The sequence below is a fragment of the Poecile atricapillus genome, chromosome 6 (assembly GCF_030490865.1).
Source record: "Poecile atricapillus isolate bPoeAtr1 chromosome 6, bPoeAtr1.hap1, whole genome shotgun sequence".
Taxonomy (NCBI): Eukaryota; Metazoa; Chordata; class Aves; order Passeriformes; family Paridae; genus Poecile; species Poecile atricapillus.
In genome coordinates, this window is record NC_081254.1 from 33,163,087 (window position 1) to 33,306,844 (window position 143,758).

Genomic DNA, 143,758 nt, shown 5'->3' on the forward strand with positions numbered 1-143,758 from the left:
AGCTTGTATTTATACAGATGATTATTACTCTTGAATTTTTTCTCTTGCCAGGCATTTCATTCATTTCAGGTAATTTATTCAGCTTGCCACATAACCTCATAATGGAATTCTGATACACAGTGAGCTTTCTGACCCTTCTAGCCTGATGAGTTTACTAAGTACACTTGTTATTCCATTATTTGGGCCATTGGCAAAGGTACAGGATAGCACCAAACTAGAGTGTGAACCATTAGTAACCATTCTCCAGGAGAAAATTCCCAAATGTTAGGACTGTGGAGGTGCTAGAAGTGGACCATATTTCCTTAGGTAGTTATAGGGAAATCACAAGGAACAGGATCAAAGGTCATATTAAGTGCAGACACAACTATTGCCCAGGACTGCTAGACTGTCATAAGAAGAAAGGATGTTGATTTAATCTCATGTTTATCATCTTAACTGTTCATACTTTGTTGTCTTGCAAGTACTTGAAAGTACATACTTTGAAATTTTTATTTTTCTGTTCTTTCTTTTAATTTAAAAAAAGGGTCTGACTGATCTAAAACTCTGTGACTCTTCCTACTTTCCCTTTGTTAAGGTCAGGATAGTGGCACAGATTCCTCAATATATAGGAACTTCTAACCACCCAGTGGTTTCACAGACATTGGAAGACAATAGGAAATTAGAAACCCAGATACTTTTCCTACTTTCTGGGGCCTCATCCTCTGTCAGTGCTCAAAGATCAGCACTTACTTCTCCAAGCTGATCATGTCTGCACCTGGCCCTACCAGACTGATGACCTAGTGTAACTCCTGCAACAACAACACATGCTTGTAATTTTCCCTTCAGTAATTACTCAGGGACAGTTCTATTTCCTCCTACATCCTATATGGTGTAATGGTGTATATGGCCTTAATAAATGAAAGAGTGCCTTGCAATTCTTTGTGTGTCTCTTCCCTCAGAGAGACAATTGACCATTTATATGCAGTTTGCAGAATATTGTAAAATTTAATTTGGGAATGCCTTTGACCTTATCTCAGAAACATCAGGTAAAACTGAATCATTTGTATAGCTCCATATTAAAGTGTTACAGCCCTCTGATTTATCATACATCGCCATAGAGCCAAGGTAAAAGCCTATTACAGAAATGCAGTATATAAATTCTTCAGATAGATAGATGTTGTAATATAATTAAAATATCAAAGTGAAAAGCACATTGCCAAATGTTTCATGTGGTTCTTATTCCACTTTGCTCCACTCCAATCTTGCTCCTCACTGGCAGTCCCTCCCCACAAATGCAGAACCTGACTGACTCCAACAAAAATACAGAACTTCCCTGATTTGTTTGAGGTATTTGAGGTACATAAATTCTATTTTATTATTACCATAAAAGATAAACCTTGCTTTCATTTATCTGCATATAAATATGAATGTAAACTGTTGCCATGGTAGTTTAAAACATTTTACACATATCAGTATAGTCAGCCTATAACACTTTTGCATAGTAGGGAACAAATGTTACCTTTAGTCATAAATGTAAAAGTGTGGTGCAAAGAACCTGCTATGTGTTCAAGGACAAGGACTCACACTTTCTGATTTCCAATCCTCTTTTTCAGTCTCATATCTATCTTCTCTCGCTAGGTTTGACAATGACCTACATAGCATTGCACAAGAAAAGCAAAGCCAGCAATAAACACTTTTAGCCTGTATATAGCAATGATCATCTCTCCCAGTCACTCAAGTATAGAACATATAATCTCACAGGAAAATAAAGTTCTTTTAATCTTCTGGTTTAGCCCTTTGAGAGTCATAAGAATTCTAATTACCGGCACAGTACTTAACTGAGCATCAAGAGTTTGAGGATTGCAAGATCCATACAGGACATTTTTATCCACATGCCACAGATGAAGGGAAAGCTGATAAATTATTTTTTGACCTAAATTGTTGCCTGGAAGCTAGAGACTGTTCTTAGGAGGAGAGGTTGAGTGTCACACATCCCTACTCCTCTTAAACACCGAGGTGCATCTGCAGTGTAAATACAGCATTATGTAGAGGATGTGGTTTTGTAAATATGAGTTCTCTTGGAGACCTGTGGGTGTGTGTCAGTGAGGTTTTTTATGGCTTCAAATTTCTGCCAGAGTAATTTCACTTACAGTGTTAAAAACAATCACCACATCTGTGTGTTGGTAATCTGCCTGGGATACAGCAAGGCTTTCAGTTCCAGCTCTTACTGTTCCACCTCATGACATTTGGGAAAGGTGATGGTCCCTGGAAAAGCTCCTTTGGATGACGCTCTCTGAGGCTCATCCCAGGGCTCTGCTCTTCTGTATGTGAGCACATGAATTGGGTTCCTTAAGAGTTACAACAGAAAACGGGAGATGTACTTCAGAACTGCCTCTGACAAACTCCAGCTGCTAAGGGGTCTGTAGGACAAAACTAGATCTAATCTTAAATAAAGCCCCTGGAGTGTGCATAGTTCAGAAGCTGGATCCTCAGTACCAGCTGTTTAGTTCTCCAAATCCTTTCCAATTCCATGGTGCTGCTTCCTAACGTAGGCATGAACATATCCGTACCATAGACATGATCTGATTCTGCTCAGCGTGAGCCCGGCACTGTCTGAGTGACACTAAGGTAAGTCCTGGCCCCACAAAATTAAGCTCCTTCTGCTCAGTAAGGCCAGGTAAGTTTGTTCTAACTTCAGTTACTGTGATTCAGAGTCCAGTTTCATAAATGCTATTTAATAGGTTATTGTGCATCTACAAATCCAGTTGACAATATGCTGCACAAATGCTTGTGGCTATCCAGTGCAGGCATGGGACAGGAATAGAAACACACAGCTGGGAAGGAGGAAAGGATTATTTAAGCTGGCTTTAGCAGCATTCAGTATTGTTGCTGAATGTCACAGCGTGTCAGACCTTACTCTGCAAAGCTCCCTCTGGAACAACTTCTGGGGTGAAGAAAGGAGAGTTTGACCCCAAGTTAATTTGTTGCACACGCTTTTGCTGCAGCTGTACAAGTACATCTGCTATTTTTAAAGCATATTATTCTCAGTATAGAGAATGGAGTCCACTAGAGTGATATAATATAAATATTTAGTGTTAAAACTTTATTAATTGAATGGAGTACTAAAGTATGTTTTTCATCACCACTCGGAAATGGTTAAGTCCTGGAATGCTGAGACCACTGGTGTCCAAGTCGATGAAAAATGCCTCATCATCTTATGTTCATCCCTTAAACATCTCATTCTGTTATTGACCTTGCCTTTTGTAATGGTTCTGAATCCCGAGATTCTGAGCAGGCATTGCTGGCTCTGCACAGCACCTCCCACAGTGGGGGTCCTTATCCAGAACTGGAGCTCCTGGGCATGACACGAATGTCAACAATGCATAAGAATTCATAAATATTGTATAAATAATGAGTGCCAGGAGAACAGGGAGCAAGAGGAATGTGATTCTACTTCCCCCCTCCCCACTTTTCCTGCATTTATTTCCATCACATATGACTGACAGATTTTTGCACTGAATAGCTAATACAGTTCCTTTTCCTAGGGCAGCCAAACCCAGGGAAAAGTGACAAAAAGACATGTATAACACTTCAGCGCTTGGCAACTACTGCTGTTCTTCAGGTGTCATTTGATGCTTGGCCTCCACAGTTTTCACAGCACATAAAGTCAGTTATGCAAAAATGGAAGATATCTATTTTGTTACTTTTGCTCTTTTACTGTCTAATTGACTGATACATCTTGAGGAAAAAGACATTCAGTGGACACCAGTAATGTTACAGAGATTATGATGTTTTTTGTTTCTATGATATTAAAAAATATATATAAAAAAAAAACCTAGGGAAATTAAAGCAACTTCCAAGAAAGCTAATTGCAAAATTAATTCAAATTGGCTAAATGGTATCAGAAAAAAAATCTTTTTCTAAAAGACTTATTAAATTACAGTGATCCTGAAATTTTACTTTTTATCCTTTCTAAAGGCAGAATTTTTTGTATTTGTAATGTGAGCTATTTTGCTCTTTACAAAAACCCCAGCCCAAATTAAAAGTAAAGAAAGAGAGAGAAGTTCTTCCAAAGGGTAATAAAACCATTAACTTTTTCAGACTGAGGAAAAGCAAGTAGAATCCATTTTAAATGTGATGCAAATTTTATTACAATGGCCTTGAAGAACAGCCTGCTGTTTACTTTGGAGAAATTATTAATTAAATATGGCCTTGGTATAGTATAAACCATATTTTAACTGAGAAAGGCAGCCCAACAACACAGTAAGAAATCTTCTTATGTGCACCAGCTTGGTACTCTGTAAAGTGCAATTTGCAATTCCAGAATAAAAGAATCGTAGGCAGTCAAAACATACTCATTTATTTTAGAAAATGGTCCCATTGATTTGCTCTTAACAGCCAGTGCAAGAGAGGGAAATCAATACCTTGTCCATAAGCCCTAGTGTATACTGCAGATATTAACCACAAACACATTGCTTTGAAGAGAAAAGGTTGTTCTATTCCTAGTGCTCACTGAAATGGAAAGATGCCCATTGCAAGTAAGAGGCTTTCATGGGGAAGGAGGAAATACCAGAGTTCCTCTTCCTTTAGAGATAACTACAGCTGCCACAAAAAGTTGCTTCAGTGAAAAGATAAAAATAAATTCAGGCAAAAATTCTTATGCAGAACTGCTCCCTGGTTTTTGAGAGTTTTCATTTTCTTGCCAAAAAGCTAATGTTCATGCCAGTAGTTTTGCATTTTTCTGTTATAAAATACAACACACAACTTTTTCTTTTTTCCTTTTTTTTTTTTTTTTTTTTTTTCAGTAGTACATTTATAGGCACTTCAGAAAATGTTCTAGTCCCAAACAAATCTCTTTTATCTGCTATTCTGCCTGTCAGGAGACCCTCTTGTGTTACTCTTGTTCTGAGGAGGTTCCTTCTCAAAGCAGTCTCTTAATGCACAACAGACCCTCTCTAAAACGCACACAAAAGTCTTCTCAAAAACATATTTCAGTAGAGGAAAGTAACCTCCCTAAGAGGAGCTACCTAAGCTCCAAGGCAAAAATGAAGCATGTGGAAGGTGTAAGTGGGTAGGGAATGCCAAGGAGGAATACAGAGGTGTTTCATCTACACACAAATGAAAATAGAAATGACAAAGCACAGTTGGATTAAAAACTGACAAGGAGTATGAAGAGTAACAAGAAAGGCTTCTGCAGTTGCTTTGGCATCCAAAAAGATGACCCTAGAGTTTTCCACTGTTTCTCTGGAAGCTGTCAGGAGCATTGAAGCCAAACAAACAAACAAAAAATTGTTTCATGACTTTTTAATGACTGACATTTAGAAATAAAGTTCCTCACACTGTCTACAGTGCCATTTCCAAATCCGGTACCCTTCATCTCAGGAAGAGTGGTGTATTTGTCCAACCTATCCAGCCAACTGCACTTCCAAGTGTGGAGTGTTACTAAATCACATCCCTTTCCGTTAATCAACATTTAAACTTGAATTCAAGCTGCTGGCAATCAGGTAATACTGAGAGAGTGCATGACTAATTGTCAGCCTACGCATTTCCTTACCATTAGCTAGTGACAATGAATTGCAAAAATGCAAAATTAATCTTTCAATTTTTTTGCTCTATGCCAACTAAAGCTGACAGGCTCATAAAAACAGCACCCAGCTGTGAATCTATGGAAAACACACTGAATGCAAACAGAAAACTACCCACGGGGAGGAAAAAAACCTCTAATCAAAGCGTGAAAAAGGGCAAAACAAAAGTCTGTCCTTGAAATCCCTGCAAGCATTTTAATGGTGACCCTATGCATTGTGCTACAACACTGAACTATTTGGGAAACGCAAGCAGAATAGAGATGATACTGCAAGTGAGAAATATTTAGTGAATGATGGTGCAGACTAAAGACATGGGAGCAAAAATAATGTTTTGACCCACTGAGAAGTTCAGTTCCTAGTCCCAAACCACAAAAGTTCTGAAGTATACACTTATCTTAAAAGATGTTAATGCTCAATTAAACCTATTTAAATTATACATCTAAAGTCATGCCTGCACTTGGATGCTTTTCTAGACTGGCTACTCAGTACCTCCCAAAATCAATCAAGCTCTTCCCTGGCTCTTGAATGTTCACATTTAATAATGTGATTTCTCATTTCTTAATGTCCTTTAGTCATTTAGTGTTTTGTAGCATCACTAATACATATCAATGGAGAAAAATGAGAGAAATCTTTTCAAAGAACGGTTTGAAAGTAGTGTTTTTCTCCTACTGTCGGTGGTTTAACAATAATTGGTAAATCTTTTAATTTGCGAATCGAAGCAGCCAGCAGCCCTTCACTGGGACGCCAGGTGCCCACCAGAGCTGCTCCATCACTCCCCTGCTCGTGTGCAGGACAGGATCAGCTTTTTGTCTGTATCCATCTCTTCCTCAATTTCACAGGGAGTGGGACTTCAGCTTCTGTAATTAAACAAAAGCCTGTGGACAAGCCGTCAGAAAGGCTGGGACGGCTCTGTAGCAGTGACAAATTTGCAGGTACATTTTCCAGTGTTGCCTGCAGAGGAGACAGAGGGAATAATTTTCCCTTTCATCAGGAGGTGCCGCCTTCTGGATAAATATTTAAAATAACGATAAGCCCTGTGCTACGGTCCTGCGATTTCCTTTCACCACGAGTTACACCGTGTATCACCTTCTGAGGGGAGCGAAACTGAGGGGAGAGGGGATCAGGAGATCCGGGCTGAGGGGAGCCGGGCTGAGGGGAGAGGGTATGAAGGGAAAGGGGCTGAGAGGAGCGGGAATGAAGGGAAAGGGGCTGAGGGGAGCCCGGCTGCGGGGAGAGGGAATGAAGGGAAAGGGGCTGAGGGGAGCCCGGCTGAGGGGAAGGGGCTGAGGGGAATGTGCTGAACGACCTCAGGAGGAAGCCCCGCCCCTCGCAGTCCCCGCCTCCACCCTTGACCCCGCCCCCTCAGGCCCCGCCCCCCGCGCTGCTCCTTTAAGCTCGCTCGGGGCGGGGCCGGGCGCTGTCACGTGCGGCGGCGGGAGCGGAACCCGAGCTCGCGCCCGCTCGCGCTCGGGCTCCGGGGCAGCGCCCGCGTGCGCGCCCCCGCGCGCGGCTGCTCGCGAGCGCGCGCTCCCCGTGCCGGCCATTCCCCCTTCCGCCCCGGGGCCGCGCGCGGCGGCGGGAGCGGCGGGAGCGCCCCTTCCTCCCCTGCCTCCCTCCCTTCGTCCCTCTCTCCCGGTGGCTCCCGGCGTGCGAGCATGGAGCTGTTCCAAGCCAAGGACCACTACATCCTGCAGAGCGGGGAGCGGGCGCTGTGGTGCAGCCGGAGGGACGGCAGCCTGCAGCTGCGAGCCGGTGAGACCCCCGCGGCCGCGCCCGCCGCCTGCGCGGGGAAGGGCGGGCTGGGTCTCACCCGAGCGCCGGGGGCGGGCGGGGGGCGGCGGCGGCGGGGCCGGGCGCGGTGTCCCCGGCGGTACCGCGGCGGTTCGGTAGCGCTGCCCATCGGCCCGCAGCTGGCGGCACCGACCCCGGCTCTCCCGGGCCGCGGGAGGTCACGCGTGTCCCGGTGTCCCGGCTGGCTCGCCGCTCGCCCTCCCCGTGCGCTTGTTTCCCCGCAAATCCAGCAGCGCTGCCCCCCAGCCGGGGTGACACGGATAGGTGCCGGTGTCCGAAGGCACGGGGTCATCCCCGGGGAGCATCGCTGGGGAGAAGGGCCGTGGGGGGCTGGTGTCAGCCTTACATAAGGGATGCTCCCGGTGCACGGGCATTGCGTCTTTGGGCAGATGTGTCCCGAGGTCGCCCCTTCCAGGAGAAATTGAACAGGTGGCTACACACTGAGTAGGGACTGTGATCTGTAAGGTCCAGTCCAAGCCTTTGACGTGCTGTGATTCTGTGGCTTCTAAAGTGCTTCTAAATTTTTTCAGTGATTACAGGCTGTGTGAGTTACAATTACACAGAGCTCCACTGTGTGTTAATATAAGGCTAAAGGGAAGGCAATGCGAACAAAAATTGAGATGGACTTGTGTAAAAGAGAATTTTGAAACAATGGTAATTATCCTATCCCGCCTAGGAGGTTACTCAGTGAAGGTGTCTATAGAATAAAATACCACCCGTGGAAATGATCTTGCTTTGTGTAATATAGGCTCCCTGCCCATGGTAGGGGGTTGGAACGAGATAATCTTTCAGGTCCCTTCAAAGCCAAACCATTCAATGAGTTTTTATTATTCTTTTGTGATTCTAATACATAGCTTTAATGTAAAGGACCGTGCTGACCTTGCTTATATGCTAAAGAAACTCTAAATAGCTGGGTGTTTTACCAAACATGTGGCAGGCTGCACAGATGTTACTTAGAGCTTTCTAAAACTGGGATCTGTGTTGTGCCAAAGAAGGTGGCTAAACATGTATATGACCAGGTTGGTTATCTGAGTACAGTAGACTTCGTGAGCTTCTGTGAAAGGCTAGACAAACTTTAAACATGAATACCATTGTTATCTGTGTTTTTCTAAAGAACTATTTTTCATACTGCACTTTCTTGTGTTATATTTTCATCCTAGAGTTGTGTCTTCTCAGCTCAATTTGTTTGCGTCTCTTAGATAAAATTGCAATCTGTGTCAAGTCAGCATGACTAATTCTTGTCCATCAACTCTACTGATCCAGCAATACTTTGATTTGCAAGTGATCAAAATAATTGTTGTTAAGCTAGCAGACAGTACTGCTAGTCAGTGAAATGTGTGCTTTCACAGGGGGAAAACCCCTCAGGTTTAGGTTTCTGATGGTTACAGACATCTGCATGGGCTAAAAGCTCTTCCTTCACCAACCGTAATTAAATCACAAACTAGTGATCTAAAGTTCTGGAGGCTAGTATTTGATAACTAACTTTTAAAGGCATCAGTGCCTTGCTTTCACGCAGCCATTGCTGTGTTTTATTTTTCCTTGGTGTCCCTTAACCTTCTGGAAGCTTTTCCAGTGCCCAGCAGTTTGTCTGCCTGTTGTTCCAGCAGCATTTTGTCCTTCGCCTGCCTCTGCATTTTCAGGCAGTTTCCATGTGATCCCTATTGTGTGTGACCTGCAGATTAACGAAAGGTAATGTGATATTCAAGTCCCCTGGCCTGCTTGAAACTCTCAATTGTTAGGAATGCTTTCCCATTTCCATGTGTTTGCAGCTTTGTTTTTCCAGCCCTGTCTGTGGATCATCTTCTTGACAGTGGACTCCAGGTCTGTGGAATGAAGTACCTTAGTAGGTTGAAAGTAAGCTCAAGAAACACACAGTTCTCTCACAGGAAGTGTTTTTTGGATCAATAGCTTTTTCTTGTATTAAGACAAAACTGCATATCCTCAAGTTTGCAATTTTATTACATTTGGCCATTTATTACTGAGGCCACTGTCCGGAAATGAGTAAATGGATTTCTGCGTGATGAGTCACTGCTGTGTTAAAAGAAACAACAAAGTCATAACTTGTGTTCATTGACATGTTTAATAATCTGTCAAAAGAGTGTGGTCTAGCTTTGTGTCTGTGCTTGGTTTTGGAGGCCTTGGTTTTAAAAATTTTGTCTCAGAGGCTCCTCTGAATTAATCTTTGCACATTCATGGGTTGAAGTAGATAATACTGATAAACTTTGCAAATCATTACTTGATAGGGTAGGTCCAAATCTAAAGAGCTGATGCTAAGCTTTAAAGTACTCTGCTCCCTCAACTATTAAGGCATGTTCAGAAATTTGCTAATGTTGAGAGCTGTGTTTCTGACCTCTTTGAATCATTGAGATAACAGCTTGAATTTAAACAAAAAGGCAAATAATCTTGGTAAATATTTGCCATAAGCAAAGTCTGAGGTTGGCCCTCATTTGAAGGATGTCAGCCTGTGTTTACAAGATGTTTCTGGATTTTTTTTATTCTCTAAAGTGAAAGCACTAATGAGTCACCTGCAGGAAATCCATGAATCACTGTGGCATCATACATTTATTTTTTTTAAAAGAATTTGGCCGTCAAGAGTGTACTTTTTTCAGTGTAGTGAAAAAACATGTGCTGTTCAACGTGCCTTAAATGCCTTACATCAGGTCTTGGTCAGGATTTTACTGTTGGATTACTCTGTTTATGCTCTGTGTGGCTGCTTCTGACTGGTAGTTCTACACAGATTACAAATAATCTTTTATTGATGATGTTTGTCTAAATTATGTGTTTATATTTACATATGTATACATATATATGTATGTGTGTGTAAAGGATAAAAAGTGTTGAAGACACTGAATTCTTCTCACCTTGTTTTTAGCAGTGGAAGAAGGAATGAGACTGTTATGGTGTGAAGGCTTCTATTATCATTGTGCTGACCTTGATAATACATCAGGCAGTAATGTCAAATAAAATTTGGAACAATTTCTACTAGAACTATTTATTGTAATTATGCTGATTCCCACCGCTCTGGAGGAAAAAAACTACCAAATATTTTGAGGGGTGCACAGATTGGAACTGTAAACTAGAGGCAGATGAGCGTTTGTTTGTTTCAGACAAACACTTTAGGAATTTATTGTTACAGTATTCATTTTCATCTGTTGGAACTGGTTGTGAGTCAGCAACTAAAGCAATGCACTTTAAATACTTCTAGTGAGGGATGTGTTACCAAACAGTATTTTCAGAGAAGCAGGGGACATATTTCAGGTTAAGTGTCTTAGTCTGATAGTGTGAAATCATCTCTGAATCACAAATCATAAGACCATCTAATATTCCAGCTGTGTGTGCTTGCCTTACTCCTCAAAGACCTTGCAGGAGTCATGTAGAAATGACTTGTCAGAATTCCTGAGCTGTTTTTCATGGCTGTAGCCTGGAGGAGGAAGAGCAGTTCCTTTGCAGGAAGTCTGGAAGTGCTCAGGTGAAGGCTTTGAGCTAATGAATGCTGTAAGGAGTGATGCCACTGCTACCAAAACATGTATTGCTAAGTCTAAGCCCACAGAGCAATCCTAGACATGGCTCTGAGGGGTGACAGCCTGAGTGTGAAGTCATGCTCCTGGATTATTTCATACAAAATTGCCCTACTGAATTTCAGTAGTATGTCTCAGAATCTGCCTAGCTATTCTGGGAAATGAATTCCACAGGAGGCTGGAACTTTAGAAAAAATTATCTCCGTATTTCCAGTTACTTCATAAGGAACCTCAAGCTGTTTTTTGACACCTTTTTAGCTGCAGTGGGTACTGCACTCTTTCTCACCCTTGCTTGCTCATTCTGTTCCCTCTTTTCCCTCCTCTTTCTTGGTTGTCAGCACCACGTACTTGTGGCGTATGTGACAAACCAGATGTCAGAACTGATCTGCAACCCAGCAAGAACGTAGGCTGAAAAAGTCTTCAGCACTTGGGTCCCTGTTGCTGCTTTTTCCTTCCTGTGGAAGAGAACAGAGGGGACCAGGAGAGTGGGCTGGTCTGCTCTATATCCTTAATCTGATTAAATATTGCATACATTAGTCACTGTTGTAGCTTCTGACTCTGACGTGAGATGTTATATATTTATCAGGGAGAAATTATGTTCTACTTTTTATAAGTAAGATCTACTTTGTAATTCCATCCATGGTTCTTTTTACAGAGCATAGTAAACCTAAAACTGAGACTTAAGTGGGTTGGTAGTGTGTTAAAGCCTAGCCTGGTGAGAATTAAATAAACCTTGATGTGAGGTGTTTCTTTACTTTCCTGTTGAGTCTTAGCAGGTGATGAATTGAATATGACAAGGGTGTTCCTCTCTCTTTTATTTTTTTTCTCCTTCTATGAAGAGGTCTGAAAATGCCAAGCTTGCCCCAACTCAGATGTGTCTTGGAATTCCTGTCCATGCCAAAGTGGCCTGAGCTTTTAAATATATGAGAAACTCCTAATGCTTCATATCTTGATATTCTGGTGTTGCTAGGTATTTTTTTGGTTTTTTTTTTGCTTTCCCCCAGAATTAGAATGAATCTAATTCAAGTGGATTTCTGTGGCTTGTATTTTGCTGGCAGAGGTGACTCATCTTTGATCTCACAAATTAGTATTAACTAAATATTGAATAGGAAATTGCAGACTAACTGCAGCTAAAATATTTAGAGCAGTAGACACTGATTTCAATTAAGAAAAGTCTGCAACCAAGGGCTTGTGTTTTTTTCATCTGAGAACACTGCTCTTCTTGTTAGGTTGTTTCACAGTTTATGGTGTGGGTAATATTTCAGCTGTATGTGTAAGGAAGCATTAAAACTTTTGTGATTTCAAGTTTGAAATTCTGAACTGCAGGACAAGGCAGCCACTTGTTTGATATGCTGCATGTGTTCTTTCAAAACAACTGTTGTAGATTGATTGGAATGGGATAGGAAATAAAGTATGGGAGTGGATTATCAAGAAGAGGACAAATTATTGGTTGTATATTTAGAGGAAGAATTTGGAAATAATACAGAAACTGTTTTTTATTATAGCTTGGCTTTAGTAAACAGGAATATTGATACTTAATTGTCAGTTGTATTTTCTTGCTCCAAACCTTTTCCCCAATAAAAACTGGGAGAGGACCTTTTTCCTGACAAGCTGAACCCAAATGAATGAAATAGCACTTGAACACTGAGGTTTTCCTTTTAAGGCAGAAATCTTACTTGAATAGAGCCCTGGGGCAGTGTTTGCTGAGTCTCTGAAAAACTGAAAGCAAGGCCCTTGAACATGCTTTGAACTGGAAAACAGAATTCTGAGCCAAATTTAATGACCTTGCCCAAGAGGTAGATGCAAGATGTAAATGGCAAATATGCTAGTCTGTCATTAATTGTTGTCTTTCAGTTTTTTTCCTTGTCTGTTTCTCAGTTAAGGAAAACCAGCAACTTTTGCACATGGGTGATGGTTAAGTTTTTCCCTATATTTCCATGCCTTCCAGTAACATTTAAATAATATGTTGCTTGCTGCTTGTTATCTGAGTAGTCAAATTGTCCCCATAAGTTAAAAATAAAAAAATAAAAAAAAAAAAAAAAAAAGGAGGGATGGGGGGGAGTGGCTTGAAATCCTGTCTCTTCCTGAAACACATGCCAAATTTTTGAGTAGAACTCCCTTAGTGTTAGAAATGGTTGTTCCCAATCCATAACTCTTCCTGTGCTTTGAGACTGATCAGTTGGACAATCAGAGAGATGTTAATTATGGCATCAGAAGAACCAGGTGACAGTGAGGGAAAACTTTACCTTGCTTAGACTTGGCTCACACTAATTCTCTCATGGCTCTTAAGAAGCATTAGCATAAGTCAGCTTGGTGATTAGTAAAACAAACTAATTTCCATAATTGTGAAACCTTTCTGCTCAGTTAATGTTTATATTTTAATTTTTTTGAGGATAGAATAGATTTCTTGTGTTCTGCTTTTGGTATAGCTGTAGCTGAGCAAACTTTTAATAGAGAATCTTCAGAATGAGTGAACATAGTGTTTAAGCTGTCAGTTTTGTAAGTAGGTTTGAATAAAATCTTTCTCCTGCCTGATTGATAGCTTCCTTCTTGCAGAGTAAATAGGATTAAAAAAAAAATGCAGACAACCTACTGCTTTCTTAGCTTTAAGGGTATATCCTCAAACAACTTGAGCTTTGTTGAAATACCAGCTAAGAATGGGAATGAATGTGTGTTGGTGTGGAATAATATTAATTAGTGCAGAGTTGTTGCTTTTGGAAGAATAAAAGATATTTTTTCCTTTTCTGTTTTACTTCTGAGAAAATGTGTTTGCTAACAGAGTTAGCAATGTGATGAATAAAGGGAAGCTCTAAAGTTGGGGGAAAAAAAAGAAGCCAAACCAACCAAGCAAAAAACCAACCCTCTGAGCTTCAGTGGCTTGGCACTTATTTGCATTTTAAGAGTCCCTGCTGGGTGGTTTTCTGAATGGTATTTACAGGTTTGTGGAAGGGATGTGAGGAGTTGATTCTTGTTTCAAATGGTTGAAATGCACATAGCAATTTGTTGGATTTATTTAGCCACCTACATCTGTGGTGTCTAAAGTGGGCTGCACACACCTTATGGGTGCTCAAGGCAGTCCATTTGGCATGTTGGAAGAAAATATTTTGTACCATTAATAAAGATAAATGCTGTTTTACAAGAGTGTTTATTCATCTGTTAAAAACCTCTTGTCTTTTGTACGTTTTATAATACATGCAATATAAATTATTTACGTGTTCTACTGGACTAATAAATAAATATATATGTTTGGGATATGTGCTAATTTTGTTTTTCTTGGTGTGGTGTTTGATGACAAAGTTTGGAGGCCACTGATGCGCAGGGTCAGACTCTGTTTGGAGCAAACACTGGTAACAGCAGTTGGTTTCCACTTCTAGTACAGAGCTTCCTTGTGCAATTCCATGTAACATTGGACACTCTCCAGACAACTGAACATTTCCCGTATGTTTTCCAGTTTCCCAAGCAATGCCTGGTGACTCAAGGGGTTTTCTGACTGCACCAGAATACAAAGAAGTATTTCTTTATCAAGATGAGTAGTAGGGATTCATTTTTGTTAGGTGCTTTCTCTGGGACTTGCATCCTGCTTTGGCAGCAGCACTAAAAATATCTATTATTGTATTTTCCCATCCTCACTGCTTTAAATCTGTCACTAAATTGTACTTGGCCTGTTTGTTTTCATCTCTTTTAATGCTGAGATATTGAAGGGAAGTATCCCAATAAAGCAGGTGTTTAGCTAAAGGAATAACCTGTTTAAAGTTTAGAGGAGAACATGCAAGTAAATAAAAGTTAACACTTCACAACAATTAAGAGCTTGTAATACTGAATATCTTAATGTTCCATCTTTCTGCAAGTAGTTTAAACACCGTTTTAGAAATCTATGTTGAAAGGAAAACTTAAGTAGCCTAAGTTTTATTTGCATCAGTAGTATTTTATTTCTTCCAAGAGAAAGAAGTGCAACTTTCTGTTCTTAAATCTTCCCAGTTAATTTGTGATCTTTTAATCCTGGCTAAAATTCCAGAACACTATTCAAAGGTGAACTGGAACTTGGAAGCAGACTTTCTTTTGAAAAGCCACAGGAAGTCATAAAGGTCAAGTAATGCTAATAATAAAGACTCGCAGTTGTTTTTGATCTAAAGCAGACACAATTTAAAGAAAAAAACCCTTGAAATCTATTTTAAAAATAGTATTGAAGCTTCTTCCTGAAAATTATCACTTCTGGTGTTAAAATTTGCATTAGCAGAGCTGCGTGAGTCATTCTGCTTTTATTTTTTTTATATCAATATCTATGGCTTGTGTTGAATGGTGAAAATGATGGAGAGTTGATGCTCTGTCAGACTCACCTCCAGCCATTCTATGTTGAGCAAGTGGTTTGTTTTCTTATCACAGTTTGTGCCTGACCTTGGATTAACTCAGCTGGTGGTAGAAAGAGCCAGAGAGCAGTTTCGGGTTTTGATGCTCTTCCAAGTTGCTTTGGTATCACCTTTATCAGGGTTATGTTTGTGTAAACACAAAGAATTAAAGAGACTTTATCTGGTGTTGCACGGCTCTGCATCGCTGCTGGTGAGCTCTGAGGGTGGTGGTGGAAGTCAATCACATCAAAGCTGGTTTTGTTCTGAATTTGTGACAGAAGTTCTGTTGTGCTGCAACTGAATGCTGATACAATCATTGTGAATGGTAAATGCATCGCAGTGGTCATTAATCTCTGACAGGAATCAGCAAAAAACCCCAACATTTGTTTCAGTAGCTTGAATTTATTTAGTAGGGTAAGGGAAGGAATGAGCAATTTGGTACTTCAGGATGGAAGCTTGGTGAGCAGGTGTATACATCAGTGTTAAGGCCTGTCAAACACTGGCAGTTCTCTCAAATTCAGACACATTGAGGACAGCAGAGAATTCCTCAGGTCAGGGGAAATCTTCCCTGGGACTCATCTCACTGCTCACAGTGATTCTGGACACAGCTTCTGACTCTCTGCAGTGACTCTTTTGACACTGCTCTTTTATTATCAGCACAATACTATAAGAAGTCTGTTTCAACATCATTGTGTTGCAGTTTAAAGTTGATATATCTTTATTCCTGTCTCTCTGAGGTTCAAAAGAGGACCAGTATGACATTTATAGGAAGTCAAGTTTGTGTGGGGAAGCAAGAGTAACTATTGATAAATTTTATTGCACATTATATCTCAGAACATTGTTTTGTCTGTAAGGGAAGTCCAGTTTCCTTTGATAGAGCCTTATGGTGGTTAATTTTACTGATAGGCATTTCTTTAAAAACAGAAAAATGAATCAAGCTTGTCATGAGTTCTTTCAGCATTCAGCAGTCAGAAATGTGGCCAGGTCTCCTGTATGCTATCTGAAAACTTCTAACTGAGGATTTTCAGTTTTGTTTTTTATGGTTATTTTCTTTTTATGACTTTAAAAGGATGTGGATACCTTCTGTAGCATGTATCACTGTCTACCATCTTAGACTGCCTCTTAAATTCTGTAAAATATAATACAGTTAAATACTTACATCCTGCAGCCTTGCAGTTAACATTCTTGGATCTCTGAATCTTTGCTTATGTAATGATTTTAAATATAGAATGGTTATAATTTTCAGAGATACAAGATAGTGACTGGAGATTGCTGCTGCCAGTTTTCCCAAATGGCTGCAAGGGAACAGTCTTGATCAATTTTAGTGTTAGACAAAAGTTGGAGACAGATTCTTCCTATACAGAGTAAATAAGTGTGCACTCAGCATGAAAGCCCATTTTTGGAGATGGGTGGGGAAATTATATTTAAACCTTTATTTTGTTTGGTTCATCCATTATTATTATTTCCAGAATGCACTCATCAGGAACAAGAGGTTCATATTGGTATTTGCTGCAGTGATATTTATCCAGCATGATTGGGTGTTGGCTCTGAGCTATGGTTGTCACACAGAATACTGAATTGTAACCAATAAAAAAGTTCTAATCAGGTTGGAACCAGATATGTTTTATTTAGTTAAAAAAGCTGTTTCTCTGCTGTCATACATACTTTCCTATAGAAAGTTCTCTAGAAATAGTGTAAGAAAAACAAATTTGGTGATGCTGTCACCAAAAGGAAGTCAGTGTGATTCCACAATTGGTGGGTTTTTGCAGCCTACAAGCATTTCTCCTGTAAGGCTTCTTTGCATCTAGGTTTTCTTGGACACTGAAAAAAACCATGGTAATCCCCTTACATATTGCTAAATAGGTCCTTTTTTTCTCCTATGTCCTGCCTTCCCATGGAAAATTTTTTTCAAGCAGTCAGCCTTTACCATTAGTAGTTTGATAATCACACTTATCTAAGAGCCAGTGCTGCCCAGCTGGTGGATCCCTATTTGCTGTCGTTAAACTCTGAAAGTGGAATATACATTTGGTTCTGAATACATTTTCTTCCTCTCCAAAGCTTGTCTGTACTTAAAGTTTTAGAGCCATTTCTCATTGTGTCTCTGCTGCTGGGGTAGTAGGATTCCTGTAGAAGGCCTGGGTTGTCTGGTGCTGCCTCTGTCAGAGGCACCCACAAGGGTAATAGAACATCTATTTAAGATCCACTTGCCTCTGCAGTCCCTAACACCCGTTTTCTTATGTCCTGTTACAGGCAGGTCTAAAATGTTGTTTCCTTATTCTTCTAATTAAAACAAAATCTTGTTTTTTTGGTTTTTAATCCCTTGTAAACTCCTAGAGGAAAGCTGTGGATAGCAAGTGAGGTTTTCTTGCTAATATCTTGTTACAGCTGGAAATCAGAGTTTTAGAAAGACAGAATGTCTTCTAGATTACTAGGCTTATGGTAAACCTTCACTGATTTGGTTTTTAAATTCCTCATGTGCCTGGCTTTGTTTGCTGCTCAGTATCTCTGGCTGGCTTTTAGCTATCATGGTGGAAATATGAATTTAAAGCTGATTACAAAGATAGCAATGAGTAGATGAAGTGTGAGACAATGCAGCTCCAGAAGAGACTCCGGGTGAAGGCAAAGCTGGGATTGTGTGGGTGAGCTGGGGAAGAAGGTGGAAGGTTTGGGAGTGAGGAAGGCTCCTGCATTCCTCTTTGCTGATAGTGCACATTTCCCACTCAGCACAGAGATACTCCTGTGTGTTGTTTGGAGTGAAACTGAGCTCAGGCTGTTCTAGAACTTGTTTTGTATGAGCACAAATCTGTCAGGGGGATACAAGGTGTGCCCAGATACTTCAGCAGAGATCGAGGGCACATCAAACCATTCATTCTGTCATACCCACCATCACTGATTTCCTGATGCTCAGCTGTGTTAGTCTCCTTAAGAAGTTCATTTTATTCTGGCACGATTCACACGAGGTTCTGTGCAGCTCAAGTCACTGTCTGGAGAAAGGAAGAAGCAGGAATTTGGTCCATTGTGGTTACACACATTAATTGCAGCCCTGCATGCTGCTGCAAGCATTGCTTTAAATTCTGCTACTGTGGGCTTTTAGTTCTTGCTTGTTTGTGTCCAGGCACCTGTGATCCATCCCATTTAATGAGTTCATTCCAGATCTACCCTGACTGCAGCCGTTTCTATTGTAGCTCTTGGAAATGCTTGTATTTAATGAGGAAATTAGCTGAATCTAGTACTATTAAATGTTATGCTGGAAGCTGGGAAAGCAGTGTGTGTTCTTGGAATATCAAGGCCTCAATTACAAATGTTTCAAGGAGGATTCAGTGTTTTAAAAAGAGTGTGTAAAAAATAAAAATATAATCATACCATCAGTTGTCACCTTCAGATCTCAGATTTACAAGAAGAAACAAAGGTATTGTAGATGAAGTGTTTATGTAGATGATTTGTACTCTTTTGTGAGTTTGTTCTTTCAAATGTTCATCTACTTACACCAATAGCTAAGATACTCAGTTTTTCTGGATGTTAAAACTGGAGAAGCTCTTTTACCTTGGAACAACTGTGTTTTGGTAAATAACACACAAGTTTGTCCTTCAAGATATAGAAAAACATTTTCTCCTTTGAGCTTTTTCCCTCCTGCACAGATACTTGCTTTTAAATATTTGTTTTCACTTATAAGATTTGAATTAGGAATTTCATTCTTTCCCCCACTCTCAAATCCTTGAACAGATACTGCACCATAGTTAGAAACTCATTTTCTTCCTGCTTTCTCTTTTACTTCCTATGAGGTTCACTGGAACTTGTTAAGAGTAGGAGAACTAGAAACATAAACTTTAACTTTGTGTGCTGTGATATTCCATGTACTTGTGGAGGGTGTTTGAACAAAAGAGGAAGTGTCTGTGTGTGCATGTTTATAGAAAGAGGATGTGAAAGTAATAGTAATTGCATACAAATGGGAGGGAGCTGGGGGTGAAAGTCAACATCTGCTGGGTTTTGAAGCTGTGTTGCTAACTCAGTGACCTCTATTCAGTTTCACTACAGCCATGTAAAATTTTGCTTATGTTAAAAATACCAGTGGATATGAGAAGAATTAATCCTCCATTAAATTCAGTTGCTGCTGCCTAAAGCTACTTTTTCCCTCTCAAAAATCTGGAAAATATCTGTGGTGGGGCTTTATGTTGGAAAAGTAGTAATTTTTTCATAGCTACTTGGTAGCAAGCAAAAATGGACATGTGTGTCACCTTATTGCTGAAATTATTATACATTTTCTACTCTCTAGGGTGGGGAAGGTGAAGAGGGTGACTATCACTGGGTCCTGTCCTGTTTGGTTTACTGTTTAAAAACAGGAGCTTTGTTCTTTTCTGCAGCCACTGATCTTCTTTTGGCTTGGAATCCCATTTGTCTGGGCCTGGTAGAGGGAGTCATTGGTAAAGTCCAGCTTCATACAGGTATGTGCTTTTTTCTCTTCTGATGGGTTTTTTATTTGTTTGCTGTGAAGCTCTGTGATATTGCAAATAATGCTGCATGGCTCCAATGGAATGATGTAGTGTTCCTTGCTGTGGAGGAGCACTCCCCAAATGGACTTGTCCAGGTGATTATTTTGTAGCTGCACATGCAAATTCTCTCTGCTCTCCAGTGTATGTATTGTGATTTGGCACTGTCTTGTAAAAATAGAGAGCTGCATTCACAAATAGTAGAAAGTTGTATTTGATGTTCTATCTGAATCTCAGTGTGAGATTTATAAAATTCTGAAACCTTTTGGAGTAATCCTTTCAAGGAGATTCCTGTTGTTCTCCTGTGGTGCAGTGCAAAAACTAATAAAGGAAGCTTTCATGAAAGTAGAAGGCCTGAATTCTCAATGCTATATGAAAACTTGAAAGAACAATTGCTGCCTTGGTAGAGTAATATTTGAAAGCAAAAGGAACACTTAAGCTTGCTAGCAGTTAAATGACAGAGCTATAAAATCCAAGCAGGTGTAGAATTCATTGTTATTTTAATGATAAGCTTGTCTCTAAGTGATAGTAGTAATGTTTTCCTGTAAAATAAACTCAGTACTCCTTTTACTTTATCAGCTGAGACTTCCTGTAGCCAAAAGAAGTATTTATTTTGATATATACCAGCTTTGTCCAGGAAGATTCCTCTGCCAATAGAGCTCTGTCTATTTACTGGCAGTAGGAAAGGTAGCCATAAACCCTTGCTGGGTGCCATTCTTTTTGTGAGTGCCTACACCCTGCATTTAAAGTACTGCCTGGCAATATGATCAATACAGGTAAAGTTTCAAGTGTGTTCCAGGAGGGTGGGATGGATTAAGTGCTGAAATGGATCAGATGTTTGTGGTCCCTTGAATAGAAACAGATTGCTCAGGGTGGCAATAATGGGAGAACAGGGGCTGGGACACCCTGGCATTAGAGTAGGGCAGATAAATCCTAGGAATTATTGTGGCTCTGTAGGTACTGTGACCCTTGGTCCTTTTTTTGGGAGTAATAGTTCAGAGCCCACCTCTCCATGAAGTTCATGGTCATGCCCTTCTTTTAGTTGCATCACTTCATCTTCTTTGAATTCACCTGATATTTTTGTCTGTGCTCATTCTCCAGATTTATTCAGCCACCCTTTTTCAGATCTGGTGATATGAAGTGGTTCAGACTCTGCCATCTCACTTTCTCTTCTCTTCTCTTCATCCAGGCTGTCTGTGCTGGTCAGCATGTGCTGTCCGTGATGAATGATGGCTAAACTCCAGTAATGACCTTTTTCTGCTGTGGGAAAATGCTCAGTGACTGGTTTTGACACATGTTTTTTGTGCTTGTGTGGGGTGTGGTGTTTTGTTTTAAAACCAGGCCCTTGAGTACACAGAAGCCTTCCCTCCCTTCTCCCTGGGGAGTCTTCTTCTAAAAGCCTTTGAAAGGGGAGACCTCAAATGCTTTCTGGAAGGTTTTTTAGTGTGTTGTGGCAACTGAAGATCTTTGCATGTGTGTTTATTGTGAGCTGCTTCCTCTGCTTATGAAATCCGAGTTGAAACTTTCCCCAGAGTGTGACACTTCAACAGGTGTCAGCTTGCTCTTGTCAGGTAAATTAAGATTATCAGGTAATAAGCCTGATATCTCTTCTTTCCATGTGTCCTATAGAGCTACTGAATCAATTAAGCTCATCCAGGCATTCCACTCAGTTGATGCTTAGGTCACTGGAAGTGTTTCCTTTTGTCTCTGCCTTGTTCAGATGACACCATCACAAACTGTTCATCCTTTCTTTTTATTGTAGATATTCTGGTATTTAGTGATGCAACTATCCTATAAATGGGGTTTTGTTTTCTACTATTAAATGTCTGAAGAAGGATAGCCTCCAGCTATTTATCCTTACTTTTCTTTTGAGAACTCCTTGGATTTGCTGTCATTTCCTGATGAGTGTCATCCATCAGGCTTGGGCTGACTGAGGTGTCTTACATAGGTCTCCTCAAACCTGCAATTTTCACTTGATCCTTGATTCACTTGAACTCCTACTTGATCATATTCAAACGTAGCTTGATGTTATCCTCAGGTTGAATCATCTAGCAGTCTGTAACAGTAACCTGTCTTCATTACTTATTCTTGTATCAATCTTTGTCACCTGGAAACTTTATCAGCAGAAGTTGTATAAATATTTAACATTGCTGGACCATTCTGTCCAGGCTCAGCAGGAGAACTGTGCTGCAGGAGCTGGGTGAAATGCCTGACCTGCAGCAGGAGGACTTGCTGCTCTGATTTCTTCTCCCCTGCCCCTGGGGTATGAGAATCAGAGAACTTAATTTGAAGCTCATTTGGTGAATTCATCCTGCACAGAGCCTTGTTACCAGCTATTGTTGAAAAGAGATTTTTAAAATCTTTAGCACACACAAGTGCTGGAAACTTCAAATGCTTTTTTAAGTATTAGAGTTGCTACCAGGGTGCTCTAGAGCTATCACAAAGCCTGTATGCACTCAAATGTCTTGGACATAGATCCTCTCATATGTTCTTGAAAGATTTGCTTATTGCAAGAATTCTGGAATTGTCTAAGATGACCTTGAAATGTCCCCATAATCAGTCATGGACTGTCTGTAATTTAGCATTGGAATGCCTTTGCCAATGAGCTGTAACTAGGGATGGGTTTTAATTTACTCTTAATCTTGCTGGTTTTATTGCTTGCCTCATGCAGGAGAATTTGTAGGAAGGCTGCTGTGACAGGGAAGCCATCTCATAGAAACCAGCTAGCCAATATTACATGGCTTATTTTTTAATTCTTCAAGGAATTTTTGACATGAGGGGGCCATTTGCACCTCTGAACATAACTGTACACTCACATTTAAGATTCAAATCTATTTAAAGCAATATTTTGTTCTTCCCCAAAGTGAATTTTCTTAAACATGCAAATACTTTATTCTTTTGTGTGTGGGGAACTCAAACCCAAACAATAGAACGTTGATTGACTATCAGAATGTAAGAATATAATTGCTTACCATTTTCTGGCCCATCCCAAAACAACTTGTGAGAAAATGCAGAGTAACAATGGAAGTAAAAGGAAAGGGGGTTTAGGTATCATGGGTATGTTACTATGAGAGATGATTGCACATTTTCTTGGTAAGATGCACAGTTAAGATTCTCTTTGCATAATCTTCTCATATAGAAACAAACACATCTCTTGCATAAAGTATCTCCTTTACAGAATTTAATTTTGTTGTCCAGTATATCTGACTATAACCAAAGCTGGATTTCTTAACCAGTTCCAGCAACTGCCACTTAACACAATCATTTCTACCATGGGTTCTTCTGTTTCTTGGTCAAAGCACACTCCTGTGCCCTGGTTTCATTTGAAGTGTTCTTCCAGTGCTGGTTAATTAAGACCCAGCTTAAATACTGCTGGCAAGATTCCACACACTCTGTAAACAGGAGGGAAATGGAAGGAAGGTCTTCCTTCCTTACCCCCAGCTTTTTTTTTTGTTAGCATGCCTCTGAATCTTGATAGAAACTACAGGCTGTTCAGCATCTGAAGTCTCTTCATTGAGATATAACTGAATTTCATACAGTCAACAACCCAAAGCATTCTTTTTGCATGCAGCCAACTTTCAAATTATTCAAGTAACAAAAAGTATGAAATCGGTAGCGTAGAATTTCTTGGCTAAAATCAAAATACTTGCAGAAAGCAGCATTTGTGCAGTTTACATGTACAGTTTATGAAAAGTTACTGCTAAAGCATTTGGGGGAAAGTAAATGCTAGATTGTTGGGGAAGTGTTAGAGAAAAACAGCAGTGTTGTGCTGACAGTGTTGAAACAACAAAGGAGTAAATTTCCATTTTAGTGAGGAATGAGAGGTAAAAGCTTCCTTTGGATGCAGTACTTCAGACTAGTTGTTGCCATCTGCTCTGCCATAGTTCATAAAACACTAAAAATGAACATTATATCCTGAGAGATGACTTGAAACATGCACTTTTCTGGAGTGGCATCCAGCTGTCCTGTTCTGCAGTGCACACCATGCCTCACGTGTTGAGCAGGCAATAACTAATCTGTGGAACTGCTTTTCTCCTTCTGACTGCAGAAGCAAGTTCTCTATATTTAGGGATTCAGTTATTTAGATATTGCTGGCTATTATAATATGCTGCTTTTATGGCTATTGTTGGAGCTTTTACTTCAGGGCATACTTTATCTGCATAATTACTTCCTGACTGTTTTCTTTTGATCTGCTGGGCAATTCCTGTTTTCTTTCAATGTTCTGTGGCTCTGGCTATAATACAAAGAGTTTTGCAATGTACACCAAGATGACATTTCAGTGCATTTTCAAAAATGACAAAAGGATACTCAACTCACTTGTCTGTATTAAGCTCTTAAGTTCCTGTTTCCAGCTACCAGGATTTGTTAATAAAGTTAGGGGGAAGACTGGGCAGAGATTTTTCCTTTTCCAGATTTTTACTATGTCGTATCTGTTCAGAAATACCTTTACCATATCCTAATCTCCAATAGAACCCTACTGATTAATTCACTGAAGCTCTAGATGGTCACCTTTCTTAGAAGAGTGTCTGTTTTGTTGTTTGACATACAGTGGTGATCTCCTAGGAGTAAATTTTGTGGCTAACCTTCTGCATGTGGTATTCCCAGCAGGAATATCTGCCCTCATGTGAGAGCTTGGATTGCTCTGGCTTTTCCGAGACTGCTGGCTTTGCCTACTAGAAATCAGCATAGAAAGGGCAGACCTTTTCAGATGAACTGATAGGCATCTTTATGTCTTGCTGGCGGGTTTGGCAGCATTTCAATTTCTCCTTTGCAAAAGGATTTTTTTAACCTGTTTGTCAGTCTTCTCATTGTTACATAAAATGTCATTTTTCTCAGTTTCCTTTTCCCCATGGCTGCTAGATGGGATGCTGGGGGCAAAGGCAGGTGGTCTCCAAGGCACGTTCCCTGCAAAGAAGAGCTGCTCCAGCACCTGCTGCTCAGTGAGGATCACTAAATGGCACTTGCTGTCACTCTCCTCTCCTGATTTGGTATCCTTTGACCAGTTTTAGGAGATTGTGCTTGTCTGACAGCTTGGAGTAACCTGCTCCAGCCTCAGGGCTGACTCTTCTCCATCAGGGTGACACCTTGAGATCCCCCCTGACCTGAGGTGTCTCTGATCCTGCAGAGATTAGGATCTGCTGCAGTGTCCAGGACAGCACAGGACTCCTTTTACAGGACCATGTATATCAAAGAAGCGGTGCATGTCTTCATTCCCCATCCCCTCCTGCCTCTTTGGGAGGCACCCTCTGGCTCTCACAGCATGTCTGTAGTTATGGGGATCTGAAGTTTTTAAAGGCTACTTAATACCCAACATAAACATATCTCTTTTTTTAAAGGCAGTAATGCAGAATCAAAGGCAGGAGTGGAGTGTCACAGCACACAGTTGTCTGTTGGCAGTGACTATTCCTGTTTAGATGAAAGAAACTGCTGGGGTTTTCTGTGTTTTTTCTTAAGCATTCAGAGGATAAAATACTGTTTAGAATTTACTGAGCAAGGAGAAAGGAGTTTGTATTTGCTATAGAGCTGCTGAATAGACTTTTCAAAGGCTGTGTATCATATTCAGAGGCACAATACTTGACACATTCTGCCATCACAAGTGTGGGAACATATTTAAATCTATCACAGCAGGCTTTTTGTTGTTATATCACCTTTTCAGTTGAACTCAGCTGGCTGCTTCTTAGGTGGGAGAAGTAGTGAGTGTGCATGTTTGTCTCTAGGACTTTCTCTGCCTTTTCCATCTCCCTTAACAGAGCTTTTGCTTTTGACCCCTAAAAGTTTCTCGTGCAACTCCTGCTCTAGCCAAGGGATTGACATCTGGGAATGTCCAGGCACTCTTCAGCAGTCAGTGGGAATGTTTGCTCTGTTTCCCTGCCTCTTTAAAGTGTGGGTGCTACAGCTGCAAGTGCTGTAGGCTGGATGTGTGCATGGAATGCACCTGCCACCAATATCTGCATTAATTTTTATCTCACAAATTTCTCCACCACGTTACGCTCTTCAGGAATGATGCCATGAGCCCCTAAACACGTGTAAACTGCTTTATGGTGCAGTCCATGTTTGCTCATCAGGTTCCTTCTCTCATCAATCTTGTGATCAGGTGTTACCTGTGTCTGTCTTGTTTGCTGTTTGGTAATGACAGGAGGTACAGAGGGAAATTCTTAATTTGCTGTCTGAGCTCCAGCTGTTCTCAAATTCTGCTGCCATCAATGGGAATCTATCATCCTAGAGATTGTTAATTGCTATAGGTGAAGCAGGGTTAACTTTAATGTGAAATAGTTAATCTCCTCATGCTATTACACATTGAATAAATATTTTAAAGGGTTTTTTTTCTTAGTTTTGTTTTATTTTATTGCAATGCATAATAACAAAACACAACAATAACAAATCATTCACTGGATTCTTCTAGTCAAATGGTTTCTGGCACACTAATCAAAATAAATTCCTGACAAGACAAATAAAAGCATCTACTGATCTTTTTTTTCCCCAGATTTACCATGGTGGCTGCTTTTAATTCGTCAGAAAGCGTTGATTGGCAAACTTCCAGGAGATCACGAGGTTTGCAAAATAACAAAGATTGCGGTGATTCCACTTTCTGAGACAGAACCTCAGGATCTGGAACTGGAGGTATGGCCATCCCAAGGAACTCTGACTGTCCCCCTCCTGCTTAGTGGAATAAAAGTCAAATGCCTCTTACCTCTTTTTCCTGGTATAAGCAGACATCTTAAATATTTTATATTTTTTTAAATATTGATTTTTGATAAAAAGTATTTTTTAAACAGAAATCACAAGTTTTGCTGGGGAGGGAAGTTGCAACAAAATAATACCTAAATTTCATAAAGATCACTGGGAATACCACACAAGAATAAGGTTTACTGAATCAGGAGAAATTATATTTTTAATGGATTCTCTTGCTTTCATCCCATTTTGGAATCTTAATTCTATAATTTGTCTTGAAGGGACATCCTTACTTAAAATGTTGTGATTTTTTTTTTTCCCCCAAAAGAGAATGGATAAAGGAAGAAAAGTGAAAATTAATGGTGCTAATTTAATTTGGGTGGGAAGCTGGGGTAGGTCTGGGTACTCAAGTCATGTCAAATTGAGGCAGATATTCTCATAATCACAGGAGAAAATGCTTTTCATAGAAGAGTGAGAATTAGGCTGTAGGTGGAAACCTGCATGTTCCCCCTCTATTTCAGTGTTTCCCTTAGGTTTGTGGACATCAAAATCTTGCTTTTGTAGACTTTCAGTTTTCTTTGAAGTTTTTAAAGAATATTTAAATGTTGGCTTTAATTCAATGTCATTATTTTAGCTTTGTAAAAAGCACCATTTTGGGATAAACAAGCCAGAGAAGATAACACAGTCCCCAGATGACACAAAATTCCTGCTGAAGACTCTTACTCAAATTAAATCTAATGTGTCTGCTCCAAATAAAAAGAAGGTAAAGTTTTCTGCTGTTTCCTTTCTTGCTCTAAAATGTTGAGTTTATAATTCAAAGGTTTTTGATGGATGATCAAATGGAACACAAAGGCCTTAAAAAAATGCAGAACGTGGAACTATTGTCTTTGCCCAGTTTAATTTTTTGATTATTTAGCTGCGGCTCTTCTGTGATTTTTTTTCATTTCATAATTACATAATTTTGGCAGAATTGCTAATAGAGTTGTTTTTTACCAGGATTAGCTTCTAGTGAGGTTCTAAACTTCTAGAAATTGCTTTGCATAAGTGTATCCCTTATCATTTAGAATTGGACACAAAATTTGGTGTCTGGCTCCTCAGAGAATTCCATACAATCTCATCTAACTGCTTTTAACACAATAATGGCTTGGATTAGGGAGTCAAAACAATATTTATTAAAATTAGAATTATGTTTCTGTGGCTGCTGTCTCTTGTGTTTATCTCTGCTGGGAGTTTTAAGGTCCTGCTCATCACTGGGGGAGTGTTTGTCCTCCAAGGTTAGAGATGGAAAATATGTCTGGAGTCTTTTTTGCTCCCAGAGGAAGACATGAGAGCCATTTTTTTCTTTCTTGCAGATTAGAGAAAGCAAAGAGAAAGAGAGACTGGAGAAGAGATTATTGGAGGAGTTGTTCAAAATGTTCATGGATTCAGACTCCTTTTACTACAGCCTGAGCTATGACCTGACAAATTCTGTGCAGAGGCAAAGCGCGTGTGAGAAAACCAACCTACCCCTGTGGCGAAAAGTGAGTGCTTTGTGTTTGTTTCTTCCACCTGAGGCACGAGCTGTCCAATAATGGTCATGGTCCAAACCTGGCTGGCCACATTTTACAGCAGCTGAACACCTTGTCCTGTAACCAGCTCAGGTGCAAGGAAACAAAAGCCTGCAGCAGCATGACCCGAAGTGTTTTGTTGAAAGCACTGACCTGTCTGTACAGGTGTCATGAGTAAACTGATGGACACTGCAATCCTCCCCACAGATACTGCCAAACCTGCCTGGTAAAACTACAAAAACTGCCCTTTTGTCTTCTAAACAGGTGGATGACAGATTCTTTTGGAACAAGCACATGATTGAAGATCTCATCAGCATTGATGTGAGTCTTATTTCTAACGTGTATTACGAGAACCATTCTTTAGTTCTTTTGAGTTGAAATGTTTGCTTAAGGCCTCGTAGGTGTTTGGTTACAAACCTGCTTGGCAGACAGGTCAGGATCAGGGCTGTGCCTTGTGTAGCTGAGCAGCTGGCACTGCCTTCCTCCCCCAGCCAACCTCCCAGCCAGCCTGTGGTCATTGCTGAGGAGTGAATCTCAGCTGAATTAAAACATTTATTATAGTAAAGCAATGTAGAGCCACTTGGTGTGATACATTTGTGTTGGTTTCTGAAGGTAAATTTGAGTTGTATTTTTATGTGAAATGGATTATCCCTGAACAGAGCTGAACTTGATAGTAAGGAGGAGCCAGAAAAGAAATAACCTCTGAATTCCAAAGTTTCCCTGAGATAAGATTTTATCCTCTGTAGTGGAGGATAGTGTTTTGTCTCCTTGAGCACAGTAGCTGATCTGTGTAGAAACAGTTGTTCTGAACATCTGTTCAGAGGAAATAAAACATTTTCCTGGCTAATAAACACATAAAGAAGCAGCAACTCTTTGTTAAATATATGACCTTCCACTATTTTAAATTAACCTTGTAGATCAAGGACTAAGCTGTTAACTTCTGTATGCCAGTTTAGGCCAAGTCTAATTTTCTTTAGGGTTGACAGGAGGCATCTTACCTTATGCCCTGCTCCTCTTCCATTGATAATGATACATAAACAAATGGTTATGGAGTCACAGCAGGGTAAACCTATGTCCTTTGTGAAAAGTTGTGTGTAATCCAGGAGTTTAATGAGTTGTATTTTCCATGTTATAAGATATAAATTGATAACCTTGACTTAGTGGGGAATTCGGTTCTTGGTTTTGTTTAAGAAATCAATGTTTTAGAGTGCTGAGCCATGAACCAGTTGTGTTCATGTTGTATTGTGTTGTAGCCCATATGAAGTTTCATACTGTTATATATTGCTGAAAACAGGCTAACATCTACCTTCCTGTACAAATGTGATACAGTATGTGTCCACACAGAGGTTTTAAAACTGCTTTAAAGCAGAAACTAGATCCAAAAATTGCCTTCTTTCTTCCTCCTGATTTAAATGCCCCGTCACTGATGGAGGAAAAATGCTGGTATCTCTTTCAGAAATAAGGATATTACAAAATTTAAAGCATGCAAAGCATGTGAAGCAACAGTTTTATAAACATGAGGAATGGCAGAAATAATTGTAGGTAATGTTGGACCAACAGGGAAGTAAATGTTTATTGTATCCTTCAGAATGCTGAAGTGGACTTCTGGATTATCCCCATCATTCAAGGATTTGTGCAAATTGAAGAACTTGTAGTAAACTACAATGAATCTTCTGATGATGACAAGAGCAGTCCTGAAACCCCTCCTCAGGAATCATCTTGTGTAGATGACGTTCACCCGGCGTTCCTGGTGGCGCTGATCTCGCGCCGCAGTCGGCACAGAGCTGGTAGGGAAACGCACTTGGAGCTGCTGGGCTTGTTCTGAGCGCTGCACAGGGATGGGGAAACTGGAGAGTGCTGAGCTGCCCAGCAGATGGCCAGCCCCTGGCACAGTCTGCCCTGCAGCCTTCCCTGCTGGGAGGAGGGAGAGGAGAGGCTGCAGTGCCTTCAATGCTGTACAGCTGTCACCTGGGGAGCTTCACTGCCTGCTCAGGAGTGCATCCTTGGAGGTCGCATTCCTGAGGCAGAGTTCTGTTTTTGCACAGATCCCCCTGATTAGGACCTTGCTTATAGCTCTGTGCTGATGTATTTCAGTAGGCTTGGATGGGAGTTAGATTTTCAGAGGCCTTTGGGGGCTTTGGCAACAGCTGAAGAGGCTTGAAAAGCCACGTGTGTGCATGCCTGTGTCCCAGGAGATGTTTATTAGGGGCAAGGTGTGAAATGTGACCATGCTTTGGTCTTGTACCTTATTTGACTTAGAGTAGCAAGAAACAGAAATTATTCCCTGCCCTTAGGATCTCAGAAAGATGGAATCACTTTATAGCTTAATAAATCCTGTTCAATTCCAGGCTTTTCAGTATATCTGATTTTTATGAAGACACTCTCCAACATCCCCTACTCCTTTCTTACACCATTGGGTTTTTAACATGTCAAAAAACCCAGAAAATAACCTGTAGAGCTTACCCTGCTATAGGACTGTGCCTTTGTACCACAGCTCACTTGGATGCATTTAATTCAGTTCTGAGGAAAATGGTTTGTCAGAACAACTTGGAGTAAATATTTGAGGGTTTCAGAGTAGTACCTAGTTTGCAATCTGCCATTTCCATACTAAATTGTTACACAGATACAGCAACTGAATTCTAGAAGGAAAATTTCTTATTGATTCCTTCTTAGTATTAATATCACTTTGCTCATCTGATTTTTAGTCCAGAGCATAAACTGTATAGAATTTTTTCCCTGTCTGATGAAAGGCTGCTGTGACAATTTCTCTATTAAGGCCCCTATTATAGGTATTTTACATTCCTTTCTCTTCCCGTCTCTGCAAGGTTCAGCTCAAAACTTTGGTTCAGTGCTACTTCAGGACTTGGAACTGAATCTCCATGACCTTGGATATTTTTCCAACTCTCTTACTCCTTCCCTGTCCTTTGCTACCGTCCGCATCCTTTCTGAAATAATGATGTACTCTCCTTTGAGGCAAGGATATGCAAACACATTTCTGTTTAATGAGCAGTTCAGAGCTGGGTAGGCATAAAACTGTAGTCAGAGGAGCATTATCTCTTCTTAATGTGCAGAATTAGTTATACAAGTTAGAACAAGGAGGGGGAGGCTTTTGTTTTGTGGAACAAACAAATCCTCTTGGGCTGCTTGGGATCACTGTGGAGCCTCTCAGTAAAAGTGGCCTTCAGGTTCATGGAAAATACTGAGCTCTAAAGTAAAACTTTGTGCTAAATGTGACAGAACAGGAAGAAATGAGTCTTTTTAGATGCACCAGAGGTGTTTCTGATTTTAAACTGCCCTGTCCTGTCAGCTTATGTTCTGCTGCTCATCAGTAAATAAACTTTATCCATATAGCCAAAATAACTTTAGAGGAATAAACTAGGATAGGAGTGACTTCTACTGTTGATGATGGATTTGGGCTAGAACTGTTGGCTTGGGTTAGCATGGTCAAAAAGAGCAACAGAAATTATTTATGTTTAAGGCAAATACTTTGATATGACTTGACCATTCTCATTCCCCCTAGGAATGCGGTATAAGCGGAGAGGTGTTGATAAAAATGGAAATGTAGCAAACTATGTTGAGACAGAGCAACTGATCCATGTCCATAATCACACCCTTTCCTACATCCAAACACGAGGCTCTGTGCCTGTTTTCTGGAGCCAAGTTGGATACAGGTATAACCCACGGCCCCGGCTGGACAAGAGTAAGTATTTGGGTGAAAAACCTAAAAATCAGGGTCCCCTGGAAGTCTTCTTTTGGAAGAGATGTTAATATGGATGTGGTGCATATGTAGAAGGATGAAGCAGACTTATTAAAAGTTAAATTTTTGTCCCATCTCCTCTGCACAAAAAGCAAAATGCAGCAAAATTCAAGAACATGTTTGCTTTACACTAGACTATAACAGCAATGTTGAAGCTGAGCAAATTAATGAATGACTTTTTAAAGTAATTTTGTACAATGTATTGTTATCTTTAAGCTAAGGTATCTTGGTTTTTTTTTAGAGTACAAATTTGGGCATGATTTAATACATCAAACAGGACTTACTGCTGAACAGGCTGTTTCTGTCTAACACTGCTCTGCCTTGTAGGTGAAAATGAAACCGTGTCCTGTTTTCGTGCACACTTTGAAGAACAGCTGAAAAATTACAAAAAGCAGGTGAGTGCTACATGACAGCAGTAATCTCATGAAAATGCAGAGGCTGAAGGTTAATGTTTTTAGGTTGTTTTTCTTGGTGATGTGTTATGGATTTTTTCAGAAGCTTGTTGATAATTAGCAGGTTGGTGGATAAATAGCATTTTACTTTAGGTTTTTTGAATATCCTTGTAAGTAACTAGTAAAACCTAGGAATAACTCATGGAAATATGTAAACCCTATTTCTGGTTACCTGTCCCATGCATTCAGGGCTTCTCTCTATTTAAATTTGTGTAGGCAGGGAACTGTTGGAGCTTATTTGTCTTGAGTACAATTTATCAAAGATTGTAACTTCAGCAAGATTGCTACAAATCTTTAACTGTTGAGCAATTTGTTATTGCATGGTGTAAATCTAAGCAAGTTGTAGGAGATGATGAGTGTTAAATAATTAAACTTTTGAACAGGTTATTATTAACTTGGTGGATCAGACAGGCAGAGAGAAGATTATTGGAGATGCTTACCTTAAACAAGTTCTTCTCTACAACAATGCAAATCTGACTTATGTTTCATTTGACTTCCATGAGCACTGGTAAGAAACCTTTTAAAAATGTCACTTTGCATCTTTTTTAATTGGCATGAAAGGCAAGTATAAAGGAGGAGAAAACACATTATTATTTCTACTTCTGCATGAAACACTGTTCTTTTAAATAAGAATAGAGTTTTTAAACTAAAGCACTATAAAACTTAAAGTTCGGGTAACCAAGCACTGCTGTTTGTGATGTTGTGTCCCTGACCTGTTGAATTTGCATTTACTTATTGGGCAAAGCTTAATTGTGACACATTTTAAGAGTTTCCTTAAACATGCCATGAATGTAAAGCTGTGGCTGACCTGCTTTTTCAAGCTATGTAGCATTTTGCTTTTAATTCTCTACTTTGTTTTCTCTTGCTTGTTTCTATAAAAAACATGATGGGTTTCTCCAGGACCCTGATGCTGTTATTTCAATATAAAATACACGGATTTTATCTTAATCTGGTGTGAGTAGTTGCTGTTTCCATGACTGCCCTCTGATGCTGCCATGCTCTAGAGCAGTGCTCACATGCCCAAGCATGTCATCTGTCACAGGCATGAATTTCTCCTGCTCCCCTCAAGCAGGCTGCATCAGTGTGGGGTCTAAACTGGTTTAATCTTCACTTCCAAACTTAATCTAGGGATTGCAGCTGGCCTGGGAGAGCATTACTGGCTGACTATGGCATTAGTAGATATTGTCAGTGGGGGATGGTGGGAAGAGAAACCCCTCTCAGAACAGTGTTATTGGCCTTTGAGAGTTCTCTAGGACTGTTGGCACCCTGGATTGATTTGATAATTAATCTTCTGTTTAGAGGAATTTTCGTTTTCCTTCGTTCACTTTTCTCCTACAAACAGCTGTAGTGACCTGGACTGTTTCTGCAGTGTGAGCAGGAGTGAATTGAGAGCAATCCTGAAAAATAACCCACTGGGGTAGGGGAGGAGGAGGTGATGTGTCTATAGGTGGTTTTCTCTGTACAATCACTGGCAAAGCAGGACTCACCATGCCAGTTCCAAATCTACAGTAGTTATTTTCTTGAGGCTAAAATGAGAACAGAATGATGCACATGCCTGAATAGCTGCACACTTATTTTTCCTAATGGAAGCAGCATTAAAAAATGCAGAGTCTTGAGAATTTAGTGATCTTTTAACCTCTTGCCTTGGATTTGGATGTTGAACTGTACTGCAAAATAGTTCTGAATATTGGCTCCTGTTTAAAGTTCCCTGTAGGAAAGAGTGCTTGTCTCTCTCATTTAACCAAAGCACCATCTTTGTTAACATTACAAATAAGATAAAGTCGTTAAGTAAAGTCACTTCTCTAGTTCCAACAAACTTTTGTGAAATTCTGTGTTTCAGCCGAGGAATGAAGTTTGAAAATGTTCAAACACTGACTGATGCCATTCATGATATTATTCTTGACATGAAGTGGTGCTGGTAGGTACTTAACTGTTTTTAGTAGGGAACATTAGTAGAGGAAAACATTAACAAATAATAGAGATTCAGAGGTCTTAATTTTCTCCAAACCAGTATGTGTTATATTTCTCTTCTGGTGTCCAGCTTGTTTGTCAGTTTTTGTCTTCTGAAGTGTTGCTGTTCCACCCACGTAACAGCAGAAATTCTCAGGTGTGGTTTGCTGCATCTCACACTTTTAGGGTCACTCATATTTAATGTGAAACACTCTGTGTTTGACCCACAAACCCTAGAACAGCAGCCTTACTGTTGACAGCAAGCAGACATGTTTGACCTTTAGTTTGAACTGATTAAAGTTCATACATTTGGGTAACAAGTGTGGCTGCAGCCTCAGTCAATTGCTCTATATTGTTCTGTATTGCTGTCATTATCATTGGCTTCTCTGTTCTTGAAATTAAATGCCTCTGCCCTTGAAAGCTTGCATTATGTATGCATGAGTTGAATTCAGCATCTGATTGCATCTCAAGTTTGTGGCCTCGGTAGGATTTATGTCTGATATCCAGCCTAGATTAAAGGGGAGGATAAGTTGGAACAAGATGAGTTAATTCACTGTGGGGTGTGGCTGAGATGTGAGCACAACCCTAAACAGTGCTCCACGTGTAAAATGTTCTACTGTTTATAGATGCTGATGAATTACATTGGGTTTTATGTGTCTCAGTGTGCTTTTCTTCTCTTCCTGTTGAAAGGGTTGACCAAGCTGGGGTGATCTGTAAGCAGGAGGGAATTTTCCGTGTTAACTGCATGGACTGCCTGGATCGGACCAACGTTGTGCAGGCTGCTATTGCCAGAGTGGTCATGGAGCAGCAGGCACGTGAAAACCAGGGGCTCTGTCAAGTACTGAGTGCCTCACACCTTAATTGTTGTTCTCAGAGAAATCTGTGTGTTTGAGAAATGCTAAACTGACCTCTGTGAAAAAATCTTTGCAAAATACTTGAAGAGCCACAAAGCTGAGAAGAATAATATATACAAAAGCAAAACTTGATTTCATTATAGAACAGTGATGCCTCCTTTGGTCGTCCTTCAGAAAGGACTGACTGTCCACAACTTTGAGAGGGTTGTTGTTTTTGGATGTAGTAATTTCAGTTTAGGTTATGTAGGAATACAGAGTTTAGAAAGTAGACACTTTCCCTCCCAAGTCCCTCACTGAAATTATGTTAAAGGACTAAAATCTAACAAGTTGGATGCTATTTTAGGTGCTTTGAAGTGAAAGTCTGTGATACAGCAAGTAGGGAGATTAATTGTCCCTTCTGTGTGTAGAGGAATAATTAATTAATGAAGTAAATAGCCCTGATGGCTGTGGCTGTTGTGCTGTGGAGTAGTTCTCCCTGTAGAGAGGAGGGATTTCCAAGCAGACTGAGAGTACTTTCCTTTAGTTTTCCTCTTTGCTCTGGCCCTCACTTGCTTTCTGGAAGCTCAGTGGTGACTCTCCCCTTGTGAAGACTCCACTGACACAGCACTGCTACCGACCTAATGCAGACTTAATGTCCTGTAACTGAAACATCAAAGCCCCAGATTTGCTCGTTTTGGGTGAGATGAGCAAACCTGATTATGTTAAAGTGAAGGAGAAAGGATGAAGTGGGTCCTTCATTAGGGTGGAGACTGAATGGATCTGGCCATTGTACCTGGCAGTTCTTTGTGATCTGTTACAGCTCCTGATGTAGCAGTACTGAGGACAAGGGGAGGGAACAGCAATCCTTATTACACAGTCATTATTTTAGAATAGGAGTTCTATCTAGGGGGACTCTTGAGTTCCAAGGCAATTCTTTCAAAAAGAAGAGTGTTACAGATTGTTGTGGAGAGGCTTCACTAATCATTGCTGAAGAGTGAGCTTGTGATGTGCTGCATCATTCTCATCCTGGAGCTGAAGTACTTGGGAATCAATTCTTGGCTGAGAAATGCCCTGAGCATTGCAGGGTCAGTGGCATGGAGTGAAGGGCTGAGGGTTACATGCACCTCCTGCTTCTCTTCCTTGGAACCACTGGACCTGCTTTCCCTCATATGGAAACTTGACAGGGCTTTCAAAGTTAATAAGCAGCCTTGTGTTAATTTTCATCTAACTTGAAAAGACTGCTTGAGCATTTGGTTTCAGTTGTAAATTGAAGTTTTCCTTTCATTTCTTCCAAGTTATCCCTATTATTTAGTGACTGCACTGCACTGCATGTGCTGCTCTACTCATTCAGTGTGTGTACAATGCCTGACCCAAGGCTTATCTGGGGAAAACCGAAGGACTGGGTGTTCTAAGAGGGAGATATCTTACTCTAGTATCAGTGACAAACAGTAACTGTCCAAAATGTGCAGGCACTAATAATAAACCAACATAAAAAGTTATTTTTGTTTTCAAACCCTTGAGGTCACGACTGCCTTTGCAATAGAAGACATATTAACTTGTTTTTTTTTAAATTGTGATGTCTGGTTTTTTGATGGTTGTCTATTGAAGAATTTCCTGTACCTTGAGAATCTACAGTGACTTGTTTTCCTTCAGCTAATTTTTTTGATGATTGACTTAACATCCATAATTAATGCTACTGCTGCCTCCAATGATATGATGTTTAGCAATAAACCACCAATTCATTAATTTAACCTGACAAATCAGCACAATGGCTTCCTTTCCCCCATCATACAAAATCTAACAATTAGACACTTGGCAAGCATTTCCATTTACTTTACCAAGCTCTGATATTGAGAATGACTTTTACTTTGGGCACTGAATTAATCCATGTGTCAAATTCCAGCTCAAAAAACTGGGTGTGATGCCACCAGAGCAGCCTCTGCCAGTGAAATGCAACAGGATCTACCAGATCATGTGGGCCAACAACGGCGATGCCATCAGCCGGCAGTACGCGGGCACGGCAGCCCTGAAGGTAAGGGGGAGAGCCTGGTGTTACAGGGCTCGTGTGCACTGGAAAACCCTGGGATATTTAGGATTTCACCAAATGTCCTGTGTGCTTTTGTTCTGGAGAGATGAGGCTTTGCAAGGGAAGGATGTTCAGTGTTGCACTCTGAATTGAATTTGAATTGAAGAGCTGAGTGCTCCCTGCATTCTGTTCTCTTCATGCCTGGGGACAAAGCACAGCAGAGCCAAGAGTTTGAGAGATATATTCATTATTACATCCATTTATATTTTATCATGGTTATAGTACTTCTAAGCAGTTACAATACTTAAAAAATACACTAAAGTTCTGGAGATTGAGCCATGTAGGAAGTAGAGTGGTATTAATTAGCTGTATTTTCTAAAGACTCTTCTTAATTAGTTGTAATGCACTCTTGTCTGCCAAGATCAAGGATGAAACTCCTTGCTCTGTACTTCTACTGCTTTGAAAAGTCACAGAATTTGAGTTGTTTGCTGTCTGTAACTGGTGGAACAAATTTTAGTAGTATTTGCATTTGGCATAAGAAAAATCATTATGGTGGAAACACTTAATACTTAAATCTGTCTTTAAATATCTCTACTGAGCTTTGATTAGTTGATTGCATTAATATTTAAATATATATATAAAATAGCCTGACATTCTTGTTTTCATTGAGTATATTGCTCTTTAAATCTGAAGTGCAGACCTCAGTTTACAGATCTAAATTTTCAGGTCTTCTGCTGGAGGATTTCTCCATTCACTGTTGGGGTTCATGAATTTAATGAATTAATTATTTTTAATTGTGGTATTTCTTTTCATTTGAAACTGAAACACACTTGAAATATTCTTCATAGGAGTTGATGTGGCTTTTAGAAATGTTCTGTGCCAGTGTTCAGAGTGTCTCTGAAAATAGAATTCTCTAATGAAAAGTGTAACTACCGGAACAGCTTTTTATTCAAATTCTAAGCCTTCCATGGCCTAGAAAGTTTCTTTTGTTTCTGAGGTTGTGAGGATATGTGCTGCTTTCCCCCAGTATGTTATGTTTGTCTTGTTTTGGTAGCAAAAGCAATGAGATGAAAACCATTTCAAGCTTCAGTCTTTTCCAGTAGTGTTCCTTTTACATTAAAGGCCAAAAAATAAAGGGAATTTTTCTTTTGGAGGTATTGAAGCATCACAGTGATTGATGTACTGAAAGTCCTGCTTCAATGTTAGCTGGCTTATGTGCCCAGATTTGTTTTCTGTTGGAATTTCCTACTGAAACTGTAAGCCTGTCAAAAGCACAGGATTCTCTGCAGAGTCAATGCCAGCAAATGCTCTTTTAAAAAAAATCAGTATTTTCAACTTCTATATGAAATAGTTCCTTGAAGATAATTCCTGAGTTAGAGCCATCTATTCAGTTCTGAGTTTCAAAGTGCCAAATCCTTTGAGCTGAGCCTGCTGCTCCAAAGTTTGATGTGTGCATGATTTGGGTGTTGTGTGTGACAGGGTGACTTCACAAGGACTGGTGAAAGAAAGCTGGCAGGGGTGATGAAGGATGGAGTGAACTCTGCAAACAGATACTACCTGAATCGTTTCAGGGATGCTTACAGGCAAGCAGTCATAGGTAAGAGCACAATTTCAACCAAGCTGAGCTGTGGTATTTAGAAAAGATTATTAAATCATATTGGTTTCATCTTTCTGACTGATTTTTTTTTTTTCCTGCTGCTTAAAAGCACCATGAGTGGTTACATGTCTGTACTGGACATTTTAAGGAACAGTCACTTGGAAATTTAAGCAACATTCAATTCAGAGGGATTGCATGCAGTATGACTCATTGGAGAGTTTGCCCCAACTTCATTTTAGCATTAAATGCCTTGTAACATTTCTTCCCTTATTTTTTTTTTTTTTTTAAGAGAAAGTTAAATTTATGTAGTGTCTCTTAAAATCATGAGGAATTCTTGTTTTTCACTGAAAGTAGGGTTATACCTTCCAAGTTTTCAGTTACAGGCAACATTCTCTTCAGAAAGAGTACCAAGAGCATCATTGAGATGCAACATTTGGAAGGAATTTCCAAACTCTTGCAATGTATCACTTTTAACTGTTTCTTGCTTGATATTTTCTGGGGTTTATTTAGATTTGATGCAGGGTATCCCTGTGACAGAGGACCTGTACTCCATATTTACAAAAGAGAAGGAGCACGAAGCCCTGCACAAGGAGAACCTGAGGAGCCACCAGGAATTGATCAGTCAGCTGCTGCAGAGCTACATGAAACTGCTCTTGCCAGATGATGAAAAATTCCATGGAGGTTGGGCACTCATTGACTGTGATCCAAGGTTTGTTGAACAAAGTTAATCAGCTGCTGCTCTGACACCTCTGTTAATTACTGCTGATGTTAAAAGGTTTTGATAGCTGATGTGTGAACAGAAAGCAAGTGGACAATTCTGTAGAAGGACAAGAGTGCCTGAAGGGTTTGAATACTTGTAGTTTGAAAGGGAAAGGTCCTCTAAACATGTGCTTTTCCCAAAGTGCCATAAAAATGGTGCATGCTGGAGTTACCTTTGAGACATCATCTGGAAATGGATGCATTTGGTTAATACTGCCAAAATATGGTAGGAACCATGAAGAGAACTTGGAGAACTATGGGTGGTTAAACGGGAGTGCTTGAGGAGTTGCTGTTCCTTCCTGCTTTACAGGGAGAGTGTAACTTGACTGATCAGATTGAATCCTTGGGGAATGAGTCAGCAGTTGGACAGTCTGGATCTTTGTTCATGGAAAGTAATGGGCATAAACCCTGAACTTCATTCCTTATCAAGTTCAGAGTTCAGGAGCTTGCAAGAGAAAAATAGTGCTTAGATCTCCTGCAGGTTAAACTTCAGCATCTAAAAATAGCAGAGCAGGTTGTTATGATAGCTATTCAGGGCACAGACTCATCGCCCTCACTGAGTCTGAGGTATTTTTCCATTTCTCTGGTGGTATTTTTAATAGTTTGTGGGCTTTCTATTTATTTTTGGACCTTTTGCTGACGTATTTGAGCTGTTAGGTAACTTCAGGTTTGAGAGAGAATGTTGCTTACAAGGATCCATTTGGTAACACACAGTGATTGAAACTTCTTGTACTTGTGTTCAGCATTTGAAGAGTGTCCCCAGAACACAATGGGCATGGGTAACAGCTCTGCAAATAAAACCTTCTCCCCTGTATTTATTTTTCTTCCCTTCAGTCTCATCGATGCCACTCATAGGGATGTGGATGTGCTGCTTTTACTTTCAAATTCTGCATACTATGTGGCCTAGTAAGTTACCACTTTCCCTTACTATGTGTAGTTTATTTTAGTAGCTTTGCTTTAGATTAGTAGGAAGCACTAAATTCCGTTTCTTTTTTCTAGTTACGATGATGAAATCGACAAAGTGAATCAGTACCAAAGGTTAAGTCTAGAAGCTCTGGAAAAAATAGAAATAGGTAAGGAAACAGTCACTGTGTCTTTTTTTGAATGCTCTTAACAATGGCTTGAGCACTTATCAAAGCTCCCTACAAATGTATTGGAGCAGCAGTCCTTGAAGTGTGGCACATACCCTGGGCAGCCCACCTAGAAATGGCTGATGCCAGGCTCTTCCTACTGCTGGAAATGGAAGCTTTGATCATGAGAAGGGTTCTAAAATTTTCCCTCTTTCAAATTCCTAAAAGAACCATGGAGTCATCCAAACAGATTTCATTATTTATCAAATGGCAGTAACAATTTTGTCAACTTCTGTAATGAGTCATGGGTTTGTGCATTCAGTACTCTCCTCCTTTGATCCAGACACAGCAACTGGCTCGGAATTGTACTTTAGATCCGTTTCATAGCTTTGTAAAACTTCTCTCTCAAGGGCTGATAACAATCATGCTATTACAAAAGCACCTTGTTATGCTAATTTAACTTATTTGCTATAGGATGTAATATCTGCAGGCTAAATCCAGCATTTTCTTCTAGAAGCATCAAAGATGGGATATGTTTGAATCATGAAAAAGGTGATGCAGTTGGAGAGAAGGGAGTGTGTGTGGCCTCCTGATGGAGTTTAACCCTCCATTACACAACACACAGTGATTTCATCAACTCCTGGCTGTAACTTTCACTGTGTCTGTGCAGTTTCTAAGAGTTCAGGGGAAAGGTCTCCCTCACTTGTGTATTGAGGAGATTTGTATCCTGAGGTACAGAACAGAGTGAAACATCTACAGCCACACCTCATTTAATGTTCTAGATTATGCAGTGCACGGAAGAGTTGAAGTAAATTTCATTTACATCCTCTTGATAAAAATATTAGCTTTGCCTTTAATCCTTCCAGGAGCATTCCCTAAAAAACCCACAGGATGTAAGAAGTGTAAAACTTTTTTTTTTTTCCCTTCTATTTTGAAAGGGTGATCTGCAATAAACCACCAGGCTGGATTGTAATAGACATACAGAGAGTCTAATTGCTTTTTGTAAGTTATTGATTGTTTAGTTAATGTGAAAATCTTTATTTAAAGTGTCTGTCCTGCTCTAATGAAAACATGAAGCCTTTTAGGCTTAAAAAACCTGTCAGCACTTACATACCCTTAGGTGCAGGCTCTGCAGTGTTTCTGTATCTCTTCCAGTGTTTGTAAAGATTTCTAAAGATTTCTGCTGGTTTCTCTTTCAGGACCTGAGCCTACTCTCTTTGGCAAACCCAAGTTCTCTTGCATGAGGCTGCATTACAAATACAAAGAAATGAGTGGATATTTTCACACTCTCAGGGCTGTGGTTCGCAGCCCAGAAGAAGATGGAAAAGGTTTGTATCCTATGTAAAAATTTTAGACATAGAAGTGTATTCAGGGTATCAGTGTTTCTCTGAAAAATACTTGCTCCATTGCTCTTAAAATTTATCCTTCTTCAGGAATCACTCCAATAAGATCTAGTTCTGTGAAGTGGGAAAGCAATTTGAAAAAAACACTCAGCTGTTACTGTTTTAATAGAAAGAAAAATAAGTTTCAGATACAGCCTTAAAGCAAAACATCTTTCTAGAACTAGAGTAATTTCCCTGTTCCTTTACTGCTCCCAAAACTTAGAAAATGAAGTTAAAATTAGCTCCTAAAGAGGTAAAGAAATTGATTTCTTTAGTGAAATCAATGTCTGGAAAAGTTCTTGCTTGTTGTTTAACTAGATTAAATGGACACTAACAAGGGAAAAAATATCACTTCATACCTAGAGCACTGAGTTTTGTCAACAAGGATTAGAATAAATAAAATTGCTTCTCTTCCCCCAAATGAGGCAGTGTGGCAGTTTTGCTTAATGCTGAGTATTTAGGGCTGAAGGAGACTTTATTCTTCAGGTTTGTTTTGTAGGCTTTAAATCAGAATTGCAGCTTGTAGGACACAAGCTGCCCTGTGGGATGAAAGAAAAAAAAAAAAGCAGTAAAACCAAACAAACTTCATTATGTTAAAATTAGACCTGTTTCTTTGTAGATTGTGGAATATGGGTTTATAAGGGTGTTTTTAAGGGTCTGACCAGGCTGCTGCTTGGATTTCAGACACTCTTCAGTGCATTGCAGAAATGCTGAGAATCACAAAACAAGCAATGGGAATGGATGTGCCCATTATTGAGAAGAAGCTGGAGAGGTGAGTACCTAAATGATGTGAATGTTCTGTATCCCACCTTCCCTGCTCTCAACTCAGCTGTTTCCCCCAGCTAAGCAGAAAGTGTAGCAAAAAAACCCTTGGTTTTTTTTACAGGTATTGCAGACTGAGTATTTGGTAAAACTGGCTACTGAGTACAGCATACACAAAGTCAGGGTTAAAAAAAATGGAGAATTCCAATCCTTTTTCATCAAGTACTAAAGTGCCTGTGGAAACTGCCTGTTCCCCTTGTTTGGCCACTGTTCTGTATCACCCTTCCTTTGTTTTTGTTGGTTTGAGCTTCATTAGCCTATATGGGTACAATATTATTATGTAAAAAAAAGGATTAAATTTATTATTTATATAAGGAAAGGGTAACTTAGGAACTAAAATGTCCATCTCTGTTACGGAGATAGACTGGAACACAGTGAATACTTGGTGCTTTGATTGTACATTTAAGATCTTTTTTCCTCTTTTAGGAGGAGCAGCAAACCTCACGAAGACATCATTGGCATTCGGTCTCAGAACAGAGGGTCCCTGGCCCAAGGCAAGAATTATTTACTGAGCAAGTTCTCCTCCCTCAATCAAAAGGTGAAACAAACCAAATCCAATGTAAACATCAGCAACCTGCGGAAGCTGGGCAACTTTGCCAAACCTGAAGTGAAAGTCAATTTTTTAAAGCCAAATTTGAAAGTGAACCTTTGGAAGTCAGACAGCAGCCTTGAAACTCTGGAGAACCCAGGGGTAGATCCAAAAGCCCCCAGTGACTCTGACACAGAGGGCTCAGACAACGACTCGTTCCACTCCGACGACTTCCTGACCAATTCCAAATCGGATGAGGACGCGCAGCTGACGGATTCCCTGGAGAACATCGGCCCCACGGACTACGTGCTGCCCAGCTGCGGCATCATCGCCTCGGCCCCGCGCCTGGGCAGCCGCTCGCAGTCCATCAGCAGCACGGACATGAGCATCAGCATTCCCGTGCCGGCCGAGGGCCAGGACTGCCCGGCCGGCCGCTCCGACTGCGAGGACGTTGCCATGCCTTCCGCCGACAGCGCCGAGCTGGAGCTCGCCAAGCCCGTGGATGTGTACTGCCAGCGCTTCGTGCAGGATGCCCGCAGCAAGGGCTGCGATGTCGCGGAGCCTGAGGCTGCTTCCCAAGAGCCCCGTCACACGCTGACCCAAACCAGCAGGAGCGCGGCCAAGGAGGCAGAACCTAAGGCTGAAGCTGTTGCAGACATTCCTTCCAGGCCATCGAAGCTGGACGTTCAGTCTTCTGAGCCAAATCCTCAGCTCTTGGCTGTCGGTGGGCCTGACTTCAGTAAATCCCACAGAAGCCCGGGATCTGTGTCTGGGAACCACGAGCCAGGACTCCACACCACTCCTTCCCCCGCCGACGGCAGCAGCAGCAGGGCCGTGTCTCCCTTCGCTAAAATCCGCAGCTCCATGGTCCAGGTTGCCAACATCACCCAGGCAGGATTGACTCAAGGGATTAATTTTGCTGTGGCAAAGGTCCAAAAGAGCCCTGCAGAACCAGAAGCTTTAAATGAAATCAAACAAAAAGAACTGAGAGAAATGTTTACGCAATGCCAGACACGAATAATTCAGATCTAGTTGCTCATTTGGGAAGTGTTCTTCCAGCTGTGGCTTCTAATAAAATAACACGATGACATCAGGACTACTGTGGCATGAACTGCTACTGGATACTGGCAATGATAACTGGTAACTTGTTTACAAGCAATGGGAGATGCAAATGAATTTGGTTCTGACCAAGCTTCAGAATTCCCTCAGGCAGGTGAGATGGAATCTGTAAAAACCATATTTAAACAGGTAGCTTAGACACTGGGATTCAATAAGCATGCTGTCTATCTTAGATGTGTTGCACAGTTATTTTTTTGAGACTAATTTTGTAGCTCTTCTGAATTCTGTAGAAAGTATTTATACTCAAAAGATGATACTGCACTTCTCTGACCTTACTTACCTTGCACTACACCAGCAAAATAAAGTACCGGTAAATTACATTTTATTTATTTTTGGACTAGTATTTTTACTTGTTTTCATTGAAGTTCTAGATGCAGCTCTCTATGAATTGTGCCTCTACAATGGGAACCGATGTGTTTTTCTTGAATTTAAGTATGTTAACCAGAAAGTAAGATTTCTTTTTCTTTCCAGAAATCCTGGGACACTTTCATTATAGATAAAGCTTAAAGACCCAATCTGAAATACCCACAATCCTGCAGTGCAGATTTCTTCTGTAGATTGTTTTTTTCCTCACTTGTTTTGAGGTGAGGGGAAATGAAGCAAATGTCTTGAATTGTCTTGCCCATGTTAAAGCAATTCCTTTTTTTTTTTTTTTAATTCCAAACTCTGCCAATTTGCTCTAATTTTTTTGTCTCTGTAAAGCAAGACGAGCCAGATACATGCCCATCAGACACTGTGTCCCTCTGTGCTAGGATTCTCTTTAAGTGTGAAAAATGATGCAAAATCCCAACTAACATCTGAAGCAGAAGGCCAGTGCACTGCTTTGTAAGATCAGGGTTGCATTACAGCATAGCTTTCAGCATCTACTCAAAACCAAATTCGTGACCAACTCCAGCTTTGCACCTCGCAGGGTAAAGCATCGGCTCATGCTGGGAACTGGATAAAAAATCCCCTTCTCTCTGTGTGTCAAAGTCTTTAATACATCTGTTAAATACTCCTTCCCAGGAATGCCTTGCCATGCCATTCTAGTCTAGGACATTGTCCAGAAGCTGCTGTGAAGCAGGACCTTCCTGTGCTGTGGTTTGTGACTGTAACCACCCTGACAGACCCAGTGCCTCTGTCCTCGTCCCTGTACTGTAGATAGGCTGCACGTGGTGTCCCCACAACGTCCTGTCCTGGGCTAGGGTAGCTCTGTGTCTTAAGACTTGTACTGTGTCTGAAAACATTTAGCACCTGAAACTTTGATAAACAAATTTGGTTTATTTATTTTATTAAAGTGATGTGGGTTTGGGTTGTTTTTTTTTGAGTGTCTACACTTGTGGCTATATTTAAAATTAAACTACTGCTGTATTTTAATGTGAGCAATATACATGAGATATTTTAATAAAAAAAGTGGAATCAAAAGATGAGTTTGTTATGTGATGTTGAGAGATGTGGGACTGCAGGGCTCTGGGGGTTTCTTCTTTCATAGTTACAGACACGATGCCCTGGTAGTCAAAGGCCACAGCCATTAATTCAGTTCTTTATCCTCTAAGAATGGTGCTGCTTTTCTGGGCAACTTGTGCCTCACCACCTTCACAGGGAAGAATTTCTTCATATATTATCTAAATCTACCCTCTGTTAGTTTGAAGTCATCACCCTTGTCCTGTCCCTCTCCAGCTCAATGTCCTTCCAGCTTGGGAATTGTCCCATTCCTGGCTATGAACTATTGGAGATGGCAATGTGCACAAACCCATCCCCTGAGGCAATCTTAGAACCCAGCTCTGCATTGCAGCCCAGCTGCCTTTTGAAGAAACTTAATTTCCTTCCTCATTTGTTCAGTTGCTTCACTTCACAGTAATGCAGCACAAGTCAGATTAAACCATGAATATTCATTTTTAGTGTTCAAAAAAAAAAAAAAAACAAACCAAACAAATAAGCTCTAAGTGATTTGAAACAGCACCAAACTTGGCTCAAGTTTAGGATACACAAAAAATGTTTCTCATAATAAGTACTCATTATTAGTGTGAATAGACAAAATACCCAGATTGGCTGTACCACAAAACCCCTCATGTTTAGAACAGGAAAATGCCATAAAAGGGGGGGGGTTCTTGTCCCTGTGATTTCAATCAGCAGAAAGCACTAAGTAAAAGGGGTCTGAGCTTAATGAAAACTTGTCAGGAGCCTTTTACATTGTTCTGAACAGGATTAATTAAAGCAAAGTGTGGAAGTGGCTCCATCACAGGTTCCTGCAAGCTGTTCTCACACCGCCAGCCTCCCTGAATTGCTCCCAGCATTTCACTCTTTAAGCCACCCTTGGTAAACCAGTCCTACATGTCCAATTAGGGGCAGCATGTCCTCTGGGGACCAGCTCAAACTGCACAGCAGGAATCAGAGATGGAGAGACCATTCTTAATGCTTCAATGACATTATCCAAACCATTTGAACACCCTGCAGTACTGCCACAGTAGAAAGTAAAGATGGTTTGTATGAGCACAGGAGTATCACCCATTGTCTAGTGAATGTGGGGTTTTTTAAGAAGCTGTACCAGGATAAAGCTCATTGGAGAAATTTGAGAAGCCATGGTCTGCTCCAAGCACAAGGTAAATAAATTTCATCACAAGGATGCTGCTGCTGCTCTGAGTGTGCTGTGCCTCAGCTCACACAACAGCAGAGTCAAGTCAGCACCTCCTCCAGCTGCAGCTGCTGAGAGCTCTGATCCTCACATTTCAGCCAAGGAGATATTAGAGCCCAAACGTACTCCAGACCAGAGCCTACCACTGCTCTCTATGAAGGGCTCTGGCTTACATTTTTTTATTATTAAAGGAAGTAAGTTTACACAAGCTCAGTATTAAAGTTTAATATCAAACAATTTGCTCAATGTTACCAATTTTCAATTACAAAACAGGGTCCAAAAAAATTCCATAAAATATGTTTAAGTGGCTGAACAGAGTTAAGCGTGTTCAGACTGCAAGGGTGAATATCCATAACTTTTTGGTATAAATTATCTACAAAAACTGGTATAAACAATATTCCAATCTTAGTATGGGTTCCACCTAGGATTAGAGACATTTTCAGAGTGACATCCAGCAGGTGTTAAAGTTCATTGCCATTGACACATTGCTGCTGCTGCAGCCTGGCCTTCCGCAGTGCCTCGAGTTGCTTTGCTCTCAGCCACCTCTCCCTCGACAGCGTCGTCTGCCCCGCACTGAGCGACAGGAACCTGGGGGAGCACAAAGAGCCCGTCAGGAACATCTCCTTCAGCTACTGAGGAACCAGCACAGCTCAAACCCAGCTGTCTTTCACTATCTGGGGAATTAGAAAGCACAGGATGAAAGGGAGGGAATACTTTGCCTAAGAGGAACAAGGCAGAGGAGATTCTATCTGGCTGATCTAGCACAACTCAATTCAGCAGCAGACCAAGTGCTGGCTCAGTTTGCAGCTTGCTGGGAAGTTCTGAGTGGTGACAAGAGCACCACACCCACCTGGCCACGAGCAGCATTTTGTGCAGGTCATCGGCAGTGACGCTCTCAGGGTTGTTCTTGCGCATTTCCACAAAGTCTTCTTCTACTGCCTAGAACACAGCATGGAATTATGGAGCAAAACAGATCTCCTCCGGGATACAAGCTTTTGAGGAGCTGAACACTGTAACAACCTTTAAATTTCAATGTTTCAACTCACTGCTGTCCAGAAGTGAGCCTGAGCAAAGCCAGACTACTTCTCATCTTTGAAAAGAACCCATTTTCAAAATGAGTGCTAGAAAGCAGGTTACATGTGCTGTTCCTTATCTGGAATAAATTCAGTATATACTCTACAAATCCTCAAAGGCGCAGTCAGGATGTGAAAATGCTTCTGTTTGGGTTTTGTTAAAGGACAATCACTGACAGGGAAAGCACAGTAACTGTCTACTAAGGTGCTTTCTATCCAAACACACCATTGAAAACATACTAGGGAAGCATCCATACCTTGGTCACCTCATCAGATATGCTGTAGTCCAGCAGCCGCAATAAACTCAGGTAAATTCGGAATTTGTTCAGCACAGAGGGCAGCACTGCAGTGAGGAGGCTGCTCATGTACTCTTCCATGTTTGGGGGAATTATCTGTGGTTGTAAGTGGACTTGGCAATCTGACTGAAAGAGAAAATTACATTTCATCTCCTTCCACATCCCACTGTTTTCTATTCCAAGACTAATTTACTCTCAAAAGCAGCAGAATTAAGAACCAGAACTAAGGTAAGACAATTCTTGAAACATTCCCCAGCTCACGTTTTGAGCAGTTCCTGATTCAAGCAGGACAGCAAAGGCTCAGCAGCCAAAGCTGGAGTGTCAGAGAGCAGATGTTTGCAAGCTCAGACTGCTGCAGAGGCAATGCCACATCTGTGCCCATCAGCTCAGAACCCACCATGCCAGAGGGAGGCTTTGAGAGTGGCACATGTCTGCAGCTTTACCCAGCCCTGTGTCCTTCACCTCCTCACCACCCCTGTTCAGAAAGGAGGGAAGCTCCATCTCTGTGTTTTCCCATGAACAGGTTTCCAGCCACGAGGGAGAAGGCAGCAGCTGCTGCCAGTGTCACACCCTCCCTGGTCACAAGACACATTTCCTGTCCCCACTTGTCCCTGCAGGGCCTGCTCTGAGCAGCAGCTGCCAGCCCCATTTCCCAGCAGAACCTGGAAGCCCTCCTCATACCGGCAGGAGCGAGCGGCCCTCGGAGGTGATCAGAACATTAATGTTGCATGGGAATTCCATCTGGTGGTAATTGAAGTCATAATCCACCTTCTGCCAAGTGATCAGGTTACCCAGTGCTGTCACATTATGGACACCTGCAGAGCAAGAACAAATTCCCTGACCACTGGACCGAAACAAATGCCAGCCCTGATTTTTGTTTCCCATCTGTCTTTAAGGAGCAGCCAGCAGAAGGATTCCTGCAATCATCCTGTTCCTTCTTGTGTTTGAGGTGTCTTCCAGACAGAGACAACCACTTCTCAATGGGAATTAAGAATTCTTGACTTCAGGCCTAAACTCTGCCTGGCTTAATACATTAGTAAATGAGGTTATAGCTCATGCTTTCATTGGCCCTACAAAGCCAGGTACCTATTTACAGAGAAAATCCAAAAAAGAAATCTCTCCTCAAAAGCAGAAAAACACTGCCAATTTAATTTTGCCAAATTTTTTATAGTACTCACTTGCCTAACCTGGAATTAAGTTATTTAAAATATAAAATGTTAAAATGGAAAAATTAACTGTTTGACTCTTGGAATTCTCTCCTTGAAATACCAACATGTACCTGACAAATTTAATCTCTCTTCAGCAGTTACTGCATTAAATGACAAAACTACTGTTATGATTTTACCTTTAAATACTTAGCAATAAATCAGTATATTGTAAATAAAGGCAAAGTTAGCAAATAAAGGCTAATTTAATATTAGGGTAGACTTCTGGGACATTTTTCCATTTGAAATTTCTAAGATGTAGCTTCCAAGAGTTCCAAACCAGCTACAACATCTGAAGACACCCTGCTCTAGGATTAAATTTTGTTCCCAATGTTGCTGTAAAAATGAAAAATTTTTACTTCTTTACTCTAAATTCAGTAGAAAACAATATCATATCAGCAAAAATTAAATATAATTAACAAGCCTTTTTTATCTACAACTTTTAATACCTAAAATATTATTTTTTCACTACATGCTGAGGATTTTTAGACATTACAAGCATTTCAGAAAACCTATAAACCAGCAGAGCACGAGTTCTCTCTAAGTGGGAGTTTATAATATTTTAACTATTTTTTTGGAAACAGACAATGCAGAGCTTGTTACTAGTTTTATTATTTCCTTTAGCAAAATTTTGTAGCTTTACTAAAGCTGAGTAACAAAAAATACTGAAAACTCAAAAGCAACCGAATAATTATCAACTTTGAAGAGCAGTAATTAAAACAAAAACAAAGCAGGCTTTCTTAAGACAGCATTTTTATTTTAAAATTACTTTTATTTAAAAATCACTTGCAGTGATTCCCTGTTGTTGTTTCACAGAATCTCCTGAGTTGGAAGGGACTCACAAGAATCACTGGGCTCCAACTCCTGGCCCTGCACAGGACAGCCCCAGGACTCACCAAGGACACCTGTACTGTGCATTTTTCAGGTACTGAGCTTTTAATATGCAACTCAGCTCTTTTATGTGAGTTATAATTAAATTAATTTCTAAAGTTCTGCTGAAAGCATGCTACACAGTGCTACATCAGCTTGTAAGATAGAATTCCCACTATTTTTAACACAGTAATAGCAATCTTTCTCCAGATTTTAGCTGTGTTCTCAGGGATGGTTTCCAGATATACGGCACAAGTATAGAGCATAAGGCATCAGCGTATGCTTTTCCCACTTTGTGCACTATCACAGGAAACTGAAAGGCCACTCTAATGAATCAGAGTTATTTTGGTAATAAAGAATTCTCCCAATTTGCCTTAAGTTGGCTGAGAAGGCTGCAGGAAGCTGCAGTGAAATAGGATGTAGAAACCACAAACAGTTTTGTAATAGACTCCTTATCAGTGAGACACGATTATCACCACTGTCTTAAAACACAGCAGCTTTTAACCTGCCAAATGAGATTATAGACACCAAAAGCCGTGTACCTGCTGTGTCCAGCTGTCCCTGCTCCAGCTGGGTCTCATCTATGAGCAGGGAGGTGTTGCTGGCCAGCTGCAGCAGCCCACTGACCAGGCGATTGGCCGTGTAGTCCTTGTGTGGGATGAAGCGCGAGTGGTTCATGCTCTCGATGCTCATCCGGAGGTGGTAGGACTGCAACGAGAAACAGACCATCAGCACCTGTCCTGTCCTCCAGCTTCCCCAGGGAATGCTGCTTCCTGCAGCTAGAGCTGGGCTGGGAACCTGCACAGTAAAACAAAACTTGGCACTGCAATGCTTTATCCCTAATATGCAAATGCTGTATGCTTAAAATTTCCCAAAGGAAAATATTGCTGTTAGGAATTCCTATCACCTATTCTACACATCTAGGGTGAGCTCAATAATAAATGATTCATTGCAGCAATACTGCTAGTGTGACCCCAAATTGAATTACTGTGGCTTTTCTGCAGAGCAGTATCCACAAACTTGAGTAAACCCTAATGACACCATAATTAAATGACCCAAATGTCTAAACATACCAATCCAGAAAGACCAGACAAAGTGTGCAGCACCTGCTTGTCAGTTCAATACCTCTGAGGAGAGGCTTTCATTTCATATTCATCCTAGACAATGAGGTACACAGACTTCTACACACAGGCCAGCCACATCTCTATCGTTAGCATTTCATCAGCCTGCCTTGACCTGGCTGGATCAGTGAGCCATGTCCCCCCAGAGCCTGCCCAGTGCAATGCTTACTGCTGGCACCAGCTGCTGGATGAGGCGGTACAGGTGCTCCGCGAAGGCGCTGTTCCGGGGACAGCCGCTCAGGTTCACGGTGAATTTTCCCAGAGGAAGCACATCCCGTCTGGCATAACTGCACCAAAACCAGCACAGGTTAGGCAAACATCTGGGTAACACTGGATACAGGTGTCATTCAGCTTGAGCATGGTGTGGTGGCTCTGACAGCCAGCAGGATTTCAGAATACACACACTGAAATCGGCCAGCTCCTCTTCCTTTCTTCTGCAGTGCCCAAGGAGCTGAGCTCGGCTGGAGCTGCTCCTCAAGGCTTTGCAGCACCACACAAAAGCAGTAATTTACAGTGCTTGGCATCCTGCAATGGCCTTTCAGACATTCTGTTCTCCTTGTACTCTCTTGTTACTCAGTAAACACACTTCATTCTTGTCCTTTCTGGTGCCCAATCTCAACTTCCCTCCTTATCACACTTGCTCATCTCCTTTACCTGCCCTCAGCTTTCCTCTCCCTCTTCTCACTGTGTATCTTCTCCCCATTCTTGACAACTCTCAATTTTTTTGTGATACCAGCTAAGAGAGAAAATACATTCTAGTCTAAGTGTTGGAACATTCACAGTCCCCCTGAAAAGAATGAAAACAATCATTTTGATTTTGAAGACTAAAATTACTAACATTAAATTTGGGCCTGGTAACTATAGTGTCTGAAGTTTCACTTAAAATTTTAATGAGTCAAAGGATGCTGCTCTTTCACCCAGAAACAGAAATTTATTCTTATGTTGATTTAAACTATCACATGCTAAACAGGTCACTTGAACTTACCATTGAACGGGTTTACATTTAATTAAACAAATTCCCAGAATGTAATTTTCAGTATCTTGCAGTAACTAAGCAATGACTCCTGCAGTCAGGGAATGCTGTCTTTGGGAAGTCAGTGCCATGTCATACTCATTAGAAGAAGCCAGAGGCAGAAAGATGTTTGCATGCCTCTGTTTAAGTGTCTTGGAGATTCTGTCAGCTCTCAAGGCAGCACTGAAAAGATACACTGCCATAAAGCTGGTCTTTTATTAATATTTACTATTATTTCAGACACTGAAATCTGCCTTTGTGTGTATTGTGACACGACAACTCTACCTGGACAAAGTATTAATGAAATAACCATTATTTAAGCTATTTCTGCCATTTATTTGCAGACTGGTGAAGAGCCCCATAAAAAGAGATTACTTTTAAATGGTAAATACACAAATTGTCAGCACACATGTAAATACTTACACTGTAGAAATGAGATGCAATATCAGGTATTCAGCAGCCAAACTGTCTCCCAAGAGGGCATGGGTGAGGAACCCCAGCAACTCTGCTCTTACTGGTGACAGCTCAGACATGAAATTAGAAACAACTGGCAAAAGAGCAGAAAACAAGTGTCAGAAAATGTTCTTGTTTCTCACCCTCTTCCCTCTATATAAATTTGACTTTCTGTCACAGTTTGATGAAGAAAAATGTTTATTCCAAAGCAGTCTAGGAAAAATAAATTAATGTTCATTGTTTTTTCCAACTGGCTTTAGATAACCTGAATCACTCAACACTTCCTTGGAAATGATTTTTAAAAAAATTAGATATTGTGTAATGCATTTGCAGCAGACAATAAAGCATAGAGCCAAATTTCTAAAATCCATAGCTGCTCCATTTGATATTAAAGGCAGAAAAAAGCCTTTTACATATTGCTCAGAACAAGCAATACAAGGCACTCAAGGAAGAAAGTTATAAATATCAGGTCTGTGAGCCATAAGTCAATGAAAAAAATAACAGTCAAACAAGGAATAGCACAGTTGCTTAAAAGCAGAATTGCCTTATTTTGTGCACAGTATTATGAGTCTCTATATTATCAGTATGTTCCTTATTTCCAGTATCACACTAAACTGGAAACCTGATTTTCCAGCAATTCACAACTCTGTTTGAAAACAAATCAAATCTTATGGCTGAACAATTTGGTAAAATCCTTGGGCACGTAGAATGCAAAACCAAATTCCACATAAATCACATTTATTTCAGCCAAATAAAAATGTAAGCATCATATAAACTCAAACATCTGCATCCTGGGCAGCACTGCATGGTTCTTCCATTTAACAAGATTTAAATTCAAACCCTGCTGTTGAGGCATGTGCCTCTGAGCAAAGCTGTATTTGTTCAGATGTCCTGGGAAGTGCCCAGAGTTCAGACACTCACAGGTTTTACTCTCCTCTTCCTTAAGGCAGGCAGGCAGCAAGGGGTTAATGTGTTGCAACTTCTGTGCCAAAATCACATGGATCCTGGGCACTAAGGAGGCTGGGGGGCTGTGCACTCTCTGCTCCTCTGCCGTGTCCATGCACTCCATAGGATCCAGGGTTGAGCTGTCCCTGGGGAGAGGGCACAGCACAGCTGGACTCAGACACATTCCACAGGAATTTCTCTCCCTCTGACCCAGAGCAGCTGGAACCAGGCCAGGAAGAGAGGAACAAACATCTGCTCCCAGCTCCTGGTAACTCCTCCCACATTCAAACTACCTTCTTTAGGATCTTTATAAACACCATAAATACTGAATCACAATTACATAATGACATATTAACATCAAAGCAGGCTTGACCCAAAATATCTGGATTCTATTATTTTCAGAAAATAATCAAGTAATATTTTTCTGAAGAAAAAAACAAACAACCCAAGGAAAAACCCCATAAAACCAAACCCCACAAACAAAACCACATTTATTATTTGCTACACCATTTAATAGGCTGTAGCTTCAAGTAAAATATTACACACTGTTCTTCCCAGCCTGTACTGAATGAAGTCTAAACAGCAGCTTTCAAAAAAAATAAGGTCATTTATTACATTTGTCTCTGCAGGCACATGTGGGATTTTCATATCTCACCAGGTTTTGGAGCCTGCCAAGATCTGCTAGACACTCACATCACAGCTCTATCACTGGCTGAGTAAAAGAACTATGAATAAATAAATCCTAATGTACCTCTGCTGGAACCTGGAGGTATTACCTCTTAATTTAAGAGTTCAGATACACAAGCTTTGCTCTCCCTGAAGATGTCTTACAAAATTTCTTCCAGGTTTTCATAGTTCATTTTCATTTTTAGAAAGTAAAATCCCTAAAGTGACTCTATCAGATGACAGTAAAGTTTAGCACAAATTTCATCCTCTTGTACTGGTTTTAAAAGCTGTCAGGCTTTATAACTTCAAAGCCACTTCAGCAGTTCACCCACACACTATCCACTCTTTCCATTAAAAGAGATTTATTTTGTTTGCATTCAAAATGTTGCTAGATGCCACCATTTTGTCTTCTAGTTATAGAATGACACAGTAAAAAAACCCACAAGCACCTGTGACAGAGCAACTGAGCTGTCAGTCTGGGATTAGCTGTCACACAGATGATAACAAAAAGCAGCTGACCAGGCTGAGTTAATTTTTAAGAAGTTGGCACTATAAAGGATTCACATTGCACTCTGGGTATTGTACTTGCCAGACAGATAAACAAACTCACCAACAGAAATGATTCAGAGTGCAAGACATCAGCAGTATTTACGGTAGATTTTAGTCAAGAGTTTTGTTTTGAAAATTGACTTCTGGCATCCTAAATTATTTTGTGTTTTGTCAGGCATTAGGAATTACACAACAGCAGGTGAAATGGGAAGTTTCTATCAGCAGATTAAGAAGATGAGATATTTATTATATCTTAATTTATGAAAAATCAACCCATTTTTTACTCATTTTTGTGACTACCACTCTACAGGCAGACATGCAAACTTTTTTTAATATTCTTCAGAAATGTTTACATTTCTGGTAACAACTTTCATGGACTTGGAAATTACTTCAAAAGGACATTTTATAATTTTAAAACTTCCTTGAAAGCTTTGTTTACTATTCACTCATTTACTGAAAATTTAGTAGATGTGAAAAGTATGAAAGATTTAACTATAGAAGCATTTTCTGCTTTACAGACTGTACAATAATCTAAAAAAAGATGTACTGGGTATCCAAGGATATGGATATACCAGAGCACATTGGACTTCAGTTTCCAGGATGCGGGATGTAACACTTTCCTCATCAAGCTATTTTTAAATGACAAAATTCACTTCTTAAGCATAATTATCATGTATTTACACATTTCCTTGTCTGCTCACTGCAATAAAAACCTGCATTTCAGGGCAGCCTTACCTCTCTTCACTGTTCACTATGCTCAGCACTGGGTCCACAGACAGAACACCAAACACCTCCAGCACATCATTGACTTTGAAGCTCTCCCAGTTCTCATAGACCTGCCCCAGGAAATAAAACACACAGGCAGATGGGCCAGATGCAGGACAGCAGAAAAACTGTCAGACAAACGAAGCTCAGGAGACTCAACTGTGGACTGAGAACAGTCTGAGTGAAGATGTCTCTTCTTGCCCTTGATGTCAGTAAGCTTACACTGGAAAAGGGAGTTTCTCTGATTCCATGCTTTTTTTATTGGCATTCTTTGCCACACAAGTGTAAACAATTGTATTCTACTCTGATTCATCAAGATTCACTGAATAGGAGAGAAGTCAATACAGCAACAGCAGAGAAATTTTGTGTCAAAGTTTCATAGTAATATAGCATAGCAGTGAATCAAGGACTATTTCAAATTCAATAATTCAATAATCAAAAATATGTGGCTTATTGTTTTTTCACAGCTGGTTTTCAATTAGAGGAGATATTCTAAAAGAAAAATACCAGGGCTTAATACCAGCTGCATCCTCAAGCGTCTAATACTGGAATCTTTTTTTTTTAAACTAAGTGGGGTGAGAAGGTGAAGGATTCCAACAATTCAAATGCAGCACTCAAGAAGAGAAACATTGTGTTAGTGAAGAGAAAGAATGTAATTATCTCTAGAAATAAAATTCTGGAGTTGAGACACAATTTCTGTGCCTACAAAGCACTGCAAGGCTGATTCTGGCTGCTTCACTGACAGCACAGCCCTACTCATCATTTCTTCTCTTACCTTTACAAGACACGCTGGTCCCTTCTCTCCTGGCAAGGGAAAATTTAGGTCAAGTGGAGGGGAGCAGTTGGGAGAAATGACATGGTGACCTGCAGAAGCTTCTGTTTCTAATCTCTTTGGCTCCACACATCCATGGATATCACCTCCACTGCCTGAAAAACACAGGATATGCAGGCTTTTTAAACAGAAATGCAGAACTGAACAACGTTCTTCGATGAGCAACACAGACTAAACTCATTTAGAACTCATCTGAGCCAAGTATATTTAATAATGCAATATACTTGACAGAATATATCCTTAATATGAGAAGTCTCACAAGTGCATATTTTATGTAATCAAGTTAAGTGTGAGAGAGAGTACTGGCAAAGATCTGTGTGTCTTGGTAACCCAAACATGGCCAGAAATCTGATTTTCCAAATACAATCTTTAAACCATGGAATAATTTTTTTTTCTGCAGTCCACAGGACTACAAAGGTAATATTTTTCTGCACTTCATGTTAAAAAAAAAAGGTCAGAATATGCATAAAAACCAGTTTATATTAAAAATCTCTGTAGATTGTCAGCAAGTCATACAAGACACATACACACCCCTTCAAATCAAACCACTGACTCCAACAAAGCCTCCAAATCATAAAGGTTGCAACAACATTAATAATTAAAACAACTGCAAAAATTTCAGTTTTTAGCAATGAATTTTGACAAATCCTGGAAAGATACCAGAACAACAATTCATCAACGGCAACTCTTACCCATGTGTTGTTCTTTCTGTTTGGAGGGATGCAGATCCATGTCCTCATCCTCCTCATAGCTCCTCTTGTGGCGGCTGGGGGTGTAGGAGGTTGAAGGGCTCACTCGGGCTTGGCTGGCACTGATGTAGGCGTGGCATTGAGGGTTAAGGAAGCCACAGACTGAGCAGGGAAAACTCAACCACACTAAGGTTTAGCTCTTTTTTGTTTTTTTTCCCCACAAAATCCCATTCTTAACATGTTCAGCTACAGGTGTTTTATAGGAGACTCTCAGTGTGTAACAGTGTCTTGCTGTAAAAAATGCCAATGGCTCAAAGAGAAGTTTCTCTTTTCCTAAGCACTTGCAACTAGAAATTAACAGAAATTTTCAACACCCTCCCAAGCAAAAACGTCTACTAAATCAAAACAAATGCTCTAAATTCATTTGCATCCTCTTTGTGCATATTACCACCAGAAACTTTATTTTTTCCTCTTTCTACACCTGTCATCTCCCCAGATCCACTAAAAAAAAAAAAAAAAAAGAAGAAATTTTAAACAAACTTATCTTTCAGTCAAAAAAAGATATTTCTTTTACCCATGCTGATTCACCAGGCACTGGAACACAGTAGAAAGTTTGTCTCTCCAAGGTGACTGTTTGTGAGGAGTTCAAATCAATTTCCTGCTGAGGCTGGAATCCCAAGAGAAATTTTGTTAAAAATATGATTACAGTGTGTTGTTTTGTTTTTTTTAAAAATTAGGCCCACAGATTCAGTTACTCAGACAGAACTTGCAATTAACATGAAACACTAAATAACTTAATATATAACATAATGTTTCAATTCAAATTGCACTGCACTACCAAAAGTAACTGTTTTCCATAGTAGACAGTTTCAAGGTCATGGGCACTCCCCCTTCCACTCAACCAAAACAAATTTTAAATACAACAGAAACAGCTGGAAGCCTACTGAAATTAAAATGCCAGTGAGCAGCTATGAATACTCTGCTTTCCAAACCAAAGATTAATTTTGCATTTAGAGCAGTATCTTCAGGAATCCATTGCCAAGTACCAAAGAAGCTCTGTCACACTTATAAAACATCAACTTTCCATCTAATATTTCTTCTCTAAGTTCATATAATTTATAGAACTTACCCCACATTCTGCCACATCTCTGTATTTACCAAAATGCAAAACCTGTCAAGAGGGAAAAGGCAATGCAATCATTCTGTTTCTGACAGCATCCTGAGCATGAATTACACCAAAATCACTGCAGTCCAAAGTCCCTCACAGACATCCTGCCAAAGCTTTCATCATTCCAGCATTTTCTATTCCTCAGTGAAATGCAACAGGTTATGTTTTACTGATGCCACTGGACTTGATCACAGTTACTACCAGTGTCTAGACTCCATAGGTTTAACTCACAAACTAGAGAAATACATAAGAATAAGTAAAATTCTTATTTTAGTAAAATAAATTTTTTTTTAGTAAAAAACTAAAATACAGAGAATAAGTAAAATGACAAACATTTGCTAAAATAGTAAACCAGTATTTCACTTACACGTGCATTTGTGTTTGGGTCAACTGTTTCATACACTCCCATGTAAAACTCAGGATCAAACATATCTTGAACCATGCAGCGAAATTTCACTAAGCTGTTGGGTTTTAGGTAATGTACAGGAACATCATTCAGTGATGGAACCTGTGAAAAAAGAGACTTTTCTATACAACTGATATATATTGAGCAGAGCTCTGAAGTAAGCTAAAACCAGCACAAAAACTTAATTCTTTGACCATCCAGTATATCTTCCTCCTTCTCAAACCCCTATATGTAAAGCATTTTTAATATTTTCTGAGTGCATCTCCCACCCTAATCTAAGCAGTAACAAAGTATATCTATCCCAACACCTTTCTGCTATGGCTGTTACAGATAATTGTTAGAATTATCAGGCACTTAACAGTTCCCAAATTCCTCCAGTCCCAAAACCATCAGTCCCAATACTGGACTATGAAAGAAATGGTTATAGGTCCCTGGAACTGTATGAAAATTCCAACATTTGAAACCAACTTTTAAATCTGGAATTATTGCAGCTGCAGGATTAAACAGAATTTATCATTTATCTTATTTCTACTTAAAGCACTTCTACCACGTGCTATGTACCAGCACTACTAGAGCAATTGTTATGCACAATTTCTTATAACAAAAAGTCCTGGAAAACCTGTATGTTAATTTCCAAGTCCACACTGGGGAACTCTTTTTCACACAGTTTTACATGACAATGGGAAATCGGAATGAAAAAAAATCAATGCCTAAGCACGTGGTATAACTTCAAAGAATGAGACTTGCAATTGAATAGAGTTTTCTAAATTTGAAGATAAAATCTTTGTTGGAAAAGCCCACATCCAACATTAAAATGCAACAAAAATCTTAAGTGGCCCTATAGGAAGTGGCATTTTAACAGAAGTATATCCCCTCATGATTTTTTTGAGTAAGAAAATATGATTTCAATTCCTACTGATCTTGTAAATCTTACTCAATTTTGCCATTTATGCTTTGATTTAAGCTACTATTTAATACTATATACAGAATACTTTCACTGACAGAGAAAAAAAATAATTTTCACCTGTTTTTAGACATAAGTAGAACAGATTTGATATGAAAGTTTCTAATCCCCTTATCAGTCCCATTTTGACATTTCTGCTACAGCCTTTTAAAAAAGCTTTTGAACTCAATTGTGCACATATTATTTTTAAAACTGAAAGCACAGATTCCCTGCTAAACTGCACAAACCAGGCCTGACCCAACCCAAAAATGCAGAGTTTTAGTAGGAAAAACATTTTTTCCTTAAAACCTGAAGGTCAAGGGAACTATTTATTCAACTCACACAAGCGTGCAGCATCGTGATAAAAGCTCCTGAGAGAAAAGGTTTATAACCAGCACCTGAGAAGCTCGTGGTGCACACTGAGGACCCACACTTCCCCAAAAATCACAATATTTGTCATCTCCTGCCATCTACTGACTGTGCTACAGAGTGGCAGCACCCAGCAGAGACGGCCTGGGGGAAGGAGGGTGCTGAAGGCAAGGGGATGGACGGGCTGGGATTTCACATCCCGGCTTTGCACTCAGGTTAAAGCAGCCGAGGTGTAAATTCCATATCCCAAAGCCTGGGCCTGAAATTCCGCTGCGCACTTCTCATTAAAAGGCAGGACCTATCAAAAGCCACTGCAATAAAATGTAAAAAAAACCGAAGCTTAAGAAGAAATGTACTCGAAAATAAGAAAACACTCTTACCCAGTTAGTAGCATTATTTTCTTTTAATTTCTCCTTGAAGTATTCAGTTACCTTCTTCTCCCAGTCAGAGTTTGGAACATTTTGGGCTACAAAAACCAACATATTTATGTGCCTATTAACACCACATAGGAGACTTTTATCCAGTATTCTCCCAGCATATCAAACAAACCCAACTTTCACTTCTATCTTAGGGAAGTAAGTCTAAGCATCTTAAACTAATTTATTCCCCTTGCAATTCACTGACTTCCCATTTCAAACCCTTTCAGGCCAACCAAGAAGCACAGAGCTATTCCTGGTAGCGAGGGAAAGCTCCACAACACCCCAGTGGGAAAGGGCAGGAGCCGAGGCACCGCTTTCCGCGCTGTGTCGGCTGCGGAAATTTTTATTTCGGTATTCTTTTAGTTAAGCTCAAGCCCAGCACGGAAACAGCCGCGGCTGATAGCACTGGTAACATCAGCACCGCGTGCAGACAGCACGCGTTGTTGCCGGAACCCAGAAATAGCTGAGATATACCAAACACACGCTGTACACAAGACACACAAGATATAAGACAGATATATAAGAGACAGAGCCGGCCTCTCCGCTCCCCCGCCACCACCCCGCGAGGGAAAGCGCCGTCCGGTTCCGGGCGCCTCGGGGCGCTCCCGCCGCCGCCCCGGGGAGCGGGCCCCGCCTCACCGAAGATGCCCTGCACGATGCTCAGGGGGCTGTTCAGCCAGTCGCCCACGCACGGCATGGCGGGGTCGCGCCTCGCCGCGGGGCTGCCGGCACTCTGCGGCCGCCGAGTCCCGCTCGCCAACCCAGCGCGGGGCCCGCCGCCGCTTCCTCCTCCTCCTCTTTGCCCTCCTCCTCCTCTTCCTGCGGGAATGGCGGCCGGGCCCGCCTCCCGCCCCTCACGGCTGCGCGCGGCGGCGCCGCCATCTTGGGTGAGGGCGGAAGGGGCCGGGGCAGGGACGTGGCCGGGGCGCGGCTATGGCGGCGGCGAAGCCCGGGGGAGGCACCGGCACCAACCTGCTCTTCTCCTCCTCCGCCACCGAGTTCAGCTTCAACGTGCCCTTCATCCCCGTCAGCCAAGCTCCGGCCGCGCCGCCCGGCCCCGCGCTGCTGCCCGCCGGTACGGAGGGAGGGAGGGAGGCAGGGAGTCGGGGAGGGAGGGCAGCCGGGAGCTCAGGGCATGTGCGGGGTCCCGCCGGGAAGGGCCGGGGTCCCAGGCCAGGGGAGCCCCCGGAGCCGGGCCGGGGCTCCAAGGGAGGCTGCGGGCCTGGGGGCCTCGCTTCGTGTGGGCTCGACCCGGCGCTGGGGCTCCCCGAGCCAGGTGTCCCTGGAGAGACGCTGCTCGGGATGACATTTTCTGCTTTCCTAAATTTTTTCTTCTAAAGAATTTCTCTGCTAAAGAATTCTTCTACTAAATTTCTTCTGCTTCCCCCCTCCCTAGTGCTTGTGCATGTGGTTTTTAGTTTTTAGCACTGTGTCTAAGGACGGGCGTTGATCTTCGCACTTTTAGCTCACCGAGGCGTCAGTGCTTCCATTCAGTGTATACTTAAAATGTTTTCGTGTTTTTAAACGTTTTTCCCCCTCTCTCGTGTTATCTTCTGCTTTCCCGGTTTGAAAATAGCCCATTAAGCAGCCACCTTATATATCCTTGCTAATTTAAGCCTGGTTCTAATATCCTTTTCTCCTAAAGCTTTAATGGTATTCCCAACACATGCGCGTGCAACTTAAAATCTGACGCTCAGCCAGTTTCAGAAAAAGATTTTTCCGGGGATGTGTTCAGTCAGAGATTAAACCTTGAAACATTAGAAATACATCTAGAAACCAGATATTTCAAATTTTACTGTATTGTACATGTTAGGGTTGGACTAATGACCTTTGAAGGTCCCTTTTAACCCAAACTATTCTATGCTGAGTCTTCAAGGCTTCATTTCAACACTGTTGTATCCTAGCTACCTTAGCTAAAATAAGTATTAATATAGCTGGAAACCAGTGCAGTACTTCTCTTTAGATTTAATAAAATGTTTGCCAAGTATGATTTTGGAATAGTTTTTTAGAGCAACTACATTTTTTGGGTAGGAGGGATAAAAACATTAAAATATTACTTCTGCTTATTTGAGGAAATTAGATCATAAAGAAGTAAATCAAATACCGATTACATTGTGCAAACTTCCTAGGTTTTCATTCATGCAAATATACATTAATTTTTCTTTAAGAAAATAAAGTAATTTTTAACTGATCTAGCTAGTAGCTTCACACAAATGACTGTCCTGGCAATTTTCTGAACATTTTGAAGCCAGCTAGGGATAAAAATCTGATGGGATTTGATTAATGTGATAAATCTTATGCTCTCCGTGTGACTTACAATTTGATCAGGTGAGGATTCATGGTTTTGCAGCTGGAGTGAATTTCAGTGTCAGAGGCTGTGCCACATTCTATGTCAGCCCTAGTAAGGCCCATGTCCTGTTAAATGTTCTGTTTCCACAGTCAAATGTACTCACCATCTGTCCAGCCAGATGCTGTTGGGATCTTCTTGAGCTTTGCAGTTTGACAATAAGATGCATTTTCTGGCTCAGGTGTGGGTGATGTAACCAATATATTTACTGTAGGTAGGGAGGAGCATTCCCAGAGAGGACGTGAACTGAAATCACTTGTGGTTGTCTGGTGACAGCCTGTGTGTAGGGAGGGACGTACAGGAGGTTGACACAGTCATGGGTGAGGAAAGACTTGTCTGTGTATGGGGAGAACACACGTCAAAGCTGTACACTCATTTTTTTACATTTGTGTGATGTGCTTATTTTAACAACATAGTTTTTGCAGAATTAGAAAAAGTCAAGATAAATGCTAACATTTTGTTTTGGGAAACTGCATGTACATACATATATACCTATAGTTTTTTATTTTGGCAGAACTTTTGTCAACCTCATTTTGCAAGGAAAGCTGCACTTAACCTAAATCTCCAAAGCCTATTTGAAACTGGAGAATAAAACTGGTGTTTTGTGAACATTCATTTGCTAAAGGCCCTGAGGACTCTTGAGCACACTGCTGCATGTTTATGGTGGCCTGACACGGTGAGGTGAAGGGCTTGCTCTGCTGCCAATTGTTTGGGAAAGCTGAGAGTTGACAGTGTTGTTTGCAGTGTGCTTCCCACACTGTTTATGAAAAGTGGATTTTATTGTTTAGAAGCTGAGACCTTTTATTTAGTATAAATGGCTACTGCTTGCAGCTGGGAGGTGATTCCCAGGCCTGACTTCAGAGTGGTCATTGGGTGTAAGTGGTTTCAGTGTTCTCCACACTGTGGGTCACACACAGAGATTTTGGCTTTGTTCATCAAAGTGAGATCAAGGGTTGTAAGTGAAAGCAATAGGAATTGATAAATGCAGGTGATGCCTCACATTGACAGTGTCTGCACAGACTAAAAGATGGTTAAAATAGTTCTTTTTAATCTTGGCAGCTCTGTCTTTTATGATTAATTAATTAGAACAGCAGCTTCCTAGGGAGGCTTCTCTGTGGATTCCCCTGTACTCCCTTGATGCTCCCTATTACAGTTGTGTTGGCTGCGGATAAAGGAATTTGTTGTTGGTTGCTCACAGCTGCAGACACTCTTGGTCTCTCTGCCTGGGGACTGAGCAGCAGAGATGCTCTGTGGTGTCTTCCCCACAGCCTGGGATCATTTGATTGCCAGGCAGGTGGAACACTGCTGGTTTCTGCAGGTGGCACTGACTCCTTGCAGGGTGCTGTTCCCTCAGCAGGCAGGCACTGCTGCTCAGGCCATCACAGCCTTAGGTGAGCTTACTGTGGGACCTATAATTGTGACAAACCTTTTTTCCCCAGTTGCTCCTAGGTCACTGCAAAGTAGAAAACTGTGATTGATCAAGACCTCTTTTATTTATTTTCTTCATGCAAAAGGGCATTCATGGCCTTGCATCTTTTTAGAGTCTCTCCTGCAATTATGCAGAATGGGGACTGATTTTACTGAATCAGAGATGTGGCTTTTATGCAAGTCTAGAGTAGGATTTTTAGGGAGAACTGAAGTAAGTCCTGCTCATTAAATGACTTGGGATCATGAGTTATGGCCACCTTACAAGTCAGATGAGAAACCTTGAGAGGACTGCTGAAGGAGCAGGCAAGAATGGATGGTTTATCCTGTAAGTTTGGCCTATTTAGGAATGTTTTTAAGCTCTGTTCTAAAAAAAACTGAAGCACAAAGTCCTATGCTTAGTAGCTGTTTTCATTGTGAAAGGATATGAACCAAGGTTGTTTTTGCATTTGGGGGATAAGTGAAGTTGAGAGGGATTTTAGTGCCTGTCACATTGCCCTGGGAAGGTCGTGACTCCAGTTGTATTTTGGTTTCTTGTTTAATATTTATTGCATTTTCTGTGCACACTGAGTGACTTTCATGGTCCGTTTTAAGTGTTCTTGAAGACTTGGTATCTTTTGTTTCATTTCATGATGTGCTGAATCAAGGATGTGTAAGCTTTATGGGGGCCAACAGTTTTGGCCATAGCTGATGGTGTTACAGAACATTTTGACCCCATACACTGATTTGAAGCTCTCACAAGATGCTTTTGTTTTTGTAGATGATTCTGCAGATGTTGGGGAAGAGGACAGCTTCTTGGGTCAGACATCAGCCAGCCCCAACCCACCACAGACTTTCAGCTACTTCTCTCAAGTTCCCAGCAGCAGTGATCCCTTTGGGAGTATTGGGCAGCCACCCTTAACAACTGTTTCAACTCCTGTCGGAGCACCAGCCTTCTCCAGACCTTCCACTTCACTCCCACTCGTGTCAGGGTCACAGGATGGGCAAAATGCCTTTCCACCACATATTCCCAAATCCCAGTCTTACAGTGTACCACCCACTTCCCAGGTGGGAATGGCACCGTACCAGCCCCCTCAGCAGAGCTGTCCCCCACCTGCCAGCACTGCTCTGCCCGCGGGGAGCCCGCAGCAGCAGGGCTACAACCCCTACAGGCACACCACCCTGAGCAGCAGGGCCAACCCCTACCTCACCCCACCCCAGCTGCAGCAGAGCCACCCCCCTGCCACAGCGTCCCCTGTGCCACCCGTGCAGATGTACCAGACACCCCCGGGGCCACTGACACAGGTATGTGACTCCTTCCAGCTGCCACAGCAAAACAAGTCATTTTCCTCTTTCAGCTCTGTATTTTGTCTTTTAAATATTTTTCTTCTCTGAAAAAAAACCCAGAAGAAGTCTTGAAACATTTATAACAGCAAAAGCTTTTCACTAGAAGTAGCTTGGAACTGTCGTTCCAGGAAAACTTGCTGATCTTTAAAGTGAGTGTACCCTGAGGCTGTAGCTCTGTGAGCTTCTGGGTATCAGAAACAAAGCCAGGTTGTGAAGTTCTGTCATTCTTTTCTGTGGGTTTCTGAGTTTGCTGAGCTTCAGCTGTGTTGCTGCATTTTTTTGTGCCTCAGCTTCAAATCAGGTCATTCAGCCATTTCAAAGATATGGGCTGAAAGCTCTTTTCAAGCTGGTTTTGTTGGTGAAGCCAGAACTTTTTGAAACTAAGTTGTGTAAAATTATCAGCAAGTGCTTTGAAACACATCAGTCAAGGATTTTGTGTGATATAAAGCAACAATCTTCATCCTTTTCTACCTGCACAAAAGCATTATTAAAGTAATGCCAATGGGTTAATAAAACCTGGCACGTTTGCCTTGAGAACAGCAAAAACTGTTTTTATTTTTGCCTGAGCTATTGCTATATTTCTGTTATCATGAATAAAGAATGTGAAGGTTATATAATGACAAAACATAGCAAAGGCAGTAGAACCTAAACAGTCTGGAGTTTTTGATTATATAATTTTCTGTTTGTTGGATTTTAGATATTGTACAAGATTTTGGTGCCTTTTTTTTTCCCTTTAAATGTATCACGAACCGAGGTAGTTCTGCTGACTTCAGTTGCTTTTAGTTGTACTGACTGGGATTTTTGTACAATTTCTAAGCAATCAGCTTTATGAAAGCTGTAGACCATTTCAAAATCAGTTACTTTTCTTGTGCCACTGGTGCTACATTTGAGTTTGAAATCTGCCTGTTCTGGTCACTTTGCAGGTCTTTAACAAGTGGCCACTTGTTAAAATCGGGAGACTTTATGCAAAAGCATAATAATGTGTAAATGAACAATGAGAAGAATGTTTTTATTTTCATGTCAAATTTTGTGGCTGTAAGAAACTAATTGAGCTCGAGTGTTGAAAATTTAAGAGAATATTTGAACTCTCACTGATTTTAAGTAATCATGATGGTAAACCATGGCAGTTTTTGACAGTGTTTGTGGTAATGAAATTCACATTCTTTCTCTGTTTGAGAAGGTGTAAGTTCTCAAACACATGATAAAGTGGACAATATTTTTAGAATGAATGGTAATGTTCTTGGGGAGGAAAACATGTTAGAAATAAAGTTTCAGAGTGTTCCCTATAGTGAAGTATAGAAGAATTCTGTAAAAGCCCTAAGACTGAGGTGCTGAATCCATCTCTTTTTCAGTTTCCACAGTCCCAGCTCCAGCCTGCCCGGCCTGCAGGGCCCCTGGTCCCAGCCCCTCCTGTGCTGCTGCAGAACCAATACGAGCCAGTTCAGCCACACTGGTTCTACTGTAAGGAGGTGGAGGACAAGCAAATATGGATGCCATTCAGCATTCTGGATTCTGCAAAACTAGAGGAGGTCTATAATTCTGGTAAGTCCTGTCTTATCCAGAGGTGAGCAGAAGGACTAAAGGAAAATATTGGGGTAATGCCACTCATGTGTGTGGCAGCAATAAGTAAGGTTTTGAAGATGTCTTTTGTGCCACTTAATTTATTTCACTGACATCATCACTGCTTGATGCTGTTAGTGTTGAGATGTACCATCCCAAGTAGGTATCAGATTTTCATATAGAACTCCTTGTTATTTGTGTCTTGGGTCACCTTTTTGTTAAACTGCCAGTTCTGGAATAAGTGTTTCTATTTGGGAGTTTTTCCAAGCTTTTTGTTGTGTACAGAGTATAGAAGCATTCTAGAAGCATCACAGTGTTACAAAGCTTCGCTGCTGTGGTGTGATTGACAGCCCTAATGGCCTAATATTGATCCCAGGAGTGGCTGGGGCTGTGCTGAGAGAGCAGAGCTGTATTGGTGTGGTAACCACGTGTGGCTGTGTGTCCCAGTCCAGCCTGACCCCGAGAGCGTGGTGCTGAGCACGGACGGCGGCCGCTACGACGTGTTCCTGTACGAGCGCGTGAGGAAAGCCGTGTACTGGGACGAGGAGCCCTCGGAAGTGAGGCGCTGCCTGTGGTTCTACAAGGGAGACAAGGACAGCCGCTTCATCCCTTACACTGAGGACTTCAGTGACAAATTGGAGGTTAGTAAGTCACAGAGATCTTGTTAGTTCATTGTATTAATCACCTTGGAAACAGTTCTTTCTGTTTCGTGAAGACGATTTTCAGAATATACTTCTTGGAACATAAGGAAATCCTGGAAAGAGGAGTGTCTAGAAGGCCACATTACTTCTGCATCAGTCCTGCACTGCTGTGACCTACACTGCCTGTGTAGCTCTACATGTGACATTTTTATATAAAGAAAATTATGTAAATTTTAGCTGTAGCATTGCATGAGGCCACAAAAGACAGAGAAGGTTGCCATGCTGATTTTGTGTAACTTGTTACTGTTTCAGGCAGAATATAAAAGGGCTGTAACTACAAACCAATGGCATCGGAGACTTGAATTTCCAAATGGGGAGACAATTGTTATGCATAATCCCAAGGTAATAGATTTTGACAATTGTGTCTCACAGGATTCATTCAGGGGGAGTGAGAAAATGGATGGAAGCATAAATTGAATGTGGTCTTAATCTTGCATGAAACATATCAGTTGTTTGTTCTGGGTGTGTGTGCTGTAAAGATGATCAAGTTTACAGAACACTGAACTTGTACTTGCTTCAGTGTGCTGTCATGTGGTTAACAGACAGTACTTTCTGAAACCTAAAGAGAATAAGGGTTTGCATAGTAAGTATTTTGGCTGAGCATAGCTGGCAGCAAATGGTAAGCAATTTGAATTTGTTTAACCTCAGTCTGTACCAAACGAAAGATAATTAAAATGAAGAGCTTTAATGTGGAGAAGAGCATTAGTCTAACTATAAGGTAAATAGTTTCTTTAGGGCCTGAGAAGGTTTCTGCTTATTTTCAGGCCATAAGAAAGTATAGCAAGACAAGCTTTAAAAGTATTCTAAATACTCTGTGAATGGTTTCATGTGATTAAAACATGGACTTCAGCCTTATTGATCAATGCTGTTATCTGTTCACTTACCACAGATGCAGTAATTAATACACAGAACTCTCCAAGGGCCAGAAAGGATCATGGTTAATCCTACTTAAAGTGTTTAATAATCCTGGTTAGGGAATTCTGTCCAGTAAAAATCTAGAGAAGGAGCATTTAAACCACTTGGTGTCATAAATATGGGTTCAGACTCTAAGTACTATAAACAACTCTATTACTGAATTCCTCACTTTTTAAGGTTTTTGGACTACTTTAGATGCTGTTGTCCTTCCCTGAAAAGCACTGCACTCTTTCTATTTTCTCCTTGTGATAGAGTTATTGTAAATCAGGTAGCATTCAATTTCCTTGCATTAGCAGTAATATGCTAAGGAAGAGTGGATACTGGCAACTGGGAAGGAGGAGCTTGGATAATGCTTGCCTGAGGATTTAAAATGGTTCAGGATCACTGAGGCCCAGCTTCTTCACCTAGTGGTTGCTTTGAGTCATCTGTTTGCTTTTCACACTAATGAGGATTTTGTGGAAGAAAACATCTGATGTTCAGATGCAAAGTAAAGCAGTCAAAAATATTTTCAACCATGCAGTGCTTTCAGACTAACAGTAAGCGTCATGAGGGTTTTCCATGGTTGGAATTGGACACTGTATGTGTTGCAGGTCATAGTTCAGTTCCAGCCTTCTGCCACACCAGATGAATGGGGCACCACTCAGGATGGGCAGACAAGGCCAAGGGTAGTGAAACGTGGAATTGATGATGACCATGATGAGATTCCTGATGGTAGGTGATGAGATTCCTGGTGTACTTGGGTTTGCACTGGGAGCAGTCAGTTTAGATCTTTGCAGAAGCTGGATAGTAGTGGGTGGAGTGGCTGCGTGCTGTTTGTACCTGAAGTCTAAAGATTAAAGTTATTCCTTCATCTCAGCTTCTTGATGAGGTTATCTGGTTTTCGAGTGTTTTAATTAAAGGAGTCCTGTGGGCTCTGTTATGTCCTGAGCCATGTTATGTAGTAGGCTTTATAAAACAAGAGTGTATTACACTTGCTAGACTCTAAACTTCACTCCTGCTATATACATTGGTACTCTGAATGTTTTCCTTCTTTTTTTCCTACAGGAGAAATGTCCCAAATTGACCATCTGGTATTTATGGTTCATGGCATAGGTCCTGTATGTGACTTGAGGTTTAGAAGCATTGTTGAATGTGGTAAGTTTGGGCTTGTATAATGAGCAGTTGGATTCTTGCTGTTTAAATGTGGCTCTGTCTAGCTCATATTCAGATAAACACTTTTTTTTTTTTTTTTTGAAAGAGGAATCTCTAATGTTAAGAAGTTCAATTTTTCCATGGTTATTTTCCAAACACAGAATTTGTGTTCTGTCAAACTTGAAGCTTTAGCTGTTATTACTAGTACTCAATATCATACTTGCAGGGTGATTTGGATTTTGGGATGTGTGGTGAGGGTTTTTTTTGGTTGATTAGTTTTTTTTTGCTTTTTCTTTTTGTGGTGTGAGTGGATGTGTGGTGTGGTTTTGTGTTTTCTTTTTTTTTTTAAATGCGTTTTGGTACAACTGAGTAAATGAAAAAAGCCCTGTCTGGTTATGGAGTGAACAGGCAGTCATTGTGAGATAAATAGAAGCTTACTAGAGAATCCACTCTAACAAAAATTTGTACTTTCTTATTGTTAAAATAGTAGTACTTGAAAAGATTTTTCCAGTTTTCAGTTTCCATCATTTGTATTCTGACTATCTGTGAAATTAAGGGGAAGGAGGGACTATTCATGTGTTACTTGAGTACTGCAGCATCAGATTTTCATTATTCTTTTTTCTTCACAGTTGATGATTTTAGGACTGTTTCTCTGAAGTTGTTGCAGACTCACTTTAAGAAATGCTTGGAGGAACGCAAAGTGAGCAGGGTGGAATTCCTTCCAGTTCATTGGCACAGTTCTCTGCATGGAGATGCAACAGGTGTAGACAGGTGAGGGCTTTGTTTAATGTTGAAAACATCTTAAAAGCTGCTTTTTAACAGGTTATGGAAAGTGGAGAAAAAGAGCAGTTCATATGCTTTGTAGGATACATGAGTAAATGTAGGACTGGATTAGAGAATTGCAGATTTTTTTAAATTTACATTTTGATGAGGAGTATTCGGAAAGCTGGAAAGGTGTGAGGAATATTTCTCCTGTTTATTTTCATGCACACACCTGTTCAGTGCTGGATTTGCATAAGTGGCCAATGTATGATATTTGATGAGTGAGTCTGTGATCACAAGGATGAGGTGGTGAGCCTGGAGATGTTTTGTCCAGTACCAGGTGTGCACAGTTTAGAGTGGAGAATTTTCTATTCTTTACTTTCCTTCAGTCTGATTGAATTTGACCCTAGGAGTTATTTCTGAGGAAGACATTAAGCCCTCTGTCCAGTCCTAGAGGAGTGCCTGAATTATGATTAGGCACTTGAGCTAAGGGGTTCTCTTTTTTTTGAAGCAAAGTATTCTGTATTTGGGTAGAAGTTTCAAAATCTGTTTTAAAATCCTTTCCATGTGCCTACCCCTTCGCTGTGACTTCACATTTCAAGCTGTTCCCCTTGCTCAAAGCTGGGGAAGTAAAAATTGTGAGGGTGGCAATCTGTGCCACTTAAAGGGATGCTGATGTTCTCCAGACTCTTGTAGCTCAGTCAAATCACACTGCTTTTCTCCAGCCTTGGTGTTTTATTTGTATTTGAGCACTGCATGAGGAGGGATCCTTATTCTGTTAATCAAACCAGGCAGTCTCAAGTCTATAGCAATTCAAGTGCAGCTGTCTTGACTCCAGGCAGGCAGATGGTGATGCCAAGCTTTTTCTTCAAAAAGAGAGTATTACCATTCTATGATTCTAATTTTATATGCAAGTTCCTTTTTCTCTTCCCCTTCAATCTGCTCACCAAACTTCCCTGGTACTTTATGAGAGCAGTGTTGGAATAGAAAAGAGGTTATTTCAGGCATTTCTTCAGCCTGGAGAGAGGAAAAGGAGCTGTATCTTTCTCAAATACTGCAATCAGCAGGTAGCATTAATGTGTGAATATGCAACAAGGCCAGAAGGCTGTATGGGTTTTTAAAATCTCTTTAGAGACTCTTTCTATAGCATTTACATTGCATTAATTTCAAAAGCTGACAAAGTCCTCACGAGTGTTTCCTTAAAGCCTTTCACGCTTTTAACGATTCTGTGTTACCAGGAACATAAAGAAAATCACTTTGCCGAGCATTGGTCGCCTGAGGCACTTCACCAACGAAACGCTGCTCGACATCCTGTTCTACAACAGCCCCACCTACTGCCAGACCATCGTGGATAAAGTGGGCATGGAAATGAACCGCCTGTACGCGCTCTTCATGAGCCGAAACCCCGACTTCAAAGGGGGAGTCTCTGTGGCTGGGCACAGTTTAGGTGATTGTCTGAGGAATGTTGCTTTTTTTCCAAATCGGTTCCTCCTTTAAGGAAAATGGCCCCTTTGTTATGCATAAAACTCAATTTGGCTCTTAGGGCATGGCTGTCTTTCAGAAAACAGCTGACAAACTAACAGCTGAGTTTAGCAGGCTTTGAGAGAAAGTTAGTATTTCCCATCATGAAAACTTAGTGTCTAATCTGTGTTAAAAAGTTAACAGGTTGTCTGGTGTCTTGTTAGGTGGGTGATGTTTGTGTCTCAGAACCCCCACTTAGTAAAAGTACAATCATTTTTTAGAAGATAGAATGAGTGTTAGAACAGCATACTGACATACTGATTCGGACTGACACTTTTCCTCCAGCTCATCAAGCACTCAGGTGTTAAAAGAAGAATATATAGAAAAAATATATATAAATAATTTAGTCATGGCAGCTATATAAATCATGAGCAGGGAAAAAAAGGGATTGCTTTTAGCTGAGAGTGATTATGTTCAAGGTAATATATGGCTGTTTTAATTCAGCCATCTCTTTTGATCAAACTACACTGTGGCATTACTATTGCATATAAATTTGCTCAAGATTAGGGACAGGAAAACCTGATATTTTCCCTAAATCAACCCTAATTCCTGTTTGCAGGTTCTTTAATTCTATTTGACATACTGTCTAACCAGAAGGACTTGGCTTCATCAGTAAATTCTGGACCATTCTCTGGTGTTAATGGGAGTGTGAAGGACGTGGCTGTTCATGATAAACAGGTAATTTGCATGCTGGTCTTTCCAGACCAATAGATCTGATATTTTTAGTCATTTTTTCTTAGAACTGAACCAAGTTTGTGGGTTTTGAATAGTACATTTAAACATGCAAATGGAAAGGTGCTGTTTTGTAAATACTGTCATTTCTCAGGACAAATTAATTAGATCTCTCTTAAGTTCCAAGTAGGCCAGTAATGAGATTTGATGGTGAACATCAGCTTTGACCCTTGTGAACATGTAACTTGGTCTAACAGTATCTAAGTGGTGGGGGAGATGCATAAAAGGAAAGCAATTCGTGTTTAGACTAGAAATGGTGACTAGTTGTTTGAGGAATAAAAGGAACCATTTTTGAGTGTTTTATCTCTCATAGTAATTTTAAGATATTTATTTCGCAGGTCTGTTTTATTGGAAAATCTATCCTGCTTCACTAAAAATGGATATATATTTACAGAGCTTGCTTGATAATGTTTTTAGGAGAAAGTAGTTAAACGTGGTTTTGCTTGCTGCTTACTGGTTTTCCACTGTTAGAGGATGTGATTCTGTTTCTGTGCTGTTCTGTTGAGATGACTGAAGATACCAGTTCCTTGGGCTCCTCCATTGCTACTTCTGCTGATGACCTTTGTGAGCCTGAGGCAGATGAAGATGTTCCCACTCTGCAGAAGACTCTGGAAATGCTCAGTTTGTCAGAGTACGCCAGCACCTTTGAAAAGGAGCGGATCGACATGGAGTCTCTGGTACAAAAACGTTCACTTGACTTGTAGGGGTTTCCCAGGGTATGGAGGTTTCTGTTTGGCTTTTCTTCTTGTTGTTTTGTTTTTCCTTTCAGTTCTGTGGCCATGAAAGCAGTTGCAAAGATAAGATAATCAATGTATGACTTGAAGACTGCATGTTCTGCAGCTCTTGTTTTATCTTGGTTTGATGCATCCTTCCAGTTAAGGCACTTTGTGTCATATCTTTTTAATTTTTTGCATTTTCTGTAGCTTTATAAATTTACTGAACAATTTCATAAGTCGTTGCCAGTAAGAAATTACTCAATTCACTAGAAAAGTTACAAGTACTTTTTCTGCTAGAAAAATGTTTTGATGTGTGTGTTTGGTGTTTGTTTCTTTAGCTCATGTGTACAGTTGATGACCTGAAGGAGATGGGGATACCTCTTGGACCAAGAAAGAAAATAGCTAATTTTGTAAAAGACAGAGCTGCCAAGCAGGTAAATACATACTTCAGGACTGAAATAAAAAGTTGTTCAGCAAATGTAACTGATTTCCTTGTTGTGGAGTAGCTTCTATTCTTGAACACTCTTGTTAACATCCTGAATATATTAAAGAAATTTTGACAACTGTGAAATTAACTTTTTTCCTCCCTAACTTCAAAACTTTTCTCAAAAGGAGCAGAAAAAAGCAGTAGCAGAAAAGAAAGCTGTGCTGGCTGCCACACTCCAGACTCAAGAAGACACCCAGAAACCAAAAGAGGCAGTTTCTTCTGTGTCACCTTCAGAGTCTGGTCAGATGCACTCAAAGAGGAAGCTCCCAGTTGGTGCATCTGTGTCTTCTGTGAACATTGACTATGAGTATTTTGAAGTTGGAACTGGCCAGGTGAGGCTACATAGATCTAAATGATTTGAACAGTTTAAAGGGTTTGATCAGTCCTCTCTTTTCACTATATTTTTTTTAATGTTGATGACCTTTCGCTGCTTCCTTTGAAGTTCTGAGAGAGGATGTGTCTCATTTCTGTCTGGTAGGTTTCTGTGGTTTACAGCGCACTGGACTTTGAACCAGATATTTTCTTTGCTCTTGGGTCCCCTATTGGTGTGTTCCTTACTGTGAGGGGTGTGGAGAAGATTGATGAAAACTACAGGCTCCCTACCTGCAAGGGATTCTTCAATATCTATCACCCAGTGAGTAGCAGTGCTTTTAAGATTTGATTTTAGTTGATGTAGGTGACAAAAAAGGCAGAATACTAAGTTTTATCTTCTGAGCATGACACCTCTTGTTCCCCTACATACATTTCCAGGCATGGGTTGTTTTGATAATATTTGCCTTGTTTCTTTTCAGAATTAAGGAAGTTTTTTTTTTGGGGGGGAGGGTGTTGTGTTTGGATTTTTTCATTTATTTGAGGCCACTCTTGTAGATTTTAATGGAATATTTGTATTTTTACATGCAGCATTGGTCCTTCTCTGTCTCATTTTGTTTAACAATTCAAATGAAATATTGCTAGAGATTGAGTGCAAGGAAATCTTGCTATTGTGTTTTCTCATTAGAATCTCCTTCTGTAGGAGAACAAGACCAAAGTAGTTCATGAACCTGCTTAACATGTCTTGAATTGAATTTCTGTAAATTCAAATAGTGCAGAATTCAAAAATGGTTATCTATAAACCATAAATAGAGATTTTATTTTTTCACTGAAATGTGGTAATTGGAATAATTTTAAAGATAACTAAATGTCAATGCGTTGTCTCTTAACAGCTTGATCCAGTAGCTTACAGGTTAGAACCAATGATCATTGAAGACATGGATTTAAAACCAGTTCTCATTCCACATCATAAAGGCAGAAAAAGACTTCATCTGGGTAAAAAGAAAACTTATTTCATATGGATCCTATTCTTATTTACTCATTTGATGCATTAGAGTATTGTAAGATTTTAAGAGACTAATGAATATCCCTGGATATCTGGCTCCATGTTTTTTCTAAACATTAGAGGTGATTCCACCCAGCCCCATAAGCTGGGCATTCACAATATCATTCCAAAGTAATAATCATGTTTCCTCCAGATTTAATCTTCTCAGTAACCAAAGTTCTATTAAGAAATTGCTGTACATTACCTGATCACCTTCGTTTCTAAGAAGCTGTGAAACAGAAACCAAATTTATTGGTATCCCTAATGAGCACCATGATGTGTTTAACCAGAGTCTGTTCTCTGTGGGAAACTGAGGGAGAAGGAGGTTCTGTAGCCATTAGAGGGCAGGGACTGATTTGTTGCTCATGGGTGTGCATCAGACCAAGGTGCTTTACTTAAATTTTGCACATCTAATAAGGAAAGTCAGTTTTGCTGCTGTGCAAGTTCATAGAGCCCTCCTGAAAGCCTCTCTTCATGCACTTGGAGAGATTCTGCAGCATTTGTCCTTGGGAATTGTCCATTAGAGTGAGTCTGCTTTGCTAGACTGCACAAGATGCTTGTTTCAGGTTACAACTCTCCAAAAGTGTGTATAGTAAAGGAGAAAAATATGGTCTGTTGCTGCTTACTGTTTTTACTTTGATGTAGGTGAATTCATTGACCTGTTCAGTAAGAAGTCAGTTGTGTATTAATTGCATTTCACCTAATCTTTTTAAATGGAATAGAGAAGCAAGAAACACATTTATGACATAGCAGGCCTGTTTCCCCTGGTAATTGGGATGTTTATTGAACAGAACTTCCATCATTTTGGTTTTACTTGGTAATTTTAAATCCTTCTGAATTAAATTTTTTATTTGTTTTTTTTTCTTTCTCAGAGCTGAAAGACTCTCTGTCTCGTATGGGATCTGATCTGAAGCAGGGCTTTATTAGCTCTTTGAAGAGTGCATGGCAGACCCTTAATGAATTTGCACGTGCTCATACATCTTCAACCCAGCTGCAAGCAGAACTGGAGAAAGTAGCTAACCAAATTAAAGAGGAGGAAGAAAAGCAGGTGGTGGAAGGTATGTGGACACATTTTTGGCTTTTCTGTAACTTATCTCAATTAAGTTGACACTTGAGTATCCCAGTGACAGTTTGCTATTGATTTTCCTGACCTTGTTAAGGAGGTCTCTGCTAAATGCCAGGTTCCCACCAAAGCTGCTCTGTCACTCTCCTCCTCAGCTGGGTGTGGAAGAGAAATTACAGTGGAAGCTTTGTGGATTGGAGTGAGTTCAGGGAGAGATCACTCAGCAGTTACTTCCTAAGAAAACTGTTTAAAGTGTTAGGAAAGAAGTAAGCCTGTAGTTCAATAACCTTTCTGAACCATGCTGGGCAGTTCAGGTTGTTATTGTCTTATCACAAACACTTGGAAATTACAGTAGGAAAAATGGGTAATAATTATAGTCAAGCAGGCTGTGCTTGAAAATAGTTTAAATCTGAAACTCTGTGATTTTAGCTGAGAAGATCACTGAAAGCCCAGACCCTCCAAAGGATGAAGATGTTTCAGTGAAGGTTGGGATGCTGAATGGAGGACGTCGCATTGATTATGTTCTACAAGAGAAACCAATAGAAAGCTTCAATGAGTACCTGTTTGCTTTGCAGAGTCACCTGTGCTACTGGTAAGGGGAAATACCTGTGATTCCAGAAATACTGCTTATGGTACACAGCATGTGTGATTGTCCAGGAGTGTCAGGCTCAGGGTGTTGTGCTTGGATGTCACTATCTGATAATCCTATCTCAAAATAAAATCCTGTGTTAACACACACTAAACAAATTTTTTGCAATAAAGACATTGAACACTGTTCTCGACCTTTGACACTCCAGATACACATTTTTAGTTACTGTAATTTTAAAAAAAGGAGAGCTCTGGAAGTATTTTCAAAACTAGTTTTTCAAATAAAATGGTTCACAAAGGATTTTTATTAGACTACAGTAAGTGGTAAAACTTTATTGCTTCTTCTGGCAGAGCAAAGGATGTGTGAACTATATTTAACAGCACACCTTGTAATAGCCACCCTTGGGTGTCAGCTGTGAGCTGTCCAAAGTGATGTTGGTGAGGGAGGAGTGACTGGTCTCTCATTTTGAGTTCAGCAGGTGCTGGACAAAGAGCGCTCTACATTCTTTCTGAAGGTTCTGGTTTTCAGTAGGTAATTTTAGCAGCAGGCATGTTTTCCAGAGGTTAACACACAGCTCTGAAGGCGTTACCTGAAGGGTCTCATTAGAGCCATCATCACTTCCCCGTGGAAGTTCAGCACCTGCCAGAGGAGAGGAGGGGTTACCGGGGCTGCTGTGAGCACTGAGCTCTGGCAGGGTGACCTGGTGGTGGCAGTGCCGTTCCACAGCCAGAGCTGAAGGGATGGGAATTCTTTCCACAGGGTGGCAGCCGATCACTGCCAGGATTTAAAACACTTGGTACCTGTAGCTGTTTTTGTCATTCGAGTAAGGAAGATCAGTATAGTGATTAATGACCCAAATAAGAGAGGATTTTTTTCCTAAGGATTGTTGGGAAAAGCTTGAAATGAAATGCTCTGAGTGTTGGAGAGATTGGAGCTTCTGTGTTGAACCTTCTGCTTACTTTTTTGCTGCTCATTTAATGAACAGACCATCAAGAAATGTTGGTGCTGAATGGTGAAAAATACATGTAGTCCCTTAGCTTGCATGTTTAATTCTGTACTGGTGTTATGCAAATTAAGTTCCTCATATTTGGAGGATCACAGTTCTAACCATCCAAATCTTCTTTACTGGCTCTGTATATGATTGATTTTAAAAAGCACAGGAAGCTGCCCTCATCTAACATCTCCTGCAGCTCTGGAACTTTGTTAAAATTTGCCTGTTTAACATTGGTTTTTTTTTATGTTGGTATTGTTTATGTGTGTTTTAATAGCATTTTATAGTTGAAGTAAAAAATTAAGTCTATTCATATTAACTTTAAATTCAGATAGCCCAAAGCTTTAATTTTTGAAAAGAGGAGGGAAAACAGCACATAAAAACATTGCACTTGAATGATATTAATCTTTAAATTACTTGAGAGCTATCTAACATTTTAATGGTAAGGAAGAGAGGAAGACTATGGGTATTTAACATAGTCTGTTTACAATTAAGGGCCTGCCAATTAGAGAAGAATTAGAATATTGCTGCTGGAACTGGGCTAATTAATGGAGTGGGACAAAACGAGTAGAATGAAGTGTGGAATATATTCAGGACAAAAAGTGATACATTATTTGAGGGGATTAAGACAAGGAAGCAATGTCAAAGAAGTGGGTAGAGGTGGGGATTTAGAGTTGCAGCATAGGAAGTTAGGGAGGACAGGAGGAGGAAATGCACTAGAGAAAAGGTGAATGCATAGGCTGGGGTTGATAGCAGAAATAATTGAAAACTTGTGTAGATTTATAGCTTGAAGGATGTTGGTAGAGGTAAGGTCATGTTCATGAGAAATAAATATTAGGCCAAGAGGTTGTGCAAACTTTTTAGAAAGCTGAAATAGAATAGAATGTGACTTAGGAGAATTAGAAGATGGACCATACTGAACTAACTTTTTCCTTTATATTTTTTTCTTCTTCCCTTTTTTTCTTTTGTTTAATTTAATTCATTCTTCCTAGGGGATCTGAAGACACTGCCTTGCTGTTTCTCAAAGAGATATACAGGACCATGAATATCAATCCTGAGCAGCCACAGCATTGATGTATAAAAACCTGAATTTGTAAGTTTGCTCTGATGTAACTTCTGTGATCATATCAAATTTAAGCTGCAGCTTAGATGTCTTTACTTTCCCTTTCTCCTCTGAAGTAAATTATGAAGCAGCCATAAAATGTCATTTTGTTTGCAAAAACAGTTTCTAAACTTGAATGCAAAGGAAGCCTTTGAGTTCTTCCTTTCATTCACAGAAGATATCTGATGTTTTGGTACAGGATAATAATTGCCACTACAAATACAACTGAAGTATGATCGCTATTATGCTTCTCCCTCAGTTCAGTTGTTCAGTGAATGTTCAAGAATAGGAAAATTTGGTGAAATCGGATATGATGAAACTTTATTTGCAGTGCAGTGGATTAAAGACCCCAGAAGTGTTTCACTGTTGCAGTGTCCATATTAGATTGGTTGACTAATGGTGCACATTTGCCAGCAAAAAACTGTTTGTCTCCTCAGAAGATGTTAAACATTGCTATTGATAAATTAATGAGACCCTTATTTAGGTCAGTATTTTATTATCTTTGTGTGGATTAAGGCTTTCAGTAGAACAAATGAAATGACAGAGCATGGAAGTTTGCTTTGAAAAGAAATTAAGTACACATTATAATTGAGTAACTTATATCTGAAATATTCTTGGAGGTATTTTTATTTTAAGATGTAACTTTCCTAACTGAGGATCTGTGTTGTACCAGTGTGCATCACTGGATGTTCCAGGAAAGAAAATACTGTCTTTTGAGAGGCAAGGAAGAAATAATATGCACCTTGCCTTTTTGGAATTACACACGATAATTTCTGATGTATTTCTCCATTTTCAGAAGAACTGATAATGTCAAGGTACATAAATACCCAGCATGAAGAGAAATGCTTGACATTTCAGAGGAGTGTTTTGGGTATCTTTCATTGCTACCCTACAGCTTTAGTACTCTTTTGTAACAGAATGCTTCTGATGGTCAGTTGATAGCAGCTTTCTTTAAAATAAAATGTCAAGGCTGATCAAATGCATTTCTTTAAAGTATGGAGAAGTAAAAGGAAAAAGGCACCAGCTGGCTGCACAGCTCTGACAGTGGTGTATCAGTCATCACAATGGCTTATGCAGAATCTCAAGTCACAGTTGCAGAATTTTTTCTCTACTTCTATTTCTTTGTGATGGCTCTGGTTGAAATTATAGGAATCTCATTGCAAAGGAAATGCCTTTAAGCCTCATTGCAGGGGGGAATGGGATGTGATGATTTATCAGTGCAAAGCTCAGAGGAGCTTGTTGCTCAGCTGCAGCAGATGCTGGGATAATTGTGTTATTTTCATTGAGAACTACACAGTTGGGGGACAGTTTATCAGGATATCACACAGCAAAGCACAATCAGGGAAGTCTGTAATTCCATCAGGAGTTGCTCAGAATGTCCCTCAGCACTGGCTTGACTGGACAGTGTTTGAGACTGAAATTCAGATACCAGAGGCTTAAATGGGAGGGCAGAATGCACTGAAGTGGTGTCTTGGGAAGGCTGCACACCACGAGACCAGGGTCTTTTCCACATGAAGAGAAATGTCTTTATATGTGGTGTGTAAAATATCACATCACAAGGAATCTGGAAGTACTGAAGTGGAAAATTCTCCCCCAATGGTAGCAGTCATGTGGGCTTTTTCTTTTCTTTCCTGTTCTTTTAAGACCTTCAAACATGAAGGGTGGCAGTGTGAAGTTAATGGATTATCCAGTAGTGCCTCTGACAGCAATATCCATTTTATTTTGTATGAGTGACTTGATTTAGGTCTTCTAGACCATCTTGAAGCTGCTGTTTGTGAAACAGTAGTGTAAGGTTTCATGTAAACAATGGGAAGAAGTGCACCAGCAGATTAAACCTTGGACATATAAACTATCACCATCCTCACTAGGATAATTTATTACCAGAAGCTAAAGAATCTAACAGCTGGTTAAAATGTGTAATGAATGACACCCTATTAACAGTTGTTGTGAGCTTTTTGTGTTTGCAGTTGTAATTGCCAATTTGTGTCCACAGAAAGTACATTTCAGAGGCTTTCCTGTATGTAAAGCTTGATTAAAAACGTGTACGGATTTCTAGATCTTTTGGAGCCCTCTTGAAATTAAATGGTGGCATATTTAATTTGATTAGTACTACTGCAGGAATAGGAAACCTGATAGATTTCCTATTTCCAATATGTCCATGTTTGTTCTCTCTGCAGAGCCATACCTGTTGCTCCAGCAGACCTGGTGAAAAGCCCTCTGAAGAACATCTGGTATTTTCATAGTTGCATATGACAGGATAAGCATCAGAGGATTTTCTCCTGCTGGTCCAGAACTTGCTTGGATTCTACCTTCTTGTGTCACTTCAAGCAAACTTAAGTTATGAGATGATCAACACTGTCATTCAGGAGATGGATGGAATGACACAGATTTGATCTTAAATCAGTTCAGTTGTATTATTGCCAAATATAAGGTGTTTGAAGAAGTTTTTATTGGTATGCGAATCATAACTTCTGTCCTTCAACTCTCCTGGCTCAGCTGGCTGCCAGATATGCCTTGCCTTCCAAGGCAGCATGTCCTTAGTAAAAAAGACTTGATGAGAAACAGCAATAATTAACTTTTCTTGACACATTTGTTCGTCCACCTTTAAGAAATGAAATGTGAACTGTAGTTATAACCATCTTTAATACAGATTACATAAACCAGTTCATATTTACTAAAAACTAGCAACCAGAATCATTTTCTTACTATTGTAAGTGTGATGGAGATTATTTTATAAAGACCTTTTTAAGCCTCTGTTAAGAGTTTTATTGTGGCTTTTTTTTAAGTAAAAATGAACCTTTGACCTTGAAAATATTAGAATTTTGTTACAGCTAGTTCAGTGTTCACATATCCTGAAATAAGGAACGATTTAAAATGACAGTTTGATCTGGTAATTATAGAATCACAGACTATTCTAAGTTAATTAAGGCAATTTTAGTGAAACTAGGCTGCAGTTGTGAGAGCTAAAACACTTACCTTGACCTTACAGTTTAACATCTCAAAACAGTTACTGTAAATAGGAACCTGAAGCTTATGGGTGCTAGATAATAATCTAGATCCAGCCCTGCAGTCCAGACTCCATTTTCATGTGGTGAGGTTGAGGTGAGTTAGGTATTGTGAAACCCTTGGAATTCATGTCTGAATACTGAGCTTCTGTAACTTTCTCTCTGGCTTCGATTCACACACACATTGTGGCTTTCCTTGATATTAGTGGCTTAACCTTATTCCTGGCTATTTGCCTCTGTTATTGCAGTAAACAAATTTTGAAATGCAGTATGGTTTTTTTTTTTTCCTTGATATGTGTACAATACACATTAATGTGTATATATAAATTGATGGCTGTAATTAAAATGACCTTATTTCCACTGTGTCTTTACAACAAGATTTTGTATTTAATCACAAAAAATTGCTTGGAGGGTTGCTTAGTCCAACTTCCCTGCTTAGGACCTTGTTAAGGCTGGAGATCCTTTGCCTCTCTGGCCCTGTTGTAATGTTTGACTACTAGGATTGCATTTTTTTTTCTAATACACAGTTGAAATTTTCTGGGAGGAGCTTGTATCTGTGGCCTTTTGTCCTTTCTCTGCATCTTCAAAAATAACATCTCTGTCTTCTCTTGTACTCTCATGTTTGACAGTTGAGGACAGCAATGAGATTTTCCTGTTTGGCTTCTCAAGACCCAACACTTCCTTTGGCATCTCCTTGCCTGCCATGGGCTGTGACCTTTTAGTGAGTCTTGGGGCTTCCCACTCACCTGGCTTTCCAAAATCCTTCTTGCTCTGGGGAGCAAGTTTGCCAAAGACAACTTTTTATCCAAAACAGACAAATGTCTTTGTATCTTAATAAATTAACCTGCCACACAAAATTTCTTAAGCTTTACAATGTCCTTTGTTAGTTAGAATACATTTTTTAAAATATATATATACACTACAAAAACCCCATGACTGCTGGCCTCATTTTCATGTTAAATATCAGAGTGGAGAGTTATGTGCACTTGTATTTATCAACTCTGCCACACTGAGCAATCTGATGGGTTTGCTTAAATAGCATTTTTAAGGTGTGACATCTCCTTGGGAGGGATCAGCAGCACCAAGGAACAGTCAGATTTTATGGGTGTGTGAGAGGAGTTGTTGCAGGGAGCCCCTGGCTGGCAAGGAGCTGCCTTTGCAATGGAAGAGGGAACAGGAGGATGCTGCAGGAATGAGGAACATCTGGAGTGCAGAAATTGGTTTGGGAATATGGCATAAAAATTAGTTGTACTTACAGAAACAAAAAATGGGCTGCAATTACAGTAACAAGCTATTATTACCTCTTAAAAGCAAATGGAAGTTTAGACATAAAGGAAGGAAAAATAACTGTAACCTATGGTTATGTAAAACAAAGAAAAACAAAATAAATAGAGTTTATAGAGTAATTTTAAATCTGGTACAAGTGAATACTTTGCTTCCTCAGCAGAAATCTTCCTTGTGTGCTGTAACACACACCACACACAGCACAGCTTCCAGTACAGCCAGTAAATTTTGATTTATTTTTGTATGTATTATAATGCATAATTAAACAGGTAAGGCTAATTACACTTTAATTAGTCAATGCACATACAAAAATTTAAGCTTTTCCCTTCCACATTTTCATCTGTGCTGAAGTGGTTGTAAGCATTAAAAAAAAAATTAAAAAAAATTGTCCAGAAGATTTTTTTTAAAAATCAAAATATCTATGGAACAGAGTAGGACAGGAAAGGAGGTGGAAATTTTATATTAATTTTTTCCAGTCAAAAAAATCAGAGCCTCTCTAAGACATCCAGTACCTTGCCAAAAAAATCTTATTTGGGCAGAAGTGAATTTTTCACTAAAAACTTTTTCTTCTGGAAAACTTTTTATCTACTGCTTCTCTCCCTCTGTGCCAGGCCTCCCTTCTTCTGCCAGTAGGAACATTCCTGTCCTTTGGGAACACCTCCTCACGCAGCTGTTCATAAAATAGCATAGTCAAATAATTCTTATATATAAATAATTCTTATATAAATAATTCCTTATGCTGGGAGATGCTTTGCATAGCACAGAAAATTTTCAGTAACTGCTGGAGTTGTCCTGGTCCTTTCCCAATGAATGTTAAATTAATATTTATAACTTTGTGTCTGCAATATGACAAACATTTTACAAACTCTGTCTAAAATGCTGTTTCCATAATAATATTGTCCCTGATTTCTCCCTGCGTGTGATTTTTTTTTTCTAACATGTCATGAATAAAATCCAGTATTTCATGTTTCCTGCAAAATGATCAGTGCCAGGGTACTGCTGGTGGAGGCTGGATATTCAAGTAGGAGTAAGGATTGGGAAAGAGCTGTATTAATGGACTATTACTTTTAATAATCCCTTTGAATTAGGGTGTGTTCCCTAGAGTTGAAATAAAAAATCCCATTAATTTCTGTTTAATAATGGGAGATATTATTTCACATGTCTGTTCCCATTTCAGTGCTCTTTGCAAACACGTGCTTAATCCAAATGATGGAATCACTTGGCAACTACTTGGATTTAATAGGAGCAGTCTGAGATTTTTTTCCACACTGTTCTAACAGCAACTCTTGAACTCTGAGCTTGGCTCTAGACTCGATTTTCATAACTGTAAATCAGGATTAACTTCCCAAAGGCTGATGGAACCAGTGTAAATACCATTACAGGCAGCCTGCAGGGCATTTCCGCAGAGCCACAGAGAGGGTGTTTATTTGCTCCAGGTGCAGATTTACCAGGGGTGTCCTCTAAAGAGTTCCCATTTTCTCATGGTGACAGGAATGGGGTGAGGGGGAGCAGAAGATGGGCTCTGGGTACCACACAGCTCCTGGGTGTCTGCCAGGAGGGAGGCTGAGGGAAAAATGGACATTGCAGCCGTGAGCTGGGATCTGGTGCATCCAGACAGGGTTGTTGAAGCATCCTTGGCATGTGGGGTTTGACCAGAAAACACAGGAATATGTGAACCTTGTGTTCTTTTGCTGTGTGATGCAAACAGGGGTAAGAAAAGCAGGAATGTGGATGTTACCACAATCACCAGGACCCAGGGCTGTCCCTGCAAAGCTGCTTTCCTGCTGGACAGCCCCCACTTCTCCAGCCTGCTGAGGTCCCCCTGACCAGCAGCACAGCCATCACCCAGCACTTCTTTTAGGGTTTATTCCTAACTGCAAAGTGACCTGTGGACAGAAAAACATAAACTGCTCTGCCCCTGTTGCAGATCCCAAAGTGTTCTGTCTTTTTTCCACGGTGGAAATTTTCAGTGACCTGAGCAGTGGTGGCCATGAGTACGGGGTTTGCTCTGGGCACTCGGCTGAGCTGTTTGGAGAGCAGAGGAGCCCAGCTATTGCACCCCCTTGAAGGTAAAATGCATTTCCCCAAAGTGCAGGAGGAGTGGTGCTTTCAGCTCCTAAAATGCAGGAGTCTTTACATATGGAGGCTGTAAAAGAAACATCTTTTATATGTCTATAAACCAGCTTTAGATCTATCTAAATCCAGGCTATCAAAAGGGAAGTGTGTCTATTTAAGAGATGGTTATAGAGAACAAAGGCCTGAGAGAACAAATGGAGCAGATGACCTTGTAGCTCACTTTCTGCCAAAAAACAGTTCAAATAACTTTTAATGTAATCTTGTTAAAATGGCCTCATGAATACAACCAAATCCATGTTTGTGCTTGAGACTGCTCTGAGTGCATGAGAAGGACAGGGTTTATTCAGAAACCAGGAGCTCACTTGAGTGTAGTGAGAAGCCAGGTTTTCCTGAGCTGAGGTTTGATATGGGTGTTGTGAAATATTTTGGTTATTCATCTGTTGGTAACTTAGGGGTTCATGGTGTTCTCTGCATTGCTGGGTGTTCAGGTATGGTTGTTCTGTCCCCACTTTGCTGTCTGCACAAAGGACTAAGAAAATACAGCTCTGAATATCTAAATAATCAGGTCTAGCTCCAGCCACCAAAGAGAGTCTAAAGTGGTGTGGAAGGGAGCTGGAGAAGAGATCTGAAGGAGAAGCAGGTTTCTGATTTCTGCCCATATAAAACAACCAGGAAAAGGGGAGCTCAGCTTTGTCATGGAAAATACTTTCTCTGGTTTTCCCCCCTTCTCAGTAGAAGCTCCATGTGGAAAAAATACTGACAGTGAAAAACAGGAGTTGTAGCTGGAGAGCAGAAATAAATCACCTCTGAAAGTCCTTCATGAAGATGGCAGTATTTCTGCAAAGTATCTTGGCTAAATGATTTGTTAAGGGACCATTCTTTCTCAGACCTGAGCTCTGTCAATAAACAAGATTAGTTTTGCTTTTCAGGCCATCCTTTGTTCAAATATATGTGATTTCAGCCACTGGAAGCCCCTTTGTTAATAGGGTCATGATACAAGTTTATTGATTGAGATGTGGTGACATCTCATATTGAATGATTTGTGAAATCCTCTCAGGAGATAACACAGAACACAGTGGTGCCTTACAACAGCATCAAAAGAGCTATTAACAGATGCTACAAACTGAGATAGAATTAACAATTAGGTATAAATGCATATGTATGATTATGTACTTATGTAATGAGGCACCTGTTTGAAAAGTCCTGAGGACAGAAGAAGGATTCCTCCTGGAACTTCAGTGCTTGATTTGCAGAGTCTGAGGTCCTCTGCACTGTAACCTCTGAAGCAGGAGGCACAGGGAACTGCCCAAGCAGGAGCTGCAATAAACTGGGTTTGGCTCCCATGTTCTCCTGAGTTTGGCCATCAGTGAAACTGCTCTGTGCACCCAGGTGTTTTATTACTCACAAACTGGAAGAGGAGATAAGTGCCAAATACGTGTGCAGACTGTGGGCAGCTTCTTCAGCCTTTTGTCCTTTGTTTTGATAATAGATCCCAAGCTTAACCCTTCCTCCAGGAGAAATTGTACAAGTTATAAACCCTCAAGGATGTATTGAACTGAAATACACTTGACTTTTATTAATGTGTCCCCAATATATTTTTAATATGACCTTGACTTGTTGCCTTTCTTTTAAATGGCATTAAGTTCAAAATGCCAGCTGCAGCAGACTACAGACACAGAAGATTCCAGGCAGGGGTGTGAATGCATCTCAAAGTGTTCAAAGGGCTTGTGTCAGGCTCCTTTTACTCTAATGTGAACTTAGTAATTAATTCTGCAATCTCTCAGGTGGTGTTTTGACATATCTGGAGTAGTAACATCACCCTACAAGCCTCTTTCCCTATTTTGATCACTCAGCTGCTTGCTTGGATGTGTGTGCAGCCGTGAGGCCGCCTGGGGACCTGGACTTGGGTTAAAAGTAGTTCAGAAGAAAGAAAAAAAGGCTTTTTCCTCTGGATCAGCTCCTGGTTCTGGTGAACCAAACAACTTCTCAGCCACAGCAGAGGCGACAGCTTGGGAATGTGGAACTTTGGCCAACAGCACTGCAGGAAGCAAGTGCTTGTCAAGCTGTTCTTTGGGAGGTTTATGTGGCAAGAAATGTTTTTTTATTATTTGAGTTAAAAGCGTGTAACAGACTTATTGTCTGCAACCACAGCTCCTCAGGTGTCATTTGGTATCTGGCAGTCAGGACTACTTAATAAATATTAACAATTCTTTAATCTGAGTCATTGTTAATGTATAAAGGATTTTTGTACACTAATGTCCATGGGAGGTTTTTAGCCAGGCAGTCTCCTGTTGACTACAAGCAAATATCCTTAGCAAAAAATCTCAAGTACCATTAGTACAGAAGTAAAAACCCTTTGGACAGTCTGTGTGTGCTGAACTCACAGTGTGCTTAATTTGCTGATAAATGTACCTTGTTAGGTATCATTTTCTCCAGATATGCATTGACCTTTCCTTGGATTTCAGCAGGAGGTTCATAGTTAAAGTACAAGATAATTAATGGCCTAGCTAATCGTATCAGATGTTGTACTGGAAGCACTGAGGGTAAAGCAGTTAGGAATTAGTTCAGTAGAAATTAATAAAATCTGTAGGCTAAAAACACTGTGGGCTTGAGCTTGGCCAGCAGTGATACTTTGGAAGTTTGTAGGAAGGACAAACTCCTTTAAAACAGGCATAAATTCAATGAGCTTAACACTGGTGCTTTATCAGCCACAGCCCTAAGGAAAGCTTGAGGCATCCTGTGCTTTCAGTGCCAGGGGCCAGGATTTTGAAGTTCACCAAATTTATTTAAAATTGAAGCTGATGATAGGATGGGGATGGAAAGGAAAAGTTTGTACAACCTTAAATTGCTGTAAATTGTTAAGAAAAACTGTGTGAAGAATGGATTTGGGAGCAAAGCAGAAAAACCTTTTGCAGAGAACTTGTCTGTGCTGGCAGCTGGGCCCTGCTGAGCAGCTCCTGGTTTTTACCTGGCACAGGACCTGGGATGCTCCTGATGGGAGCATGGCCAGGCCTCTGCTGGGCTGCTTATCCCAGGAATGAGGAAAATGCCTCATTCCAAAAGCCCTTCCTTGCCTGGTGCATCGAGTCCAGGCTCATTTCTGCTGGTCAGAGGCAGCTGTGAGAACTCAGAGCCTGCAGGAGGGTTCAGCTCTGCCCACCCAATGTGTCTGCAGAGAAAATAAGATTTTCCTTTTACTGCTCTTCATTCCAGGTGTTCCTGTATGTAACTCTCCAATGCACCCTTGCAGCACCTTGCTAATCAATGCAAGATCCTGCAATGTTGTTTTTTCACACTGCCCACATCTATTGTGACAGGATATCCACTGGGAGAGAGCAGCCAGTGCAGCAGAATGGTTCCTGTAAATAATTCTGGATCTGGGTGAAACAAGCAGGAGTCCAGACCTTGGACTCCTTGGACCTTATTATATGATAATATACCAGATTAAATGCAAATAGCAGAGTGGTAACCTGCAAGACATCAGTGCTAGAAAAAAAAATCCTGCTACGAAAGGGCAATGTAAAAATATTCACTGCCTGGTTTAAACTAGATTTGATCATTACAAACTTACAATTTACAGCCCAAATTAGGCTTTTAAGTTGAAAACATTATTTCTACCTTAACTTATGGATGTGGAAGCAGAGAAAACACCAGAAGTAGGGACAGATGGCTTGTCATCTTTGTAAGCAGTTCCCTTAGGAATGCACCAACTTTCAAACACAGTGAATTTGTGCCACTTGCCAAGATTTGTTACAGAGCTCCACAATCCCTTGACTCCAGAGCTGTGCAGAAAAGGTCTATGTGAAGAGCACAGCTCTCTGGATGAATTGTCTTTTTAGGTACCTTAGAGAGTGACCAGAAAATCCCATTGGAATATAGAGGGAAAAGAGTTGCTCTAGATGCCTGATAAACCACAGAAGTCATGCACAGCACGTCTGAGGACAAACAGGAATGGTGCAATTCCTTTTGTGTCCCCTGCAGTTTTTTGGTGGTGTGTCTGACCATGTCTGGCCCCAAAATATGCTGCCAATGTTTTAGCAAGGGCTTGCTGTGGATAAAATGTGTTCCTGTCCAACCTTGCCCATTATCCAGTGGCAACCTGCAATGCAAAGGTAATAAATGTCTCATTTCTTGCTCTCTTGAGGGCACTTTAAAATAACAATGAACTCCACAATCTTTACCTTTCCATGCCGAGTTTCAAGAAAGAATTCCTTCAGGAGGGAAAGGAATTTCTTAAATTCTCTTTAATAAGGGAATTTCAGTACAGATTATTAAGGACTTCACCTTCAGCACAGTGAGTTAAGGACTTGGGGCTGAGCTTTGTGCTGATATATTTTGTGGAACTCCAGCTCTAACAATGCCTGCCAGCAATAAAAGCAAACCTTGAGTTTATCTTGGCAACACTCTCACTTGCATTCTATCCAAAACTATAAATACAAAACTATACAATACTACTATCAGCCCCGAATCCATTGCTTCTGAGCAATGAGCTTCAGGATTCAATTAGTGTATCATTATTAATATACATGAGAGAATGACTCTAAGTACCTTTGTAGAGATAATGGCAATGCCTTTACTCATGCAGGGATGGTGCCCATGAGATAACCTGTGCTGCAAAACAGAGCCCTTGGTACTCTCATGTCCATGGTGTGTTCATGTCCTGCAAAAACAGCAGCTGATCAGGTTTAAACACAGCCTGATGTGAATTCTGCTCAAACACAGACCAGTCCTGCCCTGCACTGTGGCAGAGAAGCCTTGATATTTCCTCCTGCAGGGGAATGATGGCTTTTAGGAGCTCTGTTGGTATTTGCCATTATACACACACACACATATATATATATATATGTACACTGCAGAACTTGTTTTAATTTTATCTTTTTGAGGGTGCTTGAGCAGAAACTAATCAGCTGTTTTTCATGCCCAGTATTGAATGTGGGAAGTACTATATAAAATGAGGATTAATCATATCAGAAATGGAGAGCCAGTTGAAAGAGAATGGGAGTTTTTAGTGCTGCAGTGGGATTTAGGTCTGGCTTGACATGTTTTTGGAGAGCAAGCCCTGCTCACAACCTCCTGCCCTTCTCTCCATGGCCAGTTCAGTCCACACCTCTGCAAAGGCAGTTTACAACAATGTGCAGCCACACCAAAAGTCCTATTCAAATGTGAAAATAACCATGATTGGTCCTTCCTTTTAAAATCCAACATGTAAAGGAGAATATAAATGTTTATTTGCATTAAATAGCCAGATACAAGAGTAAAGGAGGTTGAATGAAATGTGAATACCTTTATCTTGCTCCGAGACAATAATTTGTCTTGCAGCATAAATTGATTATGCTCAAAAAGACTTTTCCTGAGAAGCCATGCTTCAGAGGTGGGCTTCATCCATGTTTTTATTCAGGAACAGGGGAACAGGAAATGAATTAAAATTTCTTCTTTGACATGGGAAGGAAAGGCCATTAGCAAGAATTTTTCCAGAGAAAAATGAATAGGTGTGAGATACTCCTGTTTGTGCCAGTCCCCCACAGCCAGCAGCACCCTCCTGTCCAGAAAGATTCCTTCACAGGGAAATTTCATCTGGCCTAAGTTGTTTTTTGGGAAGCAAAATTTCCCAGTGGATCTGTCCTGCTTTTCCTGCACTGGCAGCAGATCATTTTTTCCCAAAAAGCAGAGAAATAAGAGAAGCAAAGGAAGGAGCCATGTCGAAATTCAATCCATTCATCCTTCTTGTCACCCCTGTGCAATCAAGCTCTCATATTTCTTGAGGAGACACAAGGGCCATTTAATCTCTTGGAAGGAAGAGTTGATGAGCCAGAAAATGAATGAATTATCAGCAAGTGCAGACAATCCATAGGAGAACAATACATGCAATGTTGACCTTGTGTAAGAGAATTTGTGTGCAAGACATGAAACCAAACGTTGATGATTTTTTTCTTCCTTTAGTTTTAACTCTAAGTAATAAGGAAAGAATTACAGACTGGAATTCTACCAGCCTGGATGGCCTGTGTTAATTATTCTGTCATGTCAGACTTGAATACCAAATTTCAGAAGTTTTCTCTCCCAGGCACTTCAGTTGTATCTATTAATGTTGTCAGATAAATTATATTTTTGTGAGAAGGCAAAGTTCATTCTGTAGGATCAAATATTGATTAAATTATTTTCTTATATTTTCATTTTGTTGAAATGAAAGGAATGGTTTTACCTACAAACCTCTCTGAGCACTTCACATGTTACAAACCCTTGTTAAAACATGACATTCCAGAAAGCAAAATAATGACAGATGTTTTTATTGCCCAAGACATTTAATGTGTGAGTGGTAAATTGCTGAAGAGAAAATCAGATTTTAAAAAGTTCTTTCAGATTTAATAACATGGAATACTATCAGCAGCACAAGTTGGGCTTTGTTTTAATAAGATTTTTCAGCTGTCAATTTAAAAAATCCCCCAAATCAATACTTTATAGGCAGGACAGCTGTCACAAAATATGATGCCAAGAAAAACAAAGCCCTGTTTAACATGAGAATGGTTTTCCATTTTCTTCATTTCTGTGCTTAGCAGCATTTAATTGTCGGAACTATTCTGGTCCTTCCTGATTACAATTTACAGCTAATCACAAAATCACTCCCTTTGGAAACTCTGTCTTTTGGCATGTTGTGTAACTAACATTATTCATGGGGATCCTAGCTCAGTTATATGCCCATCAATCACAGCTTCGTTTGGATTTTTTTTTTTTCAATGTTTTTCTACCTTCTTTCTTCTCTTGGTTTATTGGTTTCTTGTCAGAAATGGAATATTGCATGACAGCTCCATTTATATCTAATGCAGAACATGAAATTATGACATCTCTATTATCTCATAAGAAGTAATGGTTGCAATGTGTTCTTGCAGAAAGTATAAAACCACAACCAAAACATTTATATAAAATAGATGGAAGTGATCTAATTAAGAGCAAACTCAACATACATTATAATTTAACTTCATTCAAAATGCCACATTAAAATATAACAAAATAATTAGAATAAAATCCTTAAACTGTTTAGAAAAGAAAATTGTTGCCCCAATACATTTATACTGATGAGACAAGTACAGCTTCTACTGTTAGCAGTCAGCATGGGATGATGTTTTCTCTCCAGTCCAGCTGAATCAGAGAACTATAAACTCGTCTATCCACATGTCAGAACTGACAGTCTAAACTCTTAAAGGCAATTTTTCTCTATAAGAAAGAATAATGCTGTTTTACAGCACCTTCAGGATCCTTTATAAGTAAAGCTCTGGAAAGAACTTCAGCCAAAACTTATTTTTGAGTTTCTCTGGTTCTACAGGAGCAGCAACTCTGCTTTCAAAGAGCACCGTGGCACTTCCAGCCAAGGGCAGGATGAACCCTGCTACTCTTGGTGATCTGATCCACTGAGGGAGTTTCCTGTGAGTGTTTGTGTCTGTACAAATGGGATGGACCTGTGCCAGCAGCCACCATCCTCTTTCTTGACATTACTCTGCTAAAATTTGAGCTATTCTAGTGTAGAATAGCTCAGTTTTCCTGCAAGCTCTGTAGCCAAACAAGACAGTAAATAAAATTGCTGTGAGTGGTCTTTGCAAAATCATTAACTATGACTTTGCTACCAGCAGCTTTATTATTATTATTATTATTATTATTATTATTATTATTATTATTATCATCATCATCATCATCATTATTATTATTATTATTATCATTAATATTAATATTAATATTATATAATTTAAAATATTATTTTCTTTGCTGTTAACACCATGAAGAGGCAATGGGCAGAAAATTATGCCCAGGAAATTCCACCTGAACACAAGGAAGAACTTTTTCCCTGTGCAGTGACCAGAGACGTGTGGAATCTCCCTCACTGGAGATGTTCCAGAGCCCTCTGGACACAATCCTGTGCCCTGTGCTCTGGGACATCCCTGCTTGAGCAGGGAGGACCAGGTGAGCCACTGTGCTCTCTAAAATCCTGTGATTCCATAAAAACCATGCAGCACTGTACTGTTTTTCATCCTGCTATGAAATTTTTAGAGCTAATGAAGATTTCTTCTTAACCAATCTTAAGAGGTAGGAAAGTGATTTCCATTTTCCTTTTCCTGGCACGGTTTATCAGCATTTTCCCATATCATGAACCATTAGCAAAGCCACCCTGGGGCTTCAGGGGGAAGTGCATGGGACCTCTATAAGCTGCAGCTGTGACTCAATGATGTGAAAGCAGAAAGATCAAAAAATATAACCCAGATCAGCTTCACTTCTCTCTTTTGATTGCTCCTGCCCTTTCTGTAACTCGTGAGTGCATCCCTGATTCCCACCAGTGCTCTCTGACACCTGCAGAGCCTGTCTCAGCCTCTTCTCCCTTCCCTCTGCCTTTCTCCCCCTGCAAAGAACAGATCGAGGCAATGGAGGGTAATTAAAAATGCTGAAGCCTCCATCACTCCTAAACACTTGGGTTTGCACCACCCAAGGGCTTGGCCCAGCTCTGTCACCATTCTGAGGGCACTAAAAAGCCTTTGTGACACCAAACAGCCTCACCTGAGAGCTCTGCCCCCAGCCCTGAGCTCAGGAATTCCATTTAAGCTCAGCTTGGGCGTAAAGAATGAGATTACTGTGAATGAAACATGAAAATTCCTCATTTAGGAACATTTTGGGGCAGCTCTCATCCCACTGAGCTATGACTTTTAGTTAAATTTTAAGTACTGAAGAAAAACACTGTATTATCCCAAAACATCAGAAAGAGGGACCCTGCCCAAAGCCCAGACAACATCACAGAAAATGTTAAAATGAAGCAGAGGCAGCGAAGCACCCTGGATAATTATGCTGACATGTCCCTGTGTCTCCAAAGCTTGGGGGAGACATTGAGGGAGCTGCTGGATTTCTGTAATGAATGCTTTGAGCAATGCACTTGCCACTTGTGATAGTTCCTTTTACACACTCCAAAATCCTCTCTAAACTCAGCACATCCTGCAGGTTCTGCTGCTGGCACCCCAAGCAGCCCAGGAGTGGGGAGAAGTTTGTGGATTCACAGGCACAGTGGATTCAGGACATGGAATGAACATCCTGCTGCTTCTCCAGCCTGCACCCACAGGTGACTTTGGCACTTTGCCGAGCAGCAGCGAGGGCTTGGGCTTCAGCTGGAGAATTATGGAGTGGTGGCTCCTTTCCAAAACCATTTTGTGTTGCTTTTTTCTGCTGCCTGCTCTGCTGGAATTGCAGGGATTATTACAGGAACAGCACTTGATTAAAGCAGGCAGGGCCAGTGTCCCACCAGGAATCTGCCTTCAGCTTATTCTGCTGAAGTCAGAGCAGCAAAGTGACCACACGCCAGCTCCTCTTTCTTTAAAGAAGAAAAATGAACTCAAAAATCTGTCTAATTAGTCTTAGCAGGATTCAGATAAAAAAATGTTCTAGAAGACTGGTTTAATACGGTTTTTTTTTTTCATCTAGGGCTCAACTTGTTATGCAATATTTCCCAGGGATCAGTGTCTTTTGCTAACATCAGTAGAACTCCACTGTGCTGAACACTGATGTGTTTGTTGTGTGTCTTTGGTCTCAGTCTGATGTAGCTCGGTGGGAATGATTGCCTTCCTCTTGATGTACTTTGGAATGAAGCAAAGGGATCACTCTCCTCTTTTTTGTTGTAAATAGATACCATATCAATACAATTTTTGTAAATTCTGAATGTACACAGAAATTCCTCCAGGAAAAGAACTTGATGAATAGTCCCTGTGAGGCTTTGTTGAAATTAAAAATAATGCCAAAACAGTGATTAAAGCCCCATCACTCACTTTATTTTTTAAAAATGTTTTGCTTGAGCAGTGTTTTCCTTGTACCAGCTAATGATAATAAATGGGCTGCCAGTAGCAATCCCACCACCTGTTGAGTCTCATTTCTCAAACCCTCCCACCAGCAGCAGGAACAGATCGACACAGCCACAGCCAGCAGCTGAGGGGAGGAAAAAAGGGAAGCAAAGCTGCCTTGGCTGTGTGCAGCCCTGCTGTGACTGAAACCAGAACCGAGGAGTGCAGGAGCACCAGGGAGCTCTGCACCTCATCCAACCACACACCCAGGCAATTCAGGCAAGAAGTCACCTCCAAATGCAGCTTGGTGGAATGTTTCTCAGCAGAGCAGGTGTATGGGACAGCACTCAGCTGTCTGAAGGCAGCCTTTCATTCCAAACATCAGCATTTCCCTGCAAACCTGCAGAAAAGCAGAGAATGCCCTTCAACAAAGCATCAGTGTTCTGCTGGAGCTGGGCTTTACGTGTTTAATTGTTGCTATATTTTATATATTAGTAAAGGCCTGTATGCACAGACCAGCCTTTGAAATAAGTCGTAATATTAAGGGCTAAAGTCCTTGAAACCTTCATGCAGAAGAGAGAGTAAAGCAAAACAATATCCTTGTGTGTAGGAGAAAAAAAGTAAACTGTGTGTGTTAGCCAATAGTAGCTTCCTCTGCCTGCAGACCCTGTAGAACCCTATAAAAGGTGTGCTAAAGACAGAAATAAACAGTGTTCACGTTCACTTCTGTGAAGACTGGTGAATAGCTGGGCGGTTTCTCAATATTTAATTAAGAATGGTCTCTGTTCTCAGAATGGAAAATGCTCATCTGGAGTATTTAGATGGTAAAAGGAGGAATTGCTGTTACCTGAAGTCAGCAGCTACCATTTGGTTTATTTTTAAATGGAAGGTACATTTTGTTCACAGAAATTCCTGGCCATTGCTTTTCTAGGCCAGATGATTAAGGGCAAAAAAAAATACAAATATGTATAAGTTTATTTTCCTATTTCCATATATAAAAAAATCCACTCTCTAAGCTGGTGCAGTATACATAGCTTATGGAAAAAAGAGATAAAAGTAAGTGATACAAACTGAAGAATTGATATATATCACTGTGACATCACTATAGCAAAAAAGGTTAGATGATCAAGCCTTAAATACTGCCGTTAATGAGTATTGAAAAACACAGTATTTTCTTTTCTGTTTCCCTCTAAAGGATAAAAAGCCTGATTTTGTACAGTTATATAAATGCATAGTTCCAAAGCTGATACTGTTTTTACTGAATATTTACTGAATATTTCCAAGCAGTCAAGATTTCTTTTATTTTTTAGGGAAATCAGTCAAAAATCCAATTCCTTTTGTTATTTTCAAATCACACATGAAGAACTGCAGCTTTATTATTGCTGCCTGTCACTGCTATGATATGAGACTGTTTTAAGGTCAGAATATGAACACATTGGAATATGGGAGTTTCTGGAGGTGTTGGGAGGCTCCACATTGTGGAGAGTGTCAGGATCACAGTGCAGTCATGGTTCTCTAAGTCCAAGTCCTCATCCAAAACCTGCTCCCATTCCCCTATCAGGACAACGAACCAAAATGAACAAATAATCTGCTTTTAGAGTAGGTTTAGATGGGATTTTGGGCAGGAATTGTTCCCTGTGAGGGTGGGCAGGCCCTGGCACAGGTGCCCAGAGCAGCTGGGGCTGCCCCTGGATCCCTGGCAGTGCCCAAGGCTGGGTTGGATGGGGTTTGGAGCAGCCTGGGACAGTTTGAGGTGTCCCTGCCATGGCTGGGGTGGCACTGGGTGGGCTTTAAGATCCCTTATTTTTGGTTCTTTGACTTGAACCTTTTCAGTTTCTGGCCGCATCCATTTCTCATCAGTGCTGGGAAAAGTTGTTTGGAATTGAGAACTTCATTACATTCTACAGGATTTTGAAGGGAAGAGAGAGGTTGTTATTTTGTAGTACTTAATTCAGAGCCCAGTAAAGAATTAAGGAGTAAAAAAGTTCACCTGAGGGAACACAGGCAGTGATTAAACTTTAGCAGAACCTTCCTGCTAAATTAATAGATAGTACAGGGATTAAACCCAGAGGATCATTGCTATAGCTCAGCAATGTAACTTGTACTTATTAAGGAAAAGCAGAATCAAACTGCAACTCCTTTCTCTGAACCTGGTTGTTTCTTCAGGGATTTCTTCCCTCACATGGATGAGATTCAGTGCCCAATAAAAGATCCTGGAATTAAGGATTTGTGCTTCAGATAGAGTTTGCTTCAAAGTCCTCCATCTGACACTGACTTTGAAAACAGGAGTGAATTCTGTCCTGATTGATACTGGCCTCTGTAAATGTCTGACCACTGGGAGGGGAGGGCATGGATGGCCTCCCTATGGAAAAAGCTGAAAGTTCCAACTTGGTTAGAACTGGTTGACTGATATTGGAGGGTTCCAAGCTGCCTAATAACTGTGAAAGCCATCTGTTCTTTGATATACTTTGAACAGAGACCTAATTAAAGTTCTAAAAGAGGGTGATGTTCACAGAAGCTTTGTTTCCTTTAAAAAAGCGCTTTAATAACCTGGGCTTTTGTAATTCCTGTTTTCTGATCCCTTCCTGTTTGCTTACATCCATTAAGACACAGATTCAACTGGCCTGGAAGTTATTTTGAAAACTGTAAGATAATCTTTCATACTTCTGAATGAAGGATGCACTGATAAGTATCACTTAGCACTGATAAACGATGGGAGAAGAAAAGAATCAATTTCCTTCCAATCTACACATTGACTGGTTTAAGTTGTACCTTTTTGCATTGGCAGCTTGCAATACAAATACATTTTAGTGCACTAGCTGGACAAAAGTTAGAATTAATTTATACCAAAAATAGCACTAATCATAGAAACAGTGCAGCCCTGAATAAATAACAGAGAGCAAAAATCCAACAAATTCTTTCTGGAATGGAAAGCACTCTCTCTTTTTTTGGGTTTTATTGCATTCTTCTATCATGGGTTATACCATGACCTTTAAACTTTTACCCAACTTCTGGACTAAGAGGAACAAGAAAGGAAAAGCTCATGGATTGGCAAAAGAAAAATAATTATGAGAAGCCCTGAAGGCTGGTGAAGCATCAGCTCACTGTGATAGACCCAGGAATGATCAGCTGGAGCGAGAAAGAGGAAAGAGAAAAACTTTGAAAGAGGAAAAATCTCTGCTCGTTGCAGCCTTCTGCAGTCTCTGGCCTTTCTCAGTTGAGGATGACCCAGAATTAGGGGCCACCTATGTAAAAGTGGTTTTTGTTTTCTAGATTCTGGCTTCTTCTGTTGCCATGGTAATATTTCACTTTTCCCCCCTTTATTTTATTACTTCAGGATTTTATGGAGTGCTGCTCCCTTTACAGCAACAGCAGCTCTGAACTGCCTGCTTGGGTAAGATAGAGAAATGGGATCATCAATTTTCAGTTTTCTGTGACAGCAATTTCTTTGAAGTCAAACAGTTCCTAAAAGCTGATGTTATCTTTTTGAGCATCCTCAGAGCTTTAGAGGCCACTACTATGATCAAAAGCATTTCCTTCAACTTGTTTTATCTTCTCTGAGCTAGTGCTGGCCTCCCTCTCCTGGGTTAGAAATTCCAGAGTGGAAGTTGCTTGGTATTTATGGCACGGATGAGCTTAAATTATTAAAGCTTATTTCACTATATAACTTTGTGAAAGCACTTCCATATTTTTGTGTCACTTTTCTTCCAAAATAATCAGAAATGAGTATTTCAAGCTGCACAGAAATCATTTGACACACCCTGTCAAACTCTCCTAACTCTGTGTCAGGTTCTTAGGAGCCATCCAGTGCTATCACACCAGCCTCAAATTCACTTTAGTGACCTTCTGCATGAAAAAGAAAGAAAATCAGAATTTTCTTTCAGCTGCTCAAGACTTCAAGGTTTTAATAGCTTCTGCAGTACCTGTCATTAAACTCAGAGAACAGTGGCCCCATTAGGATTGTTCCCAAGCCTTTTGGGTCTGCAAAAACATGCAAGTAGGAAATCTTTTTGATTCTGAAGGAATTAAAAAATAATACTTGAAATTTTTAATAGACAGGCCTTTCAAGGGATCCTTTTTAGCCCATTAAAATAAGTGGCAATCCACTCAAAGGGTTTGATGAACATCAGGGCAGGCTGTTGTCTCCTAGGCACATTCTGACACAGCAAACAAAAGCTAATGAGCTGTAATTAAAATCACAGTGTTTGCTATGTATTACTTGGCAGAGGTAATTTTTGTTTTCAATTTAAAGTATGGTTCTGTTCTGGAAATTCACTCTGAGAGTGGCACTGGGAAATGGCACATTTATTTGTCACTTTTCTCAGGTAAATTTACTCATTTCATAAGCAAAAAAAAAAAGCATTTCTTCTGCCTTATTGCTTGCCTTGTAAATGACATTTTGAAAGGGAGTTTCAGCCATGTCCTTCACTGCTTATGATTCATCATCACTGAGCATGATAAGGCCTAGAGAGATCAGAGCTGAGATAAAAAATGCAAATGAAAGATACCTGTTGTAACCCTGAATTAAAGATACATCAGTGATTTGGGATACAGATTTCTACATTGACTCCAATTACTTTTCCATCTGGTGTTTGGAAGCTAATTCTGAAAGTGTTTATACATCTACTTAATTCTCCTGCTGAAAAAAATCACTGTCAGCATGTGAAGTCCCATCTAACCTGATTATGCCAATTTTTTCATTTTCCACTGCCTGTGAACTTTAGCTGTAGAGGTGATGTTGTGGGGCAAGGGGAGGTGGAAAGAAAAAATAGAATAAAAAATATATTTCTTTTTCTTCTGACATTTTCTGTGTCTCAGGCCCAGGTCCTGAAGCTGCTGTGTGCACAAGCATCCTCACAGACAGTCTGAGCTCCAGCCTCAGAGACTGTGCTAAAATCTGACCAAAAGGTCACAAAGGATGACCAGGAGCAAGGACTTGTCACCAAAACACCTTTGCACCGTGACCTGCAGGTCCCTGAGGGTGGGACAGACACCAGAGCAGAGACAATGGTGGAGCTGGAATTGTTAATGCAGAATTTCCAGCACAGTGGGTACCAGAACCCAGGGACTTTGGGAGTGTTCAGGATGTGCTGGATGCCTGGGCTGCTCCATCATCCTGCTTTCCCTGTGACCTGCAGATACAGGACAAAACTGGGGAGGCAGTGAAGAGTGAAAAATGGATTAATTACATTTAAATACACTGTTTCATTTAAGTACAGTGTTGCATTTCTAGGGATCAAAGACAGTTCCTCAGAGCATAAATCTAAGGTTAGGCCAAATTGAAGGTTGTTAATCCTTCATTTATGTGAGCTCTATGACAGGTAAATGGTTGCAGTGTAGAGAAAGACACTAACAAACATTTAAATTATTTTTAATTTATTTAATATATATTATTTATTAACTTATATAGTATATATTATTATATATCATCATACATTATTATATATTATAATATATTATATATATTATATTATATTATATTATATTATATTATATTATATTATATTATATTATATTATATTATATTATATTATATTATATTATATTATATTATATTATATTATATTATATTATATTATATTATATTATATTATATTATATTATATTATATTATATTATATTATATTATTTATTATTTCAATTTATTTCAATTATTTTCAATTTATCAATCACACATCTGAGCCCTCTGGAACTCAGCTTTTGCTGACAGCTGCCCTTGCTGTGCCCCCAAGTTAAACTGTCCCCATGTCCCCACAACAGTTTTCAGGATCACTGCAGGGCTGCTGGAATTACAACAGGAAAAACATTCATTTAGAAAATTTAGAGCTCCTCATTCACTGACCCATCACAGTCACACCTTGGAGCTTAAAACTGGCTCTGAATGAGAAAAGGGAAATACGAGGAGGAGAAAGAACCTGAGGGCAGTTTGGCATCTCCTGCCTAATTAATAAATACTGAATTACTGAGTGGTGGAGCAGGAGCAAGGCAGCAAACTGAGGACAGCAGGGATTATCACCCCTATTGGTCTCTACTCCTACTCTAGGAGTAGTTTTAGCTTTTATACTGTGTAGTAAATAATTCTGATTAAGGTCTTTTGTCTAATCATTTGTCATAATAAATAATTTTATATAAACATATCTGATTTTCCATCTTTAAATCCCATGGGACAAAGTCACTTAAACTCTAATGAACTTTGTCTGGAGCTCCCACTCCACCTGTGACAGGAGGTTTGTGCATCCTCAGAACAAGAGCAGTAGATATTTGTCCACTGTGGGTGTTAAAACTCCCTTTTCCACTCACATCCACAATATTCCTTCATCTTCAGGAGCTCCCCTGCACTGCTCCCTGCTGCTCAGCTGATGTTTGCTCAAGCACAGCAGTGTTTGTGTTTTCTGTGGGGCAAGACTCCAATTGCAGCAGCTGTAACATCCCCAGGACCCAGAGCGCTGCTGTGTGTGCTCAAGTTAACAAACAGCATTGGGGCACTTTGCAGAAGAAGAATTGAATTATAATCTTATGAATTATTGTGCTTTATGTGCACATAAAGACAAAAAGCCAGGTGAAGCCAGCCCCTGAAAAGACAAGTTAGAAGGTGACAGCATCTGTAGCACCTGCCTGGCAACACAGTCCTGGCAAACCTGACCAGATTGGAAATCGATCTCTGTAATTGATGGCAAACACATCCTCACTCAAATCAGCTTCTGTTTGCCTCCACACACTCCACTTAACACTAATTAACTGACCCTGGCACAGCCCCAGAGCTGGGTGTGGGTCAGTTTGCTGCTCGGATGGGGAGAGGCAACCGTGGGTCAAGAGAGCTGATCTGCAAAGTTTGGGGTGTCACATCCATTCTCCCCAACCTCAGAGCTCCCCTGCACCCTCTGGAAGTGTCACATCCATTCCCCCCAGCCTCTGCTGGAAGTGTCACATCCATTCCCCCCAGCCTCAGAGCATCCCTGCACCCTCTGGAAGTGTCACATCCATTCCCCCCAGCCTCAGAGCATCCCTGCACCTCTGGAAGTGTCACATCCATTCCCCCCAGCCTCAGAGCATCCTTGCACCTCTGGAAGTGTCACATCCATTCCCCCCAGCCTCTGCTGGAAGTGTCACATCCATTCCTCCCAGCCTCTGCTGGAAGAGCTGCTGTGCCTCAGTGTCCTGCAAGGCAAAGGAGGAGAAGGAAGGAGCTGGAAGTGAAGAAACAAACACCTGGTTTGTAGAAATTCCTGTGTCTGGTTACAAGAACCTGGGTGTCTATTTTGTGAATGATTACTCTCATAAGCATTCCTGTTGGATGTGGACACATTCTACTGATGGTTTTGGGGAAAGCACCTTTTTTTTGGACATAAATTGGATTTTTCTTCAAGTTCTGTCCCAACCAGATTTTATATGCTGCACTCCCTTTGGCAGGGAGCAAGTGTACCTCTTTAAAACTTCTCTTTTCCTTTTCTGAGACAGGAAAGCAAAGCAGCCCCTTGGAATGGGAGCAGAGTGGTTGGGGAGGAGCTGGAGATATCTGCGAGGCATCATCTGCTCACTGGCAATGGAAATAGAGAAAAGTGCATGAGGAAAAGCAACTCTTCTGTCATATTTCCTAATCTGGAGGGACAAGTAGGTGTGGGAAGTAATGACAGCCTGTAATAGCCTTGGCTGGCCATCTGGTAGGGGCTTTATTTGCTCTGTAAAATAGAGTGAATTTAATACTCAGTTTAGAAAAGAAATCGTGCTGTGTGAAAATTCAGTCAACAAAACAGTCTTCCAGGAGAAGAGAGAATTTCTCTCACCTCAGAAAATTTTGTGGGTGTGTACATGTATTTTTTTTTTTTTTTTTTACATGGACACACACATCAATATGTAAATTCTTCAGGAAGTTATCAAAGACCCCTAGAGTATGCTTGGTTAGGTTGTTGGGCTCTAATGAGCTAAAGAACTAGTCACAGAAAACCAGGAAAAGTTTGAATTTTACACACTGAATAAATTGAAAGACATCAGCAGGAGCTTAAACACAGTCTTCAGTCAACAGCTTTAAAATAACACTTGAAGAGCTGTGAAATCAAACATTCAGAGTTTCAGAGATGGTGAAGTAGCAAAACTGGCATTTCTAACTCAGTCAGAGTTGGTTCATCTGCAGCTTTGGATGTGTTTTCTTGAAGGTTGAGCTGCAGGAGGTTCGTTCCTTCAGCAATATTTATTTGTTGAGGTCTCCATTGACCTGCAGCTGTGTCATTTCAGCTCAAAGCTAGAATTAACTTCTTTAGGGAATCTTCATGGAGCTGCCCTCAGTGGGAAGTGAAATATCCAGCATGTTATGATCCTGTGGTTTGTTGTGCAAAGCAACAACCCAAGGCTTGCCAGCTCTCATCGTATTTCATGATCCAATCTTTGAGCCAGGACTGAAAAACAGATTCTGGTGTCAGAGTGAGGACAGATCAGTGGGACAGTTAATTTATAATTGTAGAATGATTTAGGTTGGAAAGGACCTAAAAGATCATCTCATTCCAAGCCCCTGCTGTGGACACATCCCACTGGACTCTGTTCAGTCTTATCCTCAAAACTTGAGCAAAAGCTCTGGTAGCAGTCACATCTACAAAGATGAAACATTCAAAAAAACCCAATAAAAATCTCATCCCAAAGACTAAGGCAGTGCTCAGGTTTCACAGCAATTCAGTATTTACTGTCCTGATTGCAAAGCTAACCTCTGACTGTAGGGAGTTCATTATTTGAAAGAAAAAAATCCTGATATGAAGAGCAGACATAGCACAATTTCCACATGCACTGCAAATCATCCTGGCATGGTGACTGAACTAAAATATTAACTTGAACTCAATGAGAATCCTGGGTGTTGACTTGACATTAGCTTGAGGTACTGACTGCCTCCAGAAATATAAAATACTCAAGGATACAGAGACAGGGTTCATTTAGCCTGTAGGAAGCACCCACATTCCTTAATTCAGGGTTCTCATATCTCAGTAAAGTAAATACTTTGCCAAAATATTTTCTCCTTGTATTTGGGGTTTTAAACCCATTTTTGTCAGTAATTGCTAGAATCCCAAGCAACTTTTTATTTCTTGTTGTACTGCCTAAATCATTTTTGTTATCCAAATGGAAGAGGACCAGAAAAAACATTTCTGTTTGATCTCCTTTGAATAGAAGCCAGCAGGTTAGCACTCCAAATGCAGAAAAATTACTTACAAAATTGATTTTTATATCAAAGCATCTCTCAGTGTGTTCAGACCACAAGGAGCATCCAAGTTGCTTAATAGGAGATACAATTTTCGAGATATTTTTTAATCATTTAAAACATCAGTGCTAATGTTTGTCCTTATTTTTTGTTCTGGTAACATGGGTATTATGCTAGAATCCATCTCTCTGCTCATTAACACACCAAGAGAGTAAATAAAAACATGCATCAAGCAACAAATGTGCTTTCTAAGTTTTGATGTTTATGGCACAGAACCTCATAAACTCAGCCTTGAAGTGTTTTGTCAGCGTTAGACACTATAAAGATTTGGCTTTTATACTTTATTTCACAGCCTATCATTTGCCCATTACAGGCTTGTTTTTACTGAATTCCCACTGCATTTCATTTCTTTTTAAAAACATTTTCTTCTGTACTCATCTGAAATGTCTTCATGTCTGCATGCTGGGAACATCCATATCTCAGCTCTCTTTGATGATGTTCTCTGTTTAATTTGGGTGCTTTTCATATTTGGTGCACTAATTGGCTTTTCACAGTCTGGCTTTTCAACTCTGCATGATAGATCTTAGTGCATTAAACCCATTTTTACCTTTGTTTTCTCTCCCATTCTCCAGCTTTTTTCCTCCCCTTTATTAGTTCTGCACCATTGTCTTTCTTGTCAGCAAAGTGTAATCACATAGATCAAAATTGCTTCAAATTATCTTTTTGCCCAACTCTTTCCTTACTCTTTGAAATCTTATTTAAGGTAGACTGACTGAAGCTATGGGATAAAATCTGGAGTCTGGACAGGAGGTGTGGAGTCAACCAATAAGTATATATATTTTAAAAACTATTTGTGCCAAATAAAAACAGCCTTCCTGCTTGACATCTGCTTGCAAAGCGAGAATTCCCTTGCCTCTGTTTTGCTCTTCACATCAAATGTCTTATTTGAAATAAAAGCTTTAAAAAAAAACCCCAAAACCCAAACCCACCCTAAAATATTTAGTCCCTCACCCAAAAGGGATAAATTCCCAAAACCAGATCACATTTACATTAAGTTTTTATCAGCATTAAGGTTGACATCTAAGGAAAAATGTCATACATAAGTTCAGGGAAGTGAAATGAAATGATGGAAAACTGAAATAAATCGTTCCACACATCCCCAAAGGGGTGTCAAAACAAAACAACTTCAATATTTTCCCTCACTTTTAAAGATTGTTCCAACTTATGATGGTGGCTGACAGCAAAGCAGGGACTCATTAGGGATTGTGGATGGGACAGGAAAGAGGGAGAGCAAATCCCCTTGTCCATAGCTCGCTGTTCCTTACTTGGGATTTAGAGAGCTCTGAGACAATGCAGCAATGAAATCAATTCAGTCACATGCCATGGCAAAATTACCTATATACTCATAAAATGAGACACTGGTGGAAATGAAATGTTCAAAATCCTATGGCTAAACTGGAATATTTTTAATCTCTCAGTATGAATGCTTATTTCTGTCCAAGGCCTTATTCTGTTTTTTCCAGCGTACTAAAATTATTTCCAATACAGGCAGAAGAGCCTGGATTTTACAGTGGAAGAAGACTTGGCAGCCTATAAACACTATAAAAAACTATAAAACACTTTGTGAAGTGCATACAGTGAATTAATTAGGAAATAGAACAGAGAAATACAAAGCCTTGGTCTTTATGAGGCTTACTAGACAGACTAATTAATATTGCTAGATACCATATCAGGTTTGGTGACTAAATGGCCAATTCCAGCTGGTTGGGAAAAAAAGTCAAGCAACTGCAGCCTAAATCACCCTGATGGGTGATTTACTTATTATTATTTATTTTCAATGCCTGCTGCATTGAAATGGAAAAACTGGAGAGTGTTGGGTCATGGCATGGAATTTAAAGTGGGAATATCCATATCACAGCTCTGGAAAGGTTCCTCATGCACTGGGAAGAGGAAGAGCCAAATGCAGGCTCTGGACATGGCACCAGCCCTTCCTCCACGCTCCTGCTTCTTTTTCAGCACCAGCTTGGAAGCTTCATTTGTAGCTTAGAAGATAAAAATAGGCAGCAGAAAGAAAAATTATTTGCAAAGCAGAGAGGATTGGTTTTATACCTCATTTGAAAACCTTGGAAGTCTGTGGAGGAAGAACAAAGAGCTTATCACCGGGCTGTGAAACATCTGGAAAAATGATGAGAAACGATGCTCAGAGGGCTGAGGCACCTCTCGTGTGAGCAGAGGCTGGGGGTGTCCAGCCTGGAGAAGAGAAGGCTCCAGGCTGACCTTAGAGACCCTCCCATTTCCCAAAGGGGCTCCAGGAGATCTGGAGAGGGGCTTGGGACAAGGCCATGGGGTGATGGGACAAGGAGGAGCGAGTTCAGACTGAAGGAGAGCAGATTTAGATGGGACATTGGGCAGGAATTGTTCCCTGGGAGGGTGGGCAGGCCCGGCACAGGTGCCCAGAGCAGCTGGGGCTGTCCCTGGATCCCTGGCAGAGTCCAAGGCCAGGCTGGATGGGGCTGGGAGCTCCTGGGACAGTTTGAGGTGTCCCTGCCCTGGCAGGGGTGGAAGGAGATGGTCTCCAGGTCCCTTCCACCCCATTCCATGTTTCTATGATCTTTCTCAGGTACCCTCACAGCTTCTCCAGACCAAGCACTGCCCTCAGCTCCCTGCATGGACCCTCCTCCCCAAACCTGCATCCTCCTGGTCCCAAACCCTTCCTGGCCCCCTCCCCTGGGCACTATTCAGAGCACTCCTGCTGCTTTCAGGTGACCAGCACATCCTGCAAGGAAGTTTTTATTTTATCTGCTGTTGCTGAGAACAGAGTTTACAGATGAGGGAGGGGCCCTGGGAACCACTGGTGCTTTTTGTGTCAGTAATTAAACCCCAGCATTTCTGGGGCTGAGTGCCAGCCCAACTGGGCATTGCCAGGGGAGCTGCTCACTTAGCTCTGGCTGGTTCCACATGCTGCAGGCTCCAGGCTGCTCTTCCAGCAGGGCTAAAGGGATTAAAGATAGCTCTCCCCACTGAAGTGAACAGAAATGACAGGCTGAATAAAACGTAGCTTTTAAAATTACATAGATGGCTCAGCAGACAGAAATTTTGCCCTGTTTGTGTCTCAAGTTGGAATATTTTTCACTTAAATTAAAATAACTGCTGATTTATGCAATCAAGGCAAAAGTTGGAATAAGTTCCATGGTCTTTTAAGGCAATCACTTAAAAATATCTAACATAAATGGAACTGCTTGCTTAAAATAGACAAAAAACATTTTATTCAGAAAAATAACTCCTTCAGATATAACCATCAGTATTCAAGTACAAAGCAAGCTGTGCTTTCCATCATCATCCATTTGTTCAAATGCAATATGATATATGAAACACTTTCAGGAATGTTTTTTTCCACAATGTTTATTTGGTTTTCTTTTATTTATTTATGACAGGATAGAATTGTTGTTGTAGATTCTTGGACACCTTTGCACCTTGCATTCTTTGATACTTTATTCCAATACTGGAAGCAAAAGGATCTGAATGACAAATATAAATATTCAAAATGAGTTGGGAAACTTTAATACTTCGATTTTGCCAGGAACTGTGCCCAGCCAAGAAAGCATCCAACATATCCCTGTCTGAAAGTGTCATAATTTTACACAGGGAAACATCTGTGTCCCAAATGTATCACCAAATAATTGAAACACAAAACTGCCAGAATTTTCTTTTCAATAATGACAAGAAATTAAGTAATTTTAAAGTTAAATATGAATTCTAGAAAAAGCCCTCGGGTCCCTTACTCACATTATATGAAAAAGATCAGAGTGTTACAGGCTACAGTCATGATCTTGTAAGCTTGGAAGTCAAACTCAAGTAAAAAAAATTAATACAAACTGTCTGGATGTCAAGGCTGAAGGTTTTGTGGTTTTTATTTTTTATGTGTTATCCTAATGAATTTTGTACAGAAACATTATTTTCACAGGTTATCTCACAGAAAGTAATTTTAATTATTTTTCTTTTGCTGTTCCACAAAATTGCTAAAAGGTATTTCTAAACAAGACAAAAATTATAAAGCTGTTTAGTGCCAAAAAGTTCAGCTCAAAACATAATTTTCTGTTCCAAGAAGCATGAAATGGGATCCACTTTGATTCTCTGAATAAAAAGGCAGTGCCTACTGGAAGACTTCAGCATTTTTATTGTTTTTTCCATTACTGCAGAAGTGCTTCAAAAGCCATAATGAACCTTTTAACTCTGAACGATTTCACCCAAGTGCTGTTTGCTTCAGGACAGACTCTGCCCTCTCCTGCACCTTGGTGAGCTCGCTCTGGGCTCACACTGAAATTGTTCCCAACGATTCCAATCCCCAGTGATTGACTCTTGCAAAAGCTCACAGCTGATAGTGTGGCAGAAGAAATTGAAACCTAAATACCCCCTTTGTTAGAAGTTTTGATTCAAGAGAGCACCATCCATTTTATGCCTTCTTCATTTTTTAACAGGCTCATTTGTGTGCTTGTCAAAACCACATTAAAGGCACAGTGTGTCTGCCATGCCAACTACAGTAACTCTTTCAAAACTTGTTTTTCCAGTAAGGATGCTATTCTTTCTCTTCTTTTTTCAGGAGATGGCTGTTTTAGAAAGCAATAATGTGTTTTAGCAACAACTCTGTGAATAGTTATTATTTTAAGCAATAGTTCGCCTATTTATTGGTCAAAATAGAGCAAAACATCAGAATTTCATGAAGCGAAAAAGTGGTGCTGCTGCCTCAGTGCAGCGCAGTCATCCTTCAGTTTGTGGCATCAGAGTTTAGGAGTTTCTTTTCTACTGTAAAGGCCAGTATTTCTGAGAGGAAACAGCATAGTAAATTTAGTAAACTTGATTCAAACATACAGAACCTGTAATTATAAGGGATGAGGTATCTAAGAGGATCTTCCAATCCCAAAAACAAAAGCCAAATCACAGTAATAAAAAAACCCACATAAACTCTGAGACCATCCCCATCCCAGCTGGTGCTTATCTGGTGTGCCTGATTGCTGGCAAGGTGAAACCAGAAATCAGTAATTATCTATCCCTGAGCCCACAGCAGTTGATATAAAAGCCTTTTAGGCAAGTAAGAGGGTTGGTTGTGTGCATGGAAGGAGCAGGAAGGTCAAATGACTGAGCTCAGAAGAGGTCAGTGTTGATCTTGCCTGTAAATATTATCAATTTTGTGAAAGGAAGGGGTTTTTTTAAGTGTTTTGAGGGAGTTGGGTGGGCATTTTCTGTCTTGGTTGTGTTTTCAGAGCATTTGTTGGGCTGCTACTGCCAGCCCCTGGGATGGGCTGTGTGTAGGCTGGTGGCCTGGCTGGGCTTGGGTTTGTGACTCTGCACAATAAATTATATATAAATACACTTAAATTTGCTGCTGTCTTAGGAAAGTGGGAATAACTCTGCAGTTACAGATGCTGGGCTCTTTCTTTGTGGCCAGGCAGGGCTGGGTTTGCAGCTGAAATGCAGGTGTAGTTTAGATCTCTGTGGATTTTGCTTTGCCATTTCCCCCACTGTTTCTTTGCTTTCCTCTCGCTCTGAGGAGCTGAGCTGCTTTAGAAAACTCAGGCTCACCACTTGCTTCCCTTTGTGAGGGGTTTAAAAAGGAACAGACAAGTTAAAAACTGAAGTAAAAACACTTCTCTACTTGTGGCTGGGGCAATAAGTGGGGTGGGATGGCTGGTGCTCAGTCCAGCCCCAGTGTTAGTGTTCAGGAACACATAATTATGGAATGATTATATGAAGGTGCTTCATTAAGAGCCCTGGGTGTCAGGGGTACACCTACCCAAATCTGACCCGCCTTGGTTTTGACCTGAACGTGTTTTATACTCCATTGTTATATAACTTACATATTAATTATTAAACTTACATTGTTCTACTGTATGCATTGATTTTACCCAAGCATGGATTTCTGGTGATCCCCCCAAATCCCTAACATTGTTCCTCATGATTCTTTAAACAATAATTATATCTAATCACATCTAACAATTGTATCATTTATCATATACTGAACACACAGGTGCAGTTTCACATGCTCTTAGCAAGCACAAGGCCTAACATTTCCCAGGGCCTACTTTTAACACTTTTCCCAGGGCTTGCCAAGACTTACTTTCTTTCTAACTCCCTGAATCCTCTATGATTTTAAAATCTTTTACTATTACCAGGAGTGGGATGGCCCCATGTGCCTCAGGTGCCTGGGGTCACAGGTGAGGGTGGAAGCCCCTGATCACCTCTGAACCCTGTTTTTTCTGCCCTTTGCTCTGTTTTTTGCACTGTGCTGTCCCCCAGGGGTGCCTGGGTCCTCACTGTGCACGGTGTTTGTTCCACAGCCTGGGCTCCTGGGCTGGGCTGCTGGATTCCAGCTGCTCCAGGTTCTCTTCCCATCTTGCTGCCCTGCCTTTGCACCTGCTCACAGCCTGCCAGGTAAATGTTGGGTGTTTGGTGGTGTGCACAGCCTGTGAGAAACACTGCCTGCTTCCCCAGGCTGACAGAGCTTGAAAGGGAGTGCTTGTCAGAGCCATTCCTTGCTTTTTCTTCTGCCTTTAATGCATTGCATTGGGGTAAAGAAGGTGGTATGGGATGGGAGGGTGATGAATTTCTCTGTGGGGCTCTCTAAGAACCTCCCCAAGGGGCTGACACACACACCAGGGCTGCTTTGGAGCTCATCTCCCCCAGGGTTCTGTCACCAGTGCTTTTCCTGACAATGAAGCCTCTCATCTGAAACTCTGCTGGTGCCTTGCAGACATCCTTTGTGTCTTGGTGCTCAAGAGAACACAATAATTGTGTCTTATCTGGTTATAACAAATGAAAACAAGGCACAGATGTAAGGGCAAGGTGATGCTCTCTCACACCTGTGGGTGGGACTGGGGCTGTGCAGCCACTGCTGACACAAAACCAGCCTAGAAACCATCTCTTCCCTCCCATTGCTGCCCATTCCTCCCCTGTTACAATCACAGAATGGTTTGTGTTGGAAGGGACTTTTAAGATCACGCAGTTCCAGCTCGGTGCCATGTGGTTTGATAAGAAAAATCTCATTCTAGGCTCTTTTTTCGGGTGTAGCAAACACTGGTCTTTTAATGAGCTGTTCATCCTTAGACTGCACTTTTTAATTTGGTGTGCTCGTGGTTTGAAGCATATTGCTCATGCCAGTGCAGCTTTCCTTAGTACTCAGCAAGCCTGGAGAAAATCTGGATATTACTTTAATGCTGTGCATAGAAAGAAGATAATTGTACAACACATCATGGCAGTGGGTGAAAAGAGGAACCTAATACACCTGGCTTGCCCTTCTGTTTGAGCTTTTGAGAGGCTGTTTGCTGTTTTTTGTTGTGTTTTCTGTGGGGCACAGCGAGAGGTGGCTGCTGCACCACAGAGCTCTGGACACCCATGGAGGAGGAGCAGTCGGATCAATCCCAATCTCTGCAGCCTTGTGTGGCTACAAAGGCTCATGATGCAGCTTGTTCAGCCCTGGCTGTGCTCACAGCAGAGATCAAAGCCAGCTGAGTGCTGTTGTAGCTCCTGGGATGCTGCAGTGGGGATGTAGAGGGTGGCTCAGACAAGCCTGGATGTGAGTGAAGGAGGTCTGACATCTGCCACAATGGGTAAATGTTGCTATATTTTATATATTAGTAAAGGCCTGTATGCACAAACCAGTCTTTGAAATAAGTCGTGATATTGAAGGCTAAAGTCCTTGAAACCTTCTGCAGAAGAGAGAGTAAAGTAAAACAATATCCTTGTGTGTAGGAGAAAAAATTTAAACTGTGTGTGTTAGCCAATAGTAGCTTGCTCTGCCTGCAGACCCTGTAAAACCCTATAAAAGGTGTGCTAAAGATAGAAATAAAGTGTTCACATTTACTTCTGTGAAGGCTGGTGAACAGCTTGGGGGTCTTTCAACAGGTAAATGTGGTTAAGGATAAAAAAGATTGAAGAGAAGGATCTCTGACACTGATGAAATCAGTCTAATGTAATGCAGATAGTATTTTTGGGGTATGCATTGGCTGTTGATCAATGGTATGTTCCAGGCTGGTGGTGGAAGTGGGGTGGGTTTGAGGGGATTGGGAAAGGATTCTGTGTTCTGCAGTGGCAGCTTTAACATAAACTTTATTTAATATAAACATGGTGCAGCTCCTCTGCACCATGCAGCACTGCAAGACAAATCTGCCTGGTCTGGTACAACTGGAACAACACTTAGGGCACTTTTGAACTAACATTTTTTTATATTTCTGAAGAACTGCTTCCATCTCTGCTTACCTTTCTTTAGTTTTACCTAAAAAATACCCTCACAAAACTACAGTTGTGATCTCTGGAACCTAAACTACTCATAAGTGGGTGGTGAAGAGTGATTGCTCTGTAACTGCTGTGTTTAAGTGTCTGTGACTATAATGTTGTGTGATTGTATCTGTAGGAAATAAAAGATAAAAGTAGCTTATCAGAATTCTCATAGGTTTAACCCTGTTCATCTGGAATTCTTGGAAGTATTGCCTTTGATACAGCCTTCCACAAGATTGTGTCTTTCAGGGGTGTTCTTTAGGTTGTTAAGGTTTTGTACAAAAGTCTGAATAGTGATCAATGTATTTGTTCTTTTCTTTTCCAATCACCTGTTTGTATTTGGGCATCTTTCATAGTTCATGAAATAAAGCTAGCATTAGGAGTATTTAGGTGTCGGTATTTCCTCAAGAAGGCCCATAAAAACCCATGTGTAAGTCCAAAATGTAAATTAAATTTGAGGGCAGAAATATGTTAGATTAGAAGTATTTTTTTCAAGCAGCCCCATAAAGGGTTGGGAGAGTTTTCTTTTAATTCAATCTGGAAAAAATAAACAATTGCCTGCAAACATCCTTTTCCCTTCCCAAATGTCTCTTTTGCCTTTGCAAGGTAATGTGCTTGTGGTTTTAGGGAGAATTAAGCCTGGAATTCTTCTAGGAGAGTATCCAAACATTTCACTGTGGTCTCTTACGTTGAAAAACAGATCTAATTATTTTTACTTACAGATGTTCTTCCTCCCTGCCAGAGGCACTGTAAGATAAATTGTGCAATTAGTAGATTGTTTTAATCCTTGCACCTATCCACTATTAAATTACTTTCTATTAAAAGCTTTTGAAATCCTTTTAGTAATGTTATCTCAATTCTTGTAGCTTACCAGTGAAGAGTGTGAGGCAGTTCTCAATAAAATTCTATTTTTCTCAAGGTGTACAAATATGAAAAGAATTTAATAAGGGGCTAGTCTTGGGATATTTGCTGTAATGAGCAAGTTTAGTTTCATTAAGAGGAAATTAAAATTTAATGCAGAATACATGACCTAAATTCTTTAGAGAGTGTGTAGTGATGCACTTCTGTGCAGGCAACTTGACTGGATCTAGTCCAGGTGGTCCTAGGTTTTGTGGCAACTGATAATTAAAAGTACTTGATAATTTAAATTAAAGTAATTGATAATTTAAAGTACAATTAATTGTACTTTAGAATTGGATAGTTTTATTGGTAAACACATTTCTGGAGGTTTGAAATGAAATTCTTCAGAGGAATATCATCCTCCATGAGAGTATCAACTGTCCAAGTAAGAAATGAACAGGCCAGTTTGGGACCCTGGCTCAGGCAGGTTTAGTGGTAGAAGCTGTGTGCAGTTTGAAATGATCAAATGTTCACAGACAGGTTCATCAATTCCCTTGCAGAGTCTAATGAATTTGCTGAACTTGGTTTAGTCCCTGGAAAACAGCGATGAGAGGAGCTGCTTATGTCAGTAAGATTAGCATCTGTGCTTACATTAGTTAGGAAAAAATTAGGAAGGTTATTAATGCTTCAAATCACTGACTGAAATTAAAAGGAAAAAAAAAATAGCCCATAATGGCACATCCATGCTGTGGTGTAATTATGTGCATCACCCTTTCTCTGATTAAATGCAATTCAAGCTTCTATTAAAAAGAAATAAAGAAAAATATCATACAACAATTACAAACCCCCTAAACCCCCTACACCTGTTTCTGGTTTATCAGCTGCTCCAACCCCAGTCCTACAGACCTTTGGGGCAAACAGCAGCCCCAAGTGTGCAATATCTCCATGATTTATTTGGGGTACTGGTAACTGCAGCTTTAAATCCACAGGTATTAGATGGGTCTCGAGGCCTCTGCAGCTTTGTGATCTCGTTGTGGTTGTGGAAGTGGGCACAGCTGGTTGTTGCCTCCTTCAGGGTTCAGCATCCTCTGCATCTACAGACTGTGTGTGATAAAGGGAGGGTGGGGTGGCAGTTCTGCTCTTCTCTGGACCTTGCTTTGTACCCAGCTCTGCCTTAGAACTCCTTCCTAATGTGGACAAAACTGCATCATCTCCTTTCTCTACAGCCAACACAGTCATCAGAAGTTTAAGCTCCTGTTCAGTGGGTGGTGTGTTTTTGGTGTTTAACTTAATAGCCTCGCATTTTTATATCAATATACTCGATATAATTATTACTTTGTAGTCTTTTAAGTTGCCACTAAATTGAAAAATGACAGTTTTTTGAACATGGGACAAATTTACTTTATCCCTTAAATTACTTAGCAGGAGACTGTATAAACACTAGAAATAATTTAATAAAGGAGGGACTCCAGATGGCTGAAGGTAGACTCAGCCATTCAGAACATTCCACATCCTAATTGCAATACCATGCACAGCCATACCTCCTGATGCTTTGGGGAATTTACAGATGAGCTGCACTGCAATCTGCTGGGAGGCAGAATAGTCACAGGGCTTTATTGTCACAGAAAAAAGCATAATGTCTATTGAGGAAAACTAATTGCTGACAGTTTTTGAGCTGGCTTTGGTGCACGATACATTTGTTCTACCCTGTAGAGTCTTGTTTCAAGAAATAAAGTACACACATGCAAATAGAAACATATTGCTCCAATCTCCATGGCATTTATGTACAATTTCCCTGCAATGACTCCAATCTCCCTTTGTCTGTACAGGTGTTTAGTTGGCAGTGTGATTTTTTCCAAAGGTTCTCTTTCAGTGCAGCTCTGCTGAGATTGCACAGCCCAGGCCTGAATAACAAACTCATGTGAGAGGCTTTAAACTATGTACTTCAGCACATCCTTCTCTCCTTTCAGGAGGCAGCAAGAGAACAGAGTGGTTTCTCCTTGGGGATGTTCTGGGATGCTGCTCTCACCTGAGAGCAAAGAAAGAGCTGTAATTCAGGACTCTGCCCCAGCAATGCCTGCAAAATAGAAGGGAATCCCCCAAATATCTGTAGTTTTGATCTCCAGTGGCCACTGTGGCATGACTTTGTTTTTTCTCCTTCTTTTGTCCTTCTTTTGCTGAGGAAAATCGATCAGGCAGTGTCAATATGACATTCAGCACTTCAAATACTCACTCCTAACTGACTTAAAGCCAAATGACAGCCTGGCTGTGAAGAGCTCACCTGAGTGCTTAAAATGAGGAGGGTTTATACCACGGACTAGTTTCCAGAATTAATTAATGACACCCCCATGCAGAGATATGCAGTTTAATTACTTGCTGATAACTCAACATTAGCAATGGATTCTTGGTAAGTCACAGGTGTAGAGAAGTTTGTACTGCAGTTCAATGGATTCTCCAGGAGGTGAGTGGGATCTATAGTGTCTGAGGTGCTTTTGGGGCTGTGTTTTCATTTTTTCCTCTCATCATTCATTCCCTGCCCAGTGAAAAGCCATTTGTCAGTTTTCCAGTGCCAATCTTGGAGCAATGGAGAGTTCCTGCAGAAGGAAGGGCACCTCATGTGTCACGAGAGCTGGAAGGAGAGCAGTCTTGGAAGGATTGTACATGGGCATTGAGGCTGTATGAGAGAATTCAGCAGCCAGACAAAGAGCAAATGTGTTTGTAGTGATTAATTAGTGTTGGCTTTGCTGATGGAAATGTGCTCCTCTGATTTACTTGCCTCAGGCACCCAAGGAAGTCATGATTGCCACTGGGGTACCTTTGTCAGTGTGGAAAAAGACTGAATACACAGTTTGTGTCTGAAATAGCAGTTGTACATGGATTGAATAAAATGGAGCACAGGGAGTGCCTTCTAGGATCTGCAGTCCCGCCTGGGCTCAGAGGAGAGTAAGTTTTGGCCCAGCAGGGTTGTGAAAGGGTGAGAGCATTCCAACCTGAGAGACCACACGTGTGAGAGGTATCAGGAGTGTCTCCAGCTCAGTGAGTTAATGTCATAAAATAGCCTGGTTTAAAGGGACCTTTAAAGGTCACCTCATCCAGCCCCCCTGCAATGAGCAGGGGCATTTTCATCTAGACCAGGTTCCTCAGGGTCCTGTCTCACCTGGCCTCAGGCACTTCCAGGGATGGAGCATCTGCCACCTCTCTGGGCAGCCTGTGCCGGAGGTTCAGGGAGTAAATCCTGATAGAGTAACAGTTTCTACCTTCTCCTCTAAGTAAAATAAAGCAAAAGTTGCAATAACAAGAAGTTTAGACTTTAAGAGAAATGATGTCTGCAATATTAACCTAGGGGCCAGACAATGTACCAGGGGAATGCTGCCAACGCAAATTTGACAAAAGAATGAGTGTGGATTATGGGAATAAAACTATTCAACCTCCTCTTGGCACCTGCTGTAATCCATCAGACCTCTGGGAAATTCAAATGTATAAGAAACTCCTGGAACAAAACAATCGCTGCTGCTTTCCTATTTAAAAATTTCATGTGCCTGGTCATGAGGGGAAAAAAACAAAAGATCTGAAAATGGTTGCAGATCTATCTACTGCCTTATTTAGGCAGCTCACATCTGAGATGGGAGCATTTTAGTGCTGAAAATAGATTTCTGGACAAAATGGGGATCAAAGAGGTAAAAATTGGAGCTCACACCATGTTTTATCATCAGCCAGACTTCAGACAGCTGCATGGTGGGAAGGCTTAGCAGCAGGCTGAGCTGTGGCTTGATGATATGATAAACCTGGCTTTTCAATCAGTGATGGAGGATCAGAAATGCTCTCCCTGCCTGATACAAAGCTCTGATCAGAGAAAACTTCCTTGGAGGGTTGAAGCTTTGTTTAAAGGAATGTTTATGGATTAACTTGGCGGGGGGGAAGGTTTTGTGCCATGCCTGGAGCTTTGTCAGTGGGCATAAATTTGACAGAAGGGAGCGTGAAATTCAGGCTGTGCTCTCTGACTAACCAGAAATGTACAATTGATGCTTCAGGGGTGGTTTTATTTATTTAAATAGAGATACTTGCTGTTTTTTAAGAGGGGGTGCTTAGTTTTAGGGGGATGTTTTTTCAGACTTATCTGAATGCTGGAGCTGTCCAGAGAGGGGTGATGAAGCTGGAGAAGGGTCTAGAAAACTCATAAGATGAGGAGCAGCTCTGGGTGTTCAGTCTTTATTAAATGACCCAGGATTTCCAGAGAGACTGTACATGAACCTTGTGAAAAATTTCACAATGTACAGCACAGAATCTATGACACATGATTTTCAAAGAAGTTCATTTTATAACAGAAATCAGTGCAAGCAATATATATATTTATGCACATTGACTGTGCTCCTACATCCACAAGCTTTCAAGATCTAGGGACATGGTCCAGTCACAGGCAGGAAAATTCTTTTGCCATGATGATAATAATCAAAGTTGCCTTCCCAAAGCAATAAGCTGCTTTTTTTTTTTTGCTGTAGAAAAACATACCAGTTACAGAAGGAAACAAAATGCTGATGGATTAAAGATTCCCAGTATCAGTTAGTAAACAAATACCTTATTCAGCTCACCAAGACATTTATTGTAAGAGTAGTATTATATAAGTATTATATAGTATTATATATTATAATAGTATTAATAGTATTATATAAGAAATGTATTTTTTTTTTTTAATTTCAGGGTATGTAATTATTTTTAAGTAGGTGAATGAAATCTGTGGTTGGAGTACCAGGAGGACTAGCAGGTGTGAAGTTACTTGTTTCCCTCTGTGTCCTGTAAATCAAGAATTCTGTCTCAAATGAATCAGATTCTGGTAAAAACACTCCCAAAATGTCAGAACTTTTCCTCTCTAGGTCTTCCAGCTGAGGGAATGTTTCTCTCATCCTCTTTTTGAAAAAAGCCCTTACTTATCTTCAACATCATCAACCCCTTGGCTCTCTTTTTTCTGTGTCCAGTTCCTGTTTTCTCAAATGACTGTATTAAAACTAAATGTTAATTTCATTGGGCCTGACCTCTGATAAACTTGCATGCCTTTAATTTCCTCTACCGTTTATGAGCTCTTCCTTACAAAATGTGGAGAAATAACAAAATGTGGAGTCTGGGAAATGCTCCAGAGATGGAAGGATGCCTTTTCCGAGGGAGTGGTGTCCTGCAGACCCTCTGGGTTACCAAGTGTGGTTGCACAGCTCAAGAGGCTGCACCTCTAAGTTGGAGTAAGGAAGAATTTAGCACTTAGCTCAATGCCAGCTGCAGGTTTTGGGAATTTCCCACAGCCTGAAGTGTCTGAGGATTTGCCTCTTAAGCCAAGCCCTTCAAATCACTGTCAAATGAAGACAGCAGAACATCAGACTGTGGCTGCCTATCCTCAGAGCTTGGATGGATTGAGCCAGCAGTGCCACCTCAAACTTATCCTGGTGTCTGCAGAGTTTCCTGGTTTTCCTCTTATCCCTTCTGCTTTTCCCCCCTTCAGATTCCACTTCTGCCTCTGGGCCTTGCCCTCCAGGCAGTGGTGATGGCTTGTGAGAGAAACCAGACTCCTTTGAAGAGCTGGATGAGTGAATACTGAGCTGGGACAAAGTTTAATGCTGTGAGGATGGAACCCCTGGGGCCACAAAGTGACCTCTTGGTCAGTGCTTTTGCCTTCACTTTTTATACACTTAAAATCATCTTTGGCAAGTGTGGAGAGGGATGCATTTCTCAGGGTTACTGAGTAGAAGAAGCAGCACAATATCAGCAGCCACAATTGGGCTTGCTGAGCCCTTCTAGTGTTTATTTTTTTGAGACTCTTACAATTTATTTCTTGCCTTATGACCCTGAAAGTATTTTAACATGCAGTGTGTATGTGAAATTTATCTGTTGGTGAGTTGTTTGGTTCAGAACACGCAGGATTGCTGTATGAAGCACCAATTGTTGGGTGTAGTGTGTCTGGTTGTAGCTTAAAAAAATGGGAGTGTGTTGTTAGAAACTGAAGATAAATTTCACCTGGGTAAAAGAGAGAAAGCCTCTCCATAATGACAGAAATATCTAATTCCCTGCTATCTCCTTGATTAAATTAGAGCTGGCAAAGATGTGATGATACTCTTGGGGGGGGGGGAAGGGGAAGAAAAACAGCTCCTGCAAGAAATACTGTCCATTCTTTTAAAGAGAAGCTGCTGAAAGGATTTGGAACTTAAAAGTAATCTGGTAAAAGTGGTACAAACTAAAGACTCAGCTGTCTGCTGAAACAACACGAAGCACAGCTTGTGTCTCAGTTTTTTGTTGTGGTTTTGCACAAATAGATGTAAATAACCAAATAACTGGGTGGGAAGCATAACTGCCACACTTTGGAACATGCTGGAATCAGGGAGACATTTCAGCTCCCACTGTGGGACTCAGGAGCCTGATGGGATGAGCAGACTGAGTTAGTTATGTGTTTTCTTGGGGAATTTCCAGCAAAACAGTTGGTTACTCTATCCCTGGCTAGTTTATCAATGTCTTTTTACATTGTTGAACCAGCCAGATGGTTCCTAGACTCAGCACTTGTCTCATGTGCTGCACCCAGCATCTGATGGAGAAAGGGTAGAAAAAGTTTTCCTATCTAGGGAATCCCTATAAATAAAGCAAATTTAGGAAATAATTTGTGCCTTCAAACAGTCTGCTGTGCTCAGCCACCACTTGTGCCTTGTTCTGATAAATGTGATCAACTTCTCTGCTGCCCTGCTCTGTACTGGAAAGGCACTGCCTTTAACATCCACTGTGGAAAACCTGTGTGACCTGGAGATCAATATCCAACAAATTCCAGAGGATTGTGATTTAAATCACATGCAATTTAACAGCACCACTCTAGGCCAAGAAGTTGCAAAAGCAATCTAAAAAAAAAAATAAGTTATTTATAGTGAAACACTACTTGCAATGCTATTTTTTCACTTGTCAGCCAAGTCTTATTGTTGTTCATGGATTTATAGCAATAGCAATTTTCCTCTGTATTTTGATTTGCAAAAGTGAGAAGAAGTATTGTTCCTTGTATTGCAAACTTTATAATAGAGAAACTAGCAATCTTTAGGTGAAATCAGGTGAGTTATCTCCAAGCAGTTAAGGGAAAATCATGTATTTCTGCCAAGCCATTAAGAGAATACTGTGTTAAAAAGTTGCCCTTGCCTAAGTCTTGTTTTTATGGAGCAATTATAATTACTTAGGACTGTTCCAAGTGTCAGCCAGGAGTCAGGGTACTTCAGGGAAATAAGTCTGACAAGTTTATTGCTTCCCAGTTTGGAGTGATGGCCTGCCTCAGCAACCTGCAGCATGCCAAATAGTTTCTGATGGAATGAAAACTAAAATTTTATTACTTCTGAAGGTCATAGCATATTAAATGTATCACAAATATACATAAACAGCCGTAAAATGCAAATTCACTTCCTCTGTCAAGCAAAATTTCCTGTAATATATTTCTAGTTGTTTTTTTTTAACTTGGCTTCTGCTGAAATCAGGTCTGTAAGATTTATTTATGGAGTGGCTGAGTTGCTGTCCATTGGTTTATTGTTTTGTTGGTTTGGTTTTTTTAAAAAAAGTTCAGTTTACACCACTGAACTTCCCAGTTCCCTATTGATTTATATCAGACAAAACATAGTGGGTTTTTCTCCCTTTAGTGAGGAATAATATCTTTTTAATGCAGCCTTTGTTTATTAAACTGGAATCTACTTGTAAATATTGTTGCAGTAGCAACAATCCATGAGGTGCTTTTTGCATTCCTGGTTCAGAAAAGATGCTCCAATGAATTGGTGCTGCCCCTGTGGTGACTGATGGCCCTAAATGGACTAAAGGACCCAGTCCAGGACACCTCTTCTTCCACAAGAGTATTTTGTCTTCTGCATTTGCTGACTTAAAGCTTCGGTAGTGCTCTCTTAAGAGATTACCTATGACCTTAGTGGTGTTCTCTTACTGCCAATAAAATCTGTTTTTCCCTTCCAAAAACCTAGTGCTTTCCCCAATATATTTTTCTCTTTTTCACTGAAAGAAAGAAGTCTGAAAATCAGAGTTGCAGAGATCCTTGGAGAGAAAAAAAGTGTAATCATAACTTATGACTGACTTTTTTTGTCTGAAGATGTGTGATATGTTTTATGAGTACCTTATCTTTCCATAAAATGATGTTCAGCTGCCTGAATTCACAAGAAATGGCAGCAAAATATTTCTTTGGTTTCATACTTAGATTTTTTAATATTTCTGGTTGACAAGATTATTCATGAAGGCCTTTGGAAGCTTTTCTGAGGCTGTCTTTTAGTAGGCCTTGCCATTATTCACTAGGGTAAATTGGAATTAAAAACACTAGAGTTGGAGTTTGCCTTCAAATAATTTGTGTTTAATTTTATTGTATTTTATGCTATAGTTTGCTTTGGCTTGTTATAAAAATATCAATTAGGCTTTAAAATATAAGAATATCAATTAGGAGCCCCCACAACCTGCAAACAGAACTGGAAATTCCAACAAGAATCTTCTTGTCTGTCTAAACCATGATTTATGACTATTGCTTTGTTTTTTATAGATCCCAGACTTGGGGCTGAAATGAATAATCTTTTCTTTCTCTGAATGAAAGAAGGCTCTGAAACTTTCATGCAGGTTTTGGTTTTGTGTTTGAAGACAGCCAGAGAAATTTGGGCACTTAGAGCAGTTTGCTACATTGCACATCTCCCAGTCTCTAAAAAATGTGCAGGCAATCTTATGTGAGAGTTAATGAATGTAAATTTATAAAAAGGCAGGGTTTTTGTTCTGACCCAGGACTTCTGCTGGAGAAAGAGCTTTTTCAGATGCCCCTGGTGGAGCAGGGGAGAGGAGGGCACCTCAACCCTCTTGCTGAGGAGGTGAAAGGTTGTGTGTGTTCAAGCACCGTAGCATGAATTCCATAAAAGTATTTTATCCATTTAAGACTTAAAGAAAGTTGATGTTTGGAGAGAGCTTTTCTCTGTCTGAAACACCAGTTCTAAAATCAGGTTTCTAATGTAAGGCATCTCTATAGTCAGTGGAGAAAACTGACCCTTGAGAAGTCATTTCATCAGGAATAAGGTGGGGGAAACTCCATCTGGTTGTGCTTCTCCCCCTGGGTTATTTTTGGGGGGTGTGGAAGGAAGGAGGGACAGAAAGGTGCTGGGTTACTGTCTTCAGGCAGTGGAAATAAGAACAAGATCAATTCAGCCCTAAATAAGCAGCTGCAGCTTGATGACTTCAGTGCAGTTTCTGCTGTAACCATGGCTCATGATGTGCAGGTCAGATCTGATGCTGAATATGTAGAGACTGGCATCATAACGCTTCTTCCCGGTTTTCTACTGCAGCTGTTATCAAATTACTGAATTTCCTACCTCAGTGTCTGACTGCTGTCAAGGGGAGCAGTCTGCCTGCAGTGATTGATGGCAGCTTTTCCCATCACTTGCTGCTTTCTGATTTCATTTTCCAGGCATATCTACATTAAATTTTATTATGAAAGATTCCTGCTTTGTAATTTCATTATACAGTGAGAAGGAAGGATTAAAAGCATAAACACTTTTGCAATAAAGCAATATGTAGATTTCCAGATTCATGTTCTGAAATGCTCACTGACTTTAAGAAAAACAGAAAAAAACCCATAAAAAGGCAACCCTGGAATTATGATTTCAGGCTCTGGAGAATCCAGCTGAGGCCTCTGCCAGTACAAACAGGCAATCAAAAAAAATATCTGCCCCAAGGGGCTTCAGATTTGTAGACAACACAGGCAAACTGAGTTAGGAAAAATCTGATGGGACGTGACATGGAAGTGACAGAGCCAGAAATTGGTGGCACTGGAACCTTCAGGCAACCTGTGGTGGCCTGGCACCAGGTGCAGGCAGCACATGTGGTCCCAAAGCCTCTGCTTCTCCCAGCCAAAGAGCTTTTGTTGTGGGAAAGGAGCAGCCTGGAGCACCAGGGCAGGGGCTGTGACATCCTCGTGCCCTGTGAACTCACCCACCTGGGCACAGAGGGATGCTGAGCTGTGCCCTGCTCTTATCAGATGTGATTGTGGTCACATTTTGTTCTCCAAACTGCTTCCCTTGGTGTAGGAGCTCTCCAGACCCTGCCCAGCACCTGGGGTCCACCAGCTTTGCCCACTCCCTCTCCAGAGCTCCACTCCATGGAGCTTTTCCTTGAGCCCCCCTAACTGGATCAGAAAGTCCAGGAAAGGATGGGCTCAAGCAACAGAAAATAAAGCAGAGTTGTGGAAACAAAGTCAAATGACATATAGCCTGGGATTTCTCAGGAGATTTGGAGCATAAACTTGGCCAGCTCTCCATGAAATGTGAGATTTAGAGCTTCAGCTCCTCAAAGCTGGTTTTTTATTTTAAAGTTAAGAGAAAAGAACAAAAAACTCCAGAAACCAAGTGATAAGAGTCATGTGGCCCAATGTAGAATGGGAAAATCTGACCCTGTTGAGGATCTCTGGCCTCTTCTAGGGGGTGTAGGAGAGCTGGGGTTCATTATATTCACACTGGCCTCAGATAATCAGTGAAAGCAGAGGCAGGAGTGCTGCCAGTGCCATGCTGTGCCCAACACTTTGCATTCTGACTTCTATCGTGTACCCAATGAACTGAGAATTATAACAGTCCAATAATTAATTTTGGCTGGTTTTTTTTTTCTATACCATAGGAAACAGTATTGATGACTTGGATATATGCACTACAAACATGTTAGTCCCAGCTCATTTGCTGTCAGTAAATTGTCTCCTCGTTAAAGAAGAATGATGATGACTCAAATTATAGTTGATGTTGCATAGCAAATAACAATTAAATATCATAGAGGAGCTTTGGCTATGATGTTGAATGTTCTTTCTCTGAAGTTTTAAGTGTAATCACTTAATGATGGTGCTATGTGAATAAGTCAAGGGGAAATTTTATGATGGTACAAAGAAATCAGCTATGAGCACAGATCAGTTATAATACAGGAAGAATGAGTTATTTTACCTATGAAACTGCCTCAGACTTGCCAAGTACCTCAACTAAGCTGCCTTTTGCATGGTATGTGATAAAAATTTTGCTAACCTGACCCAAATTGCTCATTATGCAGTTCAATATATGTTTCTTGAGTTTTTTAATTAATTTTTTGTTGTGTTAAAAACCCCATTTTTTTTCCTACTTAACAAGATCTTCTACCTGAATTACTCTTTACACTTATATGGGCATAATAACTTGGCTTTACCCAGTTCTTTATGATGGTTAACATGAGGAACAGCTGGGATAGGATCACTGCACTTATGCTTTAAGAAGAATCTTGTACAAAACTGCATGGAACAATCTCATGCCAGTAAAGTAAAAAACCCAAATGTTAAAGCCAAGTAAGTGAGTATTGTGTCTGTAAATCCCATATCTCTGGGTGATGCTGAGAGATGCCAGAGGGCTCACAGGAGGGTTAGTAAAGTGTTAATCTATGATCCTGGAAGATGATTTAATCTTGTAAAGGAGCACAACCCCTCAAACAAGCCGTTCTTGAGTCCCAAGACTAAAATTTTCATTCCTTAAACCAAAATGAAGATTCTCACAGAACAATCTGGTTTGAGCAGCTGAAGACTTTAATAAATAAATAAATTTGTTCCTTAGTCTTGTGATGCAGCTATCATGGCATTTAGAAATGGGCCTTTAATGACACGTTGTGTCTCAACACTCCTAAATATTGAGTGAGAAGGGCATCAAGTCACTGATCTGACTGCCAGACACCTCTGACTAAATGCATCCTCAAATTAGGTGACCTCCTAGATTAGCAAGGTTTATTTCTGCAGCTGAATTCACAGCTCATTTGCTTACCACTCAAAGACAAGGGAGAAAAAAAAAAAATCTAGCTTTTTTTCTTTTAAAGGAATCCTGGCATGTTGACCAAGTTGTGTGTGTATTTCTTCCCAAATAACAATATTTAGTCACTGAGGTGGGACTGACAGAATAATAGTATTCATCTGAATAAACCACTTGAATATATTCTATTTTATGGTGATAAAATACCCATATTCATTTACTTGTTTTCAATTTGTATGAGATAATGTCTCTCTTCCAATGCCAATCAGCAAAGCATGCAAATAATGATATTGGTGCATGGAATTAGCCCTGACCAAGAGGAACAGTGTATAGTCTGTTGTACAAATAGTCAGACTGATTCCTTCCTCCCTATTTTTCTTTTTTCCCCAGCTTCCTTTAAGATGAAATTCTGTGAAGTATTAAACACACAGGGCTTATTCACTTGTTTGTGCTGGGTAAGTGAATTCAGGGCTTGTGGGAGATGCCAGATGGGCTCTGGGAGAGACAGAAGGTCTCTGTGTCTCCACCAAGCAACAGCAGCGTGTGCTTCCCAAATTGTGCTGCCAAGTGCCTCAAACCTGACCCACAGGTAAGAGGCTAATTTTGATACCCCTTCCATCCATATTTAATGGATGAATATTAATATCCTGAATTCTCCATTTCTTCCTGGTGTGCTATTTGCTCAGCATGGAGGTTTAGATGCTGCTCATCTTCAACCATCCTTTGAGACAAACACACCCTGCTCTCCAGAAAAGACACAGCAATGATTACACTGCTTGGGCTGCTAAAAAAACAAAAATCCCCAAACAAAAATGTAACCAGAAGGAAAAAAAAAAACCCATAATTAATTTCCCTTCCAATCCTGACTGGTTGAAAACAACACAAATAAAGCTTAGAGTTTCTGATAACTTTTTCTGTTTCATATTGCTGTTGTTGGTAAGTAAAGAGATTAAGTTCATAAATTTATTCTGTTGTGGCCTGGTGCAGAGGGAAAACAAAAGTCTGTATTAATTTAGGACTGAAGCTACTTCTTGGGTTAATAAAAACTTTCCAAACCACAGTATTCTTAACTAGAGAGTTTTTTTGTGGACTATACTGGGTCAGGGTACTGCCTGATTTCAGTTTAAGCCATATTTTAGTTTAATTTCTTCTCCAATTCTCATCAGTTGAAAAAGTTTATTGAATGTGGGTGAAATTGGGAGCTACACTGCATTTTTCTGAAGAATATATGTATAAATATTTGCAGTGATTCTGGCTTGTTGCTGCATATTTTGCGCAGCCCATTTCACAAAGCTTGGCAGAATGGATTTGATTTTCACATTGTGACTTGTTAAATTTATCTTGAGAATGAAATGCCAGCAGGAAAATTTCTTGGGTTCTGCTTTTTGATGATTTTCATAATGTTTTTTAAGTTTGAAGGAAGATGATTAATCTGGTTATTTGGGTAAAAAACAGAAGCTGCAAGGGAAAAAAATTGGATTACATCGGGGGATTGGAGGGGAGCTTTATTTCAGACAAAACAAAAATTGTAATTATGTGTTGTTTTATCTATTTCATGGCATAGGGCTTTCTGAATAATCACAGCAGGGCATCAGTCGTGGCAGGTATTAAAATCCAAACCAGACTTAGCAATTTTCTTTCTGGAATATGCCTTCCTAGTCAGATAATCCTTATAAAAACCAGCTGTAGGATGCTCACTAGAATCCCTAAAGGATTGGTATGTGAGGGTGTGTAGGAAGTCAGCTGAGTTTGCAGCAAATTCTTCAATTAATACATAGAGTTTCTTACTTTAGTTAGGCAGAAAATGTCAGTGTTCTTCATAGGAACACCTGAGATAAATCATCAGAGAAAGGTTTGGGTTTCCAGGAACCTTTAAACATCCTTAAAGTTCTAATCCTCCTGTCCTGAATTTGGAAGGGGTTAATACCTTGCAGCCCATTGTGACTATTTTAGGTTTAACTTTTTTTTTGTCTTGAGTGCACAAGCTCCTATGAAATTATAGAAGCAAAGCAATATATTGACTTCCCTCTGAGTTTGGAGCTTTGAAACAAGCTTTTACACCCAGGTGGCTCAGCCAGCAGAATTCAAACAATAGAGACATCTTGGGCTGCTAGATCAATGTCTCATACTAATGAAGTTTCTGTTTGAAATATGAGGGTGAATCCCAAAAATCAATCTGTTTGTCTGTAGGCTAGAAAAAGGGAGTGCTAAACATTCATCCTTCCTGCCTCTTATTTTGGGGTTTAGCTCTTTCTGTTACAGTCTTGTTAATTATTATTTCAGTCTTACAAGGTCCTGAAGCTGCTGTAGGTATGGTTGCACAGTGTAAAAGAGAAGAATCAGTGTAAAAGAAAGGAAAGAATCAGCCCTGAGATGCTGTTTTCCTGCCCCAGAGCAGAACAATTGAAGAATTAAAGGATGTGGAGGAATAAAGTGAATTGGGAGGAAAGGAGAAACGAGGCAGCACTGTGTCCTGAGGGGACCTGCTCAGAATTCTTCTGACAAAGCCAAATTTCAGCCCCAAATGCCTGTTTGAATTTGAAATGTTTTTGTTTTGAGGCATTGTGATCTCAAATAAAGCTTCAAATCCAGGGCAGGACTCTGCTTTCAAGACAAAAGTCTTGACAAACCTTGGGAGAGGCTTGGTGCTTATCTCGTTATCTCATCCAGGGGATCTGGATGGGGTTTTGGCTGAGCAGAATGCACTGGCTCTGCCTGAGAGGGAGGTAATTTTCCCCTCACAGTGCACAGGGAGCTCAGAAGGTGCTGAGAACACTCCAGTGTTTTGAAGCAGAGTGTCAAGGCTCTCTCTCCAGCATTCCTCACTTGGGGGTGGACAAAAACCCTGGGAGGGGACACAGGACAGCTGGGCCAAGCTGACTGAAGGGCTCTACCTGCTCACAGGATGTGTGCTCAGCAGTGGAGCTGAGGGAAGGGGAGTGTGTGTGCTCATTGTTAGAACATTTATCTTCTGGAGCGATTGCTGCAGGTACTGCAGCCCTCCTTCCTGGGGACTGGCCAGACATTGCCTGCTGCTGGGGAGTAGAAAATAGATCTTTTGTTTTCCTCTGATCCTCTGGTTTTGCTTTGTTAAACTGCCTTTTTCTTGACTCATGAGGTTTGTTTTTTTTTTTTTTTCTTTTCCATCTTGTTTTCTCTGTCTTGCTGAGGAGGGGAGTGATGGAGCAGCTTGATGGGCAACCAGCAGCCAGCCAAGGTCAACCCACCACAGAGAAAAGCTGGGAAGAAGGGGGGAAAATAACCATTTTAACTTGGGTTGTAATGAGACTTGAAACCCCTTGGAACTTCAAATTAGAGGCAAGCCTGTTCCCTCTGCCTGACCTTGTCACCTTAAAGCCTACATCATTAGTGCTGTGTTCTCCAAGTACAAATACAGTGCCCTGGGAAGGAAGGTTTGAGGAATGTGCTTCTGGCAGAGCTGGTGTGACATGTTGTGCTTGCAGTGCTGTGTGAACACCACCTGACCTGTCTCCATGAGCTGGAGAGGGCAGGTGGAGCTACCAGGACACAGGCACTCGGTTTTGGAGCCACACATTTAAGTGAAGGACTGCCAAGCCTTTGTTTCACAGCTTGCCCGAGGACACACACAAATGATCTTGGTACAAACAGGAGCAGGGATCAAGGACTTGCTTTAAAAAGAGCAGAGGCAGGATCCTACAGCCTGCCATGGGTGTGGAACTGTGGAGGTTGATGTGGTCTGAGCTCTGATCCCAAAATAAGGACTGCATTTCTGCTGGCATTGGGTGTGCCTGAAGAGAGAGCCATAAAAAAACCCCAGACTCACCTTGTTATATTTTCCAGGCAGCCCACGTGCATACAGGGCACACATAACCCACCTGCAGGTCAACTCCCAAGGATTCTGATGGTCCTGGTAGGAAGGGGCAGGCTCTGTGTGCCTGTGGCTCACAGCTCTGCTCACCACAGTTGTTCAGAGACAAATGTTCCATCTTCTCCTTTGCTGCCAGCCTGAGCCAGGAGCAATGGCAATGAAACCGTGGCTGGGGGCTCTCAAGGTGGGGATGGAACTCTTCTCTCACTCACACAGCATTGTTACTGCTGTTGGTGCAGGTTTGTGGGGTGTGTGGGGCACTTTTCCCTGTCAGTGGTACACAAGGACCTGTAGAAAAAGGGCCTGGGGAGGGAGTTTTTGGTTCAGTCTGCGGTGTGTGCTGGGGGCTGAGCCATGAAATATGACAAAAAGGGGATTATGACTGTGGGGTGACATTGTAGCATGACCCCTCTGTGTAAATAGAGCCAGCATTGAGTCAGCCAGCAGCTGAGCCTGGAAAAAAAACTCCTTAACATCTTTGGGATGGAGTGATGGCTCCTGTTCTTGCTCACAGGAGCTCTGTGAGTGTTGGCTGCTTTAATGTGCATGAAGGACTTTGGAGATGGAATTGTCTGCATAAATCCTGAGGCTGTTGATGGTGACAATACTGGTTTAGAACCTGGGTGGAATTAGGGATTTTTTTCTTGGGATAATGGACTCATTTTGCTTTATTGCTCTGTCAGGCTTTACCCCGCAGCATCGCTGCACTGTATCTCATAACTAGAATTACAACATCCACAGCAATAACTATTATTTCCTCAGTTCCCACTGGATAAAGTCTGTGTAATGGCCTCTCAGGATAAACTTTCTCCCAAAACCTGTGTGTTACCAGTTCACAAAAAATTGGGTCTAAACACTGGATTTTTCAGATGGGCTGAACACAAATCCTTTTGAAAGCAATGAGGTGAGAATTTGATGTCAGAAAACTTCAACATTTCAGCTTTTTATACAGTATTAATTGTCTTAGCTGGGGCAATGCCAAATCTATCTATATGTACTTAAAATAGCCTTATTTAAAGACTTAATTGCTCTTGCCAGACCTTAAACACATCCTAGCTTGAAATCCTGCCATCTCTCCAAAATCTGTAGGTCAGGTTTAGAGAAGATGAAGCAGGATGTCAAAAGTCTCATTTCACTGCAAAAATGAATTGAAAGGGAGGGAGCAGGGTGAGAGGAAAATGCTGACTGTTAATTAGAGATGACAAAGCAAGACCATGAGCTGTGTGTGTGTGGGAGCTGAGTGTTGGTGTCCCTGAAGTGCTGCTGGCAGGGGAGCAGAGCTCCAGGGCAGCACCTGGAGCAAACAAATGTGGGAGCAAGTTGTGCATCTCTTACTGCCCTCCTGGGGCAGAAACTGATGGGCTTATCACAAAAGGTATTTTACTTCATTTTAGACTTTACTTCACTTGAAAGGCAGCCCAGAGTTTTGAACTGTTCTTTTGTTAAACCTCACTGGAGCCTTTCTGACTTCCACAAATGCTGTGGACAGCATGAAACCAGCTGGTATTTGGTTTTTTTTTGACATGTTGGTGTTGTTTGTTTGTCAAACATCCCTGCAACTTTTGGTAATATACTTCAACTGCCTTCATCTCCCCTCTTTGATCTACTTTATTAGGACACACAAACTTTAGTGAGTACTTGGTGCTGTGCTAATGAAATCATAACCATATTTCCTCATGTTAATTTAACTGGACTTTTTTTTTTGCTCTGAAAGTTGATGCAAGAACAATTGAAGCATGCCATTGCTATTTAACAATCCTACTAAATATCCTACCATTGTGTATAGTAGTTACAAAAATTCCTTTCTATTCCACCAAGATTCTTTGCATTGTAATTTACTGAAAGGTTGCAACAAATAGTAATTCTTAGATTCTGAGGAATCAGAGAAATACTCAGACCTCTACACTTCAGCATACATAACTCAAACTTAGTGACAGTGTGCATTTCTGTATTGGGAAATATATTTTAAACCTTTGGGGAATAGCTTACAGAATTTTTTTGAAGCCATGCATGTTATATACTTTTTTTTATTTAAGGTCTCAACAAAATTCCAGGTTTTCCACTAGGGCATGTTGGTTTAACAGTGACTAGCAGTGTACCTAAATTTATTTCTGTCTCTGGTTCACAGAGAACTAAAGTATTTCCCAGCTCTGTCACCTGCCTTTGTTCTGTTCCCAGGATTCAGTCTTGCTTTGTCTTTTCCCTCTCCTGGGTTTCCAGCTCTGATTTCTCTGCTGGCCACAGAGGGGTCGTGCCTGGGTCTGGGCGCTCTCCAGGCTTAGGGAGATATGAAATTTGAACTCTGTATTTCACAGAGCCTGGTGAAAACCAAACTCCTTCCAGAGTCAATGTTCTGGTAGGAGCTCAGCAATAAGATTGATTCTGTAGCCATGGCCAGGAGCTGCTTTGCTCTGTTTGCTCTCCTTTTGACTTTATGTTCAGATAGAGCATCCCTGACCCACTACAATTAACAGATTTCCTTTTTTCCATTTATTTATGCCTCCTCTGGGCTTGTCTCTTGACATTCTCAAACTGTACAACAGAGAGGAAGGTGAGAGTTGTAGCACTCAGGATACCTGTTCCAGGCAATTGCCATGCAACAGTGTTTAAGGAGCTTGAATGTCAAGCATTTAAATAATTGTCGCTTGGCTGAGCAAGATTTAATTATTAAGAACAATGCTCCACAACTGTAAGCCCACCACGTGCATGAAAATATTGCTGTTTTTATTCATTATCAGCTCTACTTAGCATTCCAGGGTTTAAAGGCCAATGAAGAGTCTGATCCCATTATCTCTATAATAAAATTTTAAGGAAATAAATATTCCCTGTTGTGTAGTGGGTGCCTTGTGCCATGTTCTCAGTTGTTGTTACACATAACCAAAATATTGATGTCTGTGTTACTGCAATGGCAAAGGTGAATTTGTCAGTATATCTCAGAGGTGTTTGGTTTATAAGCACCTTAATTTGGTTGGACAGGGGTTTTTACAGCTCTGGGGTTGCTCATGTGTAAGCAACAGAGCACCAGGCTGAGGGCACCTCTACCCAGGACACACAGAGATGGTGATCAGGATCCCTGATCCAGCCTAAATCCATTTATTTATGGCTTCTCTTGTAACTGTGGCAGGGACTGTGCTAGAACAGCAAAATTCAGCAAAGTGAGGACATCCTCACAGGGAAGCTTTGCTGAGATCAGGGGCAGGAAAACTATTCCATGGATTAAATCAAGCAACAACAATTGCCACAAGACTTGCTATGGATCATGCAGAAGTTTCTCAGCTGTTCCCAGTACCAGCTCCATGTGAATAATTTTTCACACAAGGCCAGGCTGGAGCAGCTCCTGGGAAGAAACTTCCTCTGACTTCTTCTTGCACTTAATAAATGTGAAAATACAAGAACAAGATGGTTGATGCAGGAAGAACAGAGTGTGCCACAATATTATAAATGGTCATTTCTACAGAGTACTTCATTGTGACACGTTTATTAGTGTTGTTTTCCAGAGGCTGCCCATAGTTAAAATCATATATCTTGGGGACAAAGCTTTGCACACTGCCAACAACATATGGCTCATTGTGGAAACAAACAGCAACTGAGTTCAAAAAGGCATTTTTTTCCTGCAGCCACTGATTCCTCAAACCCTGGAAGTGTAATATATTTTCAGTAATTACTCTCTGCAGTTCATAATTACCCAACATATGCAGAGTGGTGGGAGTTTCTTTGCAGAGTTCTGGAGAGTTTCCAGCAGGAGCAACTCAACTGTTAAGCACCAACAGGAGAGATGAAAACCAGACCTGGCCCCTTCCTTGTGGTATTGGCCTGCTCTGTGCTGGACTCTCACCTAAACCCAACATTTTGGCACTCCAGGAGTCATATATCCACAGGGACTGAGGAACACTTCTAAGGGAAAATGAGTTTTAAAATTATTATCACTCTGTGCCCCCCACTGGACCAGAGAATACAACTTTCAAGTTATTTTGTATAATAAAACATAATCAGTGTACCTGTTCAAGAGCCATTAGTGATGTCAATTGCTCATCTCCTTGGGCTTAAAAGAGGCAGGTTTTTATTTTTCCCCTGGTTTATGACCCACAGATTTTTACCAAATCTCTTGTTCCTAACGCTCAAATCCAAAGAAAACCCAATATTTGAGTAGAGGGAGGAGTGGAAGCAAGAGGGATGACACTGCTTAAAACTACCTTAACAAAACATTTCCCACTCCTGTGCTCCTCAGCCACCTTGAGATATTTGCATCTGCTTTTTCACCTGTGTCTTACTTTTTACCTAAATATTTTATATTAAAAAATTGAGGTGAAATATGGCTGTGTTAAATGAAAGGAAGATTATTGCCCTTGAAATGTATTTGTATTAAATGAAAGGAAGATTATTCTCAGCACATGTTCAGTGCTGGGGACCACCAGTGAACCCTCTTGCTCTGCCTGAGGGCATTTCCCCCCTTTTTCTGCTCCCCCTCCACCATGTGAAGAAGTGGTTCCTGTTTCACCTCCTGGCAAGTGCAGCACCCTTGGCTTGGCTCTTCCAGCAAATCCTGGAATCAGGGACTCCTTTGGTTTGGAAAAGACCTGCAGGATGTGTCTCCTCCTCTTGCTAGCATTGTTTTTCCATGGGGACAATGCTGGTGGGAGAATCCCCTCATCTTTGAGCAGCTCAAAAAACAGAAGGTGAGGTTTTGTACCATGATAATCAGCTGTGTTTTGTGTCACTGCATAAAATCCAGGTAATCCCTAAAGAGATAGGTGATGAGACAACAAAATAAGTTTTCATACACACCCAGGGTAGTCCTAAACAGGCTGTGAATTTCCCTCTGGAAAGAAGAGCAGGAAACATAAAAAAAACATTTTAACCAGTTAAAGTGGCTAAAGACAGCCACTGGCTTGTACCATGCATGTCTGGGTAAAACCTTTTTAAACTGTTTTTTCTTCAGTATCACGTTAGGTTCTCTGTCTAGGCTGTAGTTTTATCCTCAGTCATCTATATTTTACAGGCTCAGACAAATATCTTTATGTATTTTTCCCAAGGTTTCATAATTTTTCAGTGCCCTTGTAAATGTCATCAGTTACTTTATTGTGCTTTTTAAAATCTCTCTCTAAATATCTTCTTTGTTGTATTGTCTCATATATTTTTTTAATAAACTCATGGAATTTAGCTTAGAGGCTGATAGGCAGTGAAATAGAAATGGGACCAAATTGCACAGCTGTTGACTGCTTTCCTAGGACTTGCCCTACTTTTGCTTTTAAAAATTCTAAAATTTCTCTCCCAATGACAACTTTTATTAGAGAAGTGACTAGATTCAGAATGTAACTGTTAAAAATATAAATATAACACAATTGATTTGGCTTTTATTTTCACATACCTTTATTTTTTTTTTGCTTCTCAAATTGATCTTCAGCTTAACTATTTTATTTTAATCTAAGTAATCTGAAAGTTGATAGTTCTTAGTGGAGCTACTTTTTTTGTGAGGCAGGTCCTCAAATGCTGTAAGCCAGGGTCGGTGTGATAGTGAGGAGCTTAAATGTGAGGTGTCATTCACTTTCCATCTAAAGGCAGAAGTTAAACAACAAATATTACCCAGAATTATTCCTGTTGTAGTTTACAATTATCTTTCTGTTTACATAAAGATTTTTTCAATGCAGTCATTAATTTTGTCATTGTGGAACAAGGTGTACAGCACATACAATAAATCCCATGCAGGGGGTGGGGAGATCAATGAATAAACAAAAGAACAAAATCACCTTGTAGAAAGATGGAAAATCTCCAAAATATAATTTTTTGACCCCCTATTCTTTCTTTATTTTTTGTCTAATATTTTCTTAGCTGCAAAAGAAGTTTAGGCTTGACCATACCAAACTGGCTTTTTAGTCAATCCTTTAAACATTCTGTAATATCATAATATAGATATTAGTATCAAATATTTTAAGCTCAATGAAGTTACTTAGCACAAAGCATTTTCAGGGATGTCCAGGAGAAGAATTCCTTTCTGCCCAAATTGGGGAAAGAGCTCTGAGTTCAGAGTTTCTGTGCCCCTGCAGCAGGGAGGGTGCTGACAGTGTAGGTGGTTCTATATTATTTTGTTTCTTTAAATTTGATTTTTTAAATTTTTTTTTTAATTGGAGCTGTGGCTCTTTGTCTTATCTTCCATGGCTGTGAAGATCTAGTCTGCCTTAGGATAGCAATTTTCTGGGCTTGAGAGGACCCCTGTGTAAGTGGGTAGACAGAATAAATAAACACATTGGTTTACCAGCCAAGATAAAGTGTAGGTCTGCTCTTGCATAACGTTTAGCTCTCTGTATTTGTAAAAATAAAGAAAAAACATTTCAGGTTGCTTTAGGTCCCCCAGAGGAGGAAGAGGAATTTCTCTGGGGAGAGGTAAATGCTTCAAGAGCAAACTATCCTTTTCTTACCGTTATCTAGATCATAGTTACTGGTGGGAACTGTAAGTAAAATATTGCAGGTATTTGCTCTAAAAAGTTCCCTACATCAAATACTTTGATAAAGACATGGCAGCAGTCATTAGGATTGTTGTTCTTGTCAGAATTTGGGATGAAGTTCTCAAAAGCACTCAGCCTCTTTGTTCTGCTCTATTTCAGTGCAAATTAAGACAAAATCTGAATATCCAGCTATATCTGGACGTTTATAAACTGCCCAAGAGCAGGGAAATAGGCTGGGCATGAAGGGATCATCAGCTCCCAGGTGTCCAGGACAGAAAACAGAAGTGTTCAAGGGGGGCATTGGGCAGGCTGAATCCCAGCACTCCAAATGTCTTCAGGCTCTGAGGCAGCCCCCAGAGCCCCCCAGCAGATATTTGTGTGTGTTCAGCAATCCTCAGCCAGTTCTGTCTGTTCCCTCATGAGCAATTTTTGATATGAACAATGGTTTTAATGGCAAACTGCCTCTCTTTACTTCTTATGAACCTTAATTTGATGTCCCCAGTTCTTATACTGAATAGGCTGTGCACATCCAGCCCCGTTCTCTTTGGAATTCCATATTTTTCCTCCTTTTTTTGCATCCTTTTGCTGTGTCTCCCCTGAGCCTCGCTACCCCAGGGTGAAAGTTCCAAGCTTAGCTTGGCTGCATCCAAACCATTCCAGATCTCAGCTGATTTATTTCTTTTCCTCTCCTTTTTGACCTTTTACATTTCTGCTATTAATAGGGAGGTGTAGAAAGATGCAAACATTACTCTTGAGATTAAAAAATAAGGCCTTTTTTTTTTTTTTTCTGGAGGATCTTCCTCCTTTTGCTCCTTCTTAGAGGCTCCTGCTACTTTTTATGTTGTCTGATACTTGTCAGGTTTATGTTTGCACCTCCCTGCTTATTACTGAAGATAAATTATCTACACATTAACTACTACAGCCTTCCTGTCTGATTTTAATGGCTTTATAGCCACTTCTCAGTAATCTGTTTTATGGATGACTCTTCATTAGGATCTGGACAGAGATATCACTGTAGGGCGCTTTGTAGTGCTGTATTTCCAAAAATAAAACAAAACCATTTCAAACAGTGTTGGGACTGGGGGGGAGTGTGTGAAAATCTTTGGAAAAGCAGGAAGTCATTTTAAAAAATGCAAAGTATTTTTAGTTCTTTAGCAAAGCATTTCTCACATTTTGGGTGTGGGTAGGAAGTATGTGTATAGGGTGTAGTCTTAGCTCCTAAAAATTACTGGTTACAGATCAATGTAAACCTTTAAATTGTATTTTCATTAACAAAAGAGGAAAAATTGAAGGCATTTTTCATGGAATTTGTGAAAGAGCTGTTTACTTGTGAATGTTTTGGAACAGATATGTCAATTTTGTTTTTAGTCTCTATTTTTTTTATTGCATTCTTCCCTTTTCAGTTTTTCAGAAAAAAATGAGAAGGGAGCAGGGAAAGTGTGGCATCATATAATTTTTTATCTTTTTTTGGATGAAGAAATTGTGATTTATTTTTTTAAAAGCAGACTGCTTTTCAGTGAGATATCCTTTTGTGTATCTTTAATAGAGAGCTTGAAATTATGGCAATCAGCCTTTTGAATGTCCAGGCTGAGCAGGCACCGTGATTTTGGGAAGCTCAGAGGGGCTGAAGGATGTGCCTGAGAGGGAACAACTGAGCTGTGTCTAATCCCAACCCTTCTGGAGGGCTCTCCAAGGAGCTGCAGTGTATTTTCTGCACTCTTTTCATGTGGTTCTCAGCAATTGTTCCTGTTATTCTTCCTGATGGTGCTCACAGGGAGCTAAGAAAGGATTGAGCAGTGGTGTCCTGGGGTCCTGCTGTGGGGCAGATGCTGGATTTCAGCCACTGCCTCTGCCAACAATCAGTCCCTTTCACTGCCCCTCACTTTGAATTGTCAGGCAGGGCACTGGAGCTTGAATTGTACAATTTGTACTTCAAAAATGCATAAGTGTTCTTCTTTTCCTCCTTTCCATCTTTATGTCCTTTAGGACTTGCTTTTAAAAGAGTGGTTGGGTTAAGGCAAGATTCTGGCACTGAAACCACTCCTTTTGGGGTGTTCAGTTCAAAATTAACTGTTAGGAACACTGATTCTCCACAGTGAAAGGTTTTTACAGAAATGTGTTACTTTTGGCTGAATTTTGGATAAAGGTGTCCCTGGTCTAGAGTGAACAGATTTTGGGCGTGTCCACAGCAATAAATGTAATTTCATTTACCAGGAAAGCAAGGGGAGGATCTCCTTAGTTTCTTGTACCTTCTGCTGAACTTGAATAGGTTTATTGTGAAGGGAACCAGAGCTGTGAGAAGCAGAAATTTGATAATATCATAGGACCATGGAATGGTTTGGTTTGGGAGGAACCTTAAAGATCCTCTCCTTCCAAGGAGGGACAGGGACACCTTCCATTATCCCACATTCCTCCAAGGCCCATCCAACCTGGCCTTGGACCCTTCCAGGGATGGCACAGAACATCTTTAAACATATTTCCACTTATTTAAAATGCATTTCCATTAAATATTTCATCAGAAATTAAAGGAAGAAACAGAATTTCATGGAGCAGGCTTGCTGCCAGGTGGTTTCTAGCTCAGGATATATTTAACACTTTTTTTTGCTGAACAATTTAGTGGACTGTGCAGTGAGCAGGCAGGTCCTGGGCTTTTGGAGCACTTCTTTTACAGAAAACTCTTCTTTTTCTGTTGTGATCTGGGTAAGAGCCCAGTTCCCACATTTAATAAATGAGTGACCAGGCACAAGACAAGGACTGATCCCCTTTTCTGGAGACACATTACCTGATGTTATGTGGGTTGACTGCTGCTCACACTCCCTGTCCTGGAAGATTAAAACCCTGTTTGAAAGAATGTAAACCCCAGAGGTGAGCAAACATGAGGGATGAAGTGAGAGAGCAAAAATCACCTTGAGTAATGGTGCTCCATTGCAATCACAGCTGGCTTTGCTCTTATGGCAATAGAGCTGCTCGCAGGGGTTGGGCTGTGATGGAGTTTTGTGCTGTAGACCAGGGAATCTGATGTAATCAGATTGATGGAACAAAATCAGATATTCAAGGGAGAGGCAATTAATCCTTCATTTAAAGACACTCAGATCAGCAAGACTTCTCCTGTTAAGGACATAAATAAGTCTTTAATGTGGACTTCATGATAGGTGACTCCTGCAGAGGTATCTATCAACTGTGTATAATGGTAGTTTGCAACTCCTTGAGGAGCTTGAGACAACAGCTGACAATTTCTCAAGTTTTTTTTACTGCTAGCATTCACAGCAGGGTTTGCCTCTTCCTCAAGAAGTGGGCCTGGCCCTTTAGAAGATTGGTATCACTCTAATTTTCTACTGTTCTGAAGAAGATAAAAAGTTGGATTGAAGAAAGTAAAAGGTTGGCTCTGAGAAATGACACATCAGAAAACTCCAAGCTTACAAAATATTCTACATCAAGCTCTGGTTCACCTGTGCAAATAAAAAAAGTGCTTTAGAGTTAATAATATAAAATAATATAAAATAATAAAGGCAGGTCATTAGAGTTGCTTAACCAGAATCAGAGCACTGCTCGTTAGGATCTCATTCAGAATATCCATGCTTTGAGACAGGTCTTAAAAAATAATTGTGTGACAAACATGGTCACTTGAAATGTTTCCCTGTTGAAAGCTGTGTGAGTAGTTTTCTTCTTTTGTGAAAGTTCTCTACTATTTTTTTGTAGCTTTCCTGAGTTGGAATCTGTCATGTCCTTACCAAAAAACCCAGTAATTATAAAGCTTATATAGCTAAAGAAATATTCAGTATTCTGAAGACCAAACTGCCACCAGATGGCTCAGTCTGGTCCATGTTGATGCCTCCAAGGCTCTCTGTGTCCAGGGAAAAGTGAGTTTGGCACAGTCCACCCAATCATACAGTTCTCATTGTCTCTTAGGCAGCCTGTGTGAATTAAAGATTTCTTAATTTACATTTTCTGAATATTCCTTCATTCTCTTCCTTGCCCTTTCTGTGCCAGCACAGTGGATTGGTTAGTTATTAGCCAAGAAGTTGTAGACTCCCTTATAAGCAATCTCACTAGTAAAACATGAAAAAGGTGAAGGGGAGTTTTAATTGACATGTTGTGAGTGTGTAGGATCAGGCATCCTGAAGAACTTGTGCCAGGAATTTCCAAGGAGCTCTGGAGGTGCTGGGGCACAATGTTCCCCTCAGAGGTGAGAAAATGAGCTGGAGCAGTTCCCCAGAGCACCCACACCCCAGAGCAGCCTCATCCATGGTTTTAAAGAGTCCCTGGAGCAGCTCCAGCACTGAGGGCAGAGGATTGATGCACTGTCCTGGAGGTGCAGGAATAAAGCCAGTAAATAGAAATGCTCACCCCAACCCTTTCTTCATATAAATTAAAAATAGAAGGGAGGTCACAAGGGGAGCTTGGCCTGCAGTGTGTTACTAAATCAAGCCTTTGTGAGAAGTTTAATTGAACATTTAATATAACTGTTTTATTTATCATTACATTGACCGTCATAACTACTGATGCTGGTTAGTTTTTATACCTGTGCAATCTCTCCCTGACTTTATTATCCAGTCAGACCAAAGTCATGCACTTAACTTCCTTACAAAAATCAGTTAATGTATTCTACAGAAAAATGAAACTTCTGAGTGGGAGTGAAAGTGATACCTCATGCAAAAGGGGAAAAAAAGGAAAAAATCAAAGTGAAGAACAATGTTTTTCTCTTTTTCCAGTTTCCCTATACAGTGAGACCTCCTGCTTCTGTTGGTAGCTCTCCATATTCATGAAAGATAAAGACAAGAAGTGTTTTGGAGAAAGGTATTTACCTTTTGGATAGACTAGGCATGTCCTATGCTAATGTTAATATTTTTTTAAAAAAACAAAGAATTTTTCTGTGCTTTTAACAGAAATGCTTATTTATTATAAATACAGAAAGAAAATTGCCCTGGTTTTCTTTACAGCGTGATTTAACACACTCAAGAACTTTGTGATGTCTCAGCCTTTTTATCTCTAGATTAAACAGCCACAGATCCTGAATTATTTGTTTTCACTGTAAAGGGATGTGCAATAATTGTATCATGATAGTCACAGAATGGTATCCCAAAAATATCTCCTTATACATGTTTGAGACACTGTCAGATGTGACAGAGCATATGAATAAGAAAATAAGCACTAAATGGAACAGAAGTACTAAGAATTATAGAGTAGGATATGAAATAATGTATTTACCAATACTTATTAGAAAAAACAGTAGAAAAACACCACAAAAAAGAGGGAGCTGGTCACAGCTGTGTCCCAACCAGCTCTAAAGGAATGAGCTTGTGATGTTCAGGAAGGTGGAGATAATTTCACCCACATCACAGCTGCCAAAGGATGAGCCATTGATTTATAGGATGTCTATCAGAGAGACACTTTGCCTAGAAGATAAAGACATCTCAGCGTTGAAGAAACAGAGCAAATAAACATTAAATTAATGGAATTAGGGAAAATCCTGACTACTTGGAGAGCAGAGGTTGGTTAACAGCAACTTTGCTGAAAAAAAAAAATTAAACAGGAAGTAGCAGTGATCTAATGACAGGAACTGGAATAAATAAAAATATGGAATTTGGAAATAAATCCAGACTCTAGGAGGAAAAATCCTGGAAGGGCTTCTGTGGTTTCTCCTAAAGGAACATTTTCAGTTTAAGAGCCAGGGAGTGCTTTGCTCTGATTTGCTTCCTGTGGCTGTTTTTGGACTCCTGCAGATGCACAGACAGGAAGGTGTTTGTTCCATAGGGGTGAAAAGGTGTGAGACTGCTCTGGTAGCTAATTAAGAATGATTAATAATTAAGAAGGATGTAATGATAATTCTGTAGTTTTATCTTAACCCAATGGAGAAAGAAAATGGGCTGATTGAATGTGGGGCTAAAAGGAACCCAAGAACTCAAGTGATAATGAAACTGAAATCCAGTATAGTCCCTTAAAAAGAAAAATAAAAATAAATGTGTTTCCCACTAGTGTTGATCATTTTCCTATAAACCCCAGCTCTTTTTCAACAAATTAAAAGCTGATTGTAAGAAAACAAGAAACTACAATTGCTTCTCCTTGATATTAAGAAAAGATTTCAATTTCCTAGGGAATAGATGAACCAAGTATCAAAGTATAACAGCATGACATTTCTGTTTATTTTTAATTTTTCACATGCCATTTTCATTGGATGCATCAGAGAAAGCAGCAGGCAGGCTCTTTTGGCTTTAAAATTTGAGAAATAGGAATAGAAGAAATAGATAATTCAGATTCAAACAGATGTAAAATCAGCATAAAAGATGCTGTTTTGGGGAAGCCAGTGAGATTAGCTAATCAAGAAACCCCACATTTCTGTCTAACTGCTTTTCTTGGCTGGATCTCTTGAGGCTGCCAGCAGCAATCATTTTGTTAACCAGAAAACAAAATGGTAATTGAAAATTCACTTAAAAATGCAACCTTCTGAATAAATCCAGGTCTGGAACAAGAAATTATGCAAACCTAATGGATTATGTTAAAAAGAAAGAGCTAGCAGGTGAGATTAATCACAGTGAAAAGTGCCAAAGGAGTTTCATTGAATGTTTGAGGAATGAAGAATGTGAATTATTAGCAAAAAAACTCACAAACCAAAACAAACCTAAAAACTGGAGCAGAAACCTAAAAGTTTTAAAATGAAAAGAAATGGAGCAAAGTCCTGTCCTGGGGCTGATGCTAAAACCCATAAATCTGGAATTGTATGATGCTGGTCACAGGCAGGAGAGGCAAAGGAGGAAACCTAAACCCACAACAGCTCCCCACACCTGTCTCTACTGTATTTCTGCCCCCCAGAAATCAGTGTAAATGATTAAATATACAGATATTTAACCCAGACCAAAACCAAAGCATGAACTTCCAGCAGCACCACTGCCATCAGAAATGTTTCCTTTGCTTGGAGTTGTCTTTGAAGCTGAATCTTTTCATGTGAAGTCTCTTAAAGCCTTGTTTTTCCTCATGTTTAGCCTTTGGAAAAGAGAAGCCACATCTGATCTGGGGGGAAACCAGAGTTTCCAGGCTTCCCCCAGCAGCTGAGTGAGTGCTGTGCTGACACTGCTCTGGTGTGAGCACATGGCAGCCAGGCTCAGCTTTTGAAAGAAAAAATATCCAGTTTTCTGACAAGGAAAGAGAAGCTCACAATTATAATCAAGTGTAGAGACAGGTATGGTGACTTTGTGCTGTCCTAAAACAGGTTGGTGTTTCAAATTTTTCCCAATATTTACATAATCAAAATTTTTTGTTTATTTTTAAGAGTAAACTCTGAATTGAGGTCCCTAGTTTAGTTTCCTAGGGCTTACACAAGACTTCCTATGTCTGTGGTGTTAAAGAAGATGAAATCCTCACTGTTTTAGGGCAGGATTGTGTGGATGTGGTTGATGTCCCCAAGATTTAGTCCTAAGGTAGCATTTAGCTCCATTTTCCACCTGAAATTTTAATGTGATATTCTAGATTGATTCCCCTTATCCTTTGGGCTCATCTGTGTGTTGGCTTGAGGAGGTCAATATTGCAGGGTGGATCAGCTGATTCCACACTCACACACCAGGATCATTTTGCTCCAGACATATTCTGCCACAGGGAACCCCTGGCTCCTGATTGTATTCCAAAATATGAAAGGATAACCCATCCATTTAGCTGTGATGTTGGCAGAGTCCCCAAGAAGTAAATTCCCCTGACACACTCTCAAAGTCTGAATGCTGAGTAACTCATCCCATGTTCAGAGTAGATTTTAATTCTGTTCACTAATTTGTAAAGCAATTACTTACCCATGTTAAGTCAGCATGCTTCAAAGAAACAACTGAAAAACCAAAAGGATTGAAAAATAGCTACAAGGCATAAGTATGTTAAATTTCCAGTTTTTAGACCTAACCTTAC

At 40.5% G+C, this 143,758-nt stretch overlaps 3 protein-coding genes across 5 annotated transcripts; 2 read left to right on the forward strand and 1 right to left on the reverse strand.

The window, feature by feature from the left end:
- The first annotated feature begins 6,997 nt into the window (after window positions 1–6,997).
- On the forward strand, window positions 6,998–45,555 carry INPP5F (inositol polyphosphate-5-phosphatase F). Of its 3 annotated transcripts, XM_058841976.1 has the most exons (20): window positions 6,998–7,316; window positions 19,581–19,661; window positions 26,191–26,327; window positions 27,013–27,141; window positions 27,731–27,898; window positions 28,190–28,246; window positions 29,514–29,712; window positions 31,446–31,625; window positions 32,010–32,077; window positions 32,518–32,642; window positions 33,975–34,052; window positions 34,775–34,895; window positions 36,821–36,949; window positions 38,423–38,540; window positions 39,051–39,249; window positions 40,134–40,205; window positions 40,299–40,372; window positions 41,569–41,697; window positions 42,436–42,523; window positions 43,000–45,555. In XM_058841976.1, exons 1-20 carry the CDS (start codon window positions 7,220–7,222, stop codon window positions 44,132–44,134), a joined length of 3,384 nt encoding a protein of 1,127 aa, XP_058697959.1. In that variant the 5' UTR covers window positions 6,998–7,219; the 3' UTR covers window positions 44,135–45,555. The 3 variants fall into 3 exon arrangements, 2 of the variants coding, with proteins under 2 accessions (XP_058697959.1, XP_058697960.1); XR_009277898.1 differs by lacking the exons at window positions 33,975–34,052; window positions 34,775–34,895; window positions 39,051–39,249; ... (3 more) ...; window positions 42,436–42,523; window positions 43,000–45,555; XM_058841977.1 differs by lacking the exons at window positions 6,998–7,316; window positions 19,581–19,661; window positions 26,191–26,327; ... (6 more) ...; window positions 33,975–34,052; window positions 34,775–34,895 and having other exon boundaries at window positions 32,566–32,642.
- A 1,490-nt stretch (window positions 45,556–47,045) lies between these two features.
- Window positions 47,046–61,445, reverse strand: MCMBP (minichromosome maintenance complex binding protein). Its single transcript, XM_058841979.1, has 16 exons — window positions 61,256–61,445; window positions 60,578–60,663; window positions 58,847–58,987; window positions 58,441–58,482; window positions 57,877–57,978; window positions 57,315–57,444; window positions 56,566–56,717; window positions 55,761–55,861; window positions 53,787–53,956; window positions 52,836–52,959; window positions 51,570–51,687; window positions 50,822–50,987; window positions 48,886–49,019; window positions 48,166–48,330; window positions 47,686–47,774; window positions 47,046–47,423 (listed from the first exon to the last, which is right to left on the reverse strand). Exons 1-16 carry the CDS (start codon window positions 61,311–61,313, stop codon window positions 47,297–47,299), a joined length of 1,905 nt encoding a protein of 634 aa, XP_058697962.1. The 5' UTR covers window positions 61,314–61,445; the 3' UTR covers window positions 47,046–47,296.
- Window positions 61,446–61,483: 38 nt separating this feature from the next.
- On the forward strand, window positions 61,484–82,703 carry SEC23IP (SEC23 interacting protein). The gene is made up of 19 exons (XM_058841978.1): window positions 61,484–61,691; window positions 65,149–65,672; window positions 67,067–67,256; window positions 67,722–67,915; window positions 68,228–68,317; window positions 69,481–69,601; window positions 69,935–70,024; window positions 70,651–70,792; window positions 72,022–72,230; window positions 72,864–72,982; window positions 73,543–73,713; window positions 74,091–74,186; window positions 74,365–74,571; window positions 74,718–74,873; window positions 75,442–75,544; window positions 76,466–76,651; window positions 77,086–77,248; window positions 79,229–79,329; window positions 81,516–82,703. The coding sequence occupies exons 1-18, from the start codon at window positions 61,550–61,552 to the stop codon at window positions 79,308–79,310; spliced, it is 2,985 nt and encodes a 994-aa protein (XP_058697961.1). The 5' UTR covers window positions 61,484–61,549; the 3' UTR covers window positions 79,311–79,329; window positions 81,516–82,703.
- The last annotated feature ends 61,055 nt before the right edge of the window (window positions 82,704–143,758 follow it).

Coding starts and splice junctions, on each gene's coding strand:
- INPP5F (XM_058841976.1), top strand. CDS start 7,220: ATGGAGCTGTTCCAAGCCAAGGACCACTACATCCTGCAGAGCGGGGAG. Junction 32,643..33,974: donor TTTGACTTCCATGAGCACTG/GTAAGAAACCTT, acceptor TCTGTGTTTCAG/CCGAGGAATGAAGTTTGAAA. Junction 34,053..34,774: donor CTTGACATGAAGTGGTGCTG/GTAGGTACTTAA, acceptor TCCTGTTGAAAG/GGTTGACCAAGCTGGGGTGA.
- MCMBP (XM_058841979.1), bottom strand. CDS start 61,313: ATGCCGTGCGTGGGCGACTGGCTGAACAGCCCCCTGAGCATCGTGCAG. Junction 51,688..52,835: donor TTGCATCTCATTTCTACAGT/GTAAGTATTTAC, acceptor GTTTTGGTGCAG/TTATGCCAGACGGGATGTGC. Junction 49,020..50,821: donor GGGACAGCTGGACACAGCAG/GTACACGGCTTT, acceptor CTTGCTCTGCAG/GTGTCCATAATGTGACAGCA.
- SEC23IP (XM_058841978.1), top strand. CDS start 61,550: ATGGCGGCGGCGAAGCCCGGGGGAGGCACCGGCACCAACCTGCTCTTC. Junction 70,025..70,650: donor TAGAAGCATTGTTGAATGTG/GTAAGTTTGGGC, acceptor TTTTCTTCACAG/TTGATGATTTTAGGACTGTT. Junction 70,793..72,021: donor GATGCAACAGGTGTAGACAG/GTGAGGGCTTTG, acceptor CTGTGTTACCAG/GAACATAAAGAAAATCACTT.